The following is a 130,722-nucleotide window of genomic DNA, read 5'->3' as shown; positions in this document are numbered from 1 at the left end:
TTTTCCCAGCCAAGATAAAAATAGATAAACACTCGATAACAGAGTAGTATACCCCAGAGCCTTAACTGTTAGGAATAAACCCGATTTCTATACACTTCTTCAATCTGAATCTTGACTTGATGTCTTCAAACAAAATTTGTCAGATTCAATGTTTTTAACATTGTTTTAACATCTCACAGGGGAGGCTCGTTATAGACAAATTTTGGTCACTCCTTCACTGGGCTTAATCATTTTTTTAATTGGGCTTTTATTTAGCATTTTCTTAGAAACAAGTAGGCTAGGTTGAACCTGAAAAAATAAAACTTATATATTTTCTTACGAAAAGTGTTGAAAAACACTGCAACATGAAAATTCTCAAAGTATTCAATGAAAGAGACGTTAAAAGGCAAATCATTAATTTATAGCTAAAATTTCTTAATTAGAAATTTATAAATAAACAGACTAGAACTTCAAGATGCTTATACTTTACATATCAGTGGCCCAACAGAATCCATAGTTATTATAAATTAAAGGAATTTGAACATAAAACCTACTGCTAGAGTACAACTTGACCATGTCAGGGGCTTCATTGTTGCTGTTGGTAACCTAGTGAATTATCACCTATTCTATTTTATTATTATTATTTATTTATATTTTATTTCTGAAATTGATGCAAACAAAACGCATCCTATTATGTAAACTAAAACATTAAAAATTACAAATTTCAAGCCAGATATTTTCTGAATGACCACAATAATTCTTCACTTTAATTATGGTGTAATTTTTTGTGAACATTTGATTAAAATACGTTATAAAATAAATTAAATGGTTTATTTCATAACCTCATTTATATGATAGAAGTTCCACTACCAAAGGGTTGAAAGTTCATTATTTTGTTTTTATAATTGTCAACTATAAAATACGTTATGATAAGCATTTAATTGTGTTCTAACTTTGGTTGAAACAATACCGGAGAGGTGTATCAGAATAACAGCAAGTAACATTTAATCAAATTTTAAAGAATTATAATATTTCTAAAGGGTAAAAACAGCAAACTAGAGGTTTTGTGTTTTTATTTTATTTTACTTAGTACTACCTCTATCTGTATTAAATAATAACACAAGTCACTAATACACGACTAGCGCTAACAACGAAAGCGATGACAACTACGTCAAGACTATTACAAATTAGCCGTCCAAAGAAGCGACTGGTATGCAGGCAGGCGTTAATGGTCATTGCTCGCTGTCTCTCCCATCTGAAGCGCGGGAAGTGAGGTCTTTATTATGATTATCAAACCCAAAGGATCCAAGATGGACTCGTCATTCCGTAAACTTACGAAGCATCAGTCTTGTGGTTTTCTATGTCAGCTGTTAGTTAAAATATCAAACAAATTAAAACAAAACTGAACTAGGTTACATTGTTCAGATACAAGTATAACTTCAGTTTAACGTAAGTTAAAATAATATACCTTATATATTTGTATTAATGAGAGGAGGTAACAACTCCCAAACCCACCTGGATATGCCTATGGCCTCATCATCCACTTCACTTCTTGTCTTTTCATTACTACCGATCAGGCTGACTTGCCTCTTTCCTACCATTTATTACTCACTCAGTTTCTTTTCAGCCTACTCCTATCTATCGGGAAAATCTCCCAAAAACCGGACTTTTATTATTCTAAAAAGCATTACTTGACTTATTTCCCCCTGCTTTCAAAAGCCCAAGGTGGAAGAGCATATGCTGAGGGCTGAATAGTCAAAGGCGAGCTTGATATCTAAAATGCGAACATCTGGATACCTCACTTCTAGTTAATAAATAGTCTTCTCCCAGATAGAGCGAGGGTAATTTTAATTCCACCGCTACTCGTGGGAACACACTAATTGAAAAACAAAAACTAAACCCGAGAAATTTAGTAGTTCTCAAAAATGCGATGAAAGTTCACGAAAAAACAGAGGGATTGGTAATGGGCGAATGTTTCCCTTGCGACTCTGAACACTCGTAACAACCAAAGGTGACAGAAAGTTTTCCTAGTGTAAGTCCTGGATCCCCTGACTCAGTACGAGTCGACACATCCGAAGAGGATACTTATACTGGAGGAAGACAACCATAGGGACCAGAGAGCATAAGCTGAAAAGCTTACCCTGAGAGCCCTAAAGTTAGTGGCGCTAACCAGGAAAATATTAGCTTGGCGTCTTAGACATGGCAACTCCCAAAAAGATCCAGGGAATTGGCTTAAAACCAATCCCAAAATAGCACTATCCGTGACTCAAACACAAAGAGAAGACAAGCCAAACAGACATCGCTCAGAAGGCTCCAGAGAGTCCTCTTAAAGGCTATTCAAGTCTGAGACTTCCACTAAAGCAAACTCCACGGAGTAAGTAATGGAAGAGACCAAAAAGTATAAGGTAAGGAAAAGATCCAGAGAGTCTGAGAGGTCTGCTTTAAAAGTAGGTATGGAGAAAAAACAAATGCTCCCTCTTCTTAAAAGGATCGCCGATTTCGGCCAGGGAAAGGAAGGGGGCACAGTCCCTAAACACACAAAAAAGTAGTTGCACCACCTAGGGGGGGATGAAAAGGAGCAATAAAACACCTTATTTACCTCCACTCTATGAACCTCCACCATGCTAAGGGGTGCAACCGACATCTTGGGAAGGGGGTTCATATCAGCAGGCTTAATAAATTAGCTAGTTTAATATAAATTAAAGAAATAAATCAAGGACATAACTCAGTTTGGTAACTTAATATATGATGAAACTGTTTCAAACCTCAAGAGCCTGTGTTTTGCTCTTAAAACAAATTAATGTTTTCCTTTCACAGAACTAACAAGATATTTGGTGGTAGTAGCAGATGTTGTCACTCAGCCAGGGAAAGAGGTCATTGTTGCCTCAGCATTTTCTTCTTATCCATCAATAAATTGTCCACCAATCGAAATAGAAAGGCTGCTGCAGTATATCAGGAGAAAAGGAGTGGCTCTCTACTCGGCTGCAACAGCAATGTAGACCACACCTACTGGAGGGAGCACCAACAAAAACAGAGGTGAGAGATTCTTCAGTTCATATTTTTATTCACGACCTCTTATTGTGAAATAAATAAACGGCCACAACCAACTTTCATTACAAATGTAAGGCAAGAGGTGTTGGATAACATCTTAACTAAAGGCCTTAAACTGAATTAATTTAGTTAGGTGGCAACTGAATTAATCATAGGAGGCCTCACTTTCGGACCATCGTTTCGTAAGGTACGACCTACAGATGGAGGTTAGAGATAAATGTAATATACGGGGTTTCTAAATATACTAACTGGAGGGAAAATAGAGAGGACCTAGCTGAAAACACTAGAAACAAATCACTATCAGAAAAACTAGTTTTAACTGGGAAGGTCATCCCAAATGGAACTGCTACCATATAAAGACCTATGAAAAAACTCTATCCCCACAGAAGCAATAGGCTAAAGAAAAGACATGCCTTAGTGGACAAGGAGGCTAGAAAAATTAAAAACAAACGAAAAAACTCTTCAAAATGACAAATCGAGACAGACAAATGGTTCCCATATTATAGTGGCCTAAATGAATACAAGAAAGAAATCAGAAAAGCAAAAAGGAACCGGAAGAAACTTCTTTAAAAACATTAATTGGTTATCAGGGATTGCTTATAACCTTATTCAGGAGCAGTTACGCTTTTGGATTTATTTTAAAGAATTTGAGGACAGCACTGGTGGTGATTGATTGGTTGAAAAGATAGAGATTCTGTGCCTAAATCATACAGGCCAATCAGCCTAACCTCCTTCATGGTTAAAACTATGGAACAAATAATAAATTGACACACAAGGGCATGGCATTCAGTCTATATCACATTCAGTCTCAACTATGAAAGTAAGAGTAAGTCAATCGTCCACTACCGCTCCCACAGTTGAGTGAAGATGGTGGAAAATACCTTTTAGGAAAAAAGTCATTGTCTTTATGGACTTTGGAGGAGCTTTCGAAGGGCAGCATTCCAATCCGTGGATGCAGCACTAGAAAGGTTTGAAGTTCGGTCAGATACTGTCAGGTGGATTGTACCCTCTTAAAAAGTCGTCATATAAGAGCAAAGCTCTGAGAAGAGTCTGCTACAATTACGGCCCGCCCGAAAGAATGTCTCGAAGGAGGGGTACTTTTTTCTCCTTTATGGGCGATGGTGGTGTACGATCTCTTTACTAAAACTGAAAAAGGGGGTATACAACTATGTTATACTGACGATCTAGTAGTTAATGGTCAGGTGAAGAATAAAGGTAGTTGGAACGCCTCACTCAAGATGCCCCTTAACTTTATAACTAACTGGTGGTGTTATGGGGAGGGAAGAATCTAAGGATTAATCCATCAAAACAAGTATAATAACCTTCACCAGAAAAAGGAATTTGTAATTAAATCAACTAATTCTAAAAGGTACTGCAACATGTTGTGAAGTGATCTAGATCTAGGAGTGGGTATAGACAAAAGGGTTCACATGGAATTCTCATATTGCAAATACTATACTCAAAGCAACAAAGACTCTTGGTGCTTGATAAAGACTTTTTGGATATAAATGGGGACAATGCCCAAATGATATATTGGATCTATGAAGCCATAATAAAACCAATGGTCACATATGCAGACCTTATGTGGTGGCCAAAAGTAGAATAATTTCAACAGCCAAGAGGCTACAGAGTCTTCAAAGGCTAGCTTGCGTAAGCATTACCAGGTAATTGAGCTCCTGTCCAACTCTGGCACTGAAAGCGTTACTGGTATACATTACTTAGGACAGGAGGTGAAGAGGAAAAACCGCACTAAGTGCAGTATAGCTTATGAGTAAAAAGGTGATTAAGCTTACTTCCTCAGAAGAACATACTAATAATAACAGGAATTCCTTGAGGCTGAATTGATAAGGGTGTGCGGTCACATTGGTCGCCACGCGTGCGCGAGTAAACTTCTTGCGCGAGCGTGCGCACGCGTGGTGAAGTAAACAAATGTGTCCAAAAAACAAGGAAACAAAGTTGCAACTCGCACGACGTGGTCACACTACACGCACCAAGTGAAGTGGCGCGAGCGTGCTGTTACCTACCGCGTCACCAAATTCTTACAACCAAATTTATTTGTTTCAGAAGCGAGTACGTGCAGGCATTGTGTGTAGTCTAGAGTTAAAAAAAAATGGCTGGATGAACGTTTAATTGAGTTGGGTTCATGCTAGAAGGCCAATATGGACGCCAGTGATAAAAAACACTCAAACAGAGACTGCGTGAAGATGATGTGGAGCGAAATTGCAGAAGAGCTTTCACTCCCTTGTAAGTACAGAACCTAAAATAATTATTTAAAACATGACATTTTTTAACCCTAAATCCAGAAACACCAATAAACCCACATAATTTTGTATTTTACAATTTGAAATTGTTTGTTGTGGAACATCGTATGTTGCTGATTATAAAATATTTATTATGTTATTATAATTGTTTTATAGGTCTTATATTCATGGCAATTATTTAAATAAATTAATAAATATAATTAATTAGTTCTAATTAACAATTAATAAGCTGCATTTAATAATTATGTACGGGTCATTGCCATATAATAGGCTAATTTATGTCACTGATGAATAAATAAATTAAATAACAAACATTATAAAAAACAACTATACATTTATTTAAATACACTAGTTTTCAATAATACTCACTATTTTGTTTGTCAGATAATATTTAAATAGTGTTTAAAACCCACCAAACACACCATCTAGTTAGATGTGTTGAAGTTATATGAATGCTGCAAAGAATTACGGTATAGTAATTACCGTGTGTCCGTTATGTAGTATATAAGGCAATTTATTAGAGCTAAAACTAAATGCAAAAAACAAGTTTGGGCGTATTGCTCCCCGTTGTCAACAAATTAAGGAAAGGTTCGAGCAAACAAAACCTTGCAAAACAATGGACTTCTGTTCTCACATTCCGTATTCGCTTAGGCTAGCTGATAACAAAGTCTAGGACTAGATATGGGCTACTGTAATAGACACAAGATATTGATAATTGGATCTGACATTTTTTGATTTATTAACAATTTATCCCCTTTTGTGACAATGACCCGTACCCACTTTTCACTCTGAATACTTAGCCATGGTAAATAAAAAAAGATTTAATGCATGGTTACTAATAAGGCTATTTATTAACATAAATTACAACCAATACAGTACTTTTAGGTTATTGCTTCCCAACATTTTAAGTAGTTTTTTGAAAGAGTCTCTAATTTGTATTGATTTTTTTGTACTTCTGTTGTACCGTCTAGCATCAACACTTGGTCGATAAGTGGTTAGGGAATTTTCTTGCAGTTCCCTTGCCATATACTTAGCCACACTTGAATAACCCTCTTCGTCAATGACAATATTATGTAATAAACACACACATTTTACAATTTTATCAACGTTCTTTGGGTCACATTGTATTTCAGTTTTTTAGCACTCGCCATTTTGAGACTAGTATTCCGAACGCGCACTCCACCACTCAGCGTACGGATGATAGTTTGTAATTAAAGTACAGTTCATCTTCAGTAGCAGATTGACGTGTATAAGGTTTTAATAGATAATTCTTAAGAGGGTAACCTTGATCCACCAAGGATCACATGTGGTACAGATATGGATGGTGTTGGTGGATTGTTCGAGTATGGAAGTGGTTTATCGTCAGGCATGATATCACGATTCTGCAGTAATTCATATAAAGGGGATTCAGTAAAAAATCCCACTGTCACTTTGTCTGGCATAATTATGCACCGACATCAATGCTTAAGAATCTATTGTTTGCATCAGCCAATCCTTGCAGAACTACTGAAAAAAGCCTTTAATAGTTGTAATATGTGGATGCGGAATTGGAAGGGCATTTAATCCGCACATGCTTACCATCAACACAACCTAAACAATTAGGAAATCCCCATTTGTTCATAAACTCTGTAGCTGCATTTTCTAGAGTATCTTTGTCGACAGTTGGCATGTGTTGGCTCAAGACAGATTTCCCATATAGCATCACATGTTTCATATACAATTCCAGCTATAGTGTTTATATGCCATTTTGAAGGAAAACGCCATTGATCTGAAGGCAAGACCAGTGGAAAGAAACCAAAAAATACATTTTCGATATAACAATGGACATAGAACAAATAAATGTTAGTATAATACTTTAAAAAATTATAACTGTTAATACTATTCCAATAAACTTTGGTTTTTTAGGTGATGCTGTAAAAAACCGCTGGAGAAATCTAAGGGAGAACTATCGGAAAGAGAAGAATAGATTAAAAACAACAACAGGACAAGCTGCCACTGGACAACACTAATGTTAAATGGGCTCTGTTTCATTCTTTGGACTTCTTGAGGGACCAGTTCAAACCTCGTCCTATGATAAGTAGTATGCGTCCCGCTGCAGCACAAGAAGAAGAGGTTATCGTGATGATACCAATTTATCTAGTGGTGTTATAAATGATTCGCAAAACGAACATGAAGGGTCTCAAAGCTATGAAAGGTTACCAGATGCTGATGATGTCACTATAACATTAACTGGCAAACAAACATCTTCCTTTTATCACCAACGACCCAAACAGTTCAAAAGGAACGTTATGGAAAAGTTGATTAATTTAGAAGAAAGGAAAGTGACGGAATATGAACGGAGGAAACGAGATCATTTACTAGATGCTGATTATCATTTCCTCATGAGCCTACTCCCCTCTCTTAAAGAAGTGAAAGAAGAACGCAAATTATCCGTAAAACGCAAGCTTATGGATGTGCTTTTTGAAGAAGAGCAAATGTGTATGCATCGCCTGTCTACATCGTCAAGTGCGAGTAATTACTCCTCAAGACCATTATCTGCTTCTTCTAACCCGTTGCCAAATTCACCATGTACTGCAATGGAGTACGTTCAAACTTATCAAGAACTTGAGCCTGTACGTGAAAATGATCCTGGCCTTGGTGCAGGTATGGAACATTTGGGGCAGTTTTTTCAATCTTTTAATCCCAAATAGTAATGGAGGGTCAATTTTAAAAATAAATTATCACTAGCAGTTTTCGATCAAAACCAATTTGTGTTATGTTAATGAAAGTAAAATATCTTTCGTAATTGTATAACTTTGGGTCTAATAAATGTTGTCAATTATCTAATTAAATTTGTTTATTGCCACAACCCTTTGACATACATTATATTTAAATTAGTTTTAATTTTAATTGAAATTCAATTTTTATAATTTAACATGTACATATAACAAGTTTTTCTTCCGGAACACACGCACTTTCTGAAGTTTGAATTCTTAAAAAGAAGTGGTGTGATTTTCCCTAATATGTAATAGAACGTATCAGGCATCATACGGAAGTATTCAAAAAAATTTTGTGGCTGTCTCAACAAATCCGGTGGTATTCTCCTGCTTCTTCTCTGTCACTGAAGTATTCGTTAACCCATTCCTCCTTAAATGTTTTACTTTCCACTACTAAAAACTTCAAGAAACTACTTTCCATCAAAAGTTCATCATCAGATGACTCAATCTTGCAAGAACAGAATGCAGCAATATGCGAGTGGTTGCAAGTAATGTGACCACCCCAACTCGTGCGAGCAAGTTCTGCGAGCTTGCGCAACTAAATGCTCGCGCACGCGTGCGACCAATGTGACCGCACCCTAACTTACGTTTCTGAGAGTATGGTTAAGAAATACTCTTTTGAAAAACCATATCTCTTCACTATAGAAAATAGAGTAAAAAGGAGGCCTACTCTACTAAAGGTGTTCTGAAGTTTTACACTGATGGATCACGCCTAGACTTTAGGGCAGGATACTTAATACTTTCAGACAGTCAGAGTCAGGCAGCATTAAAGGCGATTTGACACCTGCTCCTTTTACTCAAAACCGGTATGAGAATGCACTAGTGGAAATAGTAAAAAGGAATACAGTTACCCTCAGATGAGAGCCAGACCACAAAGGCATTCAGAGAAACAAAACAGCAGATACCCTTGCCAAAATAGGCACTGGAAGCGTTTACAGAATGTTGATACTTTGCGCTATAAGTCTTTTAATATGAGTTTGAAGCGCACGTGGTGATTCCGATAAAAGTGCATTTTTCAGGGTTGATAGGGGATATGAAAACAAACATCTGCTTTCTCTAATACATACATACAAATGTTTCACTTCCTAGAAAATTGAGAATTTTTGAAACGCCTTCTTGTTGGCAACATGTAGGCACCACCAACTCCCCTGTAGGTGCTGATCGACATCAAGGAAAAACGCTCATTGGGAACAACTCTATCTGGGTATCTTGATAAAGTTTGTGTGCACTTCCTCCCGAGCCAGCTGCAAACCTGTCCACAGTTCATCAGGGTTTAGTGTGATCACTGCATTTAAAACTCAGGTCTCCTGCAAAATGTAATGTTTGAACACAACAAATAAAGGATACAGGAAAATATGTATTCAGAAACTACAGCAACAGAACAAAGAAACGGAACACAACAGAACAACATTACACAGAATGGAGTTCAACTGTGTGGAAGCAAGCTTAGATGCGATAGTCATGCAACCCAAAACATAAGTCAAACGAACGGTGATAAGATAAGCCTACCGGGTGGTGTATAGGTAATTCTAAATTGTTTTGATGTCAATATGTTTTTAAACACAGTGTTAGTACTACAAAACATATCATCTCTACACTACAACCTTTAAGTACTTCAAAAAATTAATATTTTTTTACAATTTTGTTTGCATGAATTGTTTTTTTATTTGTAATTAAGGAGGAAAACACATTTAGTTTCAGTAGTTTTACGTTTTTATGGATGAATCTTAAAGGGAGTCCATATTCATGGGAGGCGGGTTCTTATTCAAGTCATGGGCACAGCCACTGCACTGATTTAGCACCCCCTATTGTTGACATTTAGTTGAATCATGAGTGGGGGAGTGCTAATCAGGTCCACCCATGCAGGCACACTTTTCATTCCAACCTTTTTAATATTTTCTTAATTTTTATATAAAATCCTATATTTCCCTGTCAGCTGTACGTGTTATTTTTTCAAGCAAAAGTAAAACATGTTGAACTTACTGCATTAAAAATGAATAAAAACATAATTTAGAGTTTGAGTAATTTACATGAAATATACAAATTGTGACTATTTTATTATTTTCAACTGAATAAGTGGAGTTCAAATCCACTATATAAATACTTAGATTAAAAATAGGGACCAACATGGAATAAAACAAGGTTGAAAAATAAAACACAAGTTTTATTTCACATTGGAGATGAATTCAAATGTATCCTTTGCTTTGCATCTCAAAGGAATATTACGTTTTAATAAAAAATAGTTTGAAAAAGTACAAAGAAAATATTGAAATCATCTCTCAATTAAAGAAAAACAACTCACATTATTTAAACATAATACATAAAATACAATTCAGATGTATTACTATCAACACATATTTACAATCAGTCTTAAGGGCCAGTTTTTATATATACAGGAGCCAACTGCTGTAGAAAAACTTTGAAGTGCCAGTTTAAAAATTATTGATAAAAATATCTTTTCTTACACAAAACTTATTATTAAAATATTTGTGTCAAACATAAATTACTTTAATTAACAAACTATGAATATGGATTGTGTACAACACAAATTAAATAAATGAATTATCAATCCAACTGTGACTTAATGTATCAAAATTCGATCACACTAGTTCTGGATTTGCACAATTTTAAAAAAAACATTGGTACATTTTTAATGTAATAATTAAAAATAATCAATTACAGTACACTTTTATGTGTGGTGTGGAAAATGTTGCACTTACATTTACTGATTTCTAATTAAATTAAGACAATTGAGAAAAACCAGCGAAGCTCACATTAGTTTATTACTCAGAACTGATGACAGACACAGAGTAAATACAAGAAAATCAGTGAATTTCTCATTTGACTTTCTGAATGGGAGAGACAAGTGAGAATTTACTACACAGGATAGGCGAGTCTCCTTGTTTTCCTCTCAACTTATACTTTTCTGGCCTACAGCCCTCCTCTAACCTGTTATTCTATTGTGTAGTCAATTTATGATAAAAAAGTGTTCTTATTAATCCTAATAATAAATAACTGGTGTTATACAAAATATAATAAATATTCCTTTTAGTGATCCTTTTTATAAAGGGCATTTTAATGTTACACTAAAAGTACTGATAGTAATATGTTCTGTTCTGATTAGAACAGCAGTCAGCTTTAGCTAGTTTTAATTAATATAATGCTTTAATATTTGAATTAACTTGTTTATTTAAGTTATTACATTTTCAACAACCACTAATATCAAAATATTGCACCTTTAGTTTAATTTGTTAAGTTAAACATTCTAGAAATATTTGTATGAAGTATTTTCATGTAAAATGTCAACATAGCTAAGAAAATAATCATTAATAGGTAATTTAATTTGCATTATATATTAATGAATAACTATTTAAACAATAAATCAGTGCTAATATAGTATAAATCACAGTAGAATCTTCAATGCTTCTAGAATCATTTCTGCTACCAAGTGTGAATGGTAGCACCTTCCTTCAGAACCAACAAATTTTATTTTTATACTCTCAATAGTTATATCTTAATTTGAAAGAGCACAATACTGATAAAATAAGTGGAAATATAATTTAGTTGTAATCAAATACATAAAACTAGAGGAATACATTCAGAAATTACAATCCTCATATTTATTAACTGCCTGGTTTAATAGGTATATTTGTTTTTTCATCTAAAAATGAAGACAAACGATTAATAACGAAGTCATTGATTTTGTCTGGCAACTTAAAGTAAAACAATTTTTACAAATTACACTATATTTACAAATGTGACATAAATAAGTATACAAAGGAGGGAATTTGTACATAGGCAGCGTTAAGTGAAAAATCTAGTTTATAAAACAATAACAAATAAAAGTAGAACTCAATTTGTGTTTCAGTTCATTATGAGCTCTATCTTCGGTTGAAAACGTAAAATGATACAACAATAATAATAAGATTTTGATAAAAATAAGAAGAAAATCCAGCCAACACTATCGAAGAGCTTTAGCAGGCCCAAGGGAGAGGACGTTACTGGCTCCTAGCGCTCCTAGGTTGCAAACAGCTGGATTGCGAGCGTTGTCAATGGCGACGATCGGCAGACCAAACACTCCACCAGAAGAATTGCCCAGCTGACTCAGCACCAGACAGTGACGGATGCCCAGAGATGAGAGCTTCTGTATGGTGCCCGGGTGTTTGATGTCCACAACAGGCAGAGCCATCTCCGAGCCTTGGGCCTCCTTGTGATAGGTCTGCTTGTGTTGCAACATTCCTTGTTGCGTTGGATACTGGGCGTTACACAGATTACACCTGCAACATCATCAGCACATTCACAAATGTTGATTGTATCCCAAATTTTGTGCTTTTATGTTATGTAGAGTAACTATAATATTGTTGGATACTTATAGACTATGTAAGTAGTATAGCTTAAAGGCTGCTTTTGTTTGCTTTGAAATTACTTTTAAAAATAAGGTTAACGAAACAAGATAATTGTTTTAAGTTACCGGTCACAATTTCAACCATATTTTTATCTCCTAGTACTTAATGAAAATTTACAAACTTTGGTATAATGTTAACGGTTTAAGAATTTTGATTACCCCAACAATAAATACATGAATGCTATCATAATATTGAATGTATGAATTGAAGTGACTTTTATATAACTCAAATATATCTTATTATTTTAGTTTTATGTTTTCCAGATGATGGCTAAATTATTAAACAGTAAGCGTATGTGCTTCTGTTACTTTTTCATCAATGATAATACCTAATAAATAGCTAAAATATGAACTAAATTTGCTAACACTGAAGCAGGAAAAATAAATCTGAGGACCTGGAAAACTTGACATTTGGTCAACATTTTAACCCGTATTCATTACAGATAAAATTAGATAACCTATTATAAAGGGTTATTGAGTGCCACTGAGTCACCTATGCCACCAGTTCCAGTATTAAGTCAATTTGATTTAATTTTCCCAGTCACCTTAACAATATTAAAATGTAGATCGTATGGAGAACTGAAAACCTTGTGAATAGACAGATTTGTGGCTACACCAACAAGACTCAGTCTTTAATGTAATGGTGATGTAATACACTCAATTTAAAATCATAATACATTCATTACTTACTTGGTGCAGTTTTAACATACTGGATTTATTATTTTGGTTAAAAAAATGCCAAAAAATTATGACTACATGCACTTTATTAACTGTAATATGAGATGGACTGACTTGTACGGCAGCTTGCCAGGGCTGCGGTGGGTGGTCAGATGTTGGTTGAGTGTCTCCTGGGTGGTGAACACTTTATCGCACACCTGACACGTGAACCTCTGCGGCCTGTTGCGCCGAAATACAGGTGGACTATCCTGCGTAAGGTCTACTGTTGGCGGTCTGCTGTTGCGGTCTACCGTCCTGCTCACACTCCTACCCTGAGTCTGTGGTACTGCAAATTGGTTCTACAACATCAAAACATAATTGTTACAATACCAGTTGGGCCTTCAAGTATACTCGTACAAAGGAAAACATTTGGTGTTGTGCAAGACTAATTTGTAAAACATTAAATGGAAAGTTGGTTTACTTTTTTTATTCTTAACCAGTGTTTTTTAGTAAAGTTATACAGGAGATAAATGACCCATATAGACGAGAAGTACAGAGGTCTAGAGAAATAGTTGTTAGTTCCGAGATCTGACACCAGGGTTACGCCACACCACCACGTGCACATGTTCAGTCTCCTTGTATAATATTCAATAGTTAATGGTGTCATGCCAAGTGTGGTCTGGCAAACACCCCTGTCATTCCACTCTATCGTCATCAATGCTGCACTTGGAAAGTGGGCCATAGTTGTAATTCTATTGAGCCGACCTTACCAACTCATCACTTGTTACCCTATCAACGGAGCGAGAGAGGGCCTGTCTGAGCACTCACTTTCACCAAGCCTCAATTTATAGAACTGCATTGCATTTATTGAATTGCAAAAGTTAAGGTGTAAAGAAATATCTGGCAAGATTATTTATTCATAAAATAAGTCATATGCCTTTTGGACAGTAGTAAATAAGGAAACAAAATCAAAAACTTCACATAACCTGAAAGAATTAGTGGATCTAGGATTAGGGAAAACTACTAACCCTACTTAAATTGCTGACTATCTAAATTCAGAGTTTGTGGCAGCTGCTGACAAGGCTCTTGATGCTAATCCAAAACCACCCCTCCTTGTTCAGAATAATATTAACACTTTATCCTACTACATCGGACGAAGTAAAAAAGATTATTTCTTCTTTAAAATCAAAATCTTCTTATGGAATCGACCTAGTATCTTCAAAGTTACTGAAATTTTGTGTTAAAGAACTGACAGAACCACAAAGTATCCTGATCAATCTATCATTTTCAGAAGGAAAGTTTGATCAATCTATCATTTTCAGAAGGAAAGTTCCCGACACAAATGAAATTTGCCAAAGTTATTCACCTCGTTAAGCAGGGTAGCACCTCTGACACTATAATTACCGACCAATATCACTAATATCAACAATTTCTAAAGTTTTTTTAAAAAGTATCCCCGACTTGTCTTATAGTTCACCTCCTGGAAAATAATTTACTAACTAGTCAGCAACATGGCTGTGTCAAGGAACGTTCTACATCAACCGCTATAGCTAGTCAAGTGGCAAGTTATTATATTTACTGTAATGGATTGAAGGAAAGGCAGTCCTATTTGAAATTATTTTACTATAATTGACTTTAATAATAAAATTGTCAAGTGCGACCAATGTGGGCTGGACATGTCATACCGCAGTACAATTTCAAACTTAAAAGCTCAAATTTTGAAAAAAAAAACCATCCCAAAATTGATTTAAATACAATTTTCAGCAAAACAGTGGTACCAAAAAGTCTGTCTATTCAGTCTGTAGATATAAAAACAGAATGTTGATCATGGTTATGCTTTGTAGTAGACATGTAAATCTCTGCCACAGATGTTGATAATGCCAGTAAATCGGCTCAATTGACTTTCAGCCTAAAAGTCAATGATCAATTAAATAATTTTTACAAGAAAAGATGAGTGTCTCTCCAAATAAAAACATTAATCCAAATTTATTTAAGCTTTTTACCCAGGACTATCAACCTTTTTCTTGTTGATTGTTGATGATGTTGGTTTTAAAGCTTATAGTAAAGCGCTCAACCCATCTTATGAACTGCTTAGTAGAAAAGTTATTGCATACATCTACATACCTGCAGCTTATGAAGCATGCAAAACTGTACTACTGGGCAAGACGGCAAAAGCAGAACGAGTTTTTTTAACAACAGACTTTTGGAGCTTGTCAAATATGGAGAGCTATTTGGCACTGACAGCTCATTTCATTAATGATAATTATGAAATCAAGTCAGTTCTTTTGGATTGTTTACCTATTGAGGGGTCCCACACTAGTCAGAATTTGGCCAAAACCATCAGCAGCAACACTGATACTAACAACATATCGGAAAAAGTGTTGATTGTAGTAAGCTACAATGCTTCAAATATTGTTGGGGCAGTAAGTAATCTCAACTAGAAACATTTTGGGTGTTATGCCCATACAATAATCTTATTGTACAAAATGCTTTCAAGATCATTAGTTTTTTACAGGACAAGGCTAGACATATTGTAACTTTTATTAGACATAGCAATCTTGCAATGAAAAAACTGATGTAATATCAAAAGGGTTCTGGCAACAACAGTCCAAAGAAACTCATTCAAGGCATTGCAACTCGCTGGAACTCAACTTTCCTAATGTTGCATGCTTAGTTGAATTGCAAGATGCAGTAAAAACTGCTTCAGCTTTAAGCAATGGAGCTGATTTGAACTTAACACTCGAATAATGGAAAATATGCTCTAAATTAGTCGTTGTTTTGGAACCTTTTGAAAGTATCACTCATAAATTAAGTGGTGAACACTTTGTAACAGGAAGCCAGATAATTGTCTTAACATCAGGCACCAGCAATGTCTGCTCAATATTGTCAAAGGAATCCTACCATTCGTATGTACTGGATGTGGTAACAAGTCTCCAAAATGGAATTGTTACTAGGCTGAAAAATATAGAATATAACAAAACAGCTGGAATTTGCACCTTTTTAGACCCTCGTTTCAAACAATTTGCCTTCACGTCACAAACAGCTATTGAACAGGTCAAAGACATTGTTATTAAGCTTGTAACACAGGAGTGTAACAGTGACAAAAAAAACACAAGCTGATCAAAAAGAAAGTGATGAAACAGATGAATCTCTGAAAAAGAAGGCTAAAAAACCAGAGTTGTCAGTATGGGGTGTTTGATGAAAAAGTGGAAAAACTTCCCCAGGCAAACGCAACATCTTCTACCGTCATGGAAATACAAAGTTTTGTACATTACAGTAATTATATAATTAAAATTTATATTAATTCAATTATTAATATGTTAAGTTATAATGTCAGTCTTGTTTTAACAATGTAAAAAATTATTACAACGTATAATATTATAAAACAAATTATAAAGTTACTATTGTTGTGTGCACAATTTTACTAAACACTTACAAAATACTTCAGATATACTCAAGAACAAGTAATTCCAAGGACAGAAGACATATTAAAATGGTGGAAAGAGAACAAACATCACTACCCCTATCTTACTTACCAAAATCATGAAAGAGCATTTTCCTATGGTTACTACATCTGTTCCCTGTGAGAGGGTGTTTTCAAAACTGGTGTTTTAATCAATGATAGGAGAACCAGACTAAAAGTCAAAAAAGTTCAGAAACTTGTATTTTTAAAAGAGAATGAGTAAATTTGTACGGAAATGTGAATTTTATTTTTTAAATTAATTTTAAATTATTGTTATACTAATACTCATAAGAACAAACAAGTGTGAACATTATTTTGAAACATTTACTATGTAAATGTCACATTATCTAAACTACATTTAAATTGGTAGGTCTGTCTTTCTTTTTATGTAAAATATAACTTTTAAAAACTAGCGTAAATATTATTTATAACTCTTACCAAGGTTTAAGGTTAACAATATTTAAGTAATGAAAAATAAAATGTATACATTAGTTTTTACTAGTACACAATAATCTAAGGTGTGCAGTTGTGAATAGATTAAAAATATTCTCACTAAAAACTTTATTAATGTATTGATTTCTATACATTAGGCTAGCATTAATATCAGTTGTAACAAGCAAACAGTTAAACAGTTTTCATATGCAGTTTTAAGTCAGACCAAAACCTAATGCGCCACATCAGATTAATTCAACTGATGCGTGGGAGCAACTAATTTGGCTGCATCAGATGCAGCCAAACATCAGCTCGAGCCAACACTAACGTACACCAACACTCGCTGTGCTGTAGGCTTCACTCTTCCTCAACACCATTCTACTTAGTTTGAAGAAAAGCCATCTTATATGGCAGCAAAGCTGTTTAACTGCCTGCCAATAAAGTCTATTGTCTATTGTCATTGGGTTATCTCTGTATAACTAGGCAACAACAATCAAAACTGGTATGCTGTTTTACATACTCCGTCATAAATATTACAGGTGAAATTATTGTGATTGTTAAACAATTACATTTTGGTTACAAATGGCAACATAATTTTAAGACCTCTTAATCTACAAAAAGTGAATTTTGCAAAATGTATCTCAAGAAGAATGTTTGTAAGCATCTGATGTGACCAAATGAACTAAACTAATTTTGAGTAAATTTCATCTTTAAGTGTAGTTGGTGAACAAATATAATTTAATTTATTGAAACAGAATATTTTTAAAATCACGATTTAGGTGAACAATTTAAAAGCTCAAGCAATAATGATTTTAAATAGATGTTTTTATTACTTACAGTCTATTAGGTATTTAACAAAATGGTGAAACTATATCCCTCCAAGAATTATAATTTTAAAATTTTGTTGGAATTGCAACATCAATACGGTATATTAAAACTTTCTAGAATACACTGTATTTTTTAATACTGATACAAATTAAAAATTGTCTAATGTTGTTATTTAACATGCAATGTTTTAAAATAAACAGTGAGTGTTTTGTATTGCCCATATTTTTTACATTTTTAGCCACCATTTTAAATCTAGTGTACCGTAATTTAAATTAACTTTTTTATATTAAAATGTCAATGTCAGTTTTTAAAATGTTATAAAATTTTAAACTATGTTTAAATTTTAAAATTTTCCCTGTAGTTTCTGAGGTATTTTTTTATTTTTATTTCATTTTATCGATTAATTTAAACTTTTTCTGTATGTTATCACTTTCCATAATCAATCTAAGACAATTTATGTGAAAATCACCTGGTATATACTGTAAAACGTGTCTGTAATAATTGTGAGAAAAATGGTACTGACCCTTGCCTGACTTGCAGGGACAATAGTGACTGCAGAGCTAAGGTTTAGAGTAGTGACTGGCTGGGCAGGGCTGCGGGGACTCGGTGGTGGTGCAGGAGATGCCTTGTTCACAGCAGGGGTCACCTGCAACAGTCGCCAGATACCTCCTTATAGTACAGGGTGAAATATAACAATTCAAATAAAACCAGATTAAATGGTTACATAAGATTATGAAATTCAGTCAGTTGGATTACGTAAAATAAAGTCGACATCACACCACAGTCTAACACCTTCACTGTGGCTATATACTGGGTGAGAACAACTACTGTTAATCTGATGTGCGTTCCAAGGAGTCTGCCACGTAGTCAACATGTTGAAACTATTGTACAAGAGTTGTCTATGCTCCAACACAGCTCTAATACATATTATAGTTCACAATTTTCTTGGTGAGGACTCCCAGATCCTCCTGAAATAAATTTCAATATTGCAGCAGAACATGTATAATAGCATGTAAATGAACGTCTGCTTCTGTCTTTTGCGATGGGTGACACAATGATGACTGGTGTCCATAATTCTGTTATCCTTTCAAATCATCAATCATCAATAACGAGCTTTACACAAAGAATAATTACTTACAGTGATGCCTCTAGAGGCCAGAATGTTGGCGACACCACTGGACTCCTTATTGCGAGACGGAGGATTAGCATCACTGGGATTCCTCACAGTCAGAGAGATAGAGCGTGGCAGTGTTGGAACTGGTTGCTGTACGTCAACCAGCTCACAATCAGGACTATCTGGCCGGCTGCAATCAGATAGACATGTTGCAATGACACACTATATAGAAATCTAAAACAATACTCTTATCAAATTTCTTAACAAACTTTCTCTCACAAAAAGTCCTCTCCGCCTCTCTCTTCTTTTTCCAGCCTCAAATTATTTTGAGATAATTAAATGGTAAATGAATTAGATGGTCTTGTTTAAATACAATTGTAAATTCCATTCATGCTTAGATATTGTCACCAAAGAAGTATCTGGGTTCAATACTTACACTACATATTGCCCTGAAGAATTGTACAGGATAAAGCCCAAAGACTAGGAAATTAATGGATTGACCTAATTATACAAAACAATCCTCATTTGCTTAGGCCCAAAACACAATCTCATAGCTAACCTGGATATACCACGAGTCTCCTCTAGTTCGTAATAGTAACCAAGAACCGAATGAAAATTCATGGTCAAAGAAACTCATTCTCTCGATATACAGAATTAATGATATTTATATGGTTATTATATACTATAAAATAATGGAGCAACAAACAAGAGATAATTCCAAAAAAATTAGTTAGAGAAGATAAAATTATTGATGTGTTGACCTACCTGCGCTTGGTAGGTTCTACGACTGGTGAAGATGTGGACCGTTTCTGCGAAGGTTTCACCGATGGACTAATGCTGATGGAGCGACTAAGGCCAGGGGGTAATGTGGGTGAGGCAGCCGGTGACCCTATACAATAAATATGGTTTAGTGTAAAATAGTGTTTCTAATGTACTTATAATCGTTGTATCTTAATTGCCTTTAAAGTGAAACTTTTGCTGAACTGAGTAATGAAAAAAGTTACAATTCCTTTGTTTTTGTATACTCCTTTAAAATTAAATTAAAGGTCAATATTTTGTGAAACAAGTTATTATACATAGAAATAAGCAATAAAACTATATTTTTAAGTACAAAGAAGCAAAGAAAATTTAAGAAAAACAATTAAATTAGCACTGATGAAAGACTGAATAGCATGTGTGAATACTAATTCCTTGTGTATTTTGTTCAGAACAAATGCACATCTTTCTTTTAACTAGAATGCACTGCTGCAATGTTTTAGTTGAGTAAGAATAGTATAGTGATGCATTATACTACAACTAACCATCAGGTCGGATGGTGGAAGGAGAGGTCTGCATGGCAAATGGGCGAGCCTGTATGCCGCCCTGAAATGGTGGAGTCTGAGCAGGACCTGGTGCAGGGGGCTGAGGGTAGCTCAGCGTGATTCCACCTGGCACACGGTACGGCACGGGACTCACAGATGGTGGTGGGGTTCCCAACGTTGGGGCCATCCCGTAAGGCACTGGCAGTCGTTGCACCTGTAGTACAATACAACTTAAAAAATTTGCTGAGTATAAGCCTGAGGATATCCATATTACAGAAAAACGTTAGTAAAAAATAATTGTATACATTAATGGTGGTATGACATTTACTTCCACATATCATATATATGACCATAGGTCCACAAAAGCTTCCATTCAGAGCGAAAGGATCCTCCATTTAGCCCAACAAAATTGTTTGTTACTGCAAAATGAAACAGTTCTTGAAATATTACAAAATGTGGGATATTTTCATAAGCAAACTAAATATATATAATACTAAAAGAATTGCGTTTTCTGGTACAATAATGAATTAGCCACAATACCAACATGTCATGGTTATTTGGGTCTTATTATGAGTTTCTTTTATTTGGTCATCATTCCTTTCTCTAAATGGTTTGTTGATCTTTACAAATGTAACATTTATTTTTGTATAGTGAATGTTGTTACACTGGATACGACTTATTGTAATGGATTTCCATAACACCTTCATTGCTGGTATATACTGAGTGAAGATAAGTATTCTCATAAGACAGCAATTGTCTAATAACACCCACCTGTTGAGCTAACTGTTCCAGAGACTGTTGTGGAGGCTGCGGCGGCGGTGGTGGTGTGATGCCGTGAGTTACGTGCTGGTGTTTACTAAGCTCTGCGGCAGAGGTGAACAACACCACAGCACAATCTGGGGACATGTGACACTTGTAGTGACCCATAGCTGCTCGGTGCTGCTCCAAGTTGTCACTTCGTTCCCCACATACCTGTGGGGAAATACCAAATAATGAAGAATCAAGTTCATAAATCCAGGTAAAAGCCATGTAATTTTTTTATTTTATACTGCCAGCCATATACGAGGCATGTTTTTAAAGTACAGTTTTTTAATTACGCTGCTGCAGTTGCCGTTTAGCGCATGCACCTAGTGTAGCTACATCAGTTGGGAAGCCACAGACGCCATTAGGACGCTGTTTGATCGAGTCTTCGTTTGTTTAAGTGATTTTAAAATGCCGCCGACTATATAGAATCCCGCCGACTGTGAAGTGCGTGCTGTAATTCGTTTTCTCTGTGCTAAAGGCTTAAAAGCAATTGGCATTCATTGTCAAATCAGTGAAGTTTATGGAGAAAACATTATGAGTGAAGGAATGGTGCGGAAATGGGTTAGGGCCTTCAAAGATGGCCGCACAAACGTTCATGATGAGGAACAAAGTGGGTGACCTTCAGTCATTACCAATGATCTCATTCAAAAAGTGCACTGTAAAGTGAAAGAGAACAGACGGTTCACAACTTCGTCCTTACCTAAAAAATTTCCTGCTGTATCAAGAAGTGTTCTCTAAGAAATTGTGTCGGACGTTTAAATTATCGGAAATTGTGTTCACGGTGGGTAACGAAAATGTTGAATGATGAAAACCAACCGATTGGGCAGTGCATTGAGCTTTCTTGAGCGTTACAGTAACGAGGGCGATGATTTTTTAAGCCATATCGTTACAGGCGATGAAACGTGTATAGCCTGCGTTACACCAGAATCAAAACAACAGTCAATGGAATGGCGGCATTCAACATCCCCAAGGAAAATCAAATTCAAGCAAACAATTTCTGCCCAGAAAATCATGTGCACTGTCTTTTGGCAGACAGGGTGTATTGTTGGTTAATTTTCTGCCTCGCGGTGAAACGATTAATGGAGCTGCGTACTGTGAAACTTTAAAAAAACTGCACCGCACAATTCAAAACAAAAGGCGTGGCATCCTGAGTGCAGGCGTCGTTTTGCTCCACGATAATGCTCGTCCACATTCAGCAAATCGAACGCTCATCACTTCATTTGGCTGGGAACAATTGGACCATCCTCCATACAGTCCCGATCTAGCGCCTATCGACTACCATTTGTTTCTGCACTTGAAGATGCATTTGGCAGGGAAGCGTTATTCCAATGATGAAGAAGTAAAAACGTCTGTGCAACAGTGGTTGTCCAGTCTGGCGGCAAGCTTTTGTGACGATGGTATACAAAAGCTGGTCTGAAGATACAACAATAGCCTTAATAATAATGGAAATTGTGTAGAGAAGTAGAGGAAAGAATGCTCTTTCAGGTAAATAAAGTTTTGTTTGAAAAATTTACTTGCTGACTTTTTAATATCAAAACGGTACTTACTTTAAAAACATGCCTCGTATGTAGTAAATAAATAAAATGTGAAATAGATCTTGATCATTAATAAAACAAAACAGAAATGGATAAATCAATGTTGAAAAGAACATATTTTTCTTAGAACTGTGAAATATAATTAATGCATTAATCCCACTATGTTTGTTGGCATTTTACATAACTTTGAGTGTTTCTTCCTGGGAATTAACCCTGAATCTGTCAAACAACTAGTCATTAGTTGTTTTTGCAGTAATCTTTTTAATCAAACTGTTGCTATCAAAAATCAGATTTAAGTATAACAAATTGTATATCAGATTAAGTTAGGTGTTTCAACTTTTATTTGGTATAATTTTTATTGAATGATAATGCATAATAAGTATGTAACAAAATTATAAAGTTGCAGTACAAAATGTTGGTTTCCGGTTCAATAGAAATGCAAATTAACGGAATTTTTGGTAAACCATCTTTGAACTCTCTGGACAGAAGAAAGACATCCATTGCAAACATGTTAAGCAGCATTTCTATAATGTAAAATGACTATTTTCAACTAGTTGTTAGTATTTTAATTTTGTAAATCTAATTATAGAGTTGTGACTCTAACAAGTGTCATCCAACTTTTCATGGTGAAATTTGCCATAAAGTGGTATATAATAGTACAAGTTTCAAAAAAATAAAACTATATTACAAATGTCTAAACATGTTTGAACGTGAATTTGGATATTTTATTGTATTTATAAGAAATAAAAACATGTTTCCATTGTAATGCTAAATAATCCTACATTATAATACAACATTTTGAAATAAATAAAAAAAGTAAATCTAAATGCATATAAATATTCCTTGCCAATGTACTGAAAATATATAATAGTATATACAAGTACTTTACTTCAATAATAAACATTCTAAATAGGTTTTAATTATGTGCACAACTAGCAAAATAGTGCCTGACATTACTGAAATTTCAACATTCATATCAAAGGTTAACAGAACTCCAGAAAATATGTTACATTTAAAAAAAACCCATAAATATTTGGAGCAAAACTGAAAATTTCTGAAAATTATTTTGAAACTTTATAGCTTTATCCTCAAGAACAACAAAGTTTTCATTATAAACAATAAAAATTCATTAAAGAAACTCTACTTGAACAATATGCTGATATATTGTTGTATTGTGTATACAGTAGTATTGCACCCCCAGTTTTTAATACAATCATTCACCAACTTGAAATTTTTTGATAATATAAATCAATTTTTGTCTAACTTAAGAAAGTGGCTTTTTATTACAGAAAATCTAGATATTGTTTTGAAAATTGTACAATAGAACACTATTGCAACTGCAGTATTAACAGTTTTAATTGCAAATAGTTAGGTTCTCAACATATTATTTTGTATGTGGTTCTGATTATATTTAATTTAAATTACTATTGCACAGATATTACATGTTTAGTTATTTTGATAGTTTTATAATATATTTATTTATTTATGTCATGCCGTTTTTTAATCTTTAATAATTTTAACGTGCTGGCGATCCCACCACAGGAATTTTTCCTACGGGATAACCTATTTATTTTGCTTAGTTATGAAAACATAATGAGTAATCATTTACAACCAATTGTTATGTTGGAAAACTTGAGTGTTTTTTTATCATAGTTTGTTCAATTAATGTAGTCAATGTACAACTATTATTTAAACTTAAATATAAGTATATTGTATTTTGGATGTTTGGGGTGACTGGGGCGCCCTTTGCGAGGGACTGTTTGTAAAAAGTCAAAGTTTCTTGATGGTAAAATATGTTGATAGTTTTATAATATATTTATTTATTTATGTCTTGCCGTTTTTTATTATGGAATGGTTTTTTGCGGGGGGTGTTTCGGTTGTTTCGGGCGTCTAACATGTATAATAGCATCTCTAAGAATCGATTAAAAATTATCTTTAAGTATAATATAGTTACAGTATTTATTTTTGTACATGTTTAAGGGTGTAAAATACATATTCATGTAGAGTTGTAAATGTGTATTTATTGTACTAAATTGTATTGCAGCAAAATAAAGAATTTCTATATATCAGTATCGCACTTATTTCAGTAACCTCATGTTTTCTACCTTAACAGTTTTTGAAATTTTAAGAAATATAACATAATACTATGTGCTAAGCACATGTCAAATGATGGTTAAATATTAGGCTAAATGTCGATCATTCTTAGTTATTTAACAAGACTGTTGTATTTAACAAACCTCGAACTGATGAGATTTTCCACCCCTAGATTACAACCAAGAGTGAGATATACAGAAAGCAATGTGTTTTTATGTAACAAACGATGTGTTCCCATTCTTCTAGTGATCTACAGAATATTATGAAAGGGCACTACCAACTGCGTTGAAGGGATGATGACCCATGCAATTGCCTACTTTTCTGTTGGCATAATATCAAATACCATTGTTTTGCTTTTTTGCACAGATACCATAATATACAGAGTACAATAACATAATATAAAAAGTGTATTACTCCACTTTTTACATGAAAACATACAAGCTAAATTTTGGATTATGTTCATACAGTACCTCACAGGTGTCCAGCATGTAGGGGGCAGTCTCAGGTTCCATGTAGCCTCGCAGCATGCCGAGTGGGTCATTGCTGGCATTGCTAGGGTTAAGGTTGAGCAGATTGACAGAGCCACTGGTGGCTCCCAGTGCAGCAGGGCTTAATATCGTCAGACCCTCCTTGACTGGAGGTGGGGCTTGAGGAGGGCCAGGCTCGTTAAATGCTTCTGAAACCGTGTTGCTGTCTAATGGCTCTGGTGGGAGCGAACCATTTACAACTGAACTGTTCAGAGCTGAAGGGGCTAGAATCGTTAGGCTCCTGACAGGACTCGGATTGGCCGGTAAGGGAGGAGAGGTGGAGGTTGTTGTTTCCACATTTTTATCACTAGAAAAGTCTTTTTCACTTTCATCTTTCTCACAACCGCTGTCTGAGGACTCTTGCTCCACACTTTTTTGTGGCTCTGACTCGCTGTCAGGCTCTGAGGTACCATTCTGTAACGGCTGTGGCTCCTGGGGAGGTGGTAGGGAGTTATCCAATGGTTCTGGCTCACTGTTGCACGATGCCCCCGAGTCCTTGCTCTCATTGTCGGGCTGGGTACTTCCATTGACCGGAGGGATATCCCCCACCACCTGGTCCGCTGGTGACTCAGGGGCGAGGAAACCTGCAAATTATAATTATTGCACTACAGATCATTTTATTTTATCTCATTTTAAAGAGAAAATTTGAGTCTACTCAGTCAAACTCAGCTATTTAGCATTGAAATTACATTGACAAATTTTTAAATAAGGTAAAGAAAAATTGTGTTTTAACTGTTTGGAGAACCACCAAAAATTAGACAATTAGCCAATACAATTTAAATATGTTAGCTAAACTCTTACAACATATATAAAACTTTTTAAATTATTAATGTTGTGAATCAAATCCATACAAAAAACCACCCAATTACAAAAAAATTATTTTTTTCTTATAGATTCTTACTATTTATCGTGTTTTACAATTTTAAAAACATCATCAATTTCACTTTATTGAATGTTATTGAAATTTTACATACTCTGCAAATATTTTTGGTATCCAGAGGATTAAATCATTGTGGATCAATTTGTTTGGCCACCTGTGTTCCAGCAGTAGACACAAATTAATTTGTATGTCAGCAACAGAATAGTAAAGCCCCACTGCTTGAAACTACTCGGACTTTATATTATTATTTACAGTATTATTGTTAACAGAACATAATAATATCATAACGAACAAATTGCATACTACTTGTTATAAAAGCAGCTGAGTAAAACAATATATCAATAGTGCTACATAGCAGAGAGTAAATTCAGTTGATTCTTCAACTTTTACATAAAACTGCAAAATATTTACAAACATGTTTGAGAAAACTAAAGAAAGGTTGTTGTTAAAAACTATTATTAGACTAGTAATAATGCTTACTAGTAATTTTTAAATACATTTTTATTAGGAGGTCAAAATTAAATTTTGCAGCTAAGCTTGTGTCTGCTAGACTGAGGAACTGAATAATGAGAGATTTTGTCAGTGACTGCAATGGGTTAAATGGAGTTTCCCTCATTTCTCTTTTAACTAGAAAGTCTAGCAAATTAAAAAAGTAAAGAATTTTATATTGTTTATAAATTTAACCCTTTCAGTGCCAACGTCTGGATAATCGGACTTAAGAACATGCATAAAGTGCAGACGTACAGGTAACTGTAATTACATTATTACGTCTGGTATAATATAATATAATACATTATATTTTCAAGTGTATTTTCAATTCGCATTAAAAATAAACATACTTTCTATTAAGCATGTTATAAAGTGCATAAAACACAGCTGATTAATCAGTAACAATGACGAAAGTTTACGATCAAGTTGATCAGTCGTCGATGACTTCGTAGGCAAGACACTTTGTTTTCATAGTTCACTTCTGTTTCAACGAGTGTTCTGTTAGAATGTTGTGGTTAAGTTTATGTGTTTGTTTATAATTATAATAATATAAGCAAATTGTGAAAGTAATATAGATCGTTCAAGGTCTCAACTGAGTGAAAATACCTTAAAAGAGTAGTGAAAGAAGAGTTTTTAAATGAAACTTTGTAAGTGGTATCTCTGAACCTGAAACATCTAAGGATGAAAGTAACAGTAGTGAGGTAGATAACATGGATAGTGACCCTACATTCCAGATAGTGAACCATCTCAAAATAATGGAGATAATAAACTTTTTATCTAAATTAGTCAAATTTATCTGATGAAGATGAGCCTAGGCCTACATGTAGATATCAAACTTTGTCAATTCCACACCAACCTAGGGCTAGGAATACACCAAGACTTGCTAGACCTAATGAAGAAGACAGTAGTGATAAGGACAATACTGATGCCTCAAGTGTAAACTAATAAACTTGAGACCGTGTTGAGACAGTGTACTTAAATCACAAGAACTTAACAGGGGTACTGTTAACTTGGTACTGAACAATAATGGTTAACCAAAGCACATGCAGAGCATTTGATTGTATACTGAATCAACACAGAAATTGTTCAGTGTGATATCTGCAAATTTCAATCTTGGAGTTGAGTGCTGCAATTGGTATATCCCTGGTCGGTACAAATAATGGTTAAAATGTATTATTGTTTTAAGATTTATCAATTTCTGAGTGATGAATGGAATGTGGGTCCATATATCCAGCAGTAAATCCACAGACATTTATCACAAATTTCTACTGCATTTGAACTTAAATGTAATAAATTAACGGAATTACTAATAACGTTTTGTGATTAAAAAATAAATCCGACAGAGAGATGTTACAGCACCTGGCACTCAATGGATTAAAACATGTGAAGCAGTTTTGGGAGTCCACATTACTTAACAACCCTTTAAACTCTTTTTCCAAGTTTTCTTACAAATACTTTTGCAATTTTCCTACCTTATATATCCTGTAAAAGAAAATATTAAAATTTGTTAAAAATCCATGCTGTTTAGTTTGTTTTTAAAAGGTAGGCTATACAAAATATTCACCACAGAAAATAATAAAAAAACAAGTATGAATAAGAAACATTATTTAACCCTGAGTCGGGAGTTGTTCCATATACTGTCACTGATATCGTGAGTTAGCTAACCGCCCTCAGTTATCTGCAGTTTGTTGAGATTGCTTTTTAAATTATAGTAAACAGTTAACTGCATAACATGATAAAAAAACTGATTATATTCCTTTTCATAAACAAAAACAAATTTTTATAATTTGACTAGGTTTAAAAAGCGCACTTAACTATGACACTTGTGGCATGTCATTTTGCATTTATTGTAAATTTAAATAATATTTATACCTGTACTTCTATCTGTATTGACTAAAACAGTAATATTTTAACAATGTGTAATGAATATAATATAAATTTAACCCAATCTAAACGGCAGCGAACATTGCATTCTATTAGTTATATCAATCAGTTGATATAAATTATGAGTTCGGTTAAATAAAAACAAAAAGTTTTAACAGTAACAAAAAGATAGATAATTTGTTCTCTATGTATTGATAGAAATAGTTCTGACTGCCGCTGATAGATTGCATAAGCCCCGCTTAGATGTGTAAATGCAACAATAAATAGAAATAGAAAGCTACATTTTGATGGAGAAGAATCCAGACTACTTATACCATCAAACACCAAAAATAAACAGGAAGAAGGTTCAACTACTACCAGAGTCAAGTTAGCCTACTTCTACATACACCTCAATGCTAATGCTAATTATATATAATTGAAAATTAAGAACAAACTCGTATAAAAAAGCTCAAAATGGGTAAAACAAAAATGCCACATCAACGAGACTCACCAAAGCTGTAGGCTAAGCTTTCCCATGTACTTCTATGAGAATCCGCATTAACTAAAAGAGATTAACATTGGTTTATTCACCAGGAAATTTGTATAATTTATAAAATTAAGCAGTTATTTAAATACATAAATGGCTGACTCAATTTACTATAAATAAACATTACATTTTTCTAGTATTTTCAGGTCTACCTATTAAAAAAACTTTAAGTAATCCATTCAAATTAAAATATTTGTATTTTTACTTTTATTTCACTTTAAATTAGGGGTAGGCGGGTAATCAATAGTTCGGGTATTTGCAATGATAAAAGTATCCAACTAACCTGAATCAGCCTCAGGTATTAGATCTATTTAAGAAAGAAAACATTATAATAACATTACAGCTATCATGACAATTTGTTTGAAATTTTAATTTTGTATTTTTAAATATGTGTGATATTGGGTCATCCAACTTTCTATGTACTTCATTTCTGAGGTACAGATCTGACTTTTCACCTACCCATACCTTCCTTCAGTAAGAACCCACATTTTAAAGTCTGAATTCAGAAATGGCTTTTTATGTGCCTGATATTATAAGTCCAACAAATGGTTTTAAATTTGAAGGCAATCTTTAGCTACGATGTTACTTTTCTATTGTGGAGACCAGTCTACATACCGATTCCCGAGTGAAAAAACAGCTACCCGTCCACCCCTACTTATATCCAAATAAAACTAAAACTGACCTAATGGAAACAAAGGAAAATTCACAGAATAGGTAGTCCGGCTAATACTTGGTACCAATAATTGTGTTTTCCATGTATTGTTGTGAATAATACACATAAGTACTGCTCCATAGTTACAGGCAGTGCTCACTAAAGAGCTGTACTGTAATATGACAAATAATTACTTTAAATGATTTAATCTAAAGCAGAGTGCTTTTCTATAGCTAAAATAATACTATAGTGGGGGAAGACATTTTTGATAACAGTGGCTGGATAACAATATAGTCTTCAATATTAACTAAAATATGGTATTATATCTTGTCAAACCGTTCCTAAATTTTGTAAATGTCCACTACATGCTTCAGAACTACTGTTCCATCTTCAGGTGGTTAAAAAAAGCCCCACGAGTTTATTGCAATTTGGAGTTTTTTTTTTTAACCACCTGAGGATGGAACAGTACTTCCGAAAGATTCAAGATCTTTATTGGCCATTAAATAACATTTTCAGTTACAATAGGCTTCGTCATGAAAATACATTTCTCATAAAAACTAAAAACTAATTTGCTTACTACTAAATTAGTTACATTAACCAGATGTATTTTGTAACAGATCAAACATGTTGCACTTCATGTACTCGTCAACAGAATAAAAAACTTTTGTCTTAAGCCAAGTTGAAATCCTTAATTTAAACTTATTAATCGGTAGTTCTCTTATAGCTAATGGTAGTTTATTGAATAATCTAGTTTGTTGGGAATGGTAACTATTATAAGTCCGAGTTAGTCTTACTTGAGGAACTACAAGATTATATCGAAACCTAGTGTTGTAATCATGTACTAACTCATGAGAGATAAAGGTGTTGATATTTTCTCTAACAAACACTAAATTCTGATATATATAAATACAAGCAAGAGTCATTATTTTAAAATTACAAAAAGACTGTCTGCAGGACTCTTGATTAAAAAGATCCGCCATTAACCTAATTGCCTTTTTTTGCCACAAGAAAACTTTTTTGGAGGCACCAGAGTTGCCCCATAGACGGGTACCATAACAAAGGTGTATATGAAACAGTCCAAAGTAGGTCATTAACAATGCTTCAAAATTAACACAGTACTTAAGTTTACGTAGGAGAAAGATTACTCTAGAAAGTTTTTTACAGATACCTTCCACATGTGGCCTCCAGCTAAGTTTACTGTCAAGAACAATCCCCAAGAGCTTAACAGGTTTAATGTAGTTATCGTCTAAATTTAAATTATTATATGTAAAAATTATGTTTTGAGTCTTATTTTCATTTATAATAAGGTTGTTGGCTGAATACCAATCTTTAGCTTGTTGAAGAGCATTAATTAATTGTATATTAAGTTGCCACACATCCACATTAGAACAAAGAAGAGTTGTATCGTCTGCATAAAGTACAGACATAGATGACACATTAACATGAAAATCATTTATAAAGACTAAAAACAAAAAAGGACCGAGTACAGAGCCTTGGGGAACACCTGCTACCACCTTCTGATACTGTGACGAAACATTGTTTACAGTTACCATTTGCATTCTATTTGTTAGGTAACTTTGAATCAACTTTAATTCTTTGTTTCTTACACCATAAAAATTAAGTTTTTCAAAAAGAATAGAGTGAGTAACAACATCAAAAGCCTTTGTTAGATCTATAAGGGTAGAACCAATTACTTGTTTGTTTTCTAGACCACTAAGAATTGAATTTACTAGACATTCTATAGCCTTAGCAGTAGAGTGATTTGGCCTAAATCCAAATTGGTTTTTGTACAGTAGATTGTTTTCGATAAAATACTTATATAATTGTTTAAACATACAGGTTTCTATTATTTTGCTAAGGGTTGGTACAATAGTAATAGGTCTATAGTTCTCGGGCATTTCTTTTTGTCCTTTTTTAAAAATAGGTGTAACTTTACAGTATTTTAGACAGTCTGGGAATTCACTTACAATTAAGATTTGGTTTATAAGGCAGGTTAAGGGTGATAAGATTTCATCAACTATATTCTTAAAGACAAAATTGGAAAGACAATAAATATCTTCACTCTTCGATACACTTTACTGCTGCTCTTACTTCACTAGTATTAAAAGCGTCCCAATTAAAGTTACTTTTAAAACAGTTTTGATGGCGAGAAAAGTTATGCAACAAATTACGGTAAGACAGAGTATTGGTATCAAAGTTCAAGCCAAGATTAACAGGAACATTTACAAAATGATTGTTTTATGTATTGGACATCTACAACATTTAGGAACTGTTTGACAAGGTATAGTACCTTATTTTAGTTATTACACAGCTTTCAATGACACCAACTAATTCAAAAGCTTGCTAATTTCACGGCTTTAAAAAAAATATTGCTATTGGTTATTTGGTAAAACTGATCAGGTTGTTTCATAATAACTGGCTTTTAATGTTACAGACTTTAATAACTAACTTATGCCATAGTTGTTTATATTTCATAACAACTTGGATGTAAAAGGTAATCCTCATTCCCTTACGTGACCGAATAACCAGGATTTGACTGTATTTGATTTTAAAAATAGCATTCCCTAGAATATATTTGTCTTTCATTCAATTTAATTAATCTGCTTTCTTTATTTTCTTTATTATTTTATACTCTTTACAAATACAAAAAATAATATATTTTATACTAGGCTACAACAAGGTGTAAAAGTAATTGATTTAATTTTATGCAAAACATTTATGCTTGACACAAAATACGAGGGCTGTTTTTTAAGTAAGGGCCGTTCTCCCGTACACGGTAGTAGTTCGCGTTCCTGCCGTAACGAGCGTGCGCCCCGCCTTCCGGCATTCCTAGCGAACAACTTCATGTCAGTTGCAGCTCTGTAGCTAACTTGTATGCATTACTGTGGATCTTTAAAATGTTTAAGATTATCGAATCACCCGCCGCGTGTGAGATTCGGTCAGTGATACGATTTTTGACTGCAAGAAACATGTCGGCTGCTGACATTCACCGTCAGCTTTGTGAGGTGTATGGTGCCAAGGCAATGAGTGAAGGTAAAGTGCGGAAATGGGTCCGAGAATTTAAAGATTTGGTTACTGCAGTTGATGCAAAAATTCATGAGGACCGACGGTTCACAATAACCACTCTCTCTATGGAATTTCCTCAAGTGTCCAGGTCAGTACTGTACAAAATTGTGTCAGAAAACCTAAAATTTAAAAAATTGTGCTCAAGATGGGTACCCAAACTCCTCACTGAGGATCACAAAAAAAAGAGATTAAGCAGTTCTTTGACTTTCTTGACCCGCTACGACGAGGAAGGAGACGACATGTTGAGTCGAATTGTCACAGGAGATGAAACATGGGTATCCCATATCACTCCTGAATCAAAGCAACAGTCCTTGGAATGGCGGCACACAACATCTCCAGTCAAAGTCAAAGCCAAGCAAACGCTGTCGCGGCGCAAAGTTATGGCAACTGTGTTCTGGGACAGGTGCGGTGTTTTGCTAGTGGACTTTATGCCGCGAAGAATGACGATTAACTCAGAAGCCTACTGCGCAACCCTGGCCAGTCTCCGACGCGCCATTCAGAACAAAAGACGCGGCATGCTGACAAAGGGAATTCTGCTCCTCCACGACAATGCAAGGCCTCACACCGCTGCTCGGACACAGGAAATGATCGACTCTTTTGGCTGGGAAGTTTTGAATCATCCGCCGTACAGCCCCGACCTTGCTCCGAGCGATTTCCACCTTTTTCGGTACTTGAAAAATCATCTTGGCGGGAAGCGCTACAATGACGACGAAGAAGTCAAGACGGCCGTGAACTCCTGGTTGTCAGAGCAGGCGGCAAATTTCTTTGAAGAGGGATTTCAAAACTTAGTTTTAAGATATGATAAGTGCCTTAACAAACAAGGCAACTATGTAGAAAAATAAAAGAAAGTATGTAGATTCTGAAAATAAATGTATTTTGAAAAAAATAATTGTTGCTAATTTTTTAAAAAATAACGGCCCTTACTTAAAAAACAGCCCTCGTACAAGCACCATTTACTATCCTGGAGTAAATTGTAATCGCAAATCCCTAATCATATTATTACAATGGTAGAAATAATATGGAAATCAGGGAACCATACTGTTTACATTGTCTGACTCTTTATTTCAATCTGTATCATGGAAACCAATTTCTTTTTATAAACACTGCTCATTAACACGTTCATGACGACGTGTACTGAATTGGGTACAGACGATCTTTCACAACTACCATCATGTTCCCGATCGGGTACACACTAGGCTTTCATAAAGCATGTTGTGCGTCTGATAAGGTACATTTTGCTATGCATTTCCCTATTGTGTGTTTATTGTTTGCTTGTCTTGGTGGTTTGTTAAATTTTATCCCGCACTTATAAGTATCTCTGACTATCGCGTACCCCATTGGGCGCTTAATTTTTAATGTAAATTAATTTTTTGATGTACCCCTTTTTGCCATTATTATTGAAAAATTCAACAGCATATAAAAAAGTTTGGACATTAGCTGTCATTGTGAACGTGTTAATTATTTTAATATAGTTTTGAAATCAAATGTAAATTGAAATCTTTACGTAAATATCAATCAGACTGACAAAAGGAAAACAATAAAAAGAATGAGGGTGTGTCAACAGGGTCGATACAAAATTTAATGACGAAAAACTCTATGTGCCAAATAATTGGCTATTTCACTACCTCCAATTTTGTTATGGTAACAAGGTGTAATTGGTGCTAATTATTTCAGATGTAACAACTTATTGAACTATGAATTATTACTTCCACCAAATAGAAGAAATCCAGCATATTTAACGGAGTTGGACATGCTTAAACAATGAATGTTTTGGTCGGTATAGATGGTTAAATTCTGTTTCAATTCTCAGTTACACTCTGACATTTTGGGATAGTTTCATATACAAAATACCACAGTTTTAGCAATCAAAACATTCGTTGTTACAATCAGCACTAACAATAAATTTTTCATCCGTTAAATTAAATGTTAGTTCATATCACGTAGAGAAAATATATTTTGCCATCCAGCCACTACACGTTTTGTTTGTCAATATGTAACAACTATTTAAATATTTGTCCATTATTTTCCTCACATGACAAAGTACTTAATATGCTGTCCATGGATAACAGCTTGTTTCAGACTTTCGCAATAAACAATCATGAGATTTGGGAAAGCCATAGTGTAAGCATGGTGTGAATATTTGTGTAATTTATTCATTATATTACTCTTAGAACTTAAAACTTATCTTCGAAGAACTTTTATAATTATAAATTTTCAAAGTTATTATGTGAACATAAAAACAAAAACTGAATTTCTGTATTTAATGCAAAAACTATGCTTATATTAGTCTTACTTTTATTATTTCTCTTATACCAACGTTCTTTATACCATCTACAATACAATAAAAATTAAGGTTACTATTGACAATTCTTTTTACTTAATCTTAGGTATCAGTTCAATAATTTTACTAACAGAAACAGTGAGTTTTCTGAATACTTTGGTAATATGAAATAAAATACTATATTAAACAATAAATATGGTTTTAAACTAGTTTATTACATAATTCAGCATTCAGTATGCTTAAACCTCAATATAAATGGATTTATTTCATTTCTAAAATGTTTAAGTTATAACCAAAATAATAAGTGTGTGTTTTTTGTAATGCTACTGTCAGCATTAAATAGAATTATATTAAAATAATTTCAATACAATAATTGTAAGAAACAGGATTGCAAAATACATAGTTTATTATATTTACAGTTCTTCATATTATCTTGCTTGATTGTCTGAATCAATGATGATGTAGGTATTGTTTTGTATTATTTTATTTTATTATGATAAATTGTTCTTTCAAAATAAGTCAAATTTTGCACAAGTTTTATTAATATTTGGAATATGTTAGTAACACTCTGAAGTACAAAATCAGTAAGTTTATTAAACATCATTCAATATTTATTTTATTCTCTTAGTAACAATTCATTATCTAAAACAGTTTCTAACTAGTATGATAACTTCAACAATTTTGTATGTTTTAGATAAACAGACATTTTATTTAATTCCTTAAAAAATTATATTTTGAATTATTAAATGTTAAACTCAAATACAAATTTATTTTATAACAAAAATATAACAATTTGAATTGGAAGAATCAAATAACAGACAGGTGGTCCAGCTGTAATAGTTTTACAATAAACTGATTAAACCCTACCTCTTTAACCCTTTGAGTGCCACAGCGTCGCTAATTTTGACGGTACGAAAAGTGCATAAAGTGCCAACGTCGCCAATTTTGACGTTTCGTATTTCGATAATATTTTATATAGTACAAGATTATTTTGGCCAAATAATCAGACGGCTGTATTCAATAGATTCCAAACTATCAATAAATACGAGTTTTATGTTGTTTCTCTACTATTTTATCTGTGAAACTTATGTTGTTTGGGTACTTATCACAGCCCACTATTTTTGGACGGGTTTTCCTTATCGGGGACAAAATAAATTACAGTATTAAAAACAACTGACTTTATTTAACCTATTTTGGAATTTACAAGTTATTACGACAATCAATTAAATCAAAAACTATAAGAACAACGTTTCATTATTCGAAAATGTCAGGTCATTCGTGTGTCTATTTGGAGACGATTGGAGATAGGAAGTATGACTCATCGAGTATTATTCGATTTGTTATGGAAGAAGGAACGTATAATGAAGTTTATTTTGATAATACCGAAGTTCCTTTGCGATGATTCTGTCTTCCAGTCACGCGACGTAGCGGATGAGTACCGTGTTCCGTAACAGCATTTCTTGTTGTTTATGTGCCGATAACCAAGCATTTGAGTAAATACAAAATAAAATAGTAACTTATACAGTATTTTACGGTATTTCTTTACAAAAGTAATGTATGATTTGAGTTGTGTTGAAGCGAAAAACGTGAATTGTCAGTGTAAATATTATTAGGGTTATTGTTTAGTAAATGTAAACTTTTATGTAAATATGTTAGCAAGTATTTGTTTCTAAATTTACTAATCATATTTATTTGTGTTGTATTAATGTTTTATTAGATTTATTGGGAAAACTACATAATTACTAAGTAATTTCTAAACCCTGACAAATGAAGTACAGTGTATAAAATGTCGGTACCGGGCAGCATTTTGTTAATACATATAATGCCATGTTTTTAAAATTCTAGAATAAGATATTACACATGGGTTTTATATAAAATCATATGGCCTTTATCATGGTATAAAGAAAAAATTCCATATACACACAAATTAGGACGAAACTTAACTTTTTATACAAAAGTAAAAAACTTTTTTTATAAATACTGAAATTTTTATAAATCAAATTGTATCTGTAACGATATGTATCACATTCTGCATTTAATAAGAAAAAAACAACAACAAAATGATGGAAATCTGTTTGGTAGTTATTTTACAACAGCTTTTTTCCCAAAAGCTTACAAATATGCGAAAAACAGCGTGGCACTTTATGCACATGCCTTCGGAAAATACCCGTGGCACTCAAAGGGTTAAATACATGAAATACTAATGATTAAACTCTACCTCTTTAAATACATGAAATAATAATAATTTATAACAGTTTCTCTTTGGTTTTTGTGAGCAAAGAGGATGTAAAGTAGTACTAACTTCATTACCCTTACGCTGTTTGAAAAAAACCGTTTAATATATAAATAATTTTGTAAAAAAAGACGCTGTTATATCAAAACAAACAACTGGATAAACATAGTATTTGCTTTGATAACAAAGAGTAACATTTCCATTATTTCATAATGTTCCATTTGAGGTTATTTGATTCGGCATCGTTTCATCCATTTATTGCCAGTCCCTCAGAGGACACAACAACATTCCATATACACAAACATACTTGCGTTATATATGTCTCTTAAGTGTTCTCTTCAATGGAACTGTTCCAACATGCAGATAACAATCATTACAAAAATTAGATCAATCCTCATTTGCCTCATTTGTCTCCAAAAGGTCAGTAATGTTTAGTTTGCCTTCTGAGACATCAAGTCTAATGGCATTATAATAATCCTCCAATGTGAATTATATTGTTGGTAAACATAGGGAAATGTTTCAAGGAGTTTTTTGATTTGGTATAACAGCGTCTTAAAGCGTTCTTCATATTTAGGCGTAGAGATGTGTTATTTCGCCTACCTTCAGGCCGGAGGATATCACTGGGCGTGGGGCTGGGAGTGTGAACAGGGTGGGGGTGGGGAGAGCCCCCCAACCCCTCTGGTATCATGTCATCCATGCTCGCACTTCCACCTCGCACCCTCCCCTTCTTTTTGTTCACAACCTAAAAATTTGGTTTGTTTTTGTTAGTTTAACCCTTTTAACCCCGGCCATTAAATCAAGTGATGTGCCAGAAATCCCAAGCCATTTTCAGACAAAATGTAAGGATTTTTGTAAAAAATTCATAACTCAGTTATTTTTTAAGATATTTAGGTAATTCTTTTTTTGTTTTACTTCTTTATACATTTAGCTTACAGAAATATACAAATAAAATTATTATTTTTAAAGTAATTTTTTTTACATACATATGAATATATAAAAAATAAATAAAAATGAAAAAATTTCAAGTTTGATCATGGAAACCATATAGATAAAAAATATTTGACACAAAAATACCCATTTACTTTATGATATATTTAATCCTTAATAAAAGGAAACAAAAATTATAGGCCTACCTGATTTACAAGTGGAGTAACATCAATTTTTTGTAAAGCCGTGTAAATTTTTCTTTTTGCTATTTTTGGGCAAGGCAACGTAACAAGACCTCTAAAATTCACTGTACTTAAAATAAACATAAAACCAAAGTTATTTCTGACAAAATAACTAAAACTGTTCATAATATAAATTTAAAAAAAGTTTTAAAACAATATTTACATCACTACAAAATGTAAATTTTCAAGATATCCATCACTCAAATCGTCATCACTAATCACATCCACACCATTTGCAACTAGGTTACTAATTAGTGTATTTTTCACTTACGGGAGACTTTGAACGATGTCTTTTACTCATTTTGAAATCAAACAAATAATAAACTAAACTTTAACTGCCGTACTTTACACTGCTTTAACCTAAAACTGTGAAGAACAGCTGATATACGTGATATACAGCTGTCTGCAACAAGCGTGAGCAGTCAGTCGAGACGAACTGCAATTGCACAATCACAGACTGACAAAATACGAAGTCAAACCATTACAAACTAATATATTTCGATGCAAAATATCTTTGTGCACAAGTCTGTGAAATTTCAAAGCATTTGGTGAAATAGGTGGCCAGTAAAGTAATAAAAAAGTACACGTCCGCACTATACGGACGTCGGGAGTTGACGCCATTTTTACGACGTCCGTATAGTACGGACGTCGGGGTTTAAAAGGGTTAACTCGCTGCAGAAACGCCCCATTAGAGAACTCAAAACCTTCCTGTTTTCTAACCACTTGATTTAGGAAGATTTTAAAACTAAAAACAAAACAAATTAATTTTTATTTTATTACCTAGATCTATCCTACTTAGGACTTGAACTGAAGGATTTGTTAAAGGGAAATTCTTGTTGATTAAATACTCTATCCCATAAGCTGTCATATTAATGTTTTTAACCTTGGCCTTAAAACGATGTTTTTGATCACAAATCTTATATTTTCTTTAACATCAACAGTAACGTACCTGATAAGTTTCCTGAGTCTTTCACAGCATTTTCATTCAAGAGAGAAAATACAAGGAGACTTGGATTGCAAACGAAACATAATGGATGCAACACTGAGCGAGACAACAACTATCAGACTAGAACATGCCGGCCACAGCCACAGATATAAGCAGCTGTGTCACCACTCTGGCATTAGATTGATTTTACTTGAAACATCTCCACATATATGGGTTTGTTTATATGGCCCACAATAGCACTCAAATTCTCCTATCTTTTTGAATGAATATCAATCAATATAATGATCAACAATAAGCACATTTACATATGTATATAAAATATATTCAATCATAACTTTGAACTACATGTTAATTATCTAATCAAAATCTCATTAATGTTACTTAACAACTTGTATTCCCTTTAATTTTGAAAAAAATTAATTACTCACAGCTGCCAATGTTCAATGATTAAAATATTTGTTTATTTTTACTACTTAAAACCAATAAAGGCATGTTAGACATGTCCTACGAAACCCAAATTTATCACTAGACTGACGATTATGAATGGTTATTGTATAATTGTGTAGGTACTGTTTTTATTTATATTTTATAAAAATTAGACATACTATCTTATTTTCAACAAATATTTGGAGTTATAATAAAGTAATAATTATAACTTATAATAAAGTTAGACTCTAAGCAACAAACAAGACTGCAACGCAAAAAAACATTTTGTTTGGAAAAAATGATATAATAATGCAATGTTACCAATTTGAACAACAAATGCAGGTTTCTATGCAAAATGCCTACAAGAGCACTTTGATTGGTAACATTACAACTAACTCTGTGTACACGATTTAATGTCACTAATTATTCTTGTAAGAAATGAACTGACATTATGTTTCAATACTAGTCAACATGGGCTCCAGGTATTTCAGAATAATCTGTTTGCCTTAATTTTTTACTATAAACCAGAAGTAGTTAATGGACATCAACAAACATAATATGTCAAATAACTACAGAATAAGTTAAACTATAAAACCTTGCAGATGCTTATTTGTTTAACTCCATTAAAAAAGTACTAAAGGCCTCTCTCTTCAGTTCTGTCTTAAGATTTTTTTTTGAATTGGTGAATTGACAGCTGCTTATTGTGAGAAGATGAAGGTAACGGACATGCAGAGTAAGATGTACAGGACTACACAACACCACAGTACCTCGAAGGCCGGCTCTTGGCAGGTTGGCAACCGTTTGATCGTGAGTTTCAGAGGAGAGTGGCTCTCTAGTTGAGGTGACAGATTCTGTATCACAGTACGGCTCTTCGGACCTGGTCGCTTCTTTACTGTGTTACCTGCCAACAAAACGGATTCTCATTTCACTGTCATTTAACCCTCCAAGTGCTGGTTAGAACTGCCTTAAGTGCTGGGCATTTTTCAGTATGTTTGCAAGCGTTTAGAAAGTTTTTTTTTATATACTGTTACCTTAATGTAAATACTACATATTATATATCATTATTTTCAGGAAAGATCACAGAATATGATAATAATACTTATATGACTTACCTTTACATGGTAAAATATTGCTGAATGTAAATCTTGACAAAAAAAAAAAAAAAGTTTTTATTTTTTCACTTTGAGCTTAGATATCATTTCACCAAAGTTATGAAAATAAAAATCCAAGATATACAAGTTGTAGGTAATTTAATAATGAACCCAAAAGTATATATACATCTTATGGGTTTACATATTGACAGAATTCACTCAGAGCAAAAAAACGATAAATTGTAACACGTAAAAAATCAGTGATATTTGAAACATTGTGTACTACATTGTAACACCTTTCACATTCCTTATTGCACTAGACCTACTTAATTCACTCATTTTTACAATAAAAACACAATATAAAACAGTAATAGTCAACTACAACACCAAAGGTATGATGCAAACAACGACGGAACAGCAATAAACAGAACGACCGAACCGTATGACTTGGAAATAAACATACGCTTAGAAACAGCTGTCGTATAGCGCCGGTCTTTGAGCAAAGACGTGCTCCATAGAGTATAACGAGTTCCGCATTTCTTCTAGTTTAATACTATATAAAATAGTTCGTGATATTCCGTAATATATAGCCACTAGCGTGGTTTAAAGAGATCGCGTTTCTGACATCGCGCTCCGCGAGGTCAGCACTGGAAACAGGTACGCTAACATCGCGCTACGCGATGTCAGCACCTGGAGGGTTAAGTTGAAAGAGTTAGCTGGAATTCAAATGTATCCTCTAACATATTCATTCTGAACAAAATCTGAAATTGCATAACTCCAATAACTTAACAAATCACATAAAATTTAAATATACACAAACTATTATTTTTATTATGACAGCAATAACATATTAGTTGAAAATAATAAATAAAGAACTACATTTTTACAAAATGCTTATAATTTTGTTTACAAAAGGTGTACTATTTGAATAAGGCCATACCTATTTGTTTGAAAGTTTTATATACAAAACTATACAGTATATTAAACGTAAATGTATGTGAAATCTATAAATAAATGTATGTAGAATAATCTAGCTACTATGTAGAAGCTATATATGTAGAATTAATTTCATTACTACTATGACCTACTACATCACAAACTTAGGTAACTAGACCATGAAAATATTAAAAAAACATATGTAGGTAGTTTAAAATATTTGCAATAATTATTCTATATTTGTGTTTTTGTTACTTTTTTATAAGAAGACTAATAATTTCACTTAATATGTGACGTGTACAGCATCAGAATCATCACTCCGACCAAAGTTATTGTCACTGTCCTCACTAATGTTATCCTCTAATAGTATCATAACTGTGCTACCTGTTAGGTTCATTTTGTAGTATTAAAACAAACAACAAATCTACAATAAAACAATACAAATTACTTCACAAATAACAACAAAAATAAAAACAATACCAGATATACACATATGGAAGATAAAAAAAACTCAAACGGCACACTGAAACTCAAGATAAAAAATACTACTCAGCTGATAGTTGGTAAAAATTATGGCCAGTGGTGGTGGGGGGTTGATACCTATTGTCGCAAACTAAATTTACACGGATGCCAAAAATTCCCATGGCAAACTTAAACCAAGAAATACAAAAAATTAAATTTGTGTGGGTTCAGAGGATCCCCGTGTGACCTTTGAAGGTAAAATATACTTAATGCACTTAGTGTCATGACAAAAAGTGCCCAGATGTAAAATATACAGTATTATGTATTGTGAGGTTAAAAAAATTTAAAGTAAGTTTAAATTATTTTGTGAAAAAACATATTTAGTATTATTTCTAGTAATTTAATACTTATTGTTTCATAATATACAAAACTTTAAATGATTTGATACGGAATGTATTTCAAGCATTTATAAAATTACTAATATAGATCTTTTAAAACTTGTAAAATTTCTAAATAGTTTTCTTTTCAAATAACCTAAAATATTAATTTACAATTAGATAAAATAAGTAGAATTTAATTAATTTTGAATTACTAATACCCACTTTCATCACTTTCCCAATCATCACTGCCATCATCAATCTGACTTACACTGTTGATTTTACCAATTATAGTGTAAATTTCAGCCATTTTAACTGCTCCATCTGAACAAATTATTCATAAACAAAACAATATCATTTTGAATGGCTAAAATACATTTTCATAACAACATTGTTAGTATTTATGTAACTCCATTCCAAATCACTTTGTTATAAACATATGATAAGAATTTGACACATGTTCAATTGCATCTAACTGGTAGTATTGAAGCTATAACTGAATTAACCTGATCCACATCGTAAACAGTAATTATTTAGATACAAAACTAATTGAATCTGTGTTTTAGTTTATTAGGTATTTTATTATATCTAATAGCTTGATAAAATAATTAGAAGAAAAATTAATCCCTCTACAAATATAACATAATTTTGCACTTCCTTGAATAGAAGAAAACCTAAGTTACAATGAATTTTGTAACAATAAAAATAAATCAATTTAAGGAACTCTTTAAAAATAATAATAATAATAATTTTGTAAAAACAAAACCGAAATGAACAGCAGTTTTGTCTAAAAAATATATTTTTATAATGATTTTTACACACACATAATGTATTCAGATATATTGAACTTACAAAGAGAAACCGTAAGTTGAGAAAATTTTGTTGGTGTACAGCAATTATTTTGCCATTTATGTTCCAACAGATTATGATACTTTTCTGTTCCCATTGATGATGACTATGTCAAGGAACTTGGTCAGATTTATTCACATTTCTCTGACGCTCTTCATTGTGCTAGTATCCATATTCAAAGTTTTAAATTTAGAAGTAAGTGGGGGCATTTCACAAGTCAAATGTCAAAGTACGAGTATATGGAAGCAAGATGCAACTGTGAACCAGCCACAGTCGCTCACAGACAGAAATGCAGTCACAGTAGCCTTAATTATATTTTAATCTAAAGTCTTACCTTTTCAGAACTATTATTTGTATTGTAACAAAGAAAACGTATTTCTATTTAAGTTTGATATACTATAAATTCTGGACATTGCCATTGTATGTTTCAATAACAGAACACCATCTTTCGAGAATTAAAATCCATACTTTTCTTCTGAGGTGTCAAAAAACCTTAAACCATAATTAATTACGAAAAAAAAAAAACAACTAATCAAAGTATAGTGATGCACTGTCAAAAGAGTTTTTTTAGTACTCATTAATAATTGATTAAAACAATGAACTTTTTTTAATTTGGTATCTTATTGGAAAAAATATGAAGTGTTATTCAATCAGCAAATAGGAAAAATAGAGTATGAAATTCTTACTTGTGCTACCATTTGTAAAATTACATTAGTTTATTTTGCCCATATACACTCTCATGGTAAACACAATTTAAGAAAAGTTTAGATAATATTCTTAAAATAAAGAAAAAACCATTAAGAGCTAGTCTAAAACTTAAATGTATGAGATTCAGTAAAATATTTTTACAGAGTTAAATATTTAAACAGTTTATAGGTTGTATATATTTGAATCTGTTGTTTTTTTAAGTGTCACGAATATATGAAAAACGGCAGACCGCATTCATATAACATGTGCATGTGTCTATATGTGTAATTTTACAAGAGCTTATATTTTTTATGATGTTTAAAAACGTCCTGAAAAGTAGTGAACCAGAGGATAGAAATGTTCAACTTCTAACATGGTACTAGATCATGGGTTATTGAATTACAATTAATAGCTAATATCATAGTATACTCAGGATTATTAAATTATAATAAGTACACTGATATGTTAAACAAACAGAATCTAAGCAGGTGCACAAACACACACCAAACTAAATTAAATTATACGTTAAGATATAAGAGAGGTTGAGCATGCTTAAGTCTTACGTGGTTAAACTTACAATTATTGTGCCTCATTAATAAACAAATATTATGGAGTGAACCAGTCAAGTAAAACAATAAAAGTAGTAGAGGTTTTAAAACATGGTTGGAGGGAGAAGTATATTTAATGAAAATGCTTCTTTATTATCATCTAAACAAGTCAAAGACATCAAAGCAACATTTTATTTAAGAAAGTACAAAATAAGATCCACATAAGTATTCTGGCACTTTTTTAACACAAAATCAAGTACTAGAAAATTGGTTAAATATAAAATATGTTAATAAAAAAATTCATGAGCACTGTTTTTTATGACAAATTAATTATAGCACACAATTATAGAATCAGGGTGTCCAGTAATGATCAAATCTAAAATTCAAGCACATTTCAAGGTTTTCAAGGCTCAAAATTATAAAATTCAAGGCTATAGTCGCCGGTTTACTTTTGGCTCTTTATCGGTAACTAACAATTTTACAAGCCAAAATCAAGTCACAAAATAGTGTTTACTTTCCATGTAACAATAAAGATTTCTCAAATATTTAAGGCCTAATAACAGCATTATGATATTTTAAAATAACTGCTTAAAAGAATACATACCTTTATTTTAGACGATGCACAAAGATAGTAGGCCCCTCTGTTTAAATTACTAATGTCCTTATACATTATAACAACATTTTATAATTCGTTATTTAAAAATCTACAGTAAATGAGGTTTTTTTTTCATTACCTATAACTGAACTTCCTTGTGTTCAAAAACATTGAACAGTAATCGTACCTATAAAATATGTTAATTTAATTATTTAAACAATACTATGCTTAATGTGGCATTTAATTTAGTTTAAAATGAATTTCAGTGTAATGTTAGTATTAAAAATATAGTAAAAAAACGTTGTAGGCCTATAAAAAATTATGATAAAGTACCAAAGCCTAATTTTAATGTTTATATTGTAACAGTTTGTTACAATACATTTTAATATCCAAATAGGTAAACGATTTCGATTTTTTATTTGAAGTCTGAAAACAAACCCTCAAAAACACAGGATAGTAAAGAAACAGTTTTTACTTTTAAATTAAAGAAGTTTTACTTACACCTTAAACATCAAACCCAATACTATTCTAAACCAGTTGAGGGTTAGGTTAGTTATAGGTGAATTAAGTTTCATAAAAACAAAAATAACTGTTAAAATAAATAAAAATATATTAATATTCATTTTGTAAAAACGGATTAAACTCAAAAAGTCCAAAACATGGGCATATTCAAATGTTGAACCCTTTTTTAACAATTTATTTTGTGTTAAAAAATAAATTTGTCACAGAAAAAAGTTTTACTCTTTTTAGAAAACATGTGTAAAAGTTATAAAACTTTTAAAAATTGAATTACTAACGATGTATTGCACCTTTACTCATTGCACAAATTAATTTAAACAAATAAGGGTATTGATAATAAGTAAAAATGAAAACAACCATTAATAGTATAGCAAGGGTAAATAAACACCTAGATTACTAAAAAAGTGTTGTATTAATTATATATCTCAAATAAATTTAAAATAAATCCTATAGGCATCCAATTGTACACCATTAATGATCACATGATCACGTTTTTTCGATTACCTTAAATTGAAACATTTAATATTCATCACTATGTTTCAAAGAATTGGCAACCTCTTCAAACATGCGAAATTTATAAACACAATAGATAGTCACGTAGGTTATTTAGCCACTCTTCAAATTACTTTAACTTCAAGCGTATATAAATGTCATCTCTCGCCAAACGTACTACAACGCCATTTTTGGCGACTGCAACGAGAACCAGTTACTTCCAAATTTTCCTTTGTATTCTGCCAATTTCACATTGATGTGAACATAATCGAACTGTTGCTTCAATACCTTCATTCGTGTTAAGCACGGAGTCCACTGCGACCGGCCCCGGTCCAGCCCAGCCCGGAATTTTATTACTCTGTCTCAAAATGCATACATACTGCCGGCCGCAGTGAGCGGGTGTCCCTTTGATTGCGTGTATTTCGACATCACAAAAAGGCCGGGCCGAGCCGGCTGCAGTGAGCAGGTGTCCATTTGATTGCGTGTATTTCGACTTCACAAAAAGGCCGGGCCGTGCCGGCCGCAGTGTGCGGGTGCCCATTTGATTGCGTGTATTTCGACAAAAAAGGCCGGGACCGGTTGCAGTTGGCGGGTGTCCATTTGATTGCATGTATTTCGACTTCACAAAAAGGCCGGGCCGGGCCGCCCGCCGTTGGTGGGTGTCCATTTGATTGCGTGTATTTCGACTTCACAAAAAGGCCGGGCCGTGCCGGCCGCAGTGTGCGGGTGTCCCCCTTTGATTGCGTGTATTTCGACATCACAAAAAGGCCGGGCCGGGCCGGCTGCAGTGAGCGGGTGTCCATTTGATTGCGTGTATTTTCGACTTCACAAAAAGGCCGGGCCGTGCCGCCGCAGTGTGCGGGTGCCCATTTGATTGCGTGTATTTCGACAAAAAGGCCGGGACGGTTGCAGTTAGCAGGTTTCCATTTGATTGCATGTATTTCGACTTCACAAAAAGGCCGGGCCGCCCGCAGTTGGTGGTGGTGCCCCATTTGATTGCGTGTATTTCGACAAAAAAAGGCCGGGACGGCCGCCCGCAGTTGGCGGGTGTCCATTTGATTGCATGTATTTCGACTTCACAAAAAGGCCGGGCCGGGCCGCCCGCAGTTGGTGGGTGTCCATTTGATTGCGTGTATTTCGACTTCACAAAAAGGCCGGGCCGGGCCGCCCGCAGTGTTTCGGGTGCCCATTTGATTGCGTGTAATTTCGACAAAAAAAGGCCGGGGACGGTTTGCAGTTGGCGGGTGTCCATTTGATTGCATGTATTTCGACTTCACAAAAAGGGCCGGGCCGGGCCGCCCGCAGTTGGTGGGTGTCCCATTTGATTGCGTGTATTTCGACTTTCAAAAAGGCCAGGCCGGGCCGCCCGCCGTTGGTGGGTGTCCATTTGATTGCGTGTATTTCGACTTCACAAAAAGGCCGGGCCGTGCCGGCCCGCAGTGGGCGGGTGTCCATTTGATTGCGTGTATTTCGACTCTCAAAAAGGCCGGACGGTTGCAGTTAGCGGGTGTCCATTTGATTGCATGTATTTCGACTTCTCAAAAAGGCCTGCCGGGCCGCCCGCCCCGCAGTTGGTGGGTGTCCATTTGATTGCGTGTATTTCGACTTCTCAAAAAGGCCAGGCCGGGCCGCCCGCCGTTGGTGGTGTGTCCATTTGATTGCGTGTATTTCGACTTCACAAAAAGGCCGTGCCGGGCCGCCCGCATGTTCGGGGTGTCCATTTGATTGCGTGTATTTCGACTTCTCAAAAAGGCCGGGACGGTTGCAGTTAGCGGGTGTCCATTTGATTGCATGTATTTCGACTTCTCAAAAAGGCCGGGCCGGGCCGCCCGCAGTTGGTGGGTGTCCATTTGATTGCGTGTATTTCGACTTCTCAAAAAGGCCAGGCCGGGCCGCCCGCAGTTGGTGGGTGTCCATTTGATTGCGTGTATTTCGACTTCACAAAAAGGCCGGGCCGGGCCGCCCGCAGTGTTCGGGTGCCCATTTGATTTGCATGTATTTCGACTTCACAAAAAGGCAGGGCCGGGCCGCCTGCAGTTGGTGGGTGTCCATTTGATTTGCGTGTATTTCGACTCCACAAAAAGGCCGGGCCGGGCCGCCCGCAGTTGGTGGGTGTCCATTTGATTGCGTGTATTTCGACTTCACAAAAAGGCCGGGCCGGGCCGCCCGCAGTGTTCGGGTGCCCATTTGATTGCGTGTATTTCGACTTCACAAAAAGGCCGGGCCGGGCCGCCCGCAGTGTTCGGGTGCCCATTTGATTGCGTGTATTTCGACAAAAAAAAACCGGGGACGGTTGCAGTTGGCGGGTGTCCCATTTTGATTGCATGTATTTCGACTTCACAAAAAGGCAGGGCCGGGCCGCCTGCAGTTGGTGGGTGTCCATTTGATTGCGTGTATTTCGACTCACAAAAAGGCCGGGCCGGGCCGCCCGCCGTTGGTGGGTGTCATTTGATTTCGGACAAAAAGGCCGGGACGGTTGCAGTTGGTGGGTGTCCATTTGATTGCATATATTTCGACTTCACAAAAAGGCCGGGCCGGGCCGCCCCGCCGTTGGTGGGTATCCATTTTGATTTCGACAAAACGGCCGGGACCGGTTTGCAGTTGGCGGGTGTCCATTTGATTGCATGTATTTCGACTTCACAAAAAGGCCGGGCCCGTGCCAGCAGTTAGGGCGGGTGTCCATTTGATTGCGTGTATTTCGACTTTCTCAAAAAGGCCAGGCCGGGCCGCCCGCCGTTGGTGGGTGTCCATTTGATTGCATGTATTTCGACCTCACAAAAAGGCCGGGCCGTGCCGGCCGCAGTGGGCGGGTGTCATTTGATTGCGTGTATTTCGACAAAAAGGCCGGACGGTTGCAGTTAGCGGGTGTCCATTTGATTGCATGTATTTCGACTTCACAAAAGGCCGGGGTCGCCCGCAGTTTGGTGGGTGTTCCATTTGATTGCGTGTATTTCGAGTTCACAAAAAAAGGCCGGGTCCGTGCCGGCCGAGTTGGGCGGGTGTGTCCATGATTGCGTGTGTATTTAGACTTCACAAAAAGGCCGGGCCAGGCCGCCCGCAGTGGGCGGGTGTCCATTTGATTAAGTGTATTTCGACAAAAAGGCCGGGACGGTTGCAGTGGGCGCCTTGTATTAGTAACGGCAGCGGCGTTAAAAAAATGAAAACTCCCGATTTTCTATAAAATACAAGCATAATTCCCGCCTTATTCAAGGCAGGTAAAATTCAAGCATAATTCCCGCTCTTCCCGATTTTTCAAGGCTGCTGGACACCCTGATAGAATCTCACATGCTTATCATGCTTGCCTGAAATGTAAACGAATTTGAGTTGGAATTAAGTACCACCACTACTCATGTTTACCTAGTTTAAGATAGTTGTATTAAATTAGTAAGATTGTTATTGTTTTGTACAAGCTCTAATCAAATATTTTAAATAATTTACCAAGACAATTCAAACAATACATTTTGTTTGTTAACATTAAGGGCCAACTCAAATCAATTAAAATTTACTTTACAATTTTATTTACTTCTCTATTTCTTTTAACATATCCTGGTTAAAGAAATAATAAGTAAATTGTTAGTATACTGTTAATTCAAAATAAAACTGAATTTGGTGTACATTTATATAGCTTCACATAACTTGACCAAAATTTATTTTAATATATTTTGTATTTATAAAAATAACTTTATTTTATTGTAAGTGTTCATTAATTGTTTTGAACTATGCTGATGTAATTTAGTAACACTTTGTCTTCATTTTAAAGATAATTAATATTCATCCAAATGCTTTAATGTACTTTATTGTTTACATACTCAAAACATTTACACTTTTTGTTAATACAAAAAAAGAGAGCAAAAAAGACAATTAGGTGTGTATTTATTATAAGATGAGACATCTCCCATAATACTACTATCAAATATAAGAGCACAAAAAAGCATGAGGTGTAACATTATTCTTATGTGGAAAAACATAAGGTCGTTTCATTATAGCCGGTTATTAACCTGAGTATGAGAAAGTGATTCCAAAAAAGAGTAGACATGCCAGCACATTATAATCAGCTGTTTTGTTAGTTCCACTGTAGGCATTGGGCTCATTCTATCCGTAGAAGTTGCAACTATTCTGCAACTAACATGAACACTGGAAGCACCTGTTACTCAACAGGGTATTTCTCTATAGCGAATCTACAATGGACTGTATGACAGCCTATTTTCGTTGAGTTATTATCTGTTATGTACACATCCGAGGTTTGAACTGTATTACACCATGAACAGCTTTTTAGATTTTTTACCTTGATAACCATGTTTAGTCAGTTTTATATGTTTTTGACTTTGGTGTATGACACAACTATATCGATCAAAGATAGTTATTACAATTGTTTTACTTAGTATTTTTGTAGTACTCTTCTATAAGGTGTAATTTTTATCATATAAAAAAGGAAACTAATTTAACTTTTTTGGAACAGTTTCATATTTTTATAATATATAAAGCATGATTAAAAATGAGGAAAATTGAATGAGAATTTTTAAATTTTTTTGAGGTTGGACAGTGGCCGATGGCCACACTCCTTTGACAGGCAACAGTTTTGACAAAACAGGGCTGAAATTTGACAAAACAGCTAATTATAATGTGCAGACACATCCACACCCTAAAACACAGGTTAAATGACAGTGCACACACATACAGTGTTATTTGGATAATGTTTGCAATGTACAGATTAAAATTTAACTGTCCACAGATACATTTAAATCAACACATTAAATAGAGTTAGTTGGCTTAATAAATAAATACATTTTAATAAAAGTACTTTAGATATTTTCCAGCTGTCCTGACATGGCTGCTGATGACAATGATAAAAACAATGATTACTGATGACTCAAAAACTGTTCTACACATTGCTGAAAATTATATAATTGATCATTCATCTTAGTGAATCCAAGCTAAACTTTTTTGCATCCTAAAACAACTTTGATACAACTTCTAGAATGCATTCTGACAAACATAAAACATGTCACTGGCTATTTTAACACCACAACTAAAATACAGTTACAACAATTTTAACTATCTATGTACATTTCTTTAGTTTCTTTTTAAGTAATGGTAAACAAAAGTGTAAAGAAATAAGAAAAAACAATCAATGTGCAATACAGGCAATTATCATTAAACCTGGAATTGAATGGTTAATTTTTGTTTTAAATTATAAAGCAATAGATTTGAAAAAGCCTTGTTACATTATTAAATATTAAAATGCAATATCTATATTATCTTTTTATCCTATCTCTGTCAACTCCATTCACTCAATTTACATGCAGTTACTCTCCCCCCCCCCACCACCACCACCACCACCACCACCACCACCACCACCACCACCACCACCACAACAAATATGAGACCATCACTTCTACTAAGCCTGTAGTGGAAGGGTCTTGACTTGAACCCCAAATCGATTGTGCTTATTAATATTTATGATATTACCAGGGAGAGAATTTCAAAATGCAGATGCAGCAAATGACTTATTAAGGATGTCCGATAAATTGGAAATGATAGTAAAGATGCACCTGTACGAGTTCTGCGTGCACTAATATCAGCCATACATTTTGAGCTAAATAACTTGGACAACCACTATGAATTATTGTGTGCAACAGTCTAAGTGCTGTAGGTGAATATCTCACAGTTATTTAAATTTTAATAGAGATAATTGTTCAAAAAAGGAGATACATAATCATCACGTTGTAAGCTGAAGTTGCACGCTGAGTTTTGTTAGCAAAGTCAATAGTCATGAATTATGTCATTAATCACAGTACCTGAAATAAGGAAAAATTAGAATGTTTACCAACATTACTTTGACATACAACAGCAAGTATTTAGCAAACCGCTTGAGCTCATTTATGCAGGCAAAAACTCTATTACATATAAGTGACACCTGGTTAGCCCATCTTCAGTTTTTAGTGATAATCATTCCCACGTTTTTACTTTTTCATTGTAAACTATTTTTTAGTTGTTCAGTATCAGTTTTGGAATAGTATTGATGTAGAGTTTAGTGATGAATATTTGGCCTATTAAAATGTTCATTTTGGTTTCATTTCGGGTTAGTCCATGTATGAAGTTCAGTTAGTCATTGAATTAATACCGGAGTTCAATAGTTGACACAAGAATCTATCTTGTTATGTAAAGTGGTGGTAAATTTGTAAATCGTCCACATACAAGATGGAACTTTATTCAATGTAAAGTGAAAATACAAGTGGTCAGAATCCCGGGGCACCCTCAGGTGACAGATCTTCACTTAGAGTAACTCCTTGTCGGTCTAAACACAGCCTGACAACCATCAGAGAAATCATACGATGATAATCAAAAGAGTGTTAAAAACACGGTGGAAGCTCTTGGAAAAGTCACAGTACATAGGTATGAGTTGAAACAAAAACTATAGTCAGTATCATATAGAAAATGGTAATTATTTCAACATGGGATCAAGATATTTATACTTGATGTAGAGTAACATAGAATACTGGGTTAAATCTGTTAAAATGGTACAAATTGCTCTTTAATGTAGATTTATCTTCCATCGGTTAAATAAAACCTTTTGATGACCAACAAATTTTGATTTTTGACATTTATATCAGGAATAAGCAGATTTGGTATAGCAAGAAAGACCAGGCTCAAATGTGTATGTTGTAGCATTTTTTTCAAACATAATTTATTTGAGTAAATATTTATATATTTACATGATTTCTTAAACATTTTAATTAGGGATAAAGTTCTCTAGATAATATATTTAACTAATACACATAAATAATATTATTATGAGTATACAGGGTGTTCACAAAAGGGTGTCACAAACTACTGTAGCTGATGGTACTCATCAGTTCAAACAAAAAATGTCTTATAAACATAGGTTGAAAACTGTTTTGTTTAACTGCTAACCGCCATTTTGTATGTTTAATAAAAATATTATTATCTCTAAAACTAGTCAAGCTAAAGAAACCAAATTTGACACATAGATTTAAATAAATAAAAGGAAAATAAGAAAAATAATTGTGCTATTTCTTTAATATAAACAAAATGGCATCTGTTTAAAATTGTAAAGTCAAAGAACAAAAAATCCGGTATAGTCATAAAAATTTACTAAATACCAACAATTTGAAAAATTTCATTAGATTCTAACAATACTTGTTTCAATGTAATCCGTCAATGAATCAGCAAGCATGACCACATTAAAGCTAAGCTTGCACAATCCAGCAACAGCAAACATTTTGTCTTTTGAATCCCTATCCCTACTTCAGACAATCCAAGTTTACAATCTACTTCACTATTGTGATCTGCATTTTTTCCTATCCATAGTAAAAGAGTCACTACTTATATTATGCACATTATATAAAGTCAAAATATTATGAAACAAACAACATACCAATGACAGCATTACAGTAATAATAATGTTTAAAAACAAAGAAAGTGGTGATCTAAGTAAACGAGAACAACAGAAGCTGTTCCAATATCCAATAGAGGAAACATAAGCTATATTGTAAGAAAAATTACTGCAAATAATGGCATTGGGCATACATAATACATATTCTACAAATACTAAGTACAAAACACACATACACACATTATATATAATGTCAAATTACAGAAAAATAAAAGCAGGTAGATCACCCACTTGGTCTTTCTTGTAGAATAAGCCATTACATATTTGATTAATATCACTTAACTTGTGAGATGTACTACACAGACAAGAAAATGTATAATTACATAATATAACTAAGTACACTACAGTGATAGGTGGGTAGTCTCCTTCTTGAACATTCGTTAAAAAATTAAAAGAGAACCAAAAAACCCATGCACCACAAAGGTTAGTGTAGTCTATGACTAGTGCAATCGTTACGGTATAGCGTTATACAGGGGACAGACAGCACATAAAGGTCAACACAGCCAAAGTGGCTACTTACTTTTAGATTCCTTTCCAAGCCCAGGGACATGAGAGCGCATCTGTTGGGTCAAATAATTATTTTTAAGTCTACTCATAGTAAACAAATATTTGTACATAGAAAAATATTCATGTTTTGTTACGTAAACTTGTAATTTAAACTCAATTCATGTAAACATTGAACATAAATTTAATGATGTAAATTTAAACATTACAAAATAAACAATAAAATACTATTGTGGTACTTCACTGGTATTTAATATTATTTTAAAATTTTACTGTTAATTAATGTTAGGATCACTTTAATATAACAGTAAGTGATGTGAAAGTGATTCTCGCACTATACTTTAAAAAGTTATCTCAAATCTAGGTCTGTAGTATTTTTTGTATATCCAAAAGTATTAAACCAATGGTAATGGAATTGGAGAATAATCATGTTAGTCACCAAAAGACTTTTAAGCAATTATATCTTACAATATCATCAATGTTCTTGTAAAAAATTGAAAGATGAAGAAATTGAGCCCTACACCACATTATTTTTGTTACAAGTACAGATTGTTTAATCAATCTAGCAATACATACAATTGAGAAACATGCTTCTAAGAGGGCAGGTCATGCGTTCAGTGTTCACCTGCGGGCCAACTATTCAGTAGGTTGAGGCTGACAGGCTTGAGAATAACTGAGGGTAGCGCTACGTGCTGCAGGTGATGATGTAAGAATTGGGACACAGAGGAGAACTCCAGCTGACACGAAATACACAGCAGAGGTTTCGCATCAGACTCCCATGGCGAAGAGTTACCTGAAACAATTTTAACCAGCATTGAAATGTAGGCTCTTCAGTTTCTATGGTTGAAACTGACAGCTTGATAATGACTAAGGGTTGTACTATGTGCTTCAGGTCTATATCTAAGAATTGGGACTCAAAACTTCATCTGATACGAGATGGATAAAAGAGATGTTTTTTATTAGAGTAACATGTAGAAGAATTACTTGTATTGTACAAGTTTTCTTACGAAAAGGACCAGCCATTTATAATAATTCAGCAACCATTATTCACTATGTACAGCAAAGCCCATCTAGTTTTTTTTTTATTTGTCACAATTTTCAAATACATATTTTTGTATTAATCAATTCAAAATTTTAAAATACACTGCAACTTGAATAATTGTAAAGTTATGGAACCAATACAAAAATTTGAATTATCAAAGAATTCTCATTCTTTATTAGCTGAGCATTTACAAAACTTATCACTCGATGGCCTGGAAAAATGTTATTTCTCTTTGTCTAACAAACCCAATATCTGGAAAAGGAACTGATTTATGGACATAAAGGGTCATTTCAATATAGGCCACATCGAGTTGATGAAGATGCATGTCACTCCATTGGATTTGGCTTGAACATTTTTACACTGGTCTTACAAGTAACGAATGGCATTTAGAAAATTATAGAATAAACAAATTTGTAAACTAACATGAGTGCTCTCCTTTGCAATTTTAACACATTATATAGAAACACATGTAATGAGGTTTCTGTACTTTGTTTGATACGTCAGTAAGACTTTCATTGCGTTTTATAAAGTCCATCAATGCAACGTTGTATTAGTTGATTTGTTTGTAGCCAAGATAAGCCTAACTCAGGGTGATACCTCTAGAATGGAATAAAATATAAACTTGAAATGTAGCAAAGTTATGTGATAGTGATCTGACACACACCCACCTTGTTATTATTGCTTAAAGATGTCAAAAGAAAGTTCGAATTATCCAAAATGTTACATTAAAAATGTTTGAAATTATCAAAGTTATTCTGTACAGTATTAGGCTAAACAACAGTAACAAAAAATAGGCTAAAACTTTGTTTTTACGAGAGGCCGAAGAGGAGAAGGCTTTGTTATGTTTGTTTGAATAGAGTTGCGTTTGTTATGGTATTTAATAATTTCTCACCTAAATCTTGGTCAAAGAGACAACTGTCAGTTTTAATATCAGTCAATCCCCAATCATTGATACCTGTGAACAAGGGTAAAAACCAATTAGACATAACCTATATACAAATAAAAATGTACATACCTGTAATAAACTATAATCCAAACATAACATATTTACATTTGAACATAGCAACTGGTCCATTGATGATGTGTAATACATATGTGTTACATTTTGTACCTTTTACACATGGTACACTTTACATGTTTTTGCATAATTGGAACTGCAAAACAAGAAAACAGCTTCTGATCTGCAAAACCTAACTAAATACATTGCACACATTCTATCAGTGAATTGTGTAAGTAACATCTCTGTAGACGTCAAAAAATATGCCGATCCCAAAATAATATAGATTATGCAATATAATTCAGTTAAAAACGTCAATCATGTAAAACTAAGAGATTTATACTCTAGAATTGTAAAGATGTAGTATTAGTTTTTATCTCTAACAACCAAATTTAATTTTCACTTATCAATTGACTTTTGTCTAAAAACAGGTAAAAACTTCTCCATTAGTACCTAATTTGACAATAGTCAAAAACATAAAAAGAAATTACACACATAATGTGGCTAAAGTGGGAAGTATGGTTATTCAATGTGAATGTTGAGTTTAGCTCCAGTTCACCTTCTTCTTAGTGCAGCACCTGGAATCTCATACTGTCAGACTTGAGTCTGGACATTTAGTCATGTTCGTCTGAAGAGATCCAAAAAAACAGTCATTGACGGACAGCAATGACAACCTGGCTTGTGACGCAGCGCTTTGATGACGACTTGGAACTGCAGGAGAGCGTGACTACCTGGTTGAAGTCTCAGGCGGCAGAATTTTATAACATTGGAATTTCAAAACTAGTTCACCATTATGATAAAAACCTATATTTAGATGGTAACTATGTTGAAAAACAGTATTTCAATCTCACTTTCAAATGTATACAATACAATTTTTTTCTTATACTTTGTTTTTTATTTGTATCAAGACCTAATCAACTTTCTGGATATGATCTCCAAGTACGATGGAGCAACAGAGTTTTCTACACATAACACAGCTATGGTGAGAAGGGTTGATCAATGTGAATGTTGATTTAATTTCCAGTTTACCTTCCTCTAAGTGCATCATTTGGAATCTGACGCTGTCACAATCATGTTCATCTGAATAAATAAACAAAATTGATAAAGCTCAAAATGAACTCTTTACAAAGTTTCGACAATAGAGACACTCAGACTAGAAAATATGGTGTAATCTAGTGGAATGATAACAATGTACCTACTACCAGTTTGATAATGCTGCTGCCCGAACATTTAAATACACCAAGTAATTTGTCTATTAGACAAACTAAACATTACATTTTACCAGCTTCTTATTGGAAACTAAATGCTTAATATATGATCAAACACTCCAATAAATGAAACATTTTTATTTTGTGAGGCCTTTCGTGTTCAATGAACACATCGTCAGACCCACATTACTTTACTTTTATTTCAGTTATGTGGGTCTGACGATGTGTTCATTGAGCACGAAAGGCCTCACAAAATAAAAATTTTTCATTTATTGGAGTGTTTGATCATAGCAAACTAAACATTTTTAACAGGGGAAACCACACGACTATAATAGCAGTTATAAAAAATCAGAACTTACCTTGATTGAATAGATCAATCTCTGCATTCATGACAGATCAGAGCCTGTAACAATAAACAGAATTTAATTTGTATACAATTCTGTAAACTTGTTAAACACATATTACAAATGTACAAGTTCTAATCCCATATAAGAAATAAGACCTTTAAATTCTTTGGTCACTTGTTAATGTTTTAACTTTATGTAGATGTTGAAATGTTTAATATAGTACGAGGAATGTAGCTGTGAGCGTGACTGGAGAAGGCCAAAGGTTAGTCATGCGTTAAAACATTGGTCTGTTTTTAATGTGTATAATTGAGAAGGTAAGTGATGGCAATATCTAGTCTATGTTTGCAGAAAAGTACACAGTTCTAACCCACACCATTCTACCACCCTCACTAGCGAAGGTTGCAGGTTACATGTCTCCTACTGTACCACATGTGATACCACATTAAAATGTCTTGTGGCACCATGAGAATGCTTTATATGCTTGGTCTAACTAAACAAAAATCACTCCCTAACAACATTTGTTGATTTTACTATGATAACATTATATGCTTTATATAATATGAATATCAATAGAAAGACAGCCATTTCAAGGAGAAATGAATTGCAAGTAGTAAGTTACTCATGCGGGGAGGCAAAATGTTGAAATTAACATTTTTAAATATTAAAAATGCACTCATTAAACTTAAATGACTTTTTATCACATTTCATAAGAAAAGTATTGTATTTTAACATAATAACTCTTGAATAACTTAATAAACAGAAAGGAAACTAGCAGCCAGTTGCAACTCGTTTAATATTATGAAAACAAAACAAAACATGTTTGCTACAAAATTTATCTTGACAATAAAGAAACATACTTTTACTGAGGAAGAACTTTCCTATGCAATGATGTAACACTTTCTTATTTGTATGTTCTTTTAAGTGGGTAGTCATTAGCAGGAATTTATTTTTGTATTGATACCTAACATTTTTATGCCTTACATTAAACAATTATTCAATAACCTGTACATTAAATTAAACTATGAAACATTTTAATTAATGTTAATGGCAAAATTTTGTTTAACAGGATGATTGCTATCAATAGCAAATTAAAGCTGCACCATCTCACCACTGAGATAGCTTTTAAAGTATGTTAACTAGTTGTTTCCTAAATCTAGGTTTAAGTTATATAGATTTTATACAGTTATTGTAAAGTACAAATAATTGTATTCCTAATAACACCTTGAGGCTGCTGCATAATCTAAATATTGTGTTGAGGCTGAGAATATAGAATTAGCCTTAATATAGAGTTCGTTTTAATTATGGAAAGTTTGTGAAGATAATTTTGTTATAAATTTGTATTGTTAGAAAAAAATCCTGATACCTTCAAAATACAATAGTGTATTCCAACATAAATTTTCCAAAATAGAGATGTATGTGAAGTCGGGTTGGTACCTGTCATTCTGAAGCTATGAAAATATGTTAATGGATACCACCTGAAACTGGTGAGATGAGGCACCAGAATTCAACATATTTTCATATCCTGAGGAAGTTATGAAAAGAGACATTCTTTTACTCTTGAAATTTATGGGGAGAAAATAATATACTCTTGGACATTGAAAAAATTATAGGGGCATATGGCATTTTGTATGATTATAAATATGTTTAACTTCCGTATATCGCAATATAATATTGACGGCAACATATTTAGAAGGGCTAAACTATATATTTTAATATAGTTTATGTATCTATTCAATATTATGAAATGAAATATGCCTTTATTCAAGAGGCGGAGTTAGGGCTATTTAACCCTCTATACCGCTCAACCTCACCCTCTCTCTCTAATATTATGTATGAACTTTACGAATAAAATAAATATATACTAAATTTAAATAATTATTTTAAACCTCATGCTGATCAAACAGAAAAAATACATATTTTTTATTAATTACTTACTGCCAACTGACCAAATCAGGTTTTATAGATAACTTGGCTACTTAGCTGCTCAGTGTGGCACTGGGAGTGAAAATGCTAAGTTCTAGTAGCCTATGAATAATTCTGGGCTAGGTTTAATGGATTATATACAAGAAATATTTCTGAAAACAGTAGTTGTTAATGAAATAGGTTTTATAACCTAAGTCTAAATAGAGGAGTTATATCATGTGCAGATCTGCTTCTTGCCCTGTTGAAATTTAAAATATGTAAGTTGCATATTATTAGAAGGTTTTCCTTAGACGCATTGAATTTAATGGTTAATATTGATGAAATTTAGTATACTATAACAGATGGACAGCAGTGGAAAATTAAACTGACAATTAATTAATATCTACATTATAACTTTATCAATGTTGCTTCCTTACGTACCACATGTACATTTTCAGACAGATTTTCATGATATAAATTTACAGGGTAATAAAAATAATGTCAAATACCCTAAATTACTATAATGTGAGATACATATAAAATGTTTAAATCTTTTTGACCCTGTAAGTGGTTTGGGAGATAATTAACTAATTTTAAGATAGCAAATATGAATAAAGAATGTATAGTATAATAACACGATACTTAAAAAATTGAGTTGTAATTTTCTAAAAAGGTTGCGTAATGAAACGATGGCAAGTTTGTATAGAAAAATATGAACGGTACTTCAGTATTATCCGGAGGCCACTATTTTTGGAAGAGTTTTTCTGACCGGAACTGAAAAAAGTACATTATTAATAAGAACAGACATTAGGACACACCACATACTCCTTCTTGTTGACAACAAATCCTTTTGGTAGGCATAAAACAAGAACTGTTCATCATAATGACATGTAATTTTCACTATAAATCAAATAAAGTCTGTTCTTTATAATAATGTAGTTTTTTAGGTCCCTGGTATGAAAACTCTTCCAAAAATAGTGGCCTCCAGCTAATACCAAAGTACCTAATGAACTTCCATGAACATGTAGCCTAGGCCTATTATGAAAGAAAAGAAATTTATACAACAGCTCACTAGTCATGGTTGACTTCTTTCGACCCCACATTTTTACTTTGTTTTAGTTTGCAATTCATTTATTTTGTGTTGGTTAAAGCCATGAAAACACATTTAATCCAAGATGCAAAGTTTTATATTTTAATAATCTAAATTAGCATTTGTGAATTAACAAATTGATAGATCATTTTTCATGAAATATTATCTTTCATTCGACATATCAAAAGATTAAATTATGAATTCTACAAACAAGCCTTCAATTCAGAAATCATAACTTAACGTAAGATTTCTCTATATTCACAGGAACATTTTATCCACTGGTCTACGATTTCCAAAACTGTAACAAATAACAGTAAAATTGGTTTAAATCAAAGAAAGAGTTGAACAAAATTCACTTTACTGTACATCCCCCAATAATATATTTCTTTTGAATTTTCAAATTTAAAATAAAATAAACTAAATATGTGATTCAATGGAATATGTACAGAATAACTGATAATACAAATTAATTCAATACATCTCGTCACGAACAGCAGCAACTAAATTCAATTCTACTCCATTATATTAGGTCTTATTACATATTTGTCTTATACAATTTTTTTTATAATGAGGTCTTTCAATAATACAGATATATATTTAAAATTATTGTCAAACTATTTTATTACTTTAAACTACTGATTTATAATTAACAAAATATTAATCACTGAACAAGTACCCTAGATTTAATACTCATTTTATAATGTAGGCCTATATGAAATCAACTTCAATAATAATTTGTTGTACCATTAACGACTTATCCATACCATATCAGAATCATACTTTCTTCTGTTTGTAATTATTGTAATTGAAAGCTGATTAACAATGACCCATGAGACCAAAATGATTCTACATTTTGATTACAGAAGATCAACACACAACTTTTTGATCCAAATTCATTAATTTAATTTATCACTTTTACCGTATCATGAAATTACAATCACTTACAGTATCATCCGCTCTCACAGACCTGAGGGAGGTTTTTTGCCGTTTTTAGGCTATTCTTGTTTTTTAGTTCAGATTTAAACACAAATTATATTTACAATTATTCCCTGTTGATAACAAAACTACAATTAATATTTTTAAAATTTTTATAGTTGCAAAAAATTTTAAAATTTAATAATTTGGGGAATTTAGGATGGAAAATAATATTCTAGAATACTGGTATAGCATAAAGCTGTATTTAAAAGTATCAGAAATACACATACATTTTTACCAAAGCAATTAAAACTATAAAAGGCATAAGTAGATACAAAAAAGTATCCACAGATTTTAGATATTCTGAACACATGAAATGCACAACTTTCTGCTGCACTCCAAACAGATGGGTTGTCCGCATTTGATACATTTGTAATTGGTTTTTCTTTCCTTAGTAGCTGGGCACTTGGAACATGTCTTCCGTTTTTCCAGTTTGTTACTAGGAAGGAACACATTCATTAGCATTTGCAGCTTCTGTTTTCCTATGTACTCCGTGATGACGCATCTAATGTCTCTTGGCAAATTTTTAATTTCTAAGCGTCTTGTCATGTGAGGCTTTATAAGTTTTAAGGTCAGACTTTATATGAATTCAAATCTTGTAATGAGTGGATTGTTACCTAAGGCTCTTGCTCTTGCAGTAGGCCCGGGTAATGGACCCCTCAAAATGTTATGTTGAGGTGTTCTGCGCTGCTTGCGTGGCACCTTTCCGCACCATACGCTACCATCTTTCCTCAAAAAGAAGTCATCTTCAGATTCCTGAACCAAATAATTTTCGACACTATAGTGGATGTCATCTTCATCTTCCAGTTGGGGTTCATCAACAGCAAAACTATCATCACTTTCACTTTGATTTAGTTCCTTATCAGACACTACATAGTTTGGATCTTCATCCGAATCGTCAACAGGTTCATCGTCACTATCGTCCCCTTCAACGTTATGTAGGAGTTGTAAAAGTTGCTCGTTAAATCTTCCATCGTTTACTCTTAAAATTTCTGAGTTACTCATGATTATAACAAGTTATAATAAAACATAAAAACTAATATATACAAACACGTAATAACTATTCACACTTTATCCGTATCACCCATTATAACAGACCGGTAGAATAGTTACAGTAACAGTATCGTCCAGTACAGTAGACCGAAGCGCTCACAAAATAACTGGACTGATTCAAGGTCAAACGCCCCAGACAAACTAAAACCAATTAAAAACGGCTCAGGAGAGACCGGTTGACAGCTACTGAGCGTGGAGGAGGCAACCGAACACCAATAGTGCCAATTTCAGAAACATTAAATTCCCCTCCGGTCTCACAGACCGGTGATACGGTAAAAGTGTTATATATCCTAAAACTTAAAATTCCTTCAATTTTGCATATTTTAAAAGCATCAAAACGTTTTTAGTAATTAGTTGTACTTTTACATAATTTAGCCCATTATGTATTTGTACTGCTCTTTTTCGAAAACTGACTACAATTAAATTATATTAAATTATTGAAACCTTGTTTCAAACATATTATTGTTTCTTTTTTTGGTACTTTGGCATTATCCGGAGACCACTAATTTATTTAGGTTGTTCTTACAGAGGACCTAAAATAACTAAATTATTAGAAAGAACACACTTTATTTGAATTGCTGTGAAAATTACATGTCAATATGATGATCAGATATTGTTTTCTACCTTCGAAAGGAAGCAATGACGGTGAGAATAAGGCCACGCTCTTCATATCTACTTTTTGTTATTACATGACATAAGTAGGTTTAGATTAGATTATCATAAATATGTTACTGTTAGTACCAAAGTTAAAGATAACTTTATGAGCTAAATTACTAACTAGCTTAACTAAATTTTGGTACTATCTTGAGGAAAGTTTTTCTTTGTTTGCCAGAAGTGCGGGATGACGATGAAGCCTGCACTGATGGTCATGGGCAATTCCGATTGGTACTTTCTTACAAATACAAAATTACTTATTGTTTGAGATATGGTTTACATGTATAACAACAGTCAATCTAATTACAATTTATACCATGTTAATAATGTTAAATGTATTGTACAGTTACATAATTAAACATTTTTAGTTAAAATTATTAAACTGTGTCTTAGGTTAATATTTTAAAACTATTGCTTGCTTTGCAAGACAAGCTGAATGCAAAATAGTAAGTTTCACTAGTCAACTAACATCATAATCATGATCATCCAACTTCACACCACCCTGCACTTCTAGGGAAAAAACATCTCTCAAGATAATATCTAAATTCAAGATCAGATCATGTGAGCACTCATACACAAGTAGATTTAGTCTCAGTCTACTTGCAACTTAGTAACTTCATTTCAGCAACAGCATGATGCTAATATAAAGATTGGATTGGTTGGTAACAGGTAACATTAACAAAATACCTCAACACGTTAGTTTGTAGTAGGTTATTGACAAATAACAGTATTTCCCATCTCTAACGGCTATTAATCAAATACCATACAAGATTAAACTTTGAATTAATTTGGAACAATAGTGTCGAACTGAAACTTACGTTGAAGACCAGGATTTAAGCTGCGATCATGATTGCCGCATTTTGCGAAACGAGCAGAGATAATGTGACGCTGTTGAGAAAAGTTCTCGCAAAATTGTCATGAAAGCGAGAAAGAACAACTAACCGCAAAAAGTACATCGCATTATGCAGCCTTAAAAATTTAGTTTTTCAATGATACTATAAGATCATATATTCTGTCATTACATTTAATTTCATGTAGTATATAAAATATTAGACACTGTGTTGGAAAACGCCTGCCTACTCTCTGATCATAAAGTATAGATGTACCTGAGTCTGAACACTAAACGCAAACTAGCTAATAGACCTAAAATTACAGGAGTTAGGCTACATTAGAATTTAGTTTGTTTATTTCTGCGTCTAAACATATAAAGCAAATTATTTACAAACAATAAACAAGTTCTGTATCTGTAAGGATATAAAAAGGATCCGGTTTTTGGCGCTTTACTACTAAACTGCGATTTAGAACATTAATTATTCAGTAGAGGCCCAAAGCCCATATGAAAAAATCTGATAAGAAATGGTCAAATATATTAACCCTTTGAACCCCAGGCGACGATATATCGTCGCCAATGAAGACGCGAGAATCCCCAGGCGACGTAATATCGTCGCCATGGTATATGCGTTTAACCCTTAGCGAGCCACAAATAAATAACCAAAACTACTCCTAAGAGCCATACACCTTGAAAATAAAAAAAATTCCCACATACCAAAACTAATTTTTTTTATAATTCTTATAACATAAGAGGTAAAAAACGACAAAATATTTTTTTTCACTCTTTATTGTTATTTTACAGCCAAAAATGGTAAAATCATAATTTCACTGAAAAAAATTAATTTTGACATTCTATGTGTTCATATATAAAATTAACAATAGTTGAACACAATGAATTATTGTAATATTTTACAAAAAAACAAGCATATAGTAATTTTTATTTAGAGAAAATATCAAGAATATAGTAAAAATGTATATATACAAATTAAATAAAAGCAATGAAACTAAAAAAATTTCTATTTTCCAAGTATAAAATAAAGAACACACTACATTTTATAATATTATAACATGAGAAAACTTATAAATGATACTTATTGAAAGTGAGCTACATATATGTGATCCTTAGGCGTAGGTTTGTTGTGTGAGTTACAGCTCAAAACACAGATCAGGATGCAAGGCAGGCTTCGACGTGCACGTCTTGCACACAATAAAGCCCTACATCACAATAATAATACATAAACTACACTGTACTTTGATTAAAAATAATGATTAACATAAAAATTGAAAATATAAAATACGCGGATCAAAAATGGAAGGGCGAATAAACGTCTAACCTCACGGTAGGCTACAGGCAGACTGAGCGCGCGTCAGTAGACGTCGTTGGCTCTGTGGGAGACTATGAACATCTGACCGCCCGTTATTTTGTCGCTCGAACAAGAGCCGTGACCTTCAAAATAGACACAAACGGTTGTCCCTTGTTTAAATAAACCTTGTTTAACAGTTTTTTACTAAGTTTGTTACCCAGAAATACTTTTAAATAATATTAAAGAAAAAAATTGATTTTGTGTCAGTGGATGTTGTTGGCTTTTAGTGCTAGTTTAGGCATGACGTCTAGTAACGTCATTGGCTCGGAACGGGTTAATACATATTTATGAGTATTTTAGTAAAATACTAATTTTTTTAAAGTAATATAGTGTATTTAAAATAACATCTATGCTCAACAAAATATGTTACTCTTTGTTGCTACGTAGCTGTTGCCACCACGCCATTTCTACTCCACAGCTGTATTTGTTTACAAAGCGGTCTAATGTTACGTATATTGTCTTTGTGCGCGTGAATTGAGTTAAATGTTGTAATTGAGGACTGTTTTTAGTCACTTTTTCGTTAGTTTTAATCTTACAGTAATAATCAGTTCTGTGAACAATGAGTGACAACATTGTAAATCACCCGAGTTAATTGGACAGACAACTGGATGTTGACCTATCAGTTGACGATTGGTCTGACGTCTCATCAATTTTGTGATGACACTGATGTTGATCCTACCTATAGGCCAACTATCTCGGACTCAGATGACGAAGAAATGCCATTTAGTCAGCTATCTACTTCTCGCGGTAACGCCACCTCTAGGCCTACTCCGGACAATGACCAACCGGCCTTAATGAGATCGTGGTTGCATAATCTTTATCTTTAGAGATATCAATATAATTGTTTTTGTACATACATGAAACTAAATTTAGAAAAATAAAATGTGGGTGCCCATAGTAAAAATTTTTCTTATTTTTGAATTAAAAAATCTTAAAATCTATCTTTTTACCTAAAAATCTATATACATATATTTTAAAGTTATTTTAATGTTGTTAAACAATTTTTTATACTTCAGACTAAAATTTTTCTGTGTATACAATTTTATTCTGGACATTTTGGTGTGTAATACAAGACAATAGCATAAAAAATAGCAAAAGTATTAATTTTTTACGAACAGTATGCAATACAGTTGTTTCTGCTCCGGGGATTCTCTGTAGTTCTTAGGTCAAATGGTTTTGGAACGTTTTTCTCATCATCAATATTTTGGTCTGGGGTTCAAAGGGTTAAAACAATATTTAATTTATTACAGCTTCTTTTGGCAGTTAAGTGCGCGAGTGATCACACAATCATCGTAACACTACCCTTGACAGTCCGACAGTTCACACGTTCCAACAAGAAGGTGTCAGCCAAGGTAAATTAACAAAATCTGTTTAATTAATGTGGGATTAAAAACTATAGTTTTAAATTGTGTGTACAAAAATAAATTACCTTTAAAATAAAATGATGACTAAAAACTCAATAACGTGACCAATACAGAGTTGTTTTAAACAAAACCGGTTATTAATAAATATTAAAATGGTTTTCACAACCACTTTTATCCATACAATTCTAAAATTAGATGTTCCTAATTAATACACTTGTACATATCTTACATAAAACTGTAGTCTTAATAGGATTGAAAGTTTTCCTAGTTTGAATGTTAAAAATTTCTGTTTTGTTAAAAATACCAAAAATAGCTCCACATTTCATTCTTACCGACATATAAACTTAAATTTTATGTTTGTAAACAATTTGTTGTCTATGTTTAAACACAGAAATAAACAAGCTAAATTTAACTCCCGTAATTTTTAATAAACAAAATTAAAACATTTTAACATTCGTAAAAGGTTAGGCACAACCAATTCCTTAACGTTTCTATTGAAGGTACTAATAGAAAGGAATCAATTTAAATGAGGTTTAAATTTTGGTGTTTACAAAACAAAGAAGGCTAAATATCTAATGATGCCGGTAGGGCCTAGTTTTTAAAAGATAAAACTGATATTAAAAGTAAGCCTAACTTATTTTGTAAAAAATATAAAAAACATAGTATATATTTTATTTTTGTATTTCATTAGTTTAAAAAAACATTTTTACAATAAATTTTAAATTGTATTTTCTAACTAATCTGATTTTAGCTAAACCTTCTTGCAAAAATCTTTATTATTGAGGTTCTAAATATATTACACAAATAACAGTATATTTATTCATGTAAATATTAGTTCTGTAGGCTAAATTATTATAGAACTTACTAGAATAGTATTATAGACGGTTTTCCTGTAAGTATTATTGGAATTTCCGCTGAACACCAACGCTATTAAGAAGTGCTAAAGGACAAATATTTGAGCGGCTGCAGTATAATAAGAGGCCACCACCACAATAGAATCATAGTGCACTTTAAACAGTAAAAAGTAATTGAATGTTAAACAGTTTTGTTTGTTACATTTTATAGATACACAGCATAGATAGTTTTTATATAATGTAATTCGTATCAACATTTTTGTTTCTATAGTTTAGATAATCATAAATATGGTTCTATTGTGATGGTGGCCTCTTATTATACTGTAGCCAAGATTGTATGATAATGAAGCTATATTTTGATATGTAACAAAAATAAACACATTTTAGGGTATAGAAAATAATACAACTTTATTTATACCACGTTTGAGCAGCGTAATACTTACAATTACTTTACAGGAAAACATGTCTGAGATACACAACATTTAAATCGATATTTGATTCCATTCGAATTTTGGGCGCTTATCACAATGCACCCGCCTGTTGTTTTACTCCTTTCACACCACACTCTTTTTAGTAATTATTTATTTTAACAACCAGGCCACTTCACAATGTTTGTTGTTTTTTTTTTTTCAAAGGGAAAATGGTTTTAAAAATTAATTATTCGATTCACCTCATGGTGAATATTCCTTCTGGAAATGAAAACTTACTGTAGACCTATTAAGAAACTGATGACAGTGGTTTTATATCTTTAGAGCTCATGTAGCTAATGTAAACATTATCTTGAGTTATGTTAGTTTTAGCTATAAACTAACATGAAAACTTGATACAGAAGACAGCTATGTTTGGTTTGTAAAAAACACTTATAATTAAATAAGCTAACACATTTAAGTTAATTCTTATAAACATTAGGAAATCATTTTTAAAACAAATTAAAAAAACTGTACATTTTTAGTTATGTTTAAACACTTTTTCAATCACCATAAACTGTACAGTTAGCCTATAAAAATCCTAACACAATTTTAAACAAAACGTTAAAATTGAGAAGTGTCTATTTAAGTAAAGTTTAATTGACACATAACAAAAACCGCCGTAGTGTACTTTATTGTACAAATTTAAAGAACTAAACTTGTCAAAATTCTTTACTAAATTTAAAAAACAATACAAAATTGAAGAATTGCCGAAGATATTAATTTAATTACAAACACCAACGAGCGCTGCCATTTACTCTACTATATTCACTAAAAGCATTTGGACTGATTGCTGGGACAGATTTGCTAGCTGTAAGTAGCTGGAAATCGGGACTGCCAAAGTGGAATGAAATGCTGCTGTTCTGCAGTAATGGCGGAACTTAAACGAATCTTTCAACTCTCCACATAACTTCTCATACCGTGTTTCTGAAATCACCTTAATTAAGAAACGACAATTAGCTTATAAAGTTATCTATTACACCTACCTGCATTCTTTCTGTCACACAATAACCGGTAAAAACTAACAAAAATCCTCAGAGTGTTGCAATCGAACACAGCAGCGTTCACTCACGAGTTCGGTCAGTTCAGTTCTCCTCTGTCTCTCTCTGAACCTCTGTTCGGAACAGAATGTCTATAAGGCTCAAAATCGCTTGCATGGTAGGGCGAAACTCAACCTTATGGATCGACAGAACATCGAATGCCGAACTTGCCCGATCTTCACCGAGCTGGTTGTGTGAGGGGAAATTCTCTTTCCCCCTCCACGGGCTGTGTTGATTAGCTACAAAATAAACGCCCAGTTTGGAGCGGAAATGAGCTGATACCAGCTTATGGAGGGAGAATGCCGAATGGAGATATAGGATGGAGGGGCGTATGGATGGAGAAATGGATGGAGTGCTGCTTCAATGAGAACAAAAGAAAGACTCTTGTCCTTGAACGAGTTTGAGTTGGATTTGTGCGTGAGTCAGTGTTGCTTGAAGAATAATAGTTCCAACAATGCCGCCAGCTGTCCGTATATTTCGGTGTCTATATCATTATTATTAGCTCATTGACCTCATCCTTAGCGGTAGGCCATATTAACCCTTTCGCTGCCACAGTAATTTGGCCGATTCATGTCGAAAAACGCCGCGCGCTGTTTGCAGATGTGTGCCGTAAACCGCCGGCGCTGCATCGCATGTCACTCCCCAAAACTGCCGCGGCCGATATTGACTAATTGTAAGGGTTTAGTAAAACGTCAATAAATCTGTCAAAAATTGAGATATCTGCGTAATTTTTGTTTTGTTTTGTAGACAATAAAAAGTCTCCGTAATACTACATATTTCGAATCAATAATAAAACAAAACTGTTTTTTTTAATCTAAATTTTTTAGTTTTTAACTTTGAAATTTTTGTAAATTTTTATTTTTAAAATTAGATAAAATATTTTTTAATATTGTTTCTGTTATTAGTTTATACGTTTTATTGAAGAATATTATGTTAACAACATTTCCTGCAAATTTCAGGTAAAAAAAACTAGAAATAAATTTTGTATAGCACTTTAATTAAAATAACACATTTTTTTACTAAATATAGGCATAGAAGAAATACTAAATGTTTCACACATTTTTTACATAATGCTCTTCAAGAAATCCTATAAAACAGGTTGAAATAATAATAGTAACACTAAATAAATTAAATATACCTAGTAAAAATGAGTTTTATAATGTAATTTTGCATAATAATATTATTTTTATATAATAATAAGATTATTTTTATAATAATAATTATTATGCTTTTATTTTTGTGGCACAAAAATAGTAGCCACAATAAAACAAACTTGCAAACTTGAAAGGTTACAGTACAAACTGTAAACAACAATAGACTGAAACCATTAAGTTTAAGGGTTGGTAGAAACGTCAAACAGCTGATGTCTGCCACAGCTGATTAGATCCTGTTTCATTGTTCGTATTCCGTAATATACACTAGTCATAGATTATATACTTGATGTGTTTTTCACATTGAATGCCTTTTTATCTTTCGCCACATGTATAATAATGACTTGTGATCACTATAGTAACGAAAAAATAAAATTATAACTAAAAGCCGATGACATCGGCTCATGGCGATTTTCGGTCCAAGGACGTGGGCCGATGTCATCGGCCCTCGGCGATTTTGAGTAGACATACGCGGGCCGATGACATCGGCTCTCGGCGTTTTTACGATCAAACTGCAGAGCCGATGACATCGGCTCTTGGCGGTTGAAAGGGTTAAAAACCAAAAAACGTTAAACTATGTTTTGGTAACTGTTCCATCTTATCTGGAATGTAAAAAATATAGTGCTTACAAACTAATTTACAAACATATGTTTGTTATGCTAAATAAAAAAAACAATATTAGTACTGTACCTAAAATGATGTGTTACATGCACAGAACCGGTTCATCCCATGATTTACTAGAATAAATAGAAAAGAGTAACTGTATTATAGTCTTCGATTTTATCTTAAGTTCTTAACTGTATTCGCTATTTAAAATAAGTTATAATAAATTTGTAAGAAAATTTAAGACTGAAATTAAATTTTTAATTACATAGGTTTGTGTGCAATTTTTTTATAATTTAATTTTTACGTATAAATAAACTAATAATATCATGATCAGTAAAGGATTTTGTAATTCGTGTAACATTTTAGAAATAGGGTAAAGTACGTTGTGGAGATGTTTTACGACGTCGAGGAATTATATTCCTATTCATATATATACAGAGTGAGTTTTATGTCCTGGCACACCTGGATATAATTTAAACGGCCCGATATATCTATGTGAAACCTTGACCCTACCTATTATAACATTTTATTTTTAATTCTTCAAGTTGTTAAAAATGTTGCCCCCCTTTTCTAAAGGGGGGCAACTAAACATTTTCAAAAACAAACCCCTATCATGTGACCGCTCATTTTAAAGGGAATAAAAAAAGGAAATCCAATAATGTAAACTAGAGCTCTCTACGTTTATTTTAACAGATTTTATGACAAATTTACAATAATAAAATCAGTAACTGTCTTGTCCTGTTTATCGTAACATGAGTCAACACTAACGTAAATTCTAAAAAAGTTACCTGTTTTAATGTAGCAGGTGTTCAAACTGTTCACCTTCGGCTGTTTGACAGTGTTAACTTGAAAAATTAAAATATATATATATATATATATATATATATATATATATATATATATATATATTGTGCGTGCGCGTACTGTTTGTGTGTTTATATAAAACAAAACAAATACAAATTTCTAAGACGTAGTGGCGTAGCAAAGGGGAAATGGGGCCGGGCCGCACCGGGTGTCACCTTTTTTGGGGTGACACCCACCCGGTCTCTCAACTTTAATAACAACGTGCAAACAAACAAAAAAATCGCTAGCACAACAATTTCTTTTTCGGGGATTCCTCCACTAGCACTAGCTCAGCTCTATGTATAATTCGGAGATTACCACAAAAGAGCCTGACGCTGTCGTGGAGGATTCCTCGTCCCACACTCGCGATATTTGACGTTTCAGTTGCAACATTTCTCATTTGTTTCGTAGAGTGTGTTATGTTTGGTTGGCGTGAATTGTGAAACGTGTATTATTCTATAGTGATAGATAATAAAATTTAAAAAACCTCATGTCTGCTGTGTGCAATTACACTTTTTTATGTTATCTTTTCTTCTGGTATGATGTTCTTCGGGAAATAAATGCTGCACAGATTGTACTGCAAAGTAAAGGCTTTATTATTGACGAAACTGTAAAAAAATAGAGGCACTTCGTTTTTATATCGAAGAATCACATTGTGGAAGAGGCAATACACATTGCAACAAAAAAAATCAGAAGACTACGATATTCCAACAGAAAAACCACTTCGGCGGAAAAAAAACGGATTGCTGGTGAGATGGCCAGCGATGCAGCGATCCAAACAAGATCGAAGTCTCTTCAAGATGTTTATAGCTTCATTGTTCGAGATCGTACAAACTATTGCTTTGCTTTTGGTGAATACTGAAGCACTGAAATTAGTTACATCTAAATTTACTGATTTTTATGATGAGGTCTCAGAAACCGAATTACTTTTGGAGATACCAAGTCTGCGAAGACACATAAAAGCCGCTAATGTTACGGTTACTGATTGGGAGTCTTTAGATTTTCAAAGTTTACTGTAGAATGGGATTTTACAGAATCTCTTCCAAATTATGATTGCACTGAAATTGTTCATTACGGTTTGCGTGTCCGTAGCTTCATGTGAGAGGAGTTTCAGTAAATTAAAATTAATAAACAACTATTTGCGGGCAACAATGACCCAACCGCGTCTTAGCAATCTTGGTATATTAGCCATTGAACAACAGGCAATACAAAATATCAATTTCGATAAAGTTATTGCTGAGTTTGCAGCTGTCAAAGCTAGAAAGAAGAAATTTTAATTGTATAACAATTCCTTTTCCGTCCGTTATTACTGTTTTGCTATTTCTTCAATAGTATAAATAATAAATGATCCATGACCTTTATCATATAAAATGTATTGCTTTTTACTTTCGATGGGGTGACACCACCAACTTCCGCACCGGGTGCTACCCAAGGTAGCTACGCCACTGCCAAGATGAAAGAACATGCAGTTTAATAATATATATATATAACTACACACACACACACATATATATATATATATATATATATATATATATATATATATATATATATATATAGTATTACAATTCTGTGTGTGAGTACAGAAACTGTAAATACCAAAAACCTCTTGCTAATTAAAGTTATTTGGAATGATATTATGTATTTAAAATTCCTATATTATGCATATCGTTAAAATGTGTATTTACTCAAATAATTCAATGTCATTTCCTCAACTCATATTGTAATTTAATATATAAAATTAACCTAATCATAATTAACCATGACACCTTGGGTTTAATAAGTTATTAAGTATTATCAAGGTAATAAGTTTATAGAATCCTCTAACGAGCTACTTCTAAATAATTAATTTTGAATCCGTCGGGATTTTGAATTCAGTTAATACATTTTCAAGTGAAACATCCATCGAATATTTGTACTGTTGTATGAGCCAAAATAGGATTAGATTTAATTTTCACAAATACAGAGAAAGAATAACCACATTTCGCAAAAAAATACTATTACCGAAAAAAAAATACTATTATTATCGACAGTCAATAATATGCTGGAACACACAGAGGGATATTAATGCTCACAGTAAACATTGGTTCAACCCACTTATCAATCGGATATAACGGGATGCCTGGACCCTGTAATAGCATCATCGAAACAAGAGGTTTTAACTTTATTTCCAAAATTTTCAACATATTTATAGTTCTGGAGAGTTGAACAGTCAGAATAATTATAATAAATCACAATTAAAACAAAAGATGACCCTATAATTTTTTATGAATCTAAAATAATCTTTCTGTTACCAGAATAGCGAGTGTGGTGATTGTAACTCAATAATTTTTAAATGGGATGGCTCATTGAATGGTTATATAAAATTAAAGCTCTTGACTTCACAATCCCAACGACACTAAGAGACCTAATGTTTAATCATCTCATCCAGAATGGGCTACAAATTGAGCAAAACGTGCTCTCCTCACGCCTGATTTTTGTATCAATCACAAATAAGACATTTATTCAGTGATTGTTCACATTACACAAGCAGCGGTATGATTTATCTGAATTGCTAACCCCTCTCCCCCCGAAATGGGATTTTTAGTGGTGATAAAAAAAAATTTTAACAATAACTCAATTTGCGATACTCATTTTAAAGGCCTTAATAACGAGATGGAGAATGGTGAAAAATTTGAGGTATCTAAGATTGTCCCGAGATAAGAAACCTAGAAAAGGGTTTTATTTCATCCCCTTAATCTGATATATATATATATACTACTAGCTAGCTGTAAATAAAAGCGAAATTTTGTTCCTTGGTAAACTCATCACTTGAGAACGGTTAGACCGCTTTGGCTCATTTTTGTTTTAAAATGTCCCTAATAATCCAAATTAGGGCTTTATATAGTTTCCTACAATAACAATAACTTCCAAGCTTTTCGTTTGGTAATGATGTGCTGCAACAATTATATTATCTAACGTTTACTATAGATGGTGCCATAGACGAATTTAAAATATTTATCGTATTCAGGATATTATTTAAACATTTCAAAATATTATTAAAGAATATTATAACATTCAATTACATGAACAAGGGAGTGAATATTTACACGTAAGGTATTCAAAATTGGATTCCTTTAAAATTTAGTGAAAATTGTTGAAAAATGTTCATAATCCAACATGTAAAATCTACGATGTCATACAAATATTAGAAACATTACACACAGAACCAGTCAATATTAAACATGTTTACTCTGCAAAGGAAAGAAATCGTACAGTAAAATTCCTGAGGAATTAAAAACATAAAACAAGTTAAAATAGAAAAAAAGCATTTACTAGAACGAACAGTATAAAATGTTGATGAATGCGTAACATGAATGAACACTAATATTATTTTCTATAACATAATATTTATAAATTTCAAAAGTAGTAATATATGTATAATGTTTAAGCCTCTAAAATGTACATTATCATTGGAATATATTGATTCAATTTGAGGAAACAAGCGAGGGCAGTAAGCCGCCTTGTCCATCGCAAATGGAGCAATTGTACTCAGCAATGTACCAGACACACAGTACAATATTTTTGAGGACCTTCAAATCTATGACAGAAGCAGCGAGTTCGTTTTGAGGGATTCGATACTGATTACGCATATAAGTTTTTATAACTGATACAATTCCCAGACATAATCAAGGAAATAGGATAATATAGCAAACAGAGGTCGGAAAGTTAGGACGTTAGGTTTACATACTTATTTCCAAAAACGAAGAACGAGGGTACAAACGAGTAAAGCGATATGAGTAGCCCACGAAACTGGTAGATGTATCCTTTTTGGGATTTAACTTAATTATAAATATTGAAGATGAGTTGGGATGTTTGTGCTTCTTTCATAAAAAATAGTATGTAAGGTTTTGTTGAAATGTTGAAACACTAAAATAATATGTACCTTAAATATGACTACGTCCGCTTCAACATTATTTCAGGACTCCAGCATAAGAGCTTTCTCTAAGAAATCAACGTAATCCGACTAGCCTAAAATTGTACAAGTGCAACTGAAATCTATGGAACTATTAAAACTAGCCCTTTCGGCTCAGTCGGAAGAAATAGGTAGGTTTTGTGACAATTGGAATATTGTTAATTTATTCTCATTGGATTTACGTAATCAATATATCTCGAAAACAGTTCGAGATACAAAAAATTGTATAACAAAAAGTGAAGGAAAAGCTATAAGCATAACATAACAGTTTTTTTATTGTAGTTCAAATACGACGGTTTTGTAAATTAAAAAGTTTCACTGCCGCCATGATAAAAAGATGTTGCGTATCAAGCTGGCCAACAAACTTAGTCAAATAAATTAAAAGGTAAATTTTTGTACCAAGTTTAAACTTATTTCAGTATTCCTATCCCCAGTTCTTGGTGATTGAAACGTTCTTATTGGGTTAACATATAATCAATATTTGAGGGGTCTAGAAGCAAAACAGGACATTTCCACTTTTGGGTCAAATTGAGTTAGAATTCAATTATTATTACTTTGTGTAAAGACACACGGAATGGTGCAGTAGTTGAGAAGCAGAAATGGACATTTCTATTATATTTTTAATGTTTAAAATCCAGTTGAGGTGCAAAACTTGGACATTTGTACTTCCATTGAGAAGCAGAACTGGGACATTTCCCCCGACTCAATGAGATGAGAGTATTCAGCCAATGAAATCAGCTGTTTTGTTTGGTTTGTTGCTGTCTGCTATTTTGTGTTAAACTGAGAACAGTAGCTTTCCAAGCTTTTAATATTATTAAATTAATTTAATAATTTGAATGAAGCGGAATGCAATCCAAGTGCCTACAAATGCTAGGGAATCAAGGAAAATGCAGAGAAATCCCACAGCATGGAAGAGAGAGAGGAAAAAGTTGCAAGGTAAGATTCAACACTAGTTAGACCTAGGCCATGAAAAGTGTTTTAAGTATAATGGCATTATGGTCTTTGCTGATTAGTTCAAATATTTTAACTTATCATCTAGCACAGTGTCTATTAACTTGAAAGTCTTATAAGCCTTTGCATTGTAAACTCTTTTTACAAAACTTAACCAAACTAAGCTTAACACCTGTTGTACGCATAACAACTTAACCTTAAACTTAACCTAAGTGCATTAGTCTAACCTAATTATTTTTTATCTAACTGAATAAAAACCTAATTACTTTTGTTTTTGTTCAGGTATTCTGCTAAAAGGATTACCACAACATCCGAGGTGTAACCACAAAGGGAAACCTTACCAGTCCTACCAGTGTTCATGCCTTAACATGTTTGACATTAAAAACATTTCATAAAAACTTTTATGAAATCGAGAGGAAGGATATTCAAGATTCGTTTATTTTGAAGCATTCTGAAGCACTTGTACCTAAGCGCCATAAGTATGAACTCTAAAGAAGGCTAGATCTGTAAGTATGAAGTATTATGTCTACAGTACATCTACAAACAGAAGAGTACCTGTTTGCAGAAAAAGCGTTTATTGAAATACTTGGTATTAGTAAGCATAGAGTTCTGAGTATTGCAAAAAGGTATAAAAATACAGGTCAGTCTCCTAAGGAAAAAAGAGGGAGGTTGATAGAATATCCCACTTAAAAATCTAGTCATAGAGCAAAGATTAAACAATTTGTTGAGTCCCTGAAATGTAATGAATCTCACTACTGCCGATCATCTTCTTCTGTAAGAGCGTACCTACCCCCTGAAATGAACATCAGAAAACTTTGGAGTTTGTACAACTCCACTGCTTTACCTGAATTTTAAAGTACGAGAATGCTTCTTAGGTAATTTGTTCAATACGAAATACAACATTGGTTTTGGACGCCAGCTGTGGATGTTTGTTCCACTTGCCTCCGTTTGCGCGAGGGAATAAAACGAGCACTTCATAAGGCAGATAAGAACAAAATAATGACTGAGCTCCGAGTACACAAATTACGAGCTAAAAGCTTTTTTGCTATATTAAGAGATGACAGTGTTAATGTTAAGACTTTTAGCTTTGACTGCCAAAAAAAAAACATGCCCCTACCTAGGATCCCGGATCAAGCAACTTACTATTCCAGACAACTTTACATTTTTAATTTCACCATTGTTGAAGGGACTTCCAAAAGTAGACTTACACATGACAACGTTTTTTCATACACATGGTCAGAACTGGAGCGTCCAAAAGGGGTCTTGCGAAATAGCTTCTGCAGTCTACCACAGACTAAGAAACACAAATTTCAATCCTGAAAATAATACAGTAAGACTTGTTGCAGACGGGGTGTGGCGGCCAAAATAAGAACTCCATGTTGTTGTTGATGGCTCAGAAATGGTTAGCAATTGATGCTCCTACTAATATCAATACGCTTTGAACTTATTTTTCCAGTAACTGGTCATAGTTATTTGCCTCCGGACCGGGTTTTTGGTCAAATTGAGAAGACTGTTCGTAAGAAAACCAGCATAATTCAACCTGAAGAGTATTTTGAAGCTTTTGGTAGTGCTGCAACGGTAAGTAAAGCTTTCTGACTGTGAGGTACTTGATTGGAAAACTGAAAAAAAACAAATGTTTAAAATCCCTACAGAGCTGGCATTTTCAAATCAGCAAGTGTTCAAGAATCATCATTGAACGTAAAAAGGTAAAACTTGGTTATAAAATCCTTGTTCGAGGTGAAATATTTTACAGATCAAACACTGGACGTAGTTTATCTATTTTCAAAGTGGGAAAAAACTGTTGTTGACATCAAACCAAATGTTTTGCCAATGGGGTGTTAAGGTGAAACAGTCCAAATTAAACGATGTTAAGGAGTTGCTTAACAAACATTTTGGTTCTGATTGGAAGAATTTTCCTCATTTGCAGTTTTATAAGAACGCAGTATATGATCACAACAACTCAACCATTGAAGAACCTGGTGATGATCCTGTTTGCGAACCTTCAGAAGTTGTTGAAGATTTGCGAGGTCTAGTGCAAAGCTTAACCACTACTCTTTTTGACATGGACGAAAGTTCTGTGAAATGTTACTTTTTCCTTTTCCTAATTACCTGTATTAAAAATAAAAAATCATACAGAAATTATTTGCCTGGTTTTACTGCTTACACTTTTTCACTGTAGTTAATTTTGAGGTGCAAAACTAGACTTTTTTCCATTTGTTCAGATGCAAAAGTGGTCATTTCCATTTCCAGATGCAAAAAAAGCGGACATTTCCAAACTTTAAAATTAAAATTATTAAATAATGGTTTGCTTAGATATATGGTTTGAGTTGTAATTCATTTTTGGTTACCCTAAAGTTTATTGCAAAAAAAATCTGACATAGAATAACAAAAAAAGCCATTATTACAGAAGTTTTTTGAGTTTACTGAAAAATACACGAAATTGGACATGTCCTGTTTTGCTTCTAGACCCCTCATTTCTAAAACAATTCGAGATATGAAAACTTTGTGGTAAATCATAATCATTCAAGAACATTTCTTTCTCCAGGTTCATAAATAACGTAGTTATGAATCACATTTTAAACACTCTTGAGTGAAATAATTATCACTGAAAAATATTTCAATATTCTTATCTACTTTAGATGTAGATCTATGTGTTTACCAGGGATCCTAAGAATGTTCACGTACAATTTCAATACAGTCGGTCCATTAGTTTTTACGTAATTGAGTAAAACACACATGAAAATACGGACAAGCACCATTAATTTATATATAATGGTATAAAAACGGTCCCGTTTATACATAATATTATAAAACATTTTTAACCAGAGGTGGTTTTGGGATCTGGGTGTTATGTTCGGTGAAGTTATGCAGACAGTTTCCTTAAATGTTACCATGAGAGCGGTTGTAATATGCTGATTATATATAGAAACCTTGTATAAAAGGATCCTAAAACATCGTGGAAAATTAAAAGAAATACAATTATTCCATTGGTGCTTGTAAAAACTCTACGACTTCAAAGCTTCGAAAACTAAGTTTAATTATTCTAAAGTGAATCAGGAGATGAAAATGTCTTCCAGTAACTATCGCCTATCTCAGGAGTGCTTGGTAAGATAATGGCACAGTGCAGCGGATACGACGGTTATCGTGAGATAACATCAAGCAAAGCCGAGTGTTTGGACGGATGACCGCTGATCTAGTCTGCCCGGCCCAGGCTGTGTTAGAGAGGACTTCTTAGCCCTAACTTTGTTTATAAGATAAAATATAACATTGTTTACTTTACTTTTTTCTTTGTCATGCTATTTCATAACAAATGTTTCTTTTACTCAACAGGTAATAATTGTGTGCAAATCCAAGGGTAACGCGTTAGTTCTATTATAAAAACTTATTAACATGGTTTTAACCTTCTTAAACGTTCCATTAATGCTGTCATAAAGAAGAGTAGCCTATGTTATTGTCTGTAATGCTGAGCTCAATGGAGAAAAGAATCTCACACAGAAATCTTAGTTTTCTCCATAAAGTTGTTCTTAAATATTAATCCAATCCCAAGGTTAATGGGAGTATTCTAACTCTAATTCCATTCTATGTTGTACAGTTACCTTAATGACTTCTAATTTTTTTCTTGCATTGAGACCTGTAACATTAGATGTAACTTCAAGGGGTTACTTTCAAACAATTTTATTCGCCCCTGAAATGCACTAATTTGGAGTATGAGATAAACATTTTCAGTATTACTGCTTGGCTCATGTAAATAATAAAATAAATCTTTTCATTTACACTTTTTTTAATAATAGTGCTCAGAAAATTACTTTTTTTGTCATTGGCTTAGTCTCACCAAGATTTTCAATCGTTTTGCAACAGAGGCAGTCCTTTAGATAAATCGTTTTGAGAAATCTTTTGGTAAAATAAAGTTTTCGTATATTTTGTTTCAAGTATCAACTTTTTATCTTCTCCGTTATGAAAAGACATTAAAATTAAACATCTAATGCAATTTAGAAAGTGCTGTAAAACATGTTTCGTAACAAAAAGCTAAGATGGGTTTACTTTATAAAGTAAACAAATTTCAGAAAATCATGGTGCAGCACAGTTCTATACATAAACATAATAAGTATAGTATTCAGAAGTAACATTTACAAATCAGTGAGTGCTCTTCTTCAATTATAATTTGTAGTTATTTGTACAATTAATAATTGTGTAACTACAAGTTTGATGTTTCTACTTATGATTTCTAAGATACAGGCCAAGAATATACAGGGTGAATATAAAGTCAGGACCCCCCCCCCTCTATTTTCTTCTATAGGTAATAAATATAAGGAGATATCCTTTGGGTAGTGGTGCAATGTGGAGAGGAAGTTTCATTTTATGACATTGAAAATATTTTTTGTCCCCCAAAAATGCGAAATTTTGGGGGCAACCCAAAAATTTCAAATTTAAACCCCTATCAAGTGACCCCTCATTTTAAAGAGCATGAAAAAACTTAAATAGTAGTGAAAACCAGAGATTGCTATCTCTTTCCTAATCCGAAATAATAGCCAGTATTACCAAAACAATTTTAATAACTCACCACGTCACGAAGATACGAAAGTGACAATGTTCCAGCTGCATGATCAGCTGTTGGTGTCAGCTCTACTGTCTATTATAAATAATAATGCATCAGCTGACTCATACTGCTTATTGTGTTCTGACGATTTATTTACATTGAGGTTATGTATACTGATGATAGTCCAGTTGATTTTGATGTGAATAGTTCTTAATTTTTGAAATTAAAAAATGGCACAGAGTGATTTAGAAAGTAATTCATCCAGTGTTTATTTGGAGATTTTTTTTTTCTTGAGAATTGATTTCAAAAATTAAGAAATATTCACATCAAAATCAACTGGACTATCATCAGTATACATAACCTCAATGTAAATAAATCGTCAGAACACAATAAGCAGTATGAGTCAGCTGATGCATTATTATTTATAATAGACAGTAGAGCTGACACCAACAGCTGATCATGCAGCTGGAACATTGTCACTTTCGTATCTTCGTGACGTGGTGAGTTATTAAAATTGTTTTGGTAACACTGGCTATTATTTCGGATTAGGAAAGAGATAGCAATCTCTGGTTTTCACTACTATTTAAGTTTTTTCATGCTCTTTAAAATGAGGGGTCACTTGATAGGGGTTTACATTTGAAATTTTTGGGTTGCCCCCAAAATTTCGCATTTTTGGGGGACAAAAAAAATTTTCAATGTCATAAAATGAAACTTCCTTTCCACATTGCACCACTACCCAAAGGATATCTCCTTATATTATCTATAGAAGAAAATAGAGGGGGGGGGGTCCTGACTTTATATTCACCCTGTATATTTAAATCATTTAAATGGGTCTATATAGGATATTTGTAATATTATGTCAACTTCCAAAACATGAATGTCTAAAATAAATAACGTTACATTTCAAACTAAAAAGCCTTAGTAGGTACTCCTGTTCACATAAAACATATGTGAGGTTGGCAACAAATTTAAATCCGGAATGGATCTTAAAAGTTTCACTAGATAAGTATAATGGAAAAATAACATACAAATAAGGTTTCCAAATAACCTAATAAGTTCTGTATATAATAATATACAGAACTTAGATTTTAACCAGCGAAGCATTAAGGTGGGTTATGTGATCTCCAAGCCCTCTGAAAAATTTAAAAAAACCCTTTCCTAATGATTTTCTAAATAATTCCTTTTTGCATATAACTTTAATATTTCTCATTTAATCAGCATTTACTGTAATCCATATTCAGTTTAGAACATTCAAATAAAAAAGAAAAATATAAATGAATTAGTGATATATTTGCATTGGTTACTTCCAACAAACGAAACCTCAACCTACAATGGTGCATTCTGGATGGGACCAGGAAGCACTTTAAATAGTTTTTCTAATATTCTGTATTTTTGTACATAACCATAAAAAGACGAGGTCGCTCTATAGCCCCCTCCCATGAGATTTCAGTTGATATTTTATTTCCCAAACTCATGTCCTGGATATGCCACTGCAATCCTACGACCTTGAAGAGAACCCCCTTTGCCTCATGGTAGTGATCGGTCCAACTGTTGCGTTAGTCGTATTTGATCTCGAACAAAAATTACTCGGTCAGAAACCCAAATATTAGTTTTCACTATACAGACGCCACGAAATCGTATAAATCTTTAGGAACGAAATTTAAGTTAATATCTAGACGGTATTCTCAAAAAATAATGTAAATAATCTCCATCCAATATAAATAACTAATCCTCCAACTTCCTGATATTTCAGAAGGTTAAAAATTGGCTCACGGACGTATGTTTCATGACTTCAAGAAAAACAGAAGCATTTTAATGAAGCTCAACCACCACCCTCAGAGGTTGAAACTGAGTTGCAACGGAAGTAGATTACAAAGGTATAAGTAGACGTCTTCAGACTTAAGTATGTTCCCTAATTTGATTCTCCTGTGATATACTTCATAATCATGTAAGTTATATATTTTCTTGATCAGGCCAACAAGTTAAATGCAACTATGGCACAGTAAAGGAACTAGACAAAAAATTAATTAAAACAGCCGGAATACATTTTTTGTAAAATGTACATAATGTATGCCTGCTACCGTTTAAAAATATCACAGGTCTCTATAATTTTTTTGGAATTATTAAAAGCAATTACAAGTGCTTTCACTAAGAATTGTGCAGATTTACTTTGAAAATTGCGCGCTAAGCCGCGGAAGCCTGCAGATATACTTGTGAATATGATTTTTAATATTGAAAAAGTAAACAAACTAGATCATTATTAGAACAAATAGAAGAGATATATTCATTCGTGTTACATTTTGGCGAGGTGGAGAAACATTTTATTATGTTTAATGAAATGCAGTTGGACATTTCTGAAGTGTTGGTTTACACTTTCCAGCTGATCCAAGGTCGATCTAACCTGAATGCTCCATTAAATATTAGATTATGAGCTACTCTTCCAAATTCATAGAAACATTACCGATTTTAACCATACATACGCGGAGACTTTAATACTAGTCGCAGAAGACTCAAAAACCATGGTAACAATCATAGTGTGTATCAGATTTTTTTGTAAATTCTACGATAAAATTGAAATGGTTTCTGTTTTGATTTTAATATGTAGTAAAAGTGCATTAGTTGCGTTTGAAAAACGAATTTTCTTTAAGTTCCTAATTGGTGTTTTAGAAATACAAACTTTTAATTGTTTTCTTTTGACAATTAATTATATAAAATTGCGGTAATCACACTCAAAGTATTAGAGTTGTTATTTGTTGTAGTTTGAACAAAATAGTGTATATTCGTTTCACTAACTAAAGTAAATTACTCAGTTTTAAGTAATTGGGCTACATTATTTTAAAATGTTTATACGTAAATTACAGTAGTTAACACGGTATCGAGCAGTTTGTTCACAGGCTCTGCTGTAAATATTTTACTTCTTTCCTTAATAAACGGTTTTTGATTTCACTTATTTCAATTGCTGTATTTATTGTAATTAATTCATTAGCTCTAAAAATATATTAATATTGCTACTTTTGAATACATATCCAAATGTGCATTAAAATATTTAAACATTGTTCTATAATCTAATTATTTAATTAATACCAAGCGTTTAGTGAACTTAGTAACCTTCAGTAAACTTCACTGTTCTTTTAAAACTTAAAAGAGGACAAAATACGCTAAAACGAGTTTAAAATGCCAGAACGTTCGCAGGGTTGAGCTGAACTCGGCAAACATTCCTGGCGGAGCCTATGATTATGTAATCTGTTGGCTGTAAAGTAGATATACAGACGATGGAAAATCATTATTGTGGCGATGGAAGCAAGCCAAAGCAGTGGACGCATGCGCAATCGTGCCCAGACGATAGACGTGCTGTGTTGCCACTTCCACTGCCAGCTGTATCGAGCGACTCTGCAGTGTTGCCCAACTTCTTCTTCCTCTCTCTACGTTGTGTGTCATGGCTACCAGTGCCCCTCCCTGGATCAATAACGCCTCTGCAGTAACAGCGCTGTATAGCATTTTCCCTCTCCTCTTACTGCCTTAATGGAGTGATTTTTATTTATGGAGCACTTCCCCTCGATTTCCAGGAGATTCCCGGATTTGGTTCCATGTTATTTGAGATATTACACAGAACCTCATTAAAGCTGTAGTTTCATGTTTATTTTCATAGTTATCTAAATTAATAGTTACATAATAGTAAGTTATAGTTCTTATTTCTAAAACATTATGGTTCATTTAATGACAAATATAATGGTTACTTACAATTAGGGACAATAAGGTATAAAATTGTATCAAATTATACTTTCATAATCCCTTACAACTTATAATAATGTTATATAAAAAGTCATGCTCATTAGAATATATAGGTACCAGTTTACTTAAAAAATTATTATGCCCAGTAAATCTTACCTGTTATATAGATGTTATACTAGATTTAATCTCTTCCTCACGTTATATTAGCTCAAAATTGTGATTCAAATAAATTATTGCATACTCTTTTTTGTCTCATTATCAATTTTAAATTAGACTTCCCTGTGAATACATGAACATGATATTAAATATGAAAGAAACTTGCTTATTAATTGCACTAATCAATGTAATACTACATGTATTAACTTTATGACTGGATAGTGTTTAGCTTATTTAATTACATCAAATGAACTCAGTATGTGAAAAGGCCAGTATCGTAAACACCAATTGCTAAACATATTTTTCATATATACAACATTTTGATATATATTTATTTATTTTTGAGAAAATTGGCAAACTATATTTTAGTTTGAGACCTTGGAAAACAAATTGAACCCTAGAACGTCTACGCAATGCAGTTTCCACTTCATCGATTGCAATATGAGCCCACAATAAAGAAAATGTTTTGTTGGCAAACACTCTCAATGAACCGTACTGATAATTTAACATCAGACCGCGTACTGATTGATTCAGTACTTAGTACGAGTAAAGAAGTAATAAGGGAATTAAGGATAAGATTGAAATGTTTGTCTGTAAACAATTCAATTTACTATTACTGACGACCAATCCTAATTTAATTTATACAAAGATATTTATAAAGGGCATAGATTCAGCATTGGAGACTCACGCCAATCTTTGAGGGGAGAAGTTTTAGGAGGTCCTTTCTTGGAAATAATTTTGAACTTTACATTAAAACTCAAAGTTCATTAATTTGCGCATTACCCACTTAATTATTCATTCTAATGTGTCTCAGCTACTCCTTAAATTACCTTTATATAACTTTGCTGTGTCGCCTTTTAAATTTAAAACATGGCGTTAAATAAGAGAACTGTTTACTAGTTACAAACATATGTATATGCGCGCGCGCGCGTACACACACACACACACACACACACACACACACACACACACACACACACGGGTGAGAGCGACCATCGGCTCATCAGCTGGACGGTAACAAGAGAACCAGCAAGAAACAGATCTCCGCACAAAACGACAAACCTCCGAGGATGGAATGCCAATAAATTTGACGCAGAACTATTCCAAGAAGCATTCAATAGTAGTGAACCCATTGTCGCTAACAGCGCACATGAGGAAACAGAAAAGTAATGCGCAGAGTTGCCCTTGCCTGCGACGCCATGATGACGCGGAAACGGCCAAAAAACGATCACCCGCCGATGTACTGGTGGAATAGCGACACTGCCAAAAGTCGCGAAGAAACCATTCAGGCAAGAAGAATAGCCACGCGAGCTAGGAAAAAGCCGAACTATAGAGACCTAAAGGAGTCTCATAGAGCAGCGCGACTAAAGCTAACGAAAGCGATCAAAATCAGCAAGGTACATTGCTGGAATGAACTGCTTGAAGAGGTGGACTGCGACCTATGTGGCAGACCATATAAGGTGGTGTTGAAAAAGGTGAAAACTCAGCCACAGTCCTCACCCACTTGCCCGGACTTGCTGGATAGGATTGTCACAAATCTTTTCTCACAACATCCGGAGCTTGAGATCGGTGACCTCAGCTCAGAGCAGCCGTTACCGCTGATATCATTAGAGGAGCTAAACATCGCGAATGCAAGATTGGGAAACAAGAAGGCTCCCGGACCTGACGGCATCCCAAATGTTGCCCTAAAAAGTGCGATGCCCCCCCTGGCACCGAACATGTTTCTCCACATTTACAACAGATACTTGGAAGAAGGCTACTTCCCAGACAAATGGAAGCTGCAGAGGCTGGTTCTTCTCTTAAAAGGAAAAAAGCCACCCTATGAACCATCGGCATACCGTCCTCTCTGCATGCTTGACTCGGCAGGCAAGGTCCTCGAACGGATCATGTATGCGAGAATAGAGGTGATGGCTGAGGGGCACCTATCGGACAGACAGTTTGGATTTCCGCAAAGGAAGGTCAACTGTCGATGCTATTAACCTGGTAGTCAGCACAGCGAAGGAAGCCATTTCAGGAGATTGATGGAAAAACGGCAAGAAAAAAATACTGCGCAGTAGTGACGCTGGACATGGAGAACGCGTTTAACTCTGCGAGGTGGGACCGAATCATGGAAACACTCGACCAGTTCGGCATCCCAAAGTACCTGCATAAGTTAGTGGCAAGCTACTTTACAAACAGAATTCTGCGGTATGAGACAGATGATGGAATCAAGAGATACAGGGTCACTGGAGGTGTCCCACAAGGCTCGGTATTGGGACCGCTTCTGTGGATCATTATGTACAACGGCCTACTTAGATTGAGGATACCAAGGATGGTAAAGTCCGTCGCTTTTGCAGATGATGTCGCCCTCGTAATTGTGGGAAAATATCTGGAGGACATCAAAAACCTACTCAAGGTGGTATTTGGTAAGTACGCCGTCTGGATGAATGAACAAGGACTCAAGATGGCCAAGCACAAGACAGAGATAGTGCTCATAACAAGCAGGAAAGAGCTCGAAACGATCACGCTGCAAGTTGGTGAGCACGAGATCGAGTCAAAACCATCCATCCGTTACCTGGGGGTGATGATCGATGCACGCCTCAACTTCAAATACCAAGTTGAGCATGCAAGCACTAAAGCAGCAGCTGTCGGAGGGGCATTATCCCGTCTCATGCCAAACGTAGGTGGGCCAAAACCGAGACAACGAGCCCTGCTAGCGTCAGTAGTTACATCGATACTGACCTATGGCATTGCCATCTGGGCAAGTGCACTAGAACTGCAGGAGTGCCAGAGGATGATATATCCTGTAGGCCGACAAATGGCACTGAGAGTTACGAGTGCGTTCAGAACCGTTTCCAGGGATGCAGCGCACGTAATCTCGGGAATACTGCTAATTGAGATCCTAGCAGAGGAATACAGGAGCTTATACCAGTGTAGAATCCATAAGCAAGAAAATGTAGATGACTGCAGAAAAAGAGAAAGACAGAAGAGTCTGGAGCACTGGCAAGCCTACTGGGACAACTCCGAAAAGGGTAGATGGACACATCAGCTCATACCGAGTCTAGCAGATTGGATAAATCGCCAACATGGAGATCCCAGCTACTACCTGACGCAGGTACTCACGGGACACGGGTGCTTCCGTAAATACTTACACAAGTATAAACACGAGGACTCACCAGAGTGTCCAAAGTGTCGAGGCATAGAGGAGGACGCGAGGCATTTGTTTTTCACATGTCCGAGATTTGACTTGCAGCGACGAAAGCTTGAAAGATTAAGCTATATGGTGATTACGACAGAAAACTTAGTGAAAGAAATGCTCGCATCTTAAACCACATGGAAAGCAGCAACGGACTTCTCCAGGGAAGTCATCTAAGGGAAGAGCTAAGGAAGGAAGTAAAGAAAAGGAGGGAAGCGCGAGACAGAAGGGCGAGGCGCCAGGCTATGGAATACGCTATGGAACTCTCCACACAAAAGTAGAGGAAGAGCGAAATCGCTTAAATGCCTTCCCCCGCGAAGTAATACCTAGCGGCAGTCCCGCGGGGGGACAAAGGCTGGGTGAAGAGAGGTTTACGTTTTAGTCGGTATGGGTCTTGGTAACCACATAGACCAAAAATCCATAGGCCAAGATCTAGCCCGGCACTACGTGCGTAAAGAGCATATTTTTCCTCTCTATAAAAAAATTTAAAAACACACACACACACACACCATATATATATACATATGTGGGTTTATGTTATAGTATTTAAAATGAGTGCATGTAGTACAACTTGATGATATTCTCTTTGTTTTAGTTTCCAATTTCAAATTACAGTCCACACAAAACATGACTTTAAGAATAAGCTACACAATATATAGTATGGTATGTGGTATTGGCTATACTTGAAGTTGGCTAAAACATAAAACCCCGAACATTACTCAAAAAGGATGGGATAAAATTTTGAACAGGTTTTCACTCAAATTATAATTTAAGTCGCTAAAATAAATCAGTTTACCTTCAGTCGCTTCCAGCACCATTACATTTTCTAAAACCGTGTCAGTACTTTTCTTCAAATACTTTGTATAAACGTTTATAGCAAGAAGAATCTAATTTGCTTCTCGTAGCAAACGAAAATTAACCTTTTCCCGATTATAGTAATAAAGAATCGCAAAATGTATAAAAATGAAAAGTATTAAAAAATAAAATATTTTATCCTTCATTATTTTTGTCTAAACGTGGGCATACAGTGTCCCATACCTCTTTAAAACCGCCCGCGATGATGATTACGCCCACGCTGTGACTGGCAGATTGTTGACATGTTAGTACGAGTAGTTTTTGGAAGGGAAATGGGAACGTATTAGAAGTATATGTGAAGATGCTAAAAATAATACTTTTCTTGAGCCTTGGGGAAATAAAAGTCAGAACTTTTGTAAACACGTTTTACATGTAGCAAAATTGTGTATTTTGTTATTGACTCTCCATGAAATATAACGCTAAAACTCAAAGTTGCCAAATTAGTACTTTGGTCATTGTCAGTTATCAATAGTCCATTCCTACGTGCAGATCTATGTTGTTCTTCTATTTAGTTCATTTAATAATAAGTAGTAGTTGTTTTAATAAGCGCATGTCTTAGAGATAGTCTGCATTGAGTTGGCAACACACATTTGTTGTGATTCCTGATTTACAAACAACGCTTCTATATAATTTGTTTATCTTAATCTACTTTTAGTTATGAACTAGGTTAGTTTAGTTATCCACCTGAAGAAGAGATCATTTTGCAGATCCCGAAACACAGTGTTCCGATTTCTTGTATAACTGAACAATAGCAAGTGTAGGCCTATAGACGTCTATGTTATTTTCACTATCCTTCCATCATCATAAACGAACTACATCGAGATAACTTTTTATATAAGCGTAGTCTACCAACAATATTTACTGACGAAACAAAAATTATTGTCCTATCAAAATTAATGAACAAAATTCAAAATAATAAAAATAAATATGTTTGTAAATTTGGTTATTCGTACTATATTTTCACATCTACTGTATTATAGGGTCACCTTGGGATTCATGTTCGTGATTAATAGCACTAAGGTAAACTATATTTGACAACCTTGCATTTATAGCAGACATTTACGTATATACTGGGACTGGAATGCTTTGTTTTTTATCCAGTTAAATTTCAAAATGTTCGGGAGTTGTTTCATAACATACAGTGTTTATTATTTCCTAAGGATGAGAATGTATAAGAGGTTTTATCACACTGAACTAAATATATATCTATTGTTGTTTAAAACTATGAGTTTTCCTGATAAGCATGTTATTCGTGAAAAGAATTTTATCACTACGTTTTATATAGAGGGTGGAATGTCCACATTTTTAATATAATCCCAGAGGTTCATAACGTTTGTCTGTGATAAAGTTAATGTAACAGTGAACGTCTGATGTAGAGTAATAATAGTCTCGTCTGTCTTTAGAATTTCCAGCGAGTTTGTTGATTAGATGGGTTTGGCTGGGGTGGGGGTAAATATCCCTCCACCTCTAAATCAACACTCCTCCTCTCTGTTCAATGTTCTGACATCAACTTTAATATTCTCTGTTGTCGCTTCGTCCTCTAGCTTCATAGCCGCAACATAAGCGTCCTCGTCCTCACTCCCCACTCTCCACCCCGACGTCCTCTCGGAATATCAATACAGTTACCACCCAGCCACCCACATATCCTGCCTTTATTACACCCCCTCCATCAATAATTTTACTATCCCCAATATTTTCTTTCCTTTTACACACTTTTACTTCGTTACTTATTTTATTATGACAATTTTAAGCGTAGCCATTAATATAATTAGAAACTTTTTCAAATTATATAAAATCTAACGTCATGATATAAATATATAAATAACACATTATCACAATGAATGTTCAGGGAGGAGACAAGTTGGAGTTCAATACTATACAGTCACACCCCATATATCATTTTATTAAAATCAAAACAGCACCTTCTGATTGTAAAAAGAAGCTGTTTTATGAATCTTGGATTATATTACATTATATATTTAAATATACAATGTATTTACGCCAAAGACTGCGCATAGAGAATTCCGTCGAATTTGATTACTTTCTACGGTGTTGGTAATTTAGAGTATTGTTACACAATCATGATTGTATCAAGTTGTTTCATACAATTATTGAATGGCTTGGTGTTATGAATGGTTAGCAAATATAACAATATGCCACTATCTAAAACAGTATTAATTAACAGTTTAGAATTAAGCATTATTAAAGCACATGTTCTATACATACACTTACAAAATATAAGTAATTAAATATGCATGTTTATAGGTCAATCGTAATTATTATGTATGTACTAGCGGACCCGGCGCGCTTCGCTGCGCATTTCAATAAGTTTCCCGCGGCTTCGCACGCAATTTCCCGTTGAAAAACAGTACACTATATTCACTTATTCATTTTCTATCACATTCTAAACATTGCTGAGATAATTGATAGTCGTTCCTTCGTGAGCTTCTTGGGCGCATTATGAAGGTATGTACCACATTCCTGATACATTGCCATATGAACACAAAGATTACAAAATTATGACGTCATTTGTAGTGAGTAATTTTAATTAAATCTATCATCATACTACAAATTATTCTAAATAATGTTAGAGCTAAGTAGTGACCTTGGTTTTTGTTGTTGGTTTTTTGTTAATGCATAAAACAAAAACATTGTTGCTATTTGTTATTAACGAGATATCGTCGGATAAATTATGTAGTTACTTTGTGCATTGTGCAGTATTTCTTTTTTGCTGCAAGGACTACTAGCTCCTATAAATATAGAAGAAATTAAGTTGAAGTAAATTATATGAAACAACATGTTTTTAAAGAATGTGAACTCTAGAGGACGAGTGTCTCACGATGACATATTGTCAGTAAGAAACCAGATCTTAAAGGATCAATCAAGAATTCAAACTGCTGACAGTAGAACAAGGATATTTCACCAGCCTCACACTTCACGTCTTCGCTTCAGTTTGATAGTTTTCCTTATGTACCAACATTATTTTCCTGACTGTTTGTGCTTATCCTTACATATTAAAAAACTAACTTTCGTGCTGAATGACGAAATTTACTGTCAGTCAAACTGTTATCTGAAAGTGACATCCATCACCAAGTGCACCTGCGTTGTGTTTGGTAGACAATCGATAAAGCGTAGACCAGCCTACAAAGGACAAGGAGGCAATGGCTGGCTGTGCTGTATAGTGTAGACGGATGGCAGTGGCAACCTGCCAAACAGCTGACTGCTGTATCGATCCAGACGGTCGTGGCCGGGACACACTCACTGCATCGCTGCAAACCTAGGTCAGGGCCGGTCTGCATCCATCTCGTGCACAAGTCACCAAGGTTGGTTGGGAGACGGCATGGATTGCTTCATTCAACACTTTCCTTGTGTTCTGTTTACAACTGTGTTTAGTCTCCAATATCACCAATAGATATGCGAGTTATTTCCCACTATCTGACACTGTATACACTCACCCCTGATTGTCTTCATATCGATGTCAGTAACATGCCATAGAGAAGGATGCAATAGCACATCACTGATAATATAAACCTTACACGGTACGGACATTGTAACAAACTATATTTCACAGTGTATAAACGTTGTATGAATCATACCCCTACTTCGCCTGGTATCAATTGGACAACTATTGTATGTTTCCTTCATAATTAAAATATCACCAATAGCAATAATTTAGCTGGCAAGTACCTGTCACACAGCTTTATAATGTATTCAATCATTATTGCGTATTAATATAATCATTCATTCAGGGAAGACAATATACATTTACGTAAGAATTACATCATTACATCCTGCTGGTTTCATCAACATGTTTATAAAACACCTAACAGAACTATCCAAGGGGAAAGATTACTTATATTAGCAAACAATCTGGGAAGCGTTATAATCATCAATATTAAAGAAAGAAAAAAAGTATATTTTACAATATAAATTATACACAAAAATCTTAGATTAGTAGAATATTATAAAAAACAGATCCAATAATCAGCTGTCATAAAGCAATAAAATACATTTTACTATATGAAACAAGCTGAAAATTTAATTCAAGATGATGAGCCCAAACAGTTTTGCTACAATTACAATATTTTCAAATGATAGTATTTTAAGGCGTTTTTAGACGATGAAATAAAATTATTGAAAATGTTGAAAGTATTGAATTTTGTTGACATATTTAATTTTATTGTTATTGAAAATTTGTGTATGATGTACTTATTATTTTATACCTTTCAGATTTTAATTTTATTGCTCTGACTTTCAGAAGTTGTTATGAATTTAAAGACATAATTTGTAAACATTGAGCCACACGCACAGAATCAGGAAGATGTATCTAAATGAATACATGCTATGAAAAGGGTTAGGCTAATTTTCGTTACAGTATCCAAATGGCGAAGATATTTACCTATACAATAACGGTTCACATTAATAATATAAAATAAGTATACTTTAGTATACATTTCGGTGTAGATTCACACTAAATCAAGGTTTTTCGCATTACAAGCATAATTGCCTATTGCATAATATAGTAGCATATATTGTTTACTATATTTATGTAATGCGATTCTAAAACTGTACTAATATCACATTGATCGTGTTGGAAATAAATATATATTTAAATGTAACAATTAGCTTATTTATCGCACACAGTAATGTATGGAGGGTGAACACTCCACAGCTGGTTCAGAGAAAGAGGTGTGGAGGCTATTGACATCGTGCCGCGTCACGAGACCGGATGACCTTGAGCTGACTAGGCTGTTCCACCAACAATGCCAGCTAGTCAACACCAGATAGTGTTATCTTATCTGCTGGCGTTGCCGTACTCTGTAGTTAAATAGCAAGCCACTACATTTAAACTATCAGATTTGTTTCAACGTTACAGAATTCTTATCTGGCTAGGCTCTAGAGTAAAACTACTTCAGCCATAGCATATGCTGCAGTAAAATAAATACATTTTGGATAGACTTTGTATTTGGATAGTGATAACACAGTATTTACAATGAAAGATTATCTATTTTTAATTCTTTATTAATTAAAAAATCTGACATAGAACATGTTTCATGAGAGATTAGCTTGAAAAAAAAACAACTAATAGTAAACACAATTTGAAGCAAAAATGATTCTGGGAACACGGCTGAACTACTAAAAACAAATAAAATCCACACATTTAAGAAGTTATCATAAATGAAACTTCAAGAGATATATGCTGAGGAATGGCCAAGCATCCTACTCATATGGGATGTATTAAATAAATTGGTGTGTTACAAAATGTCGTTTTTTCTCCTTTTCCGCTTTTTTCCGAAAATTTCGTTTTAAAGGGTTAATCTATCCTTTTTCAGAAACCAAACAAGATACAATCTGTGGGGTTTTATTATGTTTTCCATATAAAAATACACATGTTCTCAACTTAAGCTATTGTAAAAAATATTTATTTTTAAACAAATTTAAAAGATAAATTTAAAAATTACTAACGATCACCTGTTAAACCGATTATAAATGTACAAAAGGCACATATAACGCGTGATAAACGTCTAAGGCTATTGAATTTGATAGTTACTAATAAAAAGATATGTAAATGTGATTAATTTAACATGGAGAACATTGATGGTATAAGAAAGCCATAAGACGAAGCCTGACATGCGATATATCGCTTAGTAATGTTTTCTTTCTGAAACCAATGGGAAAATAAAAACTAAACACCGACAACCGTAAGCTAATTATTGTATAATTTCAATATTTATACAATACTGTATTTCATGTAACAATCTCGTAATCCTAAACCATACTATGTACAGAATGCCCCGATAATATTCAAAGGGATAAGTAAAATCAACCAGTGACCGTCACATGTTACAAAAAATAACCCTAATAACACAAATAGTCTGTTTTAAATTTTTATTACCGGAGAAATGCTATTCTATTATACCGTGAACATGTAGTTCGCATACTTCATTTTTCACTAAGTAAATTTAGATTACTAGTAAAACATATTCAAATCAAAATGAGTTAATCTTTTAGTAGGAGTTCAGTATTAAAGTATTTTAAATAGTCAAAACTAAAATTGAACAGGTTGTGCAGAGTATGTAACGTTTCATACTGAGTCAACACTATTATTCCTTCTCTGCTTTACAAATTAATAAGGCTACTATTATACATTATACTATTATCACGTATAAAAATGTAATAGTGTCTGTGTGTGAGTTCTTGTGTTTGTTACTAAATCACGTAAAAACTGCTGGATCGTTTTACTGAAATTTTACGTGGGGATTCTTAGGATCCCTGGTTAACATATGCCTATTCCTATTTCGAAAACTCCTCCGGACTACGGCCCGCTCATTTAACATTTAACACTCATTTTACACTCCATTACTTTATGTTTATGGACTTGGCTTAATCAGTGATGGTAAATTTTTTTAATCACCTGTCAAAGACAAGAATAATAAGTAAGTATAAAAATGTATTCATGTTTAAACAGGTGTTAGTAAATGTTTATTGTTTGTTATTCATCTGTCAAAGTCAGTTACACTTTACAAATGTCGTGTTACGTGTAGAAGCTTTCCGGGTTTGTTTTTATTGGGATTTTAATCAATTACGTTAAATGCCTTAATATATTAATTACATCATAAGCAACTGAAAAGCTAAGGACTTCTTCGACTTAGTCTCCCTTTAGATAGAATTTCTTCACAATGGCCTGTAGTAGTTAGTTAATTTTTTACTGAAATAATTAACTAACTATTAAATCATAAAATATGAAATATTGGAGAGAAATTTGAGAAATTTCAGAGATAATTATAAAACACAGTTTTACTCTCCGATTTCAGAGCCCCCATATTTAACTTAAATCTAACACGTATCAAGAGATTGGAATATATTTCAGTGACTATCACTTAACTATCTCATGATTGTTGGGAATGCCATTAAAAAAAAAGTATGATCATACCGTCCCTGTTTTTAAAAATTAAGTTGCGTGCGAAGGTGCATGTAATAATATTTTATAATATTTAAAAGTTCTGATTTTATAATACATTTTTAAATATAGTGTTGCCTTTATTGACATGTAAAATTAGTAAGTGTAGTATGATTTTGAAATCCTACGCTTCATATGTTTATTTAGACTAAAATGTCCCACGCCTTCAGCCAAATTAAAGCTGCCTCCATAGAGACCGCTAAAGCTCGCAGAGGACAATGATTCACAACGTGACGCATTGTTTGATAGCCGGTCATGTAAACATAGCATTGTTCAAATATCTGCTGCCTCCATTTAGCTTTCCAAGCATTACGCCTTCAAAGAGTGCGGTTTTATTAAGTACTAGCTGTTTCCCGCGTCTTCGCACGCATGGTAAGCCTTGGCCATGTACGAGTATTTGCACTTCTGGTTCAAGTGCATTATATTTCTAACACCGATGTAGAGTTTGCCTTGTTGTCACGATCAAGAAAATCTGTGTATGCTTATTATATAGCCATTGTACACGTACATGTATTTTATTATAAAGCGGTCTAACAGTCAAGCTTTAAGTTCAACCATATATTTATCATAAAGACAAACATATATTCTAACTTAGTGCCTTCAAATAGTCTTTGGCAAATTAATATACGTAACTGTCTCGTAATTGCAGTTTATACTGTGCAGGCGCTTTGAAAACTTTTATATATTGCAGCGCCACCTCGTGGTGAGTTTTATAAATGAGTATAGCATATAAACCTTCTCCGTCGAAAAGTACATATACATTCAAATTTTCATAATTATCGGTCAAATAGTGTACGATTCCATAAAGGACAAACACACAAACATTCATTTTTATACATATAGATGATCCTTTCCTTCCTGTGAAGATGCATACTACCAATTGCAATTGTTGGATGATTAGCACCAAAATATTACCTCACCCTTCACACTCTCTCCAAATTTGAGCCCAAACTGCTTTACGCGAAAATTTCCCTTTGAGTAAAAGTATTTTAACTGAAAGGTTGACTTCCAGGAATTGCAAGTGAGTTTTCTCTGCTGGAAGAATTGTGTGGATGGATTTTGGGTGATATAATTTTAATATAATTTCTTAAAAGAGTCGGCGTCGGTACTTAGGATGAGCGACTTGTACTGAAAGCTAGGGAAGTGGAGTTACAAAGATACAAGCACTAATTATTTTTGGCTCTGTTAAGTCAACATCAGCGACGTGAGTATTTTTGAGCCATACTTAGGTAAAAATTCAGCTGTAAAAGCGTAAGACCCAGAAACCTGAAATACGCAGAACGTTTGCTCATATATATATATATATATATATATATTATATATATATATATATATATATATATATATATAGTCTATATATAGTCTATATATATATATATATATATATATATATATATATATATATATATTACAGAATTAACCCTCACTAGCTTTTTGGAGTGACTTTCAAAGCGAGGGATTGATCTAGTTTACTATTACCAAATACTATGGCGGTTCTTAATAACTAAGAGATAAGACATGAAAAAATTCTGTTAACAAGATATACAATGTACAGTCGGTAAGACAATTAATTGGATCTAATAAGAATGTATAAAAATGATCAATACATATGAGATTAGCGGTTGTCCGCAATATTTTAGAGGCCACGAATATAAATATTGATCTCCAACCATAGTCTCAAACGTGCATACGTTTCAGTCCCTAATCGTAACACATTTCAACATTCAAAAGTAAGTTGTTATGTGGCAGTCAACAGTTTGCGTCTTTTGAAGATTTCCCTTGAAGACTATCTAATTTATACTGTATAATTATGTGTGACTCGCTAGTTTTTGCGCTTTTAATGTTATTATAACACGCTATCATCGATATCTGACTAGGGAATACTGCCCTAAGAATCTTAAAACATACATGCCGGAGGACAATTTAGAACGAACGTGGTTAATTTTGTTACACCAAGTCATCCCTTCCATCCTCAATTTTTGCTTTGATTGGTTCAGATATGCGTTTGTTGTTTATCTTGTTCTATACAGTTTTAAACATTTTGAAAGGATATAACTTACCGGAAGGTACCCGAGATGATTGAGAGACTCCTCACTAACATTTGAGCTAAAAGCAGTTTGCTATGTAAAGTGAGGTATTCCCTGTGCCTCTTGAAATGCTTAAAGTCATACGATTAAGACGTATTGGGCGATGTAACTGGCTGCCAGTTCTTCAATGTGGGCATTCACGAGCACAATAATTCTCTCATGAATTGAGCCAATAGGTTCCTTCAAGCCGTGGAGACGTGGTTAAGTTACGATAGAGAGTTCTGAGTCGGCTGAACTGTCAGATGACTGACTACTCTAGGTAAATGTGTGTAGTCACTATTACATAATTAGTGCTAACAATTAATTAGCACCACACAGCGAAGCTCGGGAGTAACCGCCCTTATTATTAGAACACGATACAGTACTTAAAATCCCGCCCAACTACAACATTATGACGTGAGGAAACCGTATCTATAAACTCCTTTCTATCTCACATTTTAGTCTTGAATCATGTCACATCCAAAACGGTTATTTTTGGACATAAACACTTGATCAATGAGATGTCATTCCTAAGCATCCCTACTAAAAATGTAGTATGGTATAACCATTAATCGGTCTACACCCCGTCCCTATTAGTTCATTACAAAAGGTTGGGAAACATCATCACGTACTATTACTTGGACGATGTGACGTCTCTAAATACCCCTAAGGTGAGTGATTACAGGGTTTGCATCACTGATATCAGTAAAGAATTGGGATAAAACCCTCCCTTACGTCCGCATCTCAAGAAGAAACACTTCCAATAGGAACATAATCGGGCACACTTGCCTGAACGACGAGATCTTCTCAGTCTTCTCTGAGATCAATAAAGTTATTGAAAGGCTTTATTTCCGTACCCTATTTCGACCTCTTGCTCCAGACCTGGGAGTGTGTGGGCCCAACTGGGTGAATGGTGAGTCTCTGAAGTATTCCACCAATTCAGAAGAAAATTCTCTGAAAATCTCCACCTTGTTCAGAAGCCTTCGGATGAAAAATAGAGATGTGCTAGATCGGATACGACACCAGACGAAAGATAATAAACCATCTCTAACAGTTTACGTTTTATAAATGTGTTTTTATAGTTCACCTGTTCTATCAAACAGTCAGGAAGTGATGCCGCATCACGTAGTTCAAAACTTGTTTTTGAAAAATCAGAAATAAATTAATCTAATGAAAATGTATCAACTGAATCCTTTCTAGTTGTTTGATATGCGATTGGTAAAGTAAAAAGCGTTTCTAAATAAACATTTATATGCCATAATAAATTATAAAATAAAAAGTAACAAGAGAGTGCACAATTATAAAAACATTATCTAGTCTCGCTGACACGGTCTAATATTGTTTATCGATACTTTATTACTGTACGTTAACTATCAATCAACAATGATTTTGTTCGAAGATTATATTCCAATAAGAAAGAAAAATTGCTATGATATTGTTGTAATGAAAGAAAAGTCACAGATTTATATTTGCTTCCAAGGCATCATTGCTCTCATAGCCATCAGTTGTACAAGAAATAACAATTTGCTCTTATCTGGATAATAACATCGCAGTCTTGGACTGGAATTCTTACTTCAGAGGTTTTATGACATGGAACACATATTTGATAAATTGCTTTTGAAAACAGAGAAAACGGTCTATGTCTGAAACACAATAGGTCCGGATCAAAAACCCAAAATAAATTTCGTAGTTTGTTTTTTACTTTTTGCAGGATTTGTCGCGAGATGGCTAAAACTACATACAACCTTTTAAATATTGCTTACACGTAACTTGTATAATTACAGATATAACATCGTCAATTATGCCTTTTTTCTGCTATCTGTCCAGAAATGAAACATTATTGAAGATGAAGTAGAGTGCTTCTGCAGACGTTTATGGAACTAGTAGGTAATCATGTAGCCACCAACCAGCCACTGACAATTCTTGTTGGCTGGCTCTCTACTGTTGTTCACCTACAGCAGGGCAGCCGAGCAAGTATGAACAGGGACTTGTTTTCCCATTACCACCACCACGTTAGAAAAGTCGATGATTAATGTAGATATATAGTTGTGTAACTTAAATAGCCAGACCTAACGATAGATTCCACATATTTTCGAAAGATTCTGCGATGATGGCTTACTTGAAAGATCAATCTTTTTTAGATATTTCACAGAACAAGAGATTGGAAAGAATCAACCGTAACAAGAGAGTCTTCAAGACAAATCTTTAAAACAGTTCAACGAATATAGTAGTCACATAGTAGCTACATGAATTACAGACTTAAGTTCACAAAACCATAAGATATATGACACTTGACTCAGTGGGACGGTTTCCGTTTATAAAACCCATGTTCCTTACTTTACTGCGTTTCAAGGCAACATTTGAAGTCATTGTCCTCCATTTTGTAATAAAAGCACTTCCCTGTTTTGTATATATATAAATGTGTTGCAGTAAAATTATTATGTGAAATTTTACAACATGTTATGATGAATACAACATAAGGATATAAATTACATCCACTGACACTAATCAGATTTTTTTCTGGGCTGAAAGCAGCAGAAATAAAATTATAATTTATAAATATGAACCAATATTAGTATTAATTGGCAATATACTTGTTAAGTTCCTCCCTTATATACTAAAATCTAATATATTTGTGCGGCTTTATGCTGCTGGCGATTTCCTTAGACAAAACTCCAATAGGCGCTTCAATTTGACGTCTATTAGAAATTTACACAGAATTCATTTTAGAGATTACAGAGATATGAGTTGAACGCTTTGACAAAAGCCATGTTAAACAAAGCTTTGATACACTACAAAATACACTAAAATAAATAAACATAAAAGTTTTGTACGTTTGTTTCTCATTCATGTAGGAGGAATAAATGAGCCAAAATAATAGTGTAGTCGAATTTTCAAATTGACGTTCTTCATACGATTTCATAGACGACAATGTTTTTAACACTGGAATGTTTAAAAAATAAAAATAAATTGTTTTATTGCGTTTGGTAAAAAAGAAGATAAGTGAAAAATCCAATTTAAACAAATTATAATTAGATGAGATATAGTAGCATTATGTGTTGCTCAGAGAACTGGAATGTTGTGGATGAATAGTGGAGGACGAATTGTAAGGAGTGAGGGAGGACTGGGGCAGGAGGACGGTTGAGCGACAATACAGAGGTACAAGAACAAAGGGCTCGGCACGAGCAGAGAGTGAGGTCAGAGCAGAGGTGGCCTTGCCTTGCACGCTTTGCAGAACAGAGAGAAAGCTGGCAGTGTGTTGTGTTGCGCATGTGGCTCAGAGACCACTGTAACAGAACATACAGCGTTGCCAACTTTCCTGTGACATAGACATCGGTCGGACAGTCAGCCAACTTCGTCGGACATAAACTGACGCAACAACGCTTCCATTATCCATAAATAGAATTCACTAATTAAGTTTTATATTGTATTGTAATTAATATTTTTATAAATAGCACAATCAAATTCATAAAGAGTAAAATGTATGTAAAGTTGTGTGAAATATATGATTGTCTGCTCGAAATATTACTTACACGCTAATAACTAACTAGCAGTTGTCCTGCAAAAGAAATAGAAAAAGATATCTTCCGGAAGTGTATCTAACCAAAGTGAAAATGTCATTGATACGTTAGTTGTGACGCGCACCATCTTAGTCAGGCGGTCTATTAACAGGTCATCATGGGTTTCGTCAAAATGTACCAAATTACTAACAACTCTTCAAAAACCAATTTGACAGAATACCGACTTCCGAACTTTGTATTATGATTGAAATTAACAAAGAACAATAAAAAATTATGACAATCCTTACAAATTAGAGTTATCTGGAAAAATGCGCACAACTTTCGCTATAATAAAAAAATATTGATTTGTTACGTATTTGAAGTAACACCGTAACACACTACAACAGTTTGCAAACAAAGGCAATGACAATACACAAAATAGTTACCTCAATGGAGCAAGCCATATGCGCCAGAAGGCCGGATGTGGCACTTTGTTCCACCGGAAGCAAGACGTGACGTGTGCAAAAACTCGCCACTCGTTATCACGGCTGCAAGGTGGCAAGCGGAACAGCGGAATGCTCGAATAGTTGGAATCGTGGAACAGTTGACGGGGCGTGGTATAGCAGTTGCCTGCACTGCAACTATTGACGTGGGAGTGGGGGAACGTCAGGTTTGCTTCGCCTAGCAACAGCGCTGGGGGAAGGGGAACAGGAGGTAATGCGTCCTCTATCGGCCTCCTCCCGTTCCAAACGCGTCCTCTGTCTCTAGAAACTGCCGGACGCGACACAGCTGTTACACAACACTACATTGAATCAGCAGTTTACCGATCTATAAACCAGGATAATACATTATGATAATGTTCCTTTGCCATCGTTGAGTGTATAATTAAACCGATATACTGTGTATGAATTCTCTCGTAGAAGGTTAGCGCTAATGTTCATTATAATAGCATATGCATATCTATATTTTCCCCATTATGTTGAATTATGTCTACCAGTATGGTTTTTGACATTATCAGATTATGCTTATATGTGGTCTCTTGTATATGTACAGTATAGTACTCCATTTAAATAAACATGATTATTTAACAACATAGGCAGTTATTACAGTTCGTACTCTATTATTAACGGGGTTTAACCATTGAACGTTCCCAAATACATAGTTCGTCCAACCATTATTCTATACATTCTGAAAATCAATAATTGCTAATACCAAATAATTCCTTAAGCATTTTGTCGTCACATATGTTGTCAAATAAATATTGTACACAACACAAATATGGTTATGTAAGAATATTGCCTACATAATCTAGTAGTATAAAAATGTAGTTGAACAAAAAAAACATCACAAATGTTAAGAGTAACACTATATATAGCCTCCATTGTCCTATGATTGGATGTCAAATGTTTTATATATATATATATATATATATATATATATATATATATATATATATATATATATATATATATATAATCATCATATTAGCTAAGATTAGAATAACACTTCTGATGTATTGTGTTACTTTCTGATTGATAAGCAGTTCTATACCATACCGGCCATCCATGGCCTCTGAAGGATTATACGACTGTAGACCTACCTGATGTGAATCACAAACCATGGAGCACTAAAACTATTGTTTGTACATTGAAATAATTATTTCATACAAAATTAGTCCAAACATTGCTTAAATTTTGTGTTACTGCAGTAGTGGAATGATCATCTTTACTATTTTACAATTAGGTACATCATATTATTAGGAGTCATTTTATATATATATATATATATATATATATATATATATATATATTTATGGATATGAACATATGCAAATAACTTAATTGCATAAGAAATAGCAAAACTGGTAAATGTATCGGGAACATATGGAACATTAAATGGACATCTCGACTCACTGGGCTGTAAGTACGCGTGTGAAAGCGCTTGGGGGTCGTATTCTTCCACGAACAATTCCCATATTATTACTACATACAAATATTGGTTCACTAAACTGTACAGTAATACCGTACTTAGTTTGTTTATCATAACATTTATTTTATTTTCTAGAATATTAATTGATTCTTAAATTAATCATTTAGTGATGATTTCATTATGTTGAGGGGATGCTATTTAATTGTTCCTGAGATAAATATTCTGTAGCTTCAACTTTATTCTATTAAAGCATCCTAAATCTACTTATAGTAGTTAGTTTTATTCATAAGTGTATGTAAAACGGACGTGATAATAGAGTAATGTTGGTGCTCACTTATTTTATTCATAAACTTTCGAAAATATTAATCTTGTATAAACTGTGAAAATGACGAAGCGAAGTGCATCTCACCCTCAACGACTCAAATATATTGCAATTGAAGTTGAAATTCTCTCCGTTATTTCAAGTTCAAGAATTGCCGAAATGAATATTTAAGCAAGAAGCAAAGTGTTTCTTCCTAAAACGTAGAATGATTCTTTAAGTTCATCATCCACCAATATTGTAAAGTTATATAATCAATATTAAATGTTTTTGTAAACTTGCATAAATGAAAATATTGTGTTTGTACATTATTTATTTAAGTAAAGAGAAAACAGGCACTATTGCGATAATATAATAACATGATGCGAGCTTCAAGAAATAAACTGCTGTAATCGTTATGTACAATATAGCGATGGCGGCAAGATAGGGAGTGGTAGAGGACGCGATAGTAACGGCAGTGGCAAAGGACGCGATAGTGGCAGGACAAAGAGGGGGAAACGGAGGACGTAATATAGTAGGTTTAGGTTAGGTAGCTACCGCCACGCCGTATTGATCGCGGCGGCAACACAGCGCTGCCACTGCCACCGCGCGCCAGTCTGACTGACTGTAGGCTGGCTTCATCAAGCTGGCAGTGGTAAGCCATGGACGATACTGTGAATGTATACTTGGCCATTGCGTGTGCCATATAATACTCGTGCGGTAACACTATTTTTAACACATTTTCCCCGGTTGTATAGATTCCAATTTATCTGTAACTAATAAATGAATGGCTATATCGCATCAATCAAATTCCACGATGGTTCCCTCCATTGACTCCATTTCCTTAATAGAACAAATTAAGATTGAAGTGGTTGTATTGGCGTAGATAATAATAATAACTATTATATATAACATATAGCGTTGCCTCCGATTTATTGTTACTGCATTATATTATAAGAATTTTCTTTGTCTTGGTAGGCCTATATATTTGGCACATATACTTGGAAAACTAAATTCAGATAAGCTTATATAGTCTAGTGGGCAGAATATAAACAGAAGTGTGATGAAATACAACGCGAATTTCATGTCTCCCCGATTTTCCCAGAAATATATCACCATTCATAATAAAAGTTAATTTATTGCTATCATCATCATGATATTGTGAGCGTACGTACAGTCCACATATTCGCATTTTCGCCGTCAAGGCCACTAGTAAAAAAATTTTAAAACATTGCGTGAATTTATTTCTTTTGTTTAAGATAAAATTACCATATTTTCTGAACAGAATCCCACTTTTAAATATTAACCTCCCTCCTCCATCCTAACTATTACAGTACCATTACATATATTAACAATAAGGATCATTGTTTTTACTATTGAATCTTAATGTAAGATTTTGTTGTTAGTACATTATAATTAAAAATGTATTATTTTAGAATATACATTTTTGATATTGTTTACCTTAATCCTAATAATATTATAAACGCGAAAGTGCCTTTGTTTGTTTGTTTTGGTTCACGCGTAAACTATTCTCAACCGATTGTAGTGAAATTTTACATGGGCATTCTTACGGTCTCTGTGATAAATATAGGCCTATTGTCATTTCAGTAGGCCTATTGAAATGAAATGGGGCTACGCCCCACTAATCTTTAAAGTAGCGAAAAATTCAATCTTGGTCTCTAAAGTTTGTGAAATTGAATTCTTTTTTCTTTTGCTTAAGACAAAATCTCCATATTTTCTGAACAGAATCCTACTTCTAAATAATTTCCTCCCTCCCCCACCCTAACTATTACAGTGTCCAGTGCAATCAACAGCTCTGTGTTAACTTTGTTTTATTACAGCACAAACATATGTTTAATTATTGTAACCACTATTTTTAATGTGTTTATATTTATAGTGTGTAAGGGAGTACCCATTAGTTTTTATGCGGTTTTTTTTATTTTCAGTGATTAAGTAAGTACTGATTTACCTTATAAATCTACTTTAGAAACTGTCTTAAAACATAGATAGTCAAAATTTAACTCCGAAGACTGCCTGTGAAGCAGTCGGCAAGAACTATGATAGATAAAAAAGTTCGTTGGCCTGATGGTTGTTTGAACTAACGCATCAATTCCAGTTCTAAATGTTCTAAAATAAAAATAAAACATTTTACAGTTTATAATGAAACAAACATGTAACTAGTGTCATTGTTAATATAGTTTTAATTGTACATTTTTAGCAAATATTAATTAGATATGGTACGGCCCGCCCTTGGTTCTTTGTATGTTATTTGTCTATTAAATGTAGTTCATTTAATGTTCTACATAAATATATTGTAATTAGCTTATTACAGTCGAACCTCGTTAGTACGAACCTCAACAAACGTATTCATCGATAAGAGAATTTTTTCAAATCCCTTTGAAACTTTGGTAACCCTCAATGCTATAAAAACACATCTATACAATGTAGTAATTAGATAAAACAACCTTCACAAGGCAGATGGTGTTAGAATAATTTGTTGACTTCAATGATGATTTAGCAGTATGTGGAGATTTAAAGGATGAAGATATACTGGCTTCTGTCCAATCCTCAAATCCTAATGAAGATGAAACAGCTGAAGATGATGAGGATGCACGGGTGGAGAGTGATCGACTTAAACTGTCAACGAAAAACACAAGAGATGCTATTGATGATGCTACTAAAGTGTTTTTCGTAAAGAAAGAAGTTTAAATGAAAGTGTAGTGAACAATTTCGTTTAATTATATTCCACGAAGTATCGTCGAGTTAGATTTCTCTTTGGATATGACAACTGTTCATGCAGGTAAACAAACGAAAATTGATGACTTTTTCAAGACTTGATAGCAATTTTTATTTTTTGTGAAATATTGATCTGTTACGTGTAAGTTTCTAAACTCATATGTACCCATAATTTAATACATACTACTGATTTTTTAAATTATTATACTTTTTTATCCTAGGCTTATATTGAAAAATACCTTCACTTACGTTAACAATGATTCGTATTATAGAGGTTGGCCACAAAAATATTCGTTTTACAGAAGTTATCTCAGAGCGAGGAGAAAACTGTATAATACAAATAACGCAATATTAAACCTCGGTAAAACGAACCTCTTTACATATTAAGAATACCTTGATAAGACAAATTTTTCCGTAGCCCTTAAAGAGTCTTATTGAGGTTAGACTGTAAAATACAAAGTTACTATCTAACTTTTACTATACATTTTATGACTGTTATGAGTCTTAATTGTCTTTTGACAGAGGTAAGCTTCTTTGACCTGATATATGTATTTTCTTGATCAGTAAATAAGGCAAAATCAACTATGGAACAATAATACTAAGAACGAAGTAAATTGCAGTGCCTATAAATATATATACTTTTTTAGTATTTTCTTGAACGTGGCAACAAGGCAAACTCAATATTGGCGTCCGAAATATAATTCATTCGAATCAAAAGTTATAAAACACTGATAGACTACAGATGCAAAACCTACGAAGTTGCGTGCGAAGCCGCGGGTAACTGCTAGTACTTCATATTTTGTAGCTTGACACACTTAAAGACCTACCTACCGTCAGACATAAACATAGAAACCAACGTCAGATGTATTTTTAATTCACTTCTTTTTTTACACATATCAAAATAAAGTCTTATCACTTTTTGTTAGAGAAAGATTGAAATTTGTTCTTAAAAGTCTAATTTTTTTAGCTAAGGCAAAAATTAATAAATTTTACAACACGCATGGAAACCCCATTATAAGTTCCCAGTTCAAAGATTAACTATTTTAGAAAAGGGTCCTCATAACATGGAAAAAGGGGTCAAGTTAACGGTATCTCTCGGATCTTGCGTTTATTCAATGAGTTTATTTATTACATGACATACTGAAGTTGAAAACTATTGCAATATTTAGTAGACATGCTAAAAATATGTTATTGATTAAATGTTTATATAAAGTGGATGATTTTAATCCTAAATTATTTCAGCAGTTCAGTAGAATTAATTCTACTATTATAAAATGCAATCTGGAGTTTTACCTGTATAATTATTTACATGCTAATTTAAGACAGATTGCTTAGTGATAATATTTTGATAATGAATTGCTAGTCAAATGTATGATCTAGCTTTGTAATTATTGTAGTATGTATGATCTTGTATTTGTATATTTATATGACGTGTCACAAGTTGCAGGGACAAGCTTCAATAGTTGTAACTTTTACGACTAACACAAGCGAATTAAATTAAAATTTATTAATAGAATTGGTTATTGTTTTACAGTATATCTAAGTAAAAGTACAATTTTCAAAGATCATAATTCATAATCTAATTCCCCTGTCATATTTCATATTTAAACTGTAAAATAGTATTCTTATCGTAACACTTTTTCATTAGGATCGGTTAAAAACTGCCAAACAATTATTACTTGGGACGTGTATTACAAATACTCATGGCGTGGTATTTTTATATGTTTCATGTTATCAGCTATCTGTGATAGGGGTTTGTAAATATGAAAATGTTTACATTGCAGGAGCATAAACAAAAATGAGGATATACGAGGGAATAAGAGTGATTAAGGATGTACAAGGAAATGCGGGTTATTAAGGATATAAGAGGAAATAAGGGTTATTAATATACGATGAAATGAGGGTTATTAATTATATACGAAGAAATTACGGTTATTACGGATAAACGAAGAAATTATGGTTATGAAGGATATATGAGTGATTGGGGATTGAGGATATACTAGGAAATCAGTGTTACTAGCTATATACCAGGAAATGAGGATAAAGAAATAAGTACGATGGATGATGATGCTCACAATATTGACTCCTGACATCCTCACCTGTAAAAGGTGGACAGACGACGCTGCAGCTCTCTCATATTGTTATATTATTCCACTTACTTAATGTAGTAATGTTTAGTTTGATAATTTTTTGAATTAAAAAATTTTGGTTAAAATATGCGTTTTGAAGTCAGGATAGATTTTTGCTTATTTCATAAGGACGTATAAAGCAGAATTTATCTACATTTTTTAATCAGTCCCAAATAAAACTGTTGAGGATAAGGATATCGACTGTTCGGTACATGTATGAAATATATATAGAGGGTATATTTTCAAACAAATTTTTATGAAGTAATCTTTTATAACAAATCTATTATCTAAAGTTATATTTAATTTGAAAAACGTAATTTTATTAACACAGGTATTTTAAAACACGCCACTCACTGAAGCTATGAGAAAATGTACATACTGTAAACATCCACATGTTTATTTTCAGCCTTTTTTTATTGGGTCTGGTTATAAAATTACCTAAATTTACTACAGTAAATTAGTGATAAAAAGTCTTCTATATTTTGCTAATTTTAAGAGAGTTATCTTAGCAGACCATGGCTTAAAAATATTTCACAACCAAAACTAATAGCACCATCTCCCCTAGTTGATTCATTAGGATCGAGATGCAGCAAAGACAATCAGCAAGTACTCCGCAATTTGAGACGACAAAATCCATGTTTTCGTAGCAATGCACAAAAAGAAAATTCTTATTGCCTTCTATATTTTACGTAAGTTACTTATGAGACAGACCCATCCTTAAAAATGTACCTGTATACTTGGCACTTCCAACTCCACTTACCACCTGAGACACACAGGCTCGCTCCTGTCACATTTTACAAAGAGCACGACACATACCATATTGAACTTACGACGTCTTTCTTCAGCGTCAAACTGCCCACGTGCCACATACTCCGATCAGCATCAGATAGCCGTAACCACCATGTCGGATTCGGTATAACGTTAAATGTAACCTTTGTGTGTTTGGTGATAACTACCAGTGGCATTCTCTCACATGGCAAAGCAATTTAGAACTATTTTTATTTTAGCACGTCTTAGACGTCTGTAAGGTTTTAATATCAGAGATTTTCAAAGTTTTAGCTCAACTAATAACCATCGCTGAAAGAATAAAAAATATTTTACAATCCTCTTCATTAACATATTTTTTTATATAATAAGAATTATTTATAATTTGTAAGGTTTCAAGAATGCTTTTCACTGTACGGTGCTTGTTAGACTATATAGTTTCGATGTGACCAACAATACAAATTACTTCTCATGCTTAAAAATTTAAATCAGTTAGTAGAAATTGTTGTTTAAACCTTTCAACAATAATTATTGTTTGATAAATAATTGTATTATTATAACAATATACACAAAAATAGACAAGCCATTCAGTAATGTACTAGGGATTTCATTCCGAAACAAGAAAATGAAAGATAGAAAAGAAGAATGGAGCAAGGCGATGCGATCCACACATGTACAGTGCCGAATGACGCTCTGTGTGGAATGTAGTTCTAACTATTGAACACGACCAAGCCTCGACATTATAACGTCCCTTAGAGACGTTATAACAGACGTGGACACGTTGTGAGTGCACTTATGTAAATAGTTTAACTGTATGAGCTGTACAAACCTGACAGTACAGTGCACCAAGTTTATCACATTTCTCATAGCTTTCGTTGTATCAATGTTTTTAAGTAAAAATGTTATCTTGCTATTGTATAGCAACATCATGTGGCACGTAGCAGGTTTGTTGAGGTTGCATGCAGAACAGTTTAAGTCTATAGCTCACTTTATTTCTGAAATGTCCTACGAACAGGTAGACAGACAATTATACAGAAAAGAAAATTTTGCATCCCTCGACAGACAAAAGAGATATTTTGCCAGCCTACTGAGATAGACTTCAATGATAGTCAGTCAAATCCCATGGATTATACCATGGAACTCATTCTTGTCGCAGTAAAAATGAATGAAAATTCGTGCAACAACACTAAAGTCTAGAGATGAAATCTTTCTATGTTACTCTACTGTTACTTACTTAACATTTTATACGATTATACTCAGTCTGAATAAAAAATTATTTATTCTGCTATTTTCTCATTACCATCATGGTTTCCAGACCATTGTAAAAATATTCGCTAACGCTCAGCCAAACCCCTGGAGGACATTCACCACCATCGACTCGATGTTCCGTATATAGAAATGAAGGTTTATGCAAAAATCCAAATCCTAGGACAATTAGGCCTCAAAATTTCGTGTAGACAGACATACAAACAGAAATGAAATTTTACTAACCTTTCGACTGAAGAGATTCACTAACGATCACCCTATAAACATCAGAGGAAACTGAGGATTTATCAAATACAACCTAACCTCGTGTCAACCACAGACATCTCTACTACTAGATCTATAATAAAATGACCTTGAGTAACGTTAAACCTTAACCACTTTCTTCCTTTCAAGATTAACACGTGTGCAGAGATATATCAACCTATCTATACAACGTTCGTCTGCAATAACGTCACCAACATGTGCCATATACTGAAAAGACCTTGCATGATAGCTAATTAATAACGTTAAACCTCAACCACTTTCTTCCTTTCAAGATTAACACGTGCGCAGAGTTCCAACCAACCTATCTATACAACGTTCGTCTGTAATAACACGTCACCATCATGAGTCAAACACTGAAATTACTTTTAGTGATGGCTTATAAAGTTAGGCCTCAATAATTTTCTTCCTTTCAGATTAATATGTACGCAGTGATCGATTAACCGTTTTATAAGACACGCGAATCTGTAGTGACATGAACCCAACACGTACATACAGTATAGTCAAACGACCTTAACTTATGTCACAAAATAAAACTGTTAAACCTTCGCCCATTTTACCCTCTTGTAATTTATCATGTCAACAACACGTTTCTGAACAACAAATTACGGCTGCAGCAGAGAAGATAATAAATAACTATTGATCAACACGTGTTGAGAATTAACTACATTCAAACGACCTTGAGTTGAGTCCCACGACGATTTCTGTATGTACCTTGCTCTTTAGCCCTTGAAGTTTAACACATATAATTTATATACACAAACAAATAGGATTATCCGCAATAACATATCGTCACCCACATGTGCCCTTCATATTATATAACTGACACGTTATAATATAATAGTGTTATAACTTAGCAGTAAATGTTTAAATTTTTTTGAGAATGTAAATGCTGTAGCCAATATAATTATGACTAAATAACCAATCTGTAATAAATACCCATTATTTATAAGATGTACGGTAACCTTATTTCCGTTGTAAAGTCGTCACTATAAAATAAGTACAGAATTTCAAAACTATTTGACTATCGTTGAGCCGTTACATCATCAGAATGTTTAAGTTTATAATCCCTCGTGGCAGTAGCGTAGCCAGAAATTTCGTTCGGGGGGGGGGGTCCGAAACCGGGGGATCCGGGGGACGTTTTGTGTGTTATTTTGTTGTGTTATTGTGTAGTTGTGTTATTTAATTCACTGGTAAAAGGTTAATACCAAAAAACATGGAGCTTTAGTAACTACGCATTATAGAAAGTGGAAATATGTAATAGGCAAATTAAATTCTCACAGCAACTCTAGTACCACAAAATTTTCTTGTATAGCTACAAAAACTTTACGAAGTTCGATTCTGACCGGGTAGAAGGCACCAAAAGTGATAAGAAAGAAAAAGAACACAACATAGCTTCACTCAAGCGTATAATTGGACTCAAACTATATTTCTGTGGAGAAAATGAAATACCCCTTCGGGGACATTGGGCCACTGAGGGCCGAAAACCCTTCAGAAAAGAAGGGCGACTTTCGAGCGTTGCTCGGGTACAGATCAAACTAACGCAACGGTCGGAAAATGCACCGGAAAAAAACTCTACTGATTAGAAGTTCGGCCACTTTGGATTTCACTGATTGGGGTATTTATGAATGAGTTAATAATGACGATTTTTTGTATCATTACACAGTAGACGAGTATATAATTATCGGAAAAAAATCACTTTCGGTCAGAAATAAAATACACCTGAAAAACTCTAATGATTTCAACTACTTCGGACTTCGGTTATTGAGGTAAAACGTGGTATTTTTTTATTGAGTTAGGACGACGATTTTTTTGTTATCATTAAACTGTACTCGACTACCTATATAATTATCGAGAAAAAAAAAACACTTCCGGTCGGTAAAATACCGAAGAAAAGCTCTCTACTGGTTCGTTTTGACGATTTTGGATTTCACTGGTTGAGTGGTTGAGGTAAAAGTAGTACTTATAATTAATTATGTTAGGACATTGAATTTAGAGATTCATTAAACGCCGACTAATAAATATATAATTATCGAGAAAAAAAAACAAAAATAATCACTTCCGATCGGAATATACTAAGGAAAATGAAATAATACCTCAGTCAGTGAAATCCAAAGTAGTCGGAACTTCTTATCAGTAGAGTTTTTCCGGTGTATTATCTGACCGGAAGCGATTTTAAAATTTTTCTTTGGATAATTATATAGATATTAGTCGGCGTTCAATTGATACCTAAAATCAATGTTATAACATAATTCTAAGTACCCATTTTTATCTCAACGACTCAACCAGTGAAATCCAAAATCGTCAAAATCTGAATCAGTAGAGCTTTTCCTCGGTATATTCCGACCGGAGGGTAATAATAATAATACTTTTTATTGTGTCAACAATAATAAATAATTGCGTACAATCGTTAAAATTTAAATTATTTAGAAATAATATGTATATCTATTTTAAATTGCCCCCCATTCATACCCGTTCATACACAGTCCACACTCATTCCTAAGACTGATACATACTTACAGCCATACGTTTTAAAATCTTCTAAATTTTACCACCAGAAATAGAGGATGATCGAATTATACTTAAATTTCATCCCAGCGGCTCATCATAAACTCTTCCAATGAATAAAAACACCCTCAACACCAAAAAGTGTCTCAATCGAGCTTTAAATTTCGTTGGTTCATTCAATTTTTTTATTTCATCAGGGAGCTTGTTGATCAGCTTAAAACACCAACCTCGGATGGCAAACGTTTGAATGTGGCTGTTCTGTGCGGATGTAACCGAAGGTTGTCCCTGCCTCTTGTCCCATATTGATAGACGTCCCTGCCCGGACGAACTCGCACTTAAATCGGCAGTACAGGGCGACATCGAGGATGTAGAGACAGGGCAAAGTTAGCAATCAAGCTCCCTAAAGGCATCTCTGCATGAATTTCGGGATTTTTAAATTTTGAAATGATGAGGGACAGCTTTCTTTTGACTTCTAAATACTCGCTCAAATTTGTATTTAGAACAGCTGCCCCATAGCCTCAACTCGTACATTAGATGGGGTTGTCCAAAGGCCGAAGTAGGCCATTTTTAGTACATCCCGGGAGCAAAATTTTGAAAGGTTCCGTAGAGCATAAATGCCTGAAGAAACCTTTGAGCAGGTACTTTAAATGTGATTGTCTCAAGTCAGACTTCGATTAAGGTACATTCCGAGGAACTTGGTGGAATTCAGTTTCCTCTATGAGGACATCGTCCGCCATCACAGCAGCGCGATCCTCAATCTCTCTTTGCCGCAAACAGAAATTTAGTGCATTTGATTTGAAGTTGTTGGTCCTCAGATTTAATTTAGAAAAAAACTGAATACATGAATTCAGTTCTAAAAACGAAATGATTTCTAATTCATGTTTTTGTTGGAGCTTTAATGCAGAGCGTTTGTATCGTCAACATACTGGACCATTTTCCCTCTCAGGAGCGATGAGTTCCGCCTGCTGATGTACGCAAGGAACAAGACTGGTCCAAGTATAGATCCCTGTGAGACTCCATAGGAAAAAAAGTCGCTAATTTAAAGTGATTTAATTGTTTTTTTCTCGTTAATTATATATGTATTAGTCGGCGTTGAATTAATACCTAAAATCACCGTCCTAACATAATCCTAAGTACCACTTTTACCTCAACCACTCAAACAATGAAATCCAAAATTGTAATTATATAGGTACGGTGTACAGTTTAATGATAACAAAAATCGTTCGTCCTAACTCGATCGAAAAACTCCACGTTTACCTCAATCATTGAAGTCCAAATTAGTTTGAAGTTCTAATCAGTAGAGTTTTTTCAAGTGTATTTTCCGACCGAAAGTGATTTTTTTTCAATAATTATATACACTGTTTACAGTTTAATGACACCTAAAATCAACGTCGTAACTTAATTCTAAGCAGTCACTTTACGTCCCCACGACGAATTTGAACGAATTGGTCGCTGATTTAAACTCTTCGTCGTGTTACGGTTTCAGGTGACTTTGCGACGTCACGTGACCGCGCCCTATAGAAATACCGTGATTACACTACACTATCTGAAAGGCCGAGCCCCAAAAGTATCGTTTGGATACTTTATGATTTAAACGAAAGGGACAATTTATATTTTTAACAACGGTCACTTCAATCAGTGAAATCAATCAATTTAATGTTTGTAGGACAAGAGTAATGATAACTGTCCTTTTTTCTCCTGCTCCATGCTTTATTTGTTAATATGTCTTAAAATTTCGGGGGGGGTCCGGACCCCCTGGACCCCCCCCCCTTCGCTACGCCACTGCCTCGTGGAGAGATAAAACACTATATTATATTCTGTCTCCAGAGTGGTTATCTTAATACTGTGTTCTGATTTGTTATAATCCCATCAAACCCCGATTACATCTCATTAAAACCCAAATGCGCTTAGAGCGTTAAAAATAAATATAACTACAAACAGAGCAAAATTGATGTGATACAAATGCATTGTATGATACTGTGAACCTGGCAGATATAGGGCAGGAATTTATAAAACTGTATTTATTGTAAAAAATGAGTATTTTGCAATGTGTCAGGATTATAGTGACACCCCCATCCACGAATTTCCAAAGTATTTATATTCAGCTCAGGAGTTAGGGGGGACATTTTATTTTTGATACGTTAACAAAAGTAATCTTAATTTGATTGCAGCTATATGAATGTTTTGATTCCATTGATAAATATCCCTTCCGGGTCAGGCGGTACCTAGATTTCGTGTGTGGCCGTCATCTGTAAAGGTAAATCTAAGGATGATTAGTTTAGATGTTTAATTCGCACAACACTGATAGGATAATAACTATCAATGTTGACATGCTAATATAATCAACACTATCAACAATTAGAAACTCCATAATCTTGAAACCGTACAAGACTAAAATTGTTATAAGCATATACATTTCTTTGTGACAAACTTGACTCGATTAAGACAAAATTAATCTTAAATTATGTTTGTAAACATGTTCACTTATAACGGTTCAATTGTACATTATTTTGTTTAAGTTTAAGCGGCCACCATCTTCAAGCTTCAAGTGTCATCGAAAAATAAATAAGAATAAACGTTGTTTGAAATGGCTTGAGAATTTTAAGTAAAATATTTATGTAAAATCTACCTAAAATGCCATCACATATCACATTGTTTATTTCATAGTGGAATGTTAATTTGTGTAGCTAAATAAATGAAGAAATCGCTATGTGTACATTAGAATAAAATTTTATTTGAAATATACGCTTCCCATAATTTTTTTAACTAATGTATTTATGTGGCATTTATTGTAGAAGTTGCTCAGAGGGCATACAGTAGTCCTGCTGTTGATAAAACTAGGTTAGTTACTAAAACTTGTTTTATTTTAAATAAATATGTATTTTTAAGTCAAGTTAATGATATAATGGCAGTCAGTGTCAGAGGCCTATGACACCATAACGGCGGGATCCTAAACCTGTTAAACCCTTCTCTAATGTTAAATCCATTGGCTTCCCATGTTGGCCATGAAGAATACGCTTTCAACACGATAAACTAAAGAGTTGTTACCCCCAGTTGGCTATAAAGAATGCGCTCTTAACACGATAGACTGAAGAGTGGCCACGTGCGGTTGGCCACGTACAATACGAATCGCTCCCGATTGTAGGACTGTAGGTCCAAGCCTAGTTTGACGAGGGTGGCTGACGTCACTTTTCTGCAGAGTAGGACAGTTAGTCCACGCCGACACCTGTGGAATAACTGTCCTACTTTTCAAAACTGACCTGGCCGTGCATTAGTTTTTCTACCTGCACTTATTCTTTATTCTGGTCAGTGATTCTTCCACTACATTCGTACAGCGTAGGCCTACTGCTAAAGCAGTAAATATTAACAACATTTTACTCAAGCTACCACATATGAAGTGGATTACTAATAGGGATTATATCTTAACGAATTCCATATATCACTATCTGATTAATTTGGCATTGTCCTAATGAATCATAAACATTAGTTATTCCTTATATTGGACCATCGTTTGTATAATACGGTACTGTATATACCTCAGTAGATACGTTACTCGTAGTAGCCTACACGTTAATTGAAATGGATGGTTTATTGTTTTATTAACATTTTTAATAGTTAAAATAACCATTTAGTTTATATCTAATATATCATTTTTAAAGCTGTACCAAATTAAGTTAATAGATACGAAGAAAAAAAATACGTTATTACCTTAAATAGTGGCTCTTGGCATATAATCCAAACAGTAAACAAAACATCTGCTTACACAGACATACTAACTTACATAATAGTGACCTTATGCCGCTAACGATACGTTGTAAATATCACTCAAACATGAATTCGATGAACGGCTAAAAAATTTGTCTAGTTTCATTCAAACTTCCAATATTGCTATTCATCGCTATATCCCGCTGCGAAAAAATGTAACGTTATTTCAAATAGTGATCTCGGAACGACAGGAGATAACATGTTTAATTACTAGCTATAAGGACTTCGAACGCTCCAAATTCTTAAATGTATTCTTAAACCCTATTAGTTTTATTCCCCTTTAAAATAAACCGTTAACCGTTAAAAGTTTTAAAATTTGGTGTTTAGTTAATAAAAAAGCCCTAGTTAATATTGCTTTGTTTTCTAGAACAAGGTACATACAAACTTCTGAGAAGCCTACTTCTGTCAAAAGTCAAATAAACTATGCGTTTTATAACTTACATTAAAACATAAAACCAATATTTAGGACTTTTATTGTTTTGTGATGTGTCTGAAGAAGATAACCTCGCTATCGAAAGGCCTCACAAAACAATAAAAGTCTTAAATATTGGTTTTATGTTTTAATGTAAGTTAAAAAAAGTAACCAATATAAGCTCCATCTACAGCATTATGCATTTTATAACTATATAAAAGTTATATAGTACATTCCTTTGATGTCTGCATACAGTACTCATCATGCATACTCAATATTTACTAAAGTGTACAGTTAAAGTAGACTTTTAATACAATTTTTAGTTTTTTTATCTAAATATTTGTCTTACTTGTGCTCAACAGTGGTCGCAAAAAAGTTTGAAATAAGAAGTGTTGTTATTATCAAGCGTACTCTATGCTTTCACGACTAAATGTAAGGTAATTTATGATTGTGCTACTATAAAACAATGTTTACACAGAACAATTGACTACAGTTAACAGGCTCTTATACTATTATATAAATGTCTTGTTCTCTTTACCTGATTTTTCTGTGCATTCTTAGGATATTTTAATCGTTGTTCTCCTAGTCGGAGCGAAAACGTATGCAATAAAGCAAAGACCAATATAATCGTTACAGACATTCTTAAGTTAGAAATGTCGTAACTAACCTGACTTTATTTTATGTATACAATTTTGTTTCATTCTTTTTGCAGCTGTCTTATGTAGTACTGAAAACTATTTAGCAGATATAGAGTTTAGATCTCGAAACATCCATTCAAGTGCTGCAGTGTGAGTACGACGATCCCTTGTCAACCCCTCGTCAAAACAAACCCTTGAGTCGGACAGTGGGTCCCAGGCCGGGACCGTGGACCCACTGTCCACCCCTTAAGAAGTAGGTAAGAAATGCTTCCGGCAGTTTTATGACGTGGACCTACAGTCCGTTTACCTACGCTCCCAGCACGGTAGACTGCATAGTGGCCATCCCCAGTTGGCCACATACAATGTGATCCCTACTAGATAGATAAGAAAGTGGCCAGTTGACCTCGTACAATACACTCACAGCACGACAGACTGAAGAGTAGCCACCCGCAGTTGGCTATGTAGAATACGATCTCAACACGATAGGCTGAAGAGTGGCCACCTCCATTTGGCCATGTACAATACGCTTAAAGCACGTCAACATTATATAGCTATGCGATTATTGAAATTACAAACTGCCACTGGGCGATGATTAGTTGTGATTTTGGAGCGGTCAGTCAGATGACTGTGAATGCGCATTCTTTGCAAGCAATCCGTGTCTGGATTTGTAACGGAACTACAAAGACTCTTAGTTTTACAAGCTTTTCATTAATTACTGAGTTGAACTTTACTTAGCTTACCCTGAGAGATATATTTAGCTACATCCACGAAATAAATAGATTGACAAAATTACTATGCATCGTGTGATAAAATTCGGACTATAAGTAAATATTAATTGTCGATTGAAAACATAACAATGATTAGTAACACCTGTCAAAAAGAAATAAAATACTAACTTCTGAATAAATAAAGCTGCCACTGAGCATGTTTAATTCTAATTCAGGTGGATTAAAAAAAATCTGTGTAAACTCGTAGAGTCCTCGGTTTGTAAATTACCAGCAGACGCTCAGAAACAAATGTTGGAAGCTTTTAAAAAATTACTTTTAAACATATTGCAATCGTTTGTTTCGTTTTTTTATTTCGCACATAGGTGAAAAACACTTCTAAAATTGTTAAACAAACGAATATGTTTTAAATTATATTTTAAGTTTGTACTGCCAGCTTCACGCGGTATTCAGAAACTGGTGATGTTTTGGAGGGAAGCGTGTTCTCAGGTCAGTCAAGAAATGCCGCGTCATATAGCGCCGTTAGTTGAGGTAGAGCGTATGCTGGTATGCCACGTCAACGCCAGTCAGCCAAGCTCCCCTCCCAAACTGTCCGACTTTCTCCTTCTCGCGGTATTGGAGGCCAACCTCTGGCCACTACACCTCGGTCAGACGTCAGACTGCTTTGTCACGTCACGGTCTCGGACCACCTGCTTCGTTTTGTTTATTCCCTCCCTCCCAAGCTTTCTTCGGGAATTGTACAGCCACAGGTTGTCCTACCTCTACCTCATTGACCGCTGGTGTATCTCATGCAATGGCCACTAAATGCAGTAAACGCATTCTTTTATAACCATTACTCCACACGTTGTATACATAATATGCCCAAATAAACTCTGGATAATGAGCTCGTGTCCACATTCAGAGTCCGCTCTGTAGTTTTTGTTTTACACACACGGCGAATAGTTGGGTTTGTTGAAATATCACCAATAATATTTTTAACCTTTCAGTTTCAATCGCCTATTCCAGGCTTCACTAAAAAGCGACAAACAAACGTAATTTCCCCGCACTTCCATATACTGTTATTACTTATTTACACATAATATTACCACGCTGAGAATTAACACTGATTTATTGTAAATGTGTAAAAAGGTATTTACAAATATAGAAATTCTTTCAGGACACAGTACATCTACATTGTATTTGAATCGTAATCACCATAAAACAAATTGAACTGTTAGAGAGGGATGGAATCTCATTTTCCACATAGCTATTTTATAAACTTTACTTTTTGCAGATCGCTCTATCCATTCCTGTATATGTACATAAAAGGGAATAGATTGTCTAGATTATCGGGAAGATAATTTTTACCTTTTTGAATAGAAAACTAAAAAACTAGAACATCAAATTTAATATTTTCATAATTGTTATACTAGTATACAGTATTGGTCAGATTATATTTGAATTGTTTTTTATAAACAGGTAAAACAATAGTTTTATAAATAAAATATTATAGTATTTTATGAAAATAGTTGCTTAGAAGAAAGTTGACTTTGGTATTACATTTCATGTGTACACGCACAAGCAATAACTGACACTGAAAGCATTTATAAAAATTATAATCCTTGTAATTCCTCATGGTAGGGTGCCTATAAGTCTAACCAATTACTTTTCCTTGGTAAGCAAACACTGAAGAAACATTTTTAGTGTAAAACTGAGTAGTGCTGAGTATTTGCTGTAAAGTAAATAACAATATTGTCCCGAGTGACCATCATTAATTAAAAGTAGTTTTTCCAATTATACCATTAACTGATATTTTATTATATAGGTCTATGCACACAAATTTGTGACATGTAAGCAATGAAAATAAATGCTTTATTGGAAGAGTTTTTACTGTCACAACAAAGAAAAGGTGTTCTGTTTAGATAGTATCATCATACAATGATGGAGTGCTAATGTACGGTAATATGAACAATAACGTTAATTCAAATAACTTACATCATAAATTGTGATTAATTGAATACATTTTAAGTACTGTATGACTTTAAAATTTATCATTAACTCCTTATTATCAATACATTGTTAAATTCTAAGGCAATCAGAATAGATTGTTTGTAATACATTCAGCTGCCAGCTAAATATGTAAATGTAGCTGTGGATGTCTGTACAACACAGCGCGGCGAACCGCTATTTATACATCACCATCACACTGGCAGTGGCAGTTCTTTCTGTCTCTGTCTCTGTCTCTCTCTCCCTCTCCCCCACTTCCCCTCATTCTCTTCTCTCGTCTGCCGGGCGGGGCAGCGCACACGAACACACAATATTGCCTCTGCACTGATATTCATTATATTGCGCTGCAGTGTGCTCAATAATCAACCAATTCCAATATTTTCCTGGAAATGTTCACCCATTGACTTGATTACAATATCTGGACCTCTCTTAATCAACGCTAGGTAACGATTAAAAGGTTTTAATGAAAACACATTTACATCTATTTAATTAATTGTAACTTAAAACTGATACAATACCGTACTTAAAACATAAGAATACTTTAATGACAAATAATTAATTTATATTAAAAGGTATATGTGACTGTATGGTTACATTTATTTTAACTGACAATGTCTATGCTTTGTACATTATGCATTAATTGTCAACACATTGTATATTTTATCATCATATAAACCAAAATAAAAGTTTTGTGGGTGTAACATGTATACATTTATTTCTGGTACACATGATAGTATTATCACATATACATTAATTAAGATTTATCAAATTATTAACAACCTCTTCAATTGTGTACACTATGCTATATTAATAATTTATCATTATATATCATGGTGTGATTTATGACTACAGCATAATTCAATAGATTTATAATAATACATTTGAAATGTACTGTAATAATATAAAAATCACTAAATTATTTGTAAATTCTAAATAGGGTTGTTAATTGTTTTCCAAATCTTAATGAATAATAAACTAATATAATTACTAGTAGTTACCCACAGTTTCACATGTAATTTCCTGCTAAACAATTGGAAATTATATATATATATATATACATATATATTAAGAAATCTTCAAATGTATTAACAGTTTCTATATTTCGGCATAAGCCGTCTTCAGGAAATTACAAACATATAAATAGGGCTATAAGAACATATATATATATATATATATATATATATATATATATATATATATATATATATAGGCATATCCTTTTAAATGATATATAATACACTCTTGTCATGGACCCTGGAAGGTGTTCTAATCTACTGATCCATTTTCAAAGAGCTGTATTTTGCTACGCAGAAGGCTGAAGTCAAAGAGTGAAACAGTTTTTACAAGTACTAATGAAATATATCGAATTTCTCTGTAGCATTCCATGATAGTTAATAGAATAGTTCCAACAATTTCAGTAAAATTGTTAACATTCAGGTCAATGTGGAGAATAATAAAGTCAAGAGTCTTTAGTGAAAACACTTAATAATGAAATATGGTGATTTTAAAATTGAAATAGGCATTTATCAAGTAGATTCCAGTGTTTATGGTTAAGAGAATCAGAGATCAAGCAAAATTCAATATGGGTCTTATTTCAGTTTTTCCACAGTAGGAGAACATCTGGTTTAAATAAATTATATTTCCTTCACCAAAATTGGATATACCTACATACCCAATAAAGTTTCCCTACAAAATCAATAGATAACAGTTAAAAAAAGTGTAAATAGGTAAATAATGTCTTATTTTTCCAGGTGAAGCTAGGACTAAGAAGTTGTCTATAACACAACCTGAGAACCAATGTCTTAAAGGTTATTTACAAATCTTCAAGTGAGGATATGCAAAACTCAACAGGCCTGAACTTTAGTTTTTGAGTTTCAACAATCTATAAACATAATATTTTACTCTCTATTTAAAGGTCTCTTCAGCCTAATACTTTGGTGAAAACTGAACTTTTGTAATTACTTGTAATAGCTTTTGTGATATATTTTTTCATTTTACAATGGCATTCAAGAAACTGTGAATGTATGACTTTTGACACCATTAGTGCATTTGAGAAGATAAGCACATTGTTTTCATATTTATTTTACATGGTTATATAGTTGAACATAATAATTTTCTCAAAGAACCCAAGCAAAAATTTTGAGAATTTCAAAATTATTATATGTATATACATTTAAAATGTTAACATAATTGTTTCGTATTTTTATTCACCTTTGTAAACCAGATAATTGTTTGCAATAAATTCAAATCAGAATTAATAGATGATTGTCAGAATCACTTTGACATGTTAATTTAATGATAAAATAGGAAAGAAAAAAAAATATTTTAGTAAAATAATCTAAAATGGTTGAAAAATTACTTTTATGGTACATTTAAATTAGCTAAGTACCACATTTTTATTAGGTAAATTGTATTATCACGAAAATTGGTTGTATAATTTGATCACTAATGAACAGATGAGTACCTTAATTTCTGGTTATATTCTGTTTTATAAATTGTAATCATATGTTTCTTTAAAAGTTATATACTCATATCACTGTAAGAATACAAGTTTCTTGGTTTTTTTTCATTGTTGCAGTTCTAAAGCAGCTGTTTTAGTTAAGAACAAGCTGTCACTGAAGAAGTTATGAGTTGATTGAAGACTCTTGGAGGAATTGGAAAAAACTTATAAATACCGTACTACTAAATGTAAATGATACAATACTTTTAAAATTTTTTTGACGAGGCCTTTTGAAACCAAAGGTTTCATTATCAGACGACTCCACAAAAAAATTTATTTTACTTTGTGGAGTTGTTTGATGGTGAAACAAACCTTTGATTTCAAAAGGCCTCGTCCAAAAAATAAATAATTTGGAAAAGTATTGTATTATTTACATTTAGTAGTATTTATAAGTTATGAGTTATCATATCAAAATTAGGCCTATACAATATACAAGTTTTCTTTTTGCATTGTCAGTGACATAAATGATAGAGATCATAACAGGAGAGCAAAGGATGAATGGGTAGAGAGCTGCACCCATACTACAGGACTGTATAAATTCACCATCAGTCCATAATGGATGGTTGAACTTCCAAAGCTTCCACTGCCTTAGAGGTAATCTTTTCTATATACAAAAATGTTGAATAGAAGCAACATTTCAACATTTCCTTCTACCTTTGAGTCTATATGACATAGGTGTGAAGGAACGAATGATTTTATGTGAATATTGAGTTCAGCTCTTTTCACCTTCCACTTCGTGTGGTATCTGAAATCTAATGATGACAGACTTGCTGCTGGAATTTGGAGACTGCGTCTGAAGAAATCCAAAATGCTTTTCAGATGGTGAACTAAATGGAAAATGAAAAGGAGCTGAACTTAACATTCACATTCTTATATTTGATACCTGAAAGCAGCCAAAATGTGAGATTCTTGAACTTATTAGTTATTGTGACATTTCATAAATCATTCATCTCCCATTTATCATGCATATAAATCACGTAGCAATAATATAATAATACAGACTATTTTTTGATAATTTCTTGTTAATGTTAAGATCATTTTATTGTTAGTTAATTTTGTTTATATCAAATTAATTTTTTGTTCATTCACTTTTGTTCCATTCTTAATTTTTATCTACTTGATTTAAAATCTAATAATATTTTAATCCTACACTTATTTCCCTCTCCCACATTTTCAAATTGTTCAAACAAAATCAGTAATTCCTTTTTCAGTATTTTATCATCAAAATTCTCTTCAACCATAGAACATAGTTTTAACCCTGGAACACAGTCATAAATGTTAAGAAGAGTTGAGAACTATAACTTGTGTTTCTTGCCACCTCATCCTTCTTCTCCATTTAACTGGGGAAGTGAAGAGATTTAAAATTGAGCAACAACTCAAAATTTGTTTTATTCTCCTTAAAACCAGTATTCCAGTGCTTGGACCAATCTATACTACTTCTTCAGAAGTTCACACCTTTACATTCTAACTTTTCAATTACAATCTTTAAAAGTTTAATCCAAATTTGACTTTTGAAGAGATACATTTTGTATAAATAGAATTTCCAAAAGTTTTCCCACTTCAAGAATTGTAATAAATTTATTATAACCAAAAATAGCTGTCACAATCAATCACTCCTCTGATTAAGATCTTCTCCTACCTATTGTTTGTGACATCATCATTGAAAGAAGATAAATGTAATTCTATAATTTAACTTAACTTAATTTTAAATTTTCAATCACCATATTTCATAATTGTACCAGAACCCCAACATCGTAATTTTTTAACCTTCTATCTTTTATAAAGTTTATTATTTATAATTAGTTGACAAAAATAAAATTCAAGGAAAATATTCACTAAATATTACAAAGAAAACTAAACCAGAGTATCTATTTATTTTTTTAGTGTAAGAATTCTAGTATCTAGTCCAGTGTTATAGTAGTATAGCACTTATATGTATAATCTCAATTCTGACCATCTCAATACTTGACCACATTGTGGATTGCAAAACACTCAATAGACACAGAGCATAGAATCGTTAGCAGACATAAATTGGATTTCCTCACTCCACCATCAGTCAGAACAACTTCTCTTGTGCCACAACCCAGCCAGCATGGGATAAAGCCACTACATACAGCATCATGATGCTTAATGTGGCAAGTTTTTTATACGGGCTTGAGTCTCCATACAAAACAGGCAATGAACATCTAAATGATGTCTTCCCCTTCACTGTGGCTCTATAGTGAGTAATCTTGACTATAATGCGAGACACATCATTGCAAGCCTGGCCATTTGGACAGTTACCGCACCCCACTTCCCTCCTCACCTGGTGGCGCTGTCACATTGTCATATCAGATGATTCTCAGTGTAAGGCATTGGACGATGTCTTGCTTTGTTCTGGTCATTTACACCAGTTTTGTTCTTCAGCATTCAATTATTCTGCGTGTTTATATATTATTATTACTATTTTTGCTCATGTTATGTATCATAGTGTAAACACGTGTTAATTTTATTTTTCAAGAGACAGGATTGAGGGAGACAGATGAGAAGTAAAAATGAGCAGTAATGATCGCTCAGTTGTTGAATTCAATCGATTATCCCGTCACTAGTTATTTTTGTGTTACAGATGGCAACACCATGCCACAACCCAGGCTTGCATTGATATGTCTCGTACTATAGTGTCATGAGATAACTGTGCTGATAGGGATCTGTCACAGTCAACATGTTAAAGTACTGTACAATGACTGTCTAGCTATAATACATGTAGTTAACACCTTCACTGGGACTCTATACTGTGTGATCTAAACAAGTGTCACGAGACCATTGTAAAGAAGCAGTGACCACTAAAATGTGAGGTGTGTATTTCAGTCAACATGTTAAAGCTCATAATCTTGTAGATAAACGGTTAATTATAACAAGGAATACATTAATATAATCCCAACCTGTGACTGTAAGGGAAGCAACCTACCAAGAGTCAAGCTTTGGATGATGGAGCCTAGTGACACCCAGATTGTCTTCTGCTGAAGCATGGAAAAATAAACATTTAGGAGAGAATTGACAGTGATTGTTGGATCAATACCACCGCTCACACAATACAACCCAGCACCTTCTCACCTGACACTCCAAATACCTTTGTACCATGCTCATAGAGATATGCAACACACTCTTGAATTCCATTTGGCACTCCTTCCTGGCAACATTAGCAATAACAGTGATTCATATGTCAAATATTCTGCTACATCTAAATATGCAACTTGAAGCTAATGCAACCTCAAATGTGCCTCTAACATGATAACACTTAGTATTATGATATTTTAAGCACAGCTATTGTTAAAGCAATAGTGGTGTTAGAGACTTAAAAGTTGGTTTTCTGAACAGAATTGTGTCTATAAGCAATGAAAATAATCTTACTAATTGACAGGAACCTCCAGAGGTGAGAACAAGATTCAGTTATAGGACCGTAAAAGATACTAGGTGGAGAAGCATATAGTAACAAGGACCTCGTCATCACTTGATTCCAGGAAAAGGACAATCTACACCTTCAAGGCACCATCAATCCTGTTTGTAAAGAGCGTAATATACTTAAAACGCTTTTACACTGTTATTTATAATCATATAATTATGGAAGGTGTCTCATTTTAAAGATATACTGGACCTATCCACTTTTTAGTTTCTTTAATGTCTTTATTTGTTATTCATAAAACTCTCTATTTTGTACTTCATCCTTTGATTATTCAAAAAGTATAAACTTTAGAAGAGACACTAGGTAGTGTTCGAGTGTGTATTAATAATATCTCTAAAACTAGACACCTCCCACAATTCTAATAATAGGAAGATTTCTCTATAATTTTATGTTTAATATTATAGGGTAAAACTTAAGGACATTTTACTACAGCTCACTCTTCAGGTGTTGTGCATAAAGTGTTACATGACTATTCTCAAAGTGTTGTCAAAGTTGTTAAGGCATATGTTATCTGCTCAAGATGAATATACTATGATTTGATGTTGAGGTAGATACAAAATATGTTAAAAGTGTGCATGCCTTAAATCTGTATTACTAAACTATGGTTTAAAACACCTTGTTAATTTATAACTATAACAGTTGTATTTGAAATGGACATACATGTTTGAGAAATATCAAGCTAAAGACATACTGTACTATCAATATTTACTTAGAAGACAAATATAAGATACAAATACCTGTTCATAAAACTGTTGATGGTGCAAATTGTGGAAAAAAGGTTTGCTAAACACAACCAAATTTATGAGTAGAAAGTTTATTTTAAGTTCACTTCCGGCTGGTTCGTACTTACCTACCATGAGAACCTCTGCATATAACTACCAGCTTACACAGGGTACAATTGATATGTCACGTTTGGGCAATCCAGAGAATGCCCATGAGTGACACGTCACTAATCATAAATTTTGGGGTACTGGGTTAAAGGATTGAATGATACTTGATATGTCTAGTTTATTATATAGGGTGATTGGTGGATGTTGTGAGGCTTGCGTAGTTTTATAGAGTTTTGTAAGTCTAAAAATGATGGAGAGTCTTCCTTCTGCTCACTTTTCTTAGAAGAGACTAGAACAGAGCTAGCCTCCCTTCTTTCAAGGTGGCATGATTGAGATAGTGTCTGCAATTATGGTGGCTGTAACTTAGAATCATGGCAAGAGACGACTTCAATCACAACTCTCACTCATCCTGAATATTTAAGTGTATTATATATGCTGTTCTTTTGAGTGAGTAAATACAAAATTTGATTTGATTCTGCCACTCTGGAAACAGTGCAGAGGTTCTTATGGACTAAGTGCAATGAAAGGTTTCCCGTAGTACCTAACTGAAAATAATCATAGGTAATGAATTTAACTCATAAAATTATAACAGTAAGGACATTTTCATTAATAAGATAAATATATAAATAAAACATAAACCAGCTGAAATTAATACAATGGTTCCATAGAGATATAAAGCTCTTTCCCACTTATTTCAGACATAATCTTACAAGACAACAACCAACCAGAAAGCCATCTATGTTGTTGTGGCTATTGGGATTGAAGTGACCGGAGACAGTCCGGTTCATTGTTGAATAGTTTTCATTTTGAATTCACTAAGAAATGTGTTCGTTTACCAGTAGAACATTAAATAAATATGTAAGGTCAAAGATCAAATATTAGAGTGCAGATGGTTAATATGTGGCTTCAGTATTCTTCCAAAGTTTGGCCTAACAAGATAATGACAATAATCAAGTTTATTGGTTACTCCACCAAATCTCTATGTGAATTTATTGTCTCAAAAGTAATAAACTTTAACCATCTCCCTAACCAAAAATATATAATTAACCTTAATACGTTGTTTGTCTTTTGGGAGTGATATGGAAAAATAGAATCAAGCCTGATCTGTATTTTCCTAAAGATAATATTCAGCTAGAGATTTTCCATGTCTGGTGGTGTCACTTGGTAATGGAAGAATATTTCTGAGATTGATTTTATTTCCATCCAAGGTAGCTAATAATTTCCTTTTTAAAGTTTGGACATTCATCTCTTTGCAAGCCTATTAGTCACTGAACAACTGGGTCCAATATTTTTGGAAACTTTCGTTGTTTAGACAGTAGAAAGTGAATTTGTCATTGATTAAATTCTTCAATTGTCGAACACAATGACTTGTGGATACCTGTGTGTACATGTACAAGCTCTGGTCAGTGCATCCCTCATTGACCTTATTTCAGCCCATTTTGTTTTACATAAATTCATATTAGGACGTTGTAGTTTTCAAAGTGTAATTTATGAATTCAATCCCAGTTGAATGTAGGAAACTTCCAGTGATGCACAGGAGCCTTTGCCTTGTTAGTGAATTTCTTACATGATTTATTTTCTATCTCATTGTTAATACCAGGCTTATAGAGTCGAGCTAGTTGCTTCATCGTGATGATTTCCAGATGCATTTTATGAAACTCTTCCAGTATACTGGAATGCAGTGAATTTGGAATTACTCACAAGCTCTAGATCTATTTAAATTGATCTTTTTTGTATAATTCTTAACTGTAACTGAAGTGATTTTATCATTAGATATTTGATAAATAACTTGTGCAAATAATTTTATTTGCTTCTTCACTGATAAGTTCATTCTATAAGCATTAGTGTTTACTTTGATCAGAGCCCATGACAAAGAGTATACATTGTGGTTATCTCTTCATTTCTTGCAATAAACAGTATAATCTAGCCCTTAAAACAATGACACATAATGGAAAAGGCAGGAAGAAGTTGTTTGTGGAAGGAGAGGAGTACTTGGAAAGTATTCTTGAGAGGAGTTCATTGTGATTTCTCAGCAACAACTAACAGGTGTTTCCCATACAAATAATTGTAAAAATGACTACCGTAACTCAAAAAATGATTACCAAAACTTCTTTATCTATCTGATTATAGTTTATTTCAGAAATGTTATGAAAACTAAGCGTATGCAACAGGATTTTGGTTTCAGCGGCAATCCCTGCTGAGCTTGCATCAGTAGACAGAAAAACAAGTAAGCTGGGGTCAGATGGAACAAAAACCATATCACTGCAAAGCTGTTTCCAATGCAATAAGTGCAGATTCATACTGCCATCCATGTTGCGCCTTTTCACAGCAATTGCCGGAGTGGGTATGAAGTAGGCCTACATATAAAATCTGAAATAAATTTACAATAGTATATTAAAATATCTAAAAACCTATTAAGCTTATATAGATTTGATGGAGTGGGCTTATTTTGAATAGCATCAACGAACGACTTACCGTACTTATTTTGTTGAGTTATACAACATGTCATAAACACTACCGTACTGAGTCTGTGAAAAGGGTAATTAGCTTGTTCTAACATTTGGCTCAACATTTATAATCAAAACATAGTATATGCCTTCATCTGGTTTTGAAATTACAA

General features: G+C 33.7%; 1 protein-coding gene across 6 annotated transcripts; it reads right to left on the bottom strand.

Annotated features, from left to right (window-relative positions):
- Positions 1-10,190: 10,190 nt before the first annotated feature.
- Positions 10,191-102,531, bottom strand: LOC124366933 (formin-like protein 7). 6 transcript variants are annotated; one of them, XM_046823552.1, is made up of 15 exons: positions 102,359-102,531; positions 57,843-57,886; positions 56,171-56,233; positions 54,862-55,029; positions 40,527-40,660; positions 37,819-37,960; positions 28,951-29,001; positions 25,151-25,791; positions 21,019-21,219; positions 20,248-20,461; positions 19,712-19,835; positions 18,971-19,136; positions 18,356-18,478; positions 13,245-13,468; positions 10,191-12,324 (listed from the first exon to the last, which is right to left on the bottom strand). In XM_046823552.1, the coding sequence occupies exons 2-15, from the start codon at positions 57,871-57,873 to the stop codon at positions 12,009-12,011; spliced, it is 2,598 nt and encodes an 865-aa protein (XP_046679508.1). In that variant the 5' UTR covers positions 57,874-57,886; positions 102,359-102,531; the 3' UTR covers positions 10,191-12,008. The 6 variants fall into 6 exon arrangements, with proteins under 6 accessions (XP_046679508.1, XP_046679501.1, XP_046679517.1 ...); XM_046823545.1 differs by lacking the exon at positions 102,359-102,531 and adding an exon at positions 69,371-69,528; XM_046823561.1 differs by lacking the exons at positions 28,951-29,001; positions 102,359-102,531 and adding an exon at positions 69,371-69,528.
- Positions 102,532-130,722: the final 28,191 nt, after the last annotated feature.

The sequence above is a fragment of the Homalodisca vitripennis genome, chromosome 1 (genome assembly GCF_021130785.1).
Source record: "Homalodisca vitripennis isolate AUS2020 chromosome 1, UT_GWSS_2.1, whole genome shotgun sequence".
Classification (NCBI taxonomy): Eukaryota; Metazoa; Arthropoda; class Insecta; order Hemiptera; family Cicadellidae; genus Homalodisca; species Homalodisca vitripennis.
The sequence above is the reverse complement of the archived record's forward strand: the minus strand, read 5'-3'. Positions and strand labels throughout refer to the sequence as shown.

Coding starts and splice junctions, on each gene's coding strand:
- LOC124366933 (XM_046823552.1), bottom strand. CDS start 57,873: ATGAATGCAGAGATTGATCTATTCAATCAAG. Junction 40,661..54,861: donor ACTGAATAGTTGGCCCGCAG/GTGAACACTGAA, acceptor TTTTGTTGGCAG/GTAACACAGTAAAGAAGCGA. Junction 18,479..18,970: donor TGGCCTCTAGAGGCATCACT/GTAAGTAATTAT, acceptor CGACTGTTGCAG/GTGACCCCTGCTGTGAACAA.